The 115,807-nt window shown below is 57.8% G+C and overlaps 4 protein-coding genes and 2 long non-coding RNA genes across 20 annotated transcripts; 3 read left to right on the plus strand and 3 right to left on the minus strand.

The window, feature by feature from the left end:
- The first annotated feature begins 27,892 nt into the window (after positions 1–27,892).
- On the plus strand, positions 27,893–47,048 carry ONECUT3 (one cut homeobox 3). The gene is made up of 2 exons (XM_024995158.2): positions 27,893–29,078; positions 46,673–47,048. The coding sequence occupies exons 1-2, from the start codon at positions 27,893–27,895 to the stop codon at positions 46,963–46,965; spliced, it is 1,479 nt and encodes a 492-aa protein (XP_024850926.1). The 3' UTR covers positions 46,966–47,048.
- A 4,647-nt stretch (positions 47,049–51,695) lies between these two features.
- On the minus strand, positions 51,696–72,548 carry ATP8B3 (ATPase phospholipid transporting 8B3). 13 transcript variants are annotated; one of them, XM_059888412.1, is made up of 29 exons: positions 71,705–71,991; positions 71,075–71,133; positions 70,511–70,602; positions 70,023–70,136; positions 68,883–68,981; positions 68,463–68,524; positions 68,013–68,085; positions 67,712–67,782; positions 67,237–67,319; positions 65,303–65,461; positions 64,663–64,751; positions 63,883–64,073; positions 63,555–63,766; positions 62,595–62,617; positions 62,352–62,508; positions 61,785–61,973; positions 61,590–61,702; positions 59,963–60,127; positions 59,753–59,864; positions 58,694–58,769; positions 58,392–58,500; positions 57,730–58,114; positions 57,411–57,634; positions 54,894–54,977; positions 54,530–54,769; positions 54,208–54,346; positions 53,788–53,915; positions 52,341–52,664; positions 51,711–52,259 (listed from the first exon to the last, which is right to left on the minus strand). In XM_059888412.1, the coding sequence occupies exons 1-29, from the start codon at positions 71,797–71,799 to the stop codon at positions 51,813–51,815; spliced, it is 4,314 nt and encodes a 1,437-aa protein (XP_059744395.1). In that variant the 5' UTR covers positions 71,800–71,991; the 3' UTR covers positions 51,711–51,812. The 13 variants fall into 13 exon arrangements, with proteins under 13 accessions (NP_001069959.2, XP_059744395.1, XP_059744397.1 ...); NM_001076491.3 differs by lacking the exon at positions 71,705–71,991 and adding an exon at positions 72,195–72,229 and having other exon boundaries at positions 51,696–52,664; XM_059888414.1 differs by lacking the exon at positions 71,705–71,991 and adding an exon at positions 72,441–72,536 and having other exon boundaries at positions 51,711–52,664.
- Positions 72,549–72,637: 89 nt separating this feature from the next.
- On the plus strand, positions 72,638–75,970 carry LOC132345744 (uncharacterized). Its single transcript, XR_009495253.1, has 3 exons — positions 72,638–74,974; positions 75,142–75,250; positions 75,453–75,970. It is a non-coding gene; the product is annotated as an uncharacterized lncRNA (long non-coding RNA).
- A 384-nt stretch (positions 75,971–76,354) lies between these two features.
- Positions 76,355–95,835, minus strand: REXO1 (RNA exonuclease 1 homolog). 2 transcript variants are annotated; one of them, NM_001192308.2, is made up of 16 exons: positions 95,339–95,561; positions 84,588–86,302; positions 83,718–83,822; positions 82,669–82,879; positions 80,888–81,051; positions 80,643–80,774; positions 80,442–80,565; positions 79,833–79,946; positions 79,586–79,723; positions 79,319–79,432; positions 78,682–78,755; positions 78,375–78,485; positions 77,851–77,966; positions 77,596–77,734; positions 77,333–77,453; positions 76,355–77,248 (listed from the first exon to the last, which is right to left on the minus strand). In NM_001192308.2, exons 1-16 carry the CDS (start codon positions 95,493–95,495, stop codon positions 77,160–77,162), a joined length of 3,624 nt encoding a protein of 1,207 aa, NP_001179237.2. In that variant the 5' UTR covers positions 95,496–95,561; the 3' UTR covers positions 76,355–77,159. The 2 variants fall into 2 exon arrangements, with proteins under 2 accessions (NP_001179237.2, XP_059744076.1); XM_059888093.1 differs by lacking the exons at positions 76,355–77,248; positions 77,333–77,453; positions 77,851–77,966 and having other exon boundaries at positions 77,619–77,734; positions 95,339–95,835.
- On the plus strand, positions 81,182–93,666 carry LOC112447414 (uncharacterized). Of its 2 annotated transcripts, XR_009495252.1 has the most exons (4): positions 81,182–82,556; positions 86,872–87,238; positions 87,318–87,504; positions 89,236–93,666. It is a non-coding gene; the product is annotated as an uncharacterized lncRNA (long non-coding RNA). The 2 variants fall into 2 exon arrangements; XR_003035605.2 differs by having other exon boundaries at positions 86,872–87,504.
- Positions 95,836–98,893: 3,058 nt separating the features above from the next.
- Positions 98,894–109,791, minus strand: KLF16 (KLF transcription factor 16). Its single transcript, XM_024995159.2, has 2 exons — positions 109,249–109,791; positions 98,894–101,175 (listed from the first exon to the last, which is right to left on the minus strand). Exons 1-2 carry the CDS (start codon positions 109,703–109,705, stop codon positions 100,874–100,876), a joined length of 759 nt encoding a protein of 252 aa, XP_024850927.1. The 5' UTR covers positions 109,706–109,791; the 3' UTR covers positions 98,894–100,873.
- Positions 109,792–115,807: the final 6,016 nt, after the last annotated feature.

Genomic DNA, 115,807 nt, shown 5'->3' on the forward strand with positions numbered 1-115,807 from the left:
CCTGGGGGTCTCTGGTCCCCTGACTGCATCCCCTAGTCCTGGGAAAAGAGGAGGAAGGCAAACACCTGACCCCACCTGCGGGTCCAGCCAGAAACCAAGTGCTTGAGAATTAGTCTTGCAGCAAATTATTCTATTCCTTGGCTTCTTTGCTGTTTGTTCTCCTTGTCTCCCCTACTAGAACGTAAGCTCGGTGAGGGACATCACCAGGTTTGCCCCTGCCCTGTTTCAATGGAGGTTTGCTCAGTGATAGTGCAGGTGGAGCCTGAAAAGAGAGGGCTGTTCGGATGAGGGCAGTAAGCATCAGTCCTTTGTCTGGGCTGAACCATTGTTACACCAGGGCAAGATATCCTGGGTCTGGGAACTCATGGGACAGAGGCCAGGTCAGGCTCACCTTTATTCCTGAGAGGCAGCATCAAGATAGCCCAGAAGTGACCACAGAAAATGCCCATGGTAGACGAACAGAGGGGTGAATTTATAAATAGAAGGGTGGGTGAGTGGATGGACAGGTGAGTGGAAGGGTGGATGAATCAATGGATAAATAGGAAGGAGTGGATGGGGGATGAGTAGGAGGGTTGAGGAATGAATGAGTGTAAATGGATGGTGGGTAGATGGATGTGTAAATTGGGTGGAAGTTGGATGGATGGGAGGAAGGATGAGTAGATAGCTCAAAGGATAGATAAATGGTGGCATGAATAGATGGATGAATAGATAAATGCATGGGTAGGCAGGTGAATGGTTTGGTGGATGAATGGATGGATGGATGGTTGGCTAGGTGGGTGAGTGGATGGGCAGATGAATAAATATGCATGTAATGTGTGGGAGAATGGACAGAGAAATGGGTGGATGGACAGAAAGATAGGTAAGTGGTTGGATGAATGGAGAGAATACATGGGTGAATTGCTAGGTGGGTGGGTGGAGGGATTGATGGATCAGTGGATGGATGAATGGGTAGGTGAATGGATGGGTAGATGAATGGGTGGGATAGATGGGTGAATCAATAGTAGATAGTTGGATAGATGGATGAATGGATGGGTGGATGGATGGGACATTGGGTATATTGGTGAATGTATGGATTATCGACTATATGGGTGGATGGATAAAGAGACAAATAAATGGATGCATTTACGGTTGGATGAGTTAGTGAATGCATGCAAGATGAGTGAAAAGTTTGGTCAATGTGTGGATGGATGAATGGATAGGTGGGTGAATGGATGGGTAGAAGAGCAAATGGGGTGTAATGTGTGGGAGAATGGATAGACAAATAGGTGGATGGATGGATGGATGGATGGCTAGAAAATAGATAAATGGAGGGATGGATGGGTACAAGGATGGGCGGGTGAATCAACGACCATGTGGGTGGACGGACTGATGGATGGATAGAAAGATGGAAGAGTCACTGGATGAATGGATATGTTGGTGAACATATGGCTTTTTGACTGTCTGAGTGGATGGATGTTGGATGACTGTCTTGGTAAAAAAGATGGATGGGTGGGTGATTTGAGTAAATCGATGGGCAGGTGGATGGATGAACACACGGGTGGGCACATGGGTGGATGAACCCACATGCTTAGGTGGGATTATTCTGCACAGGTTACTTCCTTTCTGAGTATTTCTTGTACCTGCACAGGTGCTGTGGGAGGAAACTCCTTGAGGGCTCAGGAGAAACCAGCGGTTCTCAGCAGAGGATGGCACAGGGGTTGCGGGGCTGGGGAGACCTACAGGGAAGAGTAACAAGCAGCAGAAGTAGCCACTGCACTTGGAGCTGGCGGCAGGCCAGGCCTGGGAGGGGAAGTGCAGGCAGGACTCCAGACAAGGAGGGATGCTCAGAGGGGTGGGGAGCCTGAGACCCAGCCTCTGCTCTTCCAGCCCGGTCAGCCTAGTCCTCCTACCCGAGGGACCCCCTGACAACCAGCTGGCAGTCCCCGCCCCCCACCTTCCGGGGTCCTCCTCGACTCTGCACAGGGCACTTTCCCTTGCCCTGTTTGTGCCCCTCCAGCCCTCATCTTCTCCAGGCGGATGGCGGCAAGAAAGGGGGCGGTCCTGCGCGGGGTGTTGGGGTGCACAGCTGTGGCAGCGGGAGCTAACTGTGGGCACCGGATCGTGGGGAGGGGCGCGTCTGCCCGAGGTCGATGGGAGTGGGGGGCCCGGGCTACGGTTTACACTGAATCCACGAAAATCACCGAAGCTTGAAAAGTGCTCAATACGCCATCGATCTCTCTCGGCTGATCGGCGCGGCCGCCGCAGTGGGCTGGGAACAGGGGCAAGGCGCGCACCGCCTCCCAGCTCAGAGCCCCGCACACCGCCCCCACTTGCCCCCAGCCTGGGGAGAACAGCCCCCCAGAGCACATGCACACCGCCAAGTCTTTCCCCGGCTGTTGTGGGTGACACGGAATTAAGACAGAAAACCTGGCTGGTCCACTGCCGGGCTGTGGGACCCTCCTGCCTTTCTGACCAGCCTCCCTGGGCCTCAGTTATACAGTCTCCGTAAAGTGGGTTTCGCCACACTTACTCCGACGGGAATTCCTGGCTTCCTCGCGTCTATCTATGGGTTCTGCATCTCTTCCCATCTTTGTAGTGCGTCTCCATTCCTTCTGAGCTCAGGGGAGAGGAAACAGTGAGTGCAAAGGCTTGGAGGCCGGAGGCCATGTGGGGCATTCAGAGAACGCAAGGACAGGCGACTGGGACCTGTCTCTGGAAGAACGATGGGTGACGGGTGTTTGTGGAAGCTTTGGTCTTTAATCCTGGAGGATGTGGTGTAGCCTGAATGGTTCAGCATCTTCCCCCTCAAAGCTATGCCTCGGTTCTGACATGGCCTCCCCTGCCCCGCCCCCAGGGCCCATTGGTCACCACTGCCTCTCTTGACCCCCCCACTGGTTCCCTGGGGACCTTTCAAGCTCAGTTCCGAACCCCCCCCTCCCCATCAGCACTCACATAATCCCAAAGGGCAGTCTGTGACCTGTCCCACTCCTCGTCTAGCCCCATGCCAGCCAGCCTGCATTGCTAGGGTCACTTATGCCCTCTCATCCCTCCTGGACTTTGTCCTCCTGCCTGGAGGTGTGTCCCCACCCAGTGCACCGGCTAAACCTTTCCTTACCCTCCAAGACCTCACCCCAGCTCTCCCAGGCAGATCCCCCCTGCCAACCCTGGGGCCTCCTTTGGACTGTCTGGTTCTGTGTCCCATGGCCATGATTGTGGGGGGTTGCTGGGGACATTTGTAGCAGAGACTGGGTTGGGGACTTTGGGGACATGAAGCCAGAATCTTCCTCCAACAGCCAAGGAAACTGAGTCCCACCTAGGCGTCCTGCCCATTCAGCTTCCTCTTGCCTTTGAACCTAGTCCCCAGCCCACCCACAGGGTGAGCACATGCCACTGGTTCCCAAGAAGGAGAGAGAAAAGAGAAAAAAAAAAAAATAGAGGAGAGAAAAGTGAAGTGGCTCCCTTCCCTCACTCCTTCACCATATGCCCCCCTGTTTTCTGGTCTCTTCCATGAGGTCCCCCCTCATCTACCCCAAGTCTCAGCACCCCCAGGACCCCCATATGACCTCTCCCCACCCCTGCATCCTTCTCCCCAAAGGTCCGGCAGCTAATTTCATTCCTGTGTATCTCTCACACCTCGATGATTAATAATTGAAGAAAATGTATTTCTTCAGGGGCCCAGAATAAATCAGAAATAAGCCCAGCATTCACATTCTACTGGAGGGCTGGGGACACCCTGGGGTGGAAGAGGTGGGGAGGAAAAGCTGAGAGATGGGATGTGGACTTCTGAGGATCTAGTAGCCCTGAGAATACTCAACAGTCATCTCAAAACCATCATAACAGCATCAACAAGAACCATTCATGGAAAACTAACTCTGCATCCAGAGGCAGTGTGCTTGTGAAGGAAAGAAGCTCCTTGACCCCATTTTACAGACAAGGAAATGGAGACCCAAACAGGGGTGTATCTTTCAAAAGATCTTTTTGGGGGGTGTGGACTATTTTAAAGTCTTTATTGAATTTGTTACAGTATTGTCTCTGTGGTTTATGTTCTGGTTTTTAGGTTATGAGGCATGTGGATCTTAGCCCCCCAACCAGGGCTCAAACCCACACACCCTGCTTTGGAAGGGGAAGTCTTAAAACCACTGGACCGCCAGGGAAGTCCCAGGGATGTGTCTTGCCCAGAGTCACACTGCTTGGGATTCAGACTCAGGTGGGTCCTATGCCACACCTGGTGCTCTGTCCAAGACAGGATATCTTCCCTTCAACTGGAGTCTGAGGCTCAGGCCCATGTGGGGTTGGCCTGACTCCATATGGGGTCTGTTCACTGTCCCAGGACCTGCCGTGTGGGGACTGATGAGGTCAAAGTCACCAAGGCGCACCCATGTTCACAGCACCATGATTCACAGCAGCCAAAAAGTGGAAACATCCCAAGTGTCCATCAACGGATGATGGATAAACCAAGCGTGGCCCATCCATCCAGCAGAATTACTGTGTATTAATGCTACTCAGCCATAATAGAAATGAAGCACTGATACGCACTACAACATGGATGAACCTTGCGGACGTGATGCTCGGTGAGAGAAGCAGACACAGAAGACAACTACTGTCTGATTCCACTCACAGGAGGTCCCTAGAGGAGTCAGATCCACAGAGACAGGAAGTAGATGGTGGGGCCAGGGGCTGGGGGAGGAGATGGGGAGTCAGTGTTTCATGTGGGCAGAGCTTCAGTTTTACAAGATGAAAAGATTTCTGGAGCTGGATGGTGGGGATGGTTGAACACCAGTGTGAATGTACTTAATGCCACTGAACTGTGTACTTAAATTGGTCAATTTTGTTATGTATATTTTACCCGCAATTAAAAATTTTTCTTAGAAGAAGGAACCAAGCGCTGACACACACTCCAACATGGATGAACCTTGAAACTGTGATGCTCAGAGAAAGAAGCCAGACACAAAGGGCCGCGTAGTGTGTGATTCCATTTCTATGGAACATCTACAGTAGGCAAGTTCACAGACACAGAAAGTAAATGAGTGGTGATCAGGGGCTGTGGAGGGGTGGAGGGCTAGCGGGAGAGGGAGGGGTGGCGGCTAATGGGGATGGGGTTTTAGTTAGGGGTGATGAAAATGTTTTGGAGCAACAAAATTGTAATGACTATACAACAGTATGTACAAATTAAATACCACTGAGTTAGACACTTCAATATGGTTAATTTCAGGTTATAAGAATTTCACCTCAACGGAAAAGAAAAATATATGGTGAGGGCTGCCCACGCCCACCTCTGAGCATCTGTCTCTTTTAATGACATTGACTCCCTCCCATGAGGTGGAGTAACAAACTTTAAATGTTTTTTATTCAGTTTTAGACATGTGGCAGTGTGTGTCTGTGTGGGGTCCCTATTGTCCTTTTTGAAAAATATTTGTTTATTTGGCTGTGCAGGGTCTCAAGTAATATCTTCCATCTTTGTTGTGGCATGCAGGATCTTTAGTTGTGGCATGTGAACTCTTGGTTGCAGCATGTGGGATCTAGTTCCCCACCAGGGATCGAACCTGGGCCCCCTGCATTGAGAGCACAGAGTCTCACCCACTGGCGCGCCTGGGAAATCTCTATTAGCCATGTTCTGATCCCAGACTCATTTCAACCTGTTCCACTTGCCCTGTGCTATGTTGCCAGAAGAACACATGCTGGGACTAGACTTGCTGCCCAAGGAAAGGGTATTGATAAAGAGATGCCACCTCCTTGGGTGGAATGCTGGGTGGATACTAAAGGTGATGGAGAAGGAGGAATTTTTTTCAAACTTTTTATTTTGTATTGGGGTATAGCTGATTAATAATGTTGTGGTGGCTTCGTGCCAACAGCAAAGGGACTCAGCCGTTCATATAAATGTATTCATTCACCCCCTAACCCCCATCCCATTCGGGCTGGCACATAACATTGAGTAGAGTTTCATGTGCTACACAACAGGTCTTGTTGGTTATCCATATTGAATATAGCAGTCTGTACATGACTTTCGTAAACTCCCTAACTATCCCATTCCCCTAGCAACCATAAGTTTGTTCTCTAAGTCTGTGAGTCTCTGTTTTGTAAGTAAGTTTACTTTTATCATTTCTTTTTAGATTCTACATAAAAGAGATGTCATATGATATTTCTCCTTCTTTGTCTGACTTATTTCACCCAATATGACACTCTCTAGGTCCATCCATGTTGCTGCAAATGGCATTATTTCATGCTTTTTAATGGCTGAGTAATATTCCACTGTATATATGTACCACATTTTCTTTACCCAGTCCTCTGTTGCTTCCATGTCTTTGCTATTTTAAACAGTGCTGCAATGAACATTGGGGTGCATGTATCCTTTCAGATCATGTTTTTCTATGAGGAGAAATTTTAATGACATGGGAAGATGGCCAAGTGATGAAATGAAAGACACTGACCATGTGACAGCTGGAGGTCACATGAGCCCATTTTGGTAAAACCCTGGGCCTCTGTCAGCATTTCCCTGGGTTCAAGTCCAGAGCCAGTTGCATGGAGCAAAGTCTTGAGACCATGGAGAAGGTCACCGCCTCATATCCACTTGCCTCTATGCCCATCTAGTGAATCAAATAAGGTCCATCCATAGTCATGTCCACCCGGAACCTTAGAGTGTGGACTTATTTGGAAATACAATATTCGCAGATGTAATTAGTTAAGATGAGGTTATCTGAATTAGGGTGGCCCTTAAATCCACTGGGGTCCTTATGAAAAAAAGGAGAGACACACAGAGACACAGAGAGAAGACAGCCTTGTGAAGACAGAGGCAGAGCCTGGCCAGGGTGTGTGGGGTGACTACAAGCCAAAGGATGCCAAGATTGCCAACAACAGAGTCCCTTGGACTGCAAGGAGATCAAATTAGTCAATCCTAAAAGAAACCAACCCTGAATATTCATTGAAAGGACTAATGCTGAGGCTGAAACTCCAATAGTTTGGTCACCTAATGCGAAGAGCAGACTCATTGGAAAAGACCCTGATGCTGGGAAAGATTGAAGGCAAAAAGAGAAGGTGGCAGCAGACGATGAGATGGTTAGATAGCATCGCCAACTCAATGGACATAAATTTGAGCAAACTCTGGGAGATAATGAAGGACAGGGAAGCCTGGTGTGGTGCAGTTCATGGGGTCGCAAAGAGTTGGACACAACTGAGCCACTAAACAACAACCAGCAGCTGGAATGGCCTGTAAGGACCCTCCTAAAAGAGTGAGCACGGCTCTGTGACACCTTGATCTCAAAAGGGGAGAAGGGCCTTTCTCCTCCAGACATGCTGGCCTATTTCCTGCTTCCTCATCTGTAAAACGGGGATGTGTTACACAACGCACAGGATTTTGAAGAACCAATGTGCTTATACGTACAGAGCACTTAGCACAGCCTAGCTGGCTGTCAATACTCAATAAATACTGTGAAAAAGATGACTGAGGCAGGGACAAGCAAGGAGGAGGAATGGGACAGCCGTGATTCTATAGCAGCTACCAATGACCTTCCCTTTCTGGGCCTTGGGGTCCCCATCTGAGAACAAAACACAGCTGATATCAGCTGCGAAACAAAGAGCTTTGTGGGACACCTCACAGAGCCAGACCAGGCAGGTTCTACTTCACCCCTTGGTACAGGTGGGGACCCTGAGGCTGTGGCCCATCTGCCCCCGGGCCACTCAGGGTAGTGGAGACACGATGCTATGGGTAGTGGGGACACGATGTTACCTCGGAGAATCTGGCCCTTGAGTGCACCTCCGGGGTGAAGCTGGGCACCAACTGGCTCCCTTAAGCCAGGATGTTGGGAGATTTTAAGTGGAGGGTCAAGCAAGCAGAAAGCACTAGATGAACATGAGTTGCTATCGCTGCTATTGTTGTTATTATTATTGAAAGCAGCAGGAGGGGAGGAGGTGGCGGATGGCGGGGTGCCCCTCCCCTTAAACCCTCTTCGAGCTTATTAAGCGCCTCGGGCCGCGGCGATCGATGGCCACTGGGCGCCGGCTGCAGTATCCCTCCCGGCAGCGGGCCGCGCATGCGCGCGGGTGCTGGATTGATCGCGACAGCCTCGGATCCATCGCTCTCCGGCCCCGCCCCTCCTCCCGGCCCCCGTTGCCAGGCAACCGTGGCTCGGCGCGCTCTCATTGGCCGGTGGCGCGCGGGGGTCCCGGGCGGCGCGTGGTCAGTTGGTCAGCGTGGCCGGGGGCCTGGCTCCGGGCGCGGGTCGATGCCACCTACCATCTGACCTTTCCCGGCTTGGGGAGGGGGATGCAGGCGGGAAGGGGGCCAAGGGAGGATGGAGCAACCGGCCCGTCTTGGAAAAAAGTTTATTGACCCGTGTGTTATCTCGGGGACGCACGTCTTCCTGAGGTGGGGGCGACTGAACAGCCAGGGTAGGGGGTGAGGCGGCGGTAGGAACCCTCCACAGCGCTCCCTTGGCCCCAGGATGCTCCGGACTGCATCGGTGAGCTCTACCCTCCCTGGCTTGGCTGGGCCCATTCCCTAACTGGGGAAACTAAGACTGGTAAGAGCTCAATACTTGCCTGAGTCACAGGTGATAGGATGAAGATGGGCCTGTTACCCAGAAAGTGTGGCTCTGGGGCGTCGGATTCTCTCTGCCACATCAGTCTGACCACTAGACACCCACCCCTAAAGGAGACAGAAACATTTATCCAGTGCTCATTGGGTCCTACGTGATCACTCCCCCTGTAAGGAAAAACGATGACTTAAACGAAAATGTAATGTTAAAATTAAGGACTTGGGGATGCTGTGGGTCCTTCCTGTTTAAAGGACACCCCACTTTCGCAGAAGTCTAAGGAGGCCCAGACTGAAGAGTATGGACTTCAGAGAAGACACTGTTTATTTTGAAGGGGTTGGGAGAGTGTGAGGTGTCCTAAACCTCCCAGTTTAAAAAAAACTCCCCAAACACCCAACAGTCAATTTGGTTTGTTAAAATGCACAACTGGATTTTGTCAAAGGAAGGTTTACTATAAAAATAAAGATGTTGTTTATAATAAAATGGTAGGGTTCTTGACATGGGGCAAAAAATATTTCTTCAAGGGTGAAAAACAGGATTGAATTATTTGCTGCAAATGTGGACTGTTAAAGAATTTAAATATACACAATAGTTTTAATATGCATCCTGGACCAAGCCCAGTGCTGAGAGGTTTATTTAAATGATCTCAACTAATTCCCCACGCAACACACACAGCTGCAAATCAGTGTGGTTTTGTGGGAGGGAGGGTACTCTAAATTCAGTTCTATAACCAGTTTAAAGGGAACAAAAAAGGGCAAAATTACTGGCTGCAGGCTCTCCCACCTAAAATCAGCTGTGGTCTTTCTGCTCAGGCCTCCCCAGCCTCTCTGCCGCACATAGACACACTTTACAAGGCCGTCAGCCTCCCCTGGCTTTGCATTTATTTTATTTTATTTTTCGCATCATACTTCACCCAGTCTCCTTCCCTGGCCTTTGCGTTTCTAACTCTTAGCAACTGAGGAAGGTTGCATTGACCGGTGGAGTGTGTGGGGGTTATTTTTGAAAGCAGATGCTGGAATTCAATTTTTATTTTAACCTGGTTATTGAGTGGAGTGGGGGAGGGAAGTGGAGGTTGGCCAATTCATGTGCAAGATGAAAAAGCTGGATTTTATCAAAGGCTGGGCTGTTTTGACAATGGCTGATTGGGCTTGTAATATGTGAGTGGTTCCTTGGCAGTCCAGAACATGTGTGTGTATGTGTGTGTGCAAATCTGGGTGCACTTGAGTATGTAAATCTGCATGCATTTGAGTAGCTGTGTGCACACATGAATAGGTATGAGTGTGTGTGTGTGCACTGTATGAGGAGGTGAGGAGAGGGAGGAGGCAGAGGCTGTTCTGTGCGTGTGACTGTATATTCTTTGTGTGTGTCTGTGGGTGTCAGTGGGTATGTGTGTGTGATATGGATGTACGCATGCATGTATTTGTGTGTGTGTTTGTGAGCATGTGTATCATGTGTAAGAGTGTGTGCAGGTGTATTTATGCAGGTGTGAGAAGATATGTGTGCAAGTGCATGCCTTGTGCATGTGTGAGTGGTTACAGGTTACACAGGTGTGTGTGCTTGCAACCATAAACCTTGCACCTTCGCCCCTCTAGCTTTCCTTGCTCGCCCGAGCTCAGCTCCCAACTTTCTGAGGCTGGTCTGTCTCTGCCTGGCCTCCCTGCCTTCCTTTCTGAGGTTCCTGCTGCAGGGACATGGGTCCATCCCTCTACACAGCTGACCCTTATCGGGAGCCCTAGGATTCACCACTCAGGACAACACACAGAGAGGCACTCATTCCATAAAGGTTCACCTCCCCTGGGAGCTCTCTGAGGGCAAGGGCCTGCATCCGAAAGCATGGCTTGGCCCTCGGTCCCCAGAGCCCAGGACAAGACGACCGGACACAAGAACATGACCTGGAAGATGTGACTGGAGACTAGTCTGGAGTGCTGGTGCCAGCACCCTGTGCTGTGGGCATCGTGGATGCCTCCTTGGTGGATGGGAAACTGAAGCCCAGACAACAGGCCCCACCCTGGGATGTGCCTCCCGCCTCACCAAGTCCCAACACCACTGGGTGTCAGCAGTCCTAGAACACTGTCCCTGCTGGACGCAGCCGGGCGCATGGATTTCCGAAACCATCTCTCTATTTGGCAGCTTTATGAACCCAGTTCGAAGGATTGAGTGAGTGACGTGTTTGCTTATTGGCTACTCCTGTCCTCTTGGGACCTCAAGCAGGTGCACCCACCTCCATCTCTATCAGCCCAGGAGGACAGGGGACACCAGGACTCCCTTGCAGGCCCATCACACACACACACAATTGCTCACAGTTACATACTTTTGGCCACTGCGTCCATTTGAGTGGATCTTTCCAGAAGGCAATGTGCCAACATCCAACAAAAAATTTAAAAGCCAAATTGAAAATGACAGTTTGGTGAAGACAAGGACTTTTATCTGTCCCCTTCCTCCCTGTCCCAGGTCCTGAACACCTTAAAACCATGCCCAGAACATGATAGGTGCTCAGTAAATAGTAAACAAATTCCCCTGGCCTGTGTTCTCACTGCTAGAAGTGTATACCACAGGGGCACACACAGTGTGGCCATATTCAAGAGCCTGTTCTCAGCGCTGCGCATTGTTCCAGAAACAACCTGGAACTAGCCTGAACAGCCAGGGATAAAGTGAAAGTCGTTCATTCATGTCTGACTCTTGGTGACCTCATGGACTGTAGCCTGCCAGACTCTTCTGTCCATGGAATTCTCCAGGCAGGAATACTGGACTGGGTTGCCATTCCCTCTACAGGGGAATCTTCCCAACCCAGGGATTGAACCCAGGTCTCCTGCATTATGGGCAGATTCTTTACTATCTGAGCCATCAGGGAATACAGCCAGGGATAAGATGCTGCTGAAATCACCTACAGAGTACCTGCAGCTCTGAGCATGACACGGCTGTTCCAAAGGTGAGTGTCGCCCAGGCAGCAGCATTGAGTGCTCCTAAGATGTATTTGGTGCAAAGGCTGGCTGCCCCCAAAGAAGCTAGCAACTTATGTCCACGCAAAAACCTGCATGAGGTTGTTGAAGGTAGCATTATTCTCAATTGCCCAAACCCGTAACAAATGATGCTCTCCAGCAGGTGGACAGATCAACCAGATGATGTGGACTCAGCACTAAGGAGAAAGGCGCCATCAAACCCCAGAAAGACAGGGAGGAATCTTAAACACACATGATTAAGTGGAAGGAGCCGTCTGAAAATGTTCCACACTGTGGTTCCAGCTCTGGGACATTCTGGAAGAGGCGGGGCTCTGCAGACCGTAGAAGGATCAGTGGCTGTGGGGAAGGGGCATGGATGGGTGGGGCCAGAAGTGTTTTAGAGCAGTGAAACCATTCTTTTCTGTATGATGCTATAATGGTGGGTGAACAGTATTGTGCAGTGAAAGCCCACAGGACTTAACGACACAAAGAGTGAGCCTTCATGTAAGTTGTTGCTATTCAGTCATTCAGTAGTGTCCAACTCTTTGCAACCCCGTGGACTGCAGCATGCCAGGCTTCCCTGTGCTTCACCATCTCCTGGAGCTTACTCAAATTCATGTCCATTGAATTGGTGATGCCATCCAACCATCTCATCTTCTGTTGTCCCCTTCTCATCTTGCCTTCAACCTTTCCCAGCATCAGGGTCTTTCCCAATGAGTCGGTTCTTCGCATCAGGTGGCCAAAGTATTGGAGCTTCAGTTCAGCATCAGTCCTTCCAGTGAGTATTCAGGGTTAATTGCCTTTCAGATTGACTGGTTTGATCTCCTTGTAGAGACTATCTCAAGAGTCTTCTCCAGCACCACAATTTGAAAGTATCAATTCTTCGGTGCTCAGCGTTCTTAATGGTCCAAGTCTCACATCTGTACATGACTACTGGAAACGCCATAGCTTTGACTACATGGACATTTGTCAGCAAAGTGATGTCTTTGCTGTTTAATACACTGTCTAGTTTTGTCATGTAAGTTACAGACTTTAATGTGCCTTAACAAAGGACCTCAAACCAAGTGGCTTAAACAACAGAAACGATGATTGCCTCACAGCTCTGGAGGCTGGAAGTCCACGATCAGGGTGTGGGTGGGGCTGGTTCCTTCTGAGGCCATGGAGTCGTGTCTGATTCAGGCCCCTCTTCAGCTTCTGTGGGTTGCTGGCAATGCTTGGTGACCTTAGCTTCTGGAAGCATCCCTCCCTTGATCTCAGCCTTCAGCTTCACGTGGCCTTTTCCCTGTGTGTGTGTTTCTATGTCCAAATGTCCTCTTCTTAAAAGGACATTTTAAATACCTATTTAAATAGATTTTTAAATACCTATTTGAAATACCTTGAAATACCTATCTCAACTCGATCATCTGCAAAGACCCTGTTACCTAACAAGGTCACATTCAAAGGTACTGAGGGTTAGAACTTCCCTCTTTCTCACAAGGGACACAATTCAATTGATAACAATTACTTATAATGTATTAATGTTGGTTCATTAATTGCAGCAAGTGTACCACACCACTGTTAATAGCAAAGGATGCTCAGTGTGAGTATGAGCATGTGTGGTGGGGGTGTGTATAGGAATTTCCTACACACTGTTCATTTTTCCTATGAATCTGAGACTATTCTAAAAAAGCAGAGACTGGGGCTTCCCTGGTGGCTCAGTATTGAGAATCTAGCTTGCAAGGCAGGGGACACCAGTTCAATCCCTGGTCCAGGAAGATTCCACATGCCATGGAGCAACCAAGCCCACATGATGCAAATACTGAAGCTTGCATGCCCTAGAGCCCGTGCTCCACAACAAGAGATGGCACCGCACTGAGAAGCCCATGCAACACAGCTAGAGAGTAGCCCCTGCTCTCCGCATCTAGAGAAAGCCCACAGACAGTAGCAAAGACCCAGTGCACCCATAAATAAATAAATATTTTTAAAAAGCAGAGTCTATCATTAAAAAGAAGAAGCTAGGTGCCAAACAGTGAGTAGAGATGCTCACAATTGAGTACAGAAACCGGGTTATGTCTATGGAGGGTGGGCTCCCACTCATCCTAATGGAAGGACCTCTGAACAGGGGCTGCCACGCCACCAGGATGGGGCCAGGCCCTGCCTGACCCAGCCCCTCATAAGCCCACCCTCCTCTTACCACCAAGCCTTTGAATATGCTGTTCCCACTACCTGGAATGCTGTTTCCACTTTACTTAATTAACTCCTGCTCTACCTAGAGCTCTCAGGGCAAATATCCCCTTCTCAAGGAGGCCCCAGGCAGCCTGTCCAACATCCTGCCCCCTCCCATTCAGCCTCCCTGAGTCTGGGTCATGCTTTAAGGTCTGCCAGCCCCAGAATGGGGTGCCCTGACCGCTGTCTCCCGTCCAGTGCTGGTGCACAGTGGGTACAGTAAAGAACCTCTGAGTGATTAAAAGATTAAAATAAATGGAGACTCCACAGCCTCCTGCAGCAGGAACTCAGCAAACAGGATCACTGTTTCAAGGGTTATTAGCAGCCGTCTGGAGTCCCTCCTCCCTGAGCCCCCCAAGCCTGAGGGGGGGACAGAGGCCCCTTTAAGGGTCCACCATCACCCGGCACCCACCCACCTGCTCAAGCAGGCCATTAAGCGATTTTTTTCCTCCACTTACAGCTAGCGGCATCGACAGCGATGCTCAATATCTGAGGGGCCGCTGGCCTTGGAAGAGAGATTGCAGCCGCCTCGATAAAATATTCCCTCTTGTCAGCGCCTCCCCCACCCCACCAAAGCCGTGTGTCTGATCCCCTCCCTTAATGACTTCGTTCTCTCCCCTCCAGGAGGATGAGAAGCTGTCCCCCAGCATCCCTGGCCTCAGGCTTTCAAGGATGAGATGACCCCCCCCTCAGGCTTTCAAGCTCAGCTAAAGAGTTGGGGGAAGTGGTGGAAGAAGACCCGTTCTCATCTCCCTTCTCTGTCCAGATTCTGGTGGGGTCACCTCCCCCAAGAAGCCCTCCCAGACCATGTGAGCCCAGGCTCCAGATTCTTGCAACCCTGTTGAGCTCATGCTTTGAGACGCGGGAGGGTAGGGTACACAGAGGGACTGGGGCTTGAGTGGGGTCACCCAACAGTGTCTGCACGCCACCATTCTCAACTGTCCCTCTGCTCAGCAGAGAGGGAGGCAGAGCCTGGTACTCCCAGCCCTGTGGGGACAGCATGAGGGGCCGGGCAAAGTGGGGTGGGGGCACCAGAGCTACAGAGCAGGGTGGGGCCTAAAGAGTGCAGGGCTGGAGGAAGCCCCCTCTGGATGCGACAGCAGCAAACTGGAGGGCAGACAACCCAATATGACTGGTCTCGTCCAGTCTGCCCGGGAAGCGGGGATGTGGGTCTGAACCCCCATGGCAGGGGAGGGAACTCAGATGGCTAGGTTGTGGGGGACAGCCCCTCTTCACACGGAAGACCTCTAGTTCTAGCTTCAGCACCAAGAACAGCTCCTTCCTCCTCTCCAGATGGGAGGGTCTTCATTGATCAAGGCATTCAGAGCCCAGGACCCCCAGAGTCATGCCTCACAGGACCCCCTTGGGCCTCCCTGTCTTCAGTAAAATGAGAACAGTGCCTCGCCCTCAAGGGGTGGGAGAGTGGGGGGCAGCAGATGGCAATGCTGGAGTGAATGAGTAAATAAATGATTCCAAAATTTCCAATCTGATTCAACCTCTTGTTCAAGAAAAGGGAAAATGAGACCCGACGAGGGTGTGGTTCTTCCCCTCCTCCCTAACCAGATTCCAGAATCTTCTTTCCAGGCCTAAGGGCCGGCAAATGGGCAGAAAGAGGTGGGGAGGGAAAAGGGTCTCTGGGGTGGGGGTGGGGCTGCTGCACACAGAAACAAGTGCTTTTCATTGTCCAAATACTGATCCACTAATCTGGGCAGTGCCGAAGTCCCCAAGGGCCAGCTCTGGTCTGGATCTCAGGAAGCTTCCCCCCAGCTGGTGGGGAGGGAGGTGAAGAGGTGGCTGAGTGAGCCTCAGTGAGAACCCCAGGGGTTGGGAGTCCTGAGGGAAAGTGAGGATGCTGGGGTCAGGAGGCCGGGGAAGGGCACTGAGGGTTCTACCTGGGAGGGGAGGGCAAGTTGTATAGAGTAGGGGGCATTGGGACTGGGTTCTGCAGATAGAGTAGGAGTTTCCTAGGGTGAGCAGAGGGACAAACTGAAGTTCAGGCAGGGAGGCGAGTGAATGTGAATCATTTGGGGAGGATCGGGGAACTGAGCTGGGGAGGATGCCCCCCCAGAGGGGAGGATGGGGGTGGCCAGGGAACCCACGGGTGCCTCGGCCAGGACTAGAAGTAGGTGGGGGCTGAGGGGGGCCACTGGAGGTGGGGGGATCAAAGTTGCACCTTCTCCCCACTAGCCAGACATCAAACCCAGCCTCCCTGTCTTCCAGGTTATTAATTTTTCAGAGAAGAAAATGCTTTTTGTATTTTTTTTCAGGCTAAATATTGATAATGGGCTTAATGTGCCTTTCTTGCTTTTGTGTGTTGAGAGGGCTTTTCCATGGGCTGCTGCAGAGGCTGCAACGGACCCTACACACACACACACACACGCACGCACCCGCCACAGCCCCCCATCAACAGACACGCTCAGCTGCGGAGGCCCGGGTGTCAGCAGAGACTGCTAGGAATGGGGCGGGGGTGTTTTGATTGCTGCAAGGGGGGTTGGCGCAGCCCCCTACCCGCCTGGAGCTCCCCACCTCTGCCTGCACAAAGCCAGACGCCTGCCCGCCCCACGGTGGGTCGATGCGCCCTGCCAGGGGAGCTGGTGTTTCCAGCGGCTCCAGGCTGAGAGACATCTTCGGGTTGTTTGAAATTTGCCTGCCTTTCTCTCATGATGATCAGGAAGCAGGAAGGTAGGGAGGCCCATTCATTTGTCCATCCATCCTTCCTTTCATCCGTCCGTTCACTCACTCACTCACGCTAATGTCACCTGGTCAATGGTACCTACTACATGTCAGGCTGGGTGCTGGGGCAACAGCCACCCACAGGCAGCCTTTTACCCCTGCCCTTTTGGAATTCAGTCTGGTGGAAGAGAAGGGTACTAACTCAAAAATTCCAGGAAAAAAGATATCACTACAAACTGTGACAAGACCATTGTGACAGACACAGGAGTATGAGCCTGTAAAGAAGGGAGGGGGCTTCCTTAGCACCGTGACACCAGCTGAGTCCTGATGGACTAGGAAGGTCGACCTCTGGGAAGAGGGGCAACGGGGTGCTAAGCCCTCCTCAGAGCCTGTGCAGGGCCCTGAGGAAGCAGAACCTGCTCTCAGTGGTTCTGAAACACAAGCATGTATCATGGTCCCATGGAAGGCTCAGTGATGCCAACCCAGGCTACCCCCGCCTCCAGAGCACTGCAAGCCACTGCACCAGGGGAGGAGCCAGTGACTGGTGAGATCCAGACAAGGGCCGAACCTATTGTGACAGGCTAATGGGGGGCCCTGGGGCTAGACATCATCAAGGCCCGGCTTATTCTCTATGTGCTCTGGGGTGGGGGTGAGTTCACTTCAGCCTCCAGGCCTCAGTTTCGAACATGGTGAGCATCTCTGTTTCTTACAACTAGAGAGGGGACAAACCTACGTGACCTGGATTAAACGCTTAGTGCAGAGCCTGGCACACAGAAGGTACGCAATAAATGTGAGCACCAGTGATAATTGTATGTGTGATCAATGAAGGAGCAGGAGACCTTCCCTCAGCTGGTGCCCAGTCAAAATGCAGAAAGCAAGAGCAGGTCACACCATGTATCAGTTAGCTATTGCTGTATAACAAATCTTCACAAACTTACCAGCTTCAGACAGCATACACCTGTGATCTCAAGGTCTGCAGATCAGGAGTCTGGGCACAGCTTCACTGGGTCATCTGCTCTGGTCCTACAGGCCACAGTCAAGGTGTTGGCCAGGCTAAGTTCCTTTTCCAAGATCACATGAGTGTTGGCAGAATTCAGTCCTTATGGTTGTAGGACTGAAATCTGGGTTGTTCCCCCCCGCCAACTCCAGCTTTCAGTAATGAGTATGCTAACTGTTTCCCAATACCTGCTGCCCTCCAGTGACCCCTCACAACCTGGCAGCTCAGGTGGTCCCTGGTGGTCCAGTGGTTAAGACTTTGCACTTCCACTGCAGGGGGCAGGGGCACAAGTTCAAACCCTGGTTGGGGAACTAAGATCCCACATGGTATGCAGTGTGGCCAAAATTTAAAAAGTCAAAAAACAAAGAAACCCCAACACACCACTGAAGCTCACTCCTTCAAGGCCAACAGGAGAATCTGCTGGGACAGGGGCTTACATAATCACAGGCAGACGTTCATCACATTTGTATTCTATGTCAGCCATACTCAAGGGAAGAGATTATATGGGACTTAACACCTGTGGGTGGAGACCCTCAGGCCATTAGATCTCTGCTAAGCACGTATTCACATGCACACAGGCCCAGGTCCAGGCTTTGCAATGGCCACAAAAGTGGCTGTGGCCATAGATAATGTTCATACCAGTAACTGTTTATTTTTTTGCATTGTCTGCTGGGGAGCTCAGCTCCAGTACTACGGCCCACCAGTGCCAAGGGTTTAGAGCCACCTGCTGTGGGTTTTGTGGACTAACTTCTCTTCCAGCCATTGCTTCTCTTGAGCTCATTTCTAACTTATTTTCTCCAGCTGCCTTGCCTCTCTGAAACCCCCTCCAACTCAACTTTCTGGACCCTAAACAGGCTGAGAAGTACCACAGTTCTGCTCAGCTCAGCATCAGAGCACCCTTCTAAGGACTGTACATGAATTCTCTCCTTCTATCATCCCTAAAACTCCCTCTTGCAGATGAGGGGATGATTTCACAGAGAGGGTGTGAGAGCCAGCCCAAGGACACCAGTTAAGAAAAGGAATAGAGAATCCGGATTAGAAGCCAGGCTCAATTCTAGGGGGCTTACTGGGTTTGAGATCTTCGGCTGTACGCAGGAACCAGGCACCTTTGATGAAGACACCCACAGAGACTGATCTGTGAAGCAACCTTGGAGTAGGGTAAACCAGAAGCAAGGCTGACCTCAGTCACCCTCTCCCTGATTCTGAACCCAGAGCTGGACTGTGGGGTTGCCCCAGCATAAATAACCTTCCACAAACGTACCTCCACCCACACATCGATCTGCGGGTGGGACAGAAATGCTGCTTCAGGGAAACAGTCGCTCAGGGCACCAGCCTGCTGGGGACCATCCTCCAGCCTCTGGACAAGGGCCAGAAACCATGTCCCTCTCAGAGCCCCCCAAAGGGAAGATGAAGGTCCTGGAGCCAAGGCAGGCCTCTTGCTCACACTACATTCTCCTGAACTGCCTAGGTCCCGGCTGCCACTGAAGTGGCATTAAGCAGACCTCCCGGGCAAGTGTTCCTCCCTCCTGTGTGCCCCTGGCCTGAACAGAGCGATGGGGACACCAGGGCTCTCCAAACCTTCTGTTTGTGATTTCCGGAGATGCCCAGGCTGGGGAGAGAGACAGTAGACAAAAGAGAGGGCAGCACATGTGTTAGGCAGAAAGGAGATGAGGCAGAACAAGACGGATTCAAGGGGGACCTCTTGGGGTGCAGTCCTCAGACACCCTGGCCCCTTTTCCAGACCTGCTTCTCTGCAGGTTTGTGCAGCCCCGGGTTCCAAACTCAGACCTGAATATGCCTCCAGCCACCCTCATTAGAACAAAGGCCCTTCACTTCTCTTGCATTAATTCACAGAAATTCCCCATCAGATGGGGAAACTGAGGCATAGTGAAATGGGTGTGTTTCCTAGAGTCCATCAGCAGGGGTTGAAGCTCACATCCCCAGTAGTTGTCAAGGTAGCTGGGGTGCTGCTCACCTGTCAAAGGGGAGAGGTCACCCCGGCTTTGTCCCCCAGCCAGGACTGGGGCAACAGTGAGCTGAGGCCCACACTCTGATGATGTCCAGTGATGCTGGATCCTGGCCCTGACCCCTGCCCCTCCCTGCTGTCATTTCTGCCCCCATTGAAAGGAGCTGGAAAAAACACCTTTCCCTGGGAAGGTCCAAGGAACAGAAAATCAAGGGCTTGGGACACAGAACCCACACAGAAAACCAGGGCTGGCTAACTGGAGGCACCTAAATCCACCATGTGGGCTGGGCGCTGCCTCCCAGAGCCTCCTGTGAAGTGGGGCTGGGGTCTGGCCAGGCCTGTGGGGGTTGGGGGTGGGGAGGAGGAGCCTCGCTGGCCTCTGCCAGCCCTCACCCTTCTTTCCTGCCTCTTCCCAGGACCAATGTGGGGTCAATGCCTGGCTTGGTCCTCCTGGCCCTGCTTCAGGGCTCTCTGCCCCCAACACCCAGTTTGCCGTCATTCAGATGCCTCTGAGTGGCCGCACCAGCCACAGGCACCTCCTGGATGAGCCCAAGCTCATACTGTGTATGCTTTGTGTCCATTCCACAGACAAGCAAACTGAGGCTCTGACAGGGTCCATGATGTGGGGAAGAGGACCCTGGGGTTCAAATCCAGAACTTACCCTTGACCTTGTGGGGTTGACCCCTGATACCAGGGACCCTGAGCAATGAGCACTCACAGGGGGTTGGTGAGGGCTGGGGTCAGTGGCCTCAGTGAACAGTCAGTGTGAGGCTCAGCCTTCCTACCTGTGAAATGGCCAGTCCTCGGCAGGGCCGAATCAGCCACGGAGGGCCTTAGCTGGCTTGATGCACATGGTCCACCTGCTGCCTGTCTCCCATGCTGCTTCTGGGACTTCCAGAGGGCTTTTCCCAGGCAGCTGAGAGGCTGGGTTCCACCTCAGACTCCTCACCTGGAACACAAGTAAGGGGTCGACCAGATGACCCTCATCCCTCCCCAACCCTTCCTCCTCCTATTACTGCTGTGGTTCCTGGGGAGCTCTTGCCTGGGATGCTCCTGACAGGAGCATCTCCCCCTCCCCTCTAGGTGGAGGGTGAGCAGGTGAGGAGGGGGCTAGAGGGGAGTTCCCCCCCAAATTTCCCAGGAAGACATGCCACTGGGGGCCTGGCTTCCTACCTCCCTGATACACAGGGAGTTCAATAATAATGGAAATGTTGTGTTGCGTGTGTGTGTGTGTGTGTGTGTGTGTGTGTGTTAGGTAAGGAGGAGTTAGCCATGGGTTCCTACAAAGTCAGGGATTTATTATGGAGACAATTACATGGGAGCCAGTGGGGACTGCTGAGGGCCAGGGTGCTTGTTAGGGAGGTGGGTTAACCAGCAGTTACAGCTGTTAGCGCCAGAGGGGAGAAGAGGGGGGGAAGGATGGGGAAGCGGGGAGGGAGGTGGAGGAGGGAAGAATGGGGAAGGCAGGAGGGAGGTGAAGAAGGAAAGGATGGGGAGGAATAGGAGGAAGCTGGAAAGGAGGAGAAGGTGGGGAAGGGGAGGGGAGGGGCATCAAGACCCCCTCTTTCCTTCCTGGCAGAAGAAACTGAGCCCCTTCATGTAGGGTGTCTGGGTCAGGCTCTGCTCTCCCCATCGTACCCCTGGGCTCCCCAAAAGTCAAGTTGGAGAGAGTTTGGAGGAGGAACAGCAGTGGTCTTTGCTGGAAGAGCCCAGTTGACTCCTCCTTTCTTGGTTCCTTGACCAACTGATCAGATGTGGGGCCACCAAGAAGGATGCAGAAGCCCTACAAACTTGAGTACCAGAGGCCAGGCTGCCTGTTTGCGGGCAGAATAGGGGATCCCCCAGAATAGGGGATGCCCCCAAAGTACAGACTGGACTATCCCTCCCAATCTCCTCGCCATCGCCCCCCAAGTGCCAGGGTTTGAGGGGGTCCTGGATTCCCTGGGATTGTCCGAAGGACTGGGATTGTCTGATGGATTCCCCACACCCCACAAATTCCACCAGGACTTCAGCACCGCAGCCAAGACCCACTCTATCCCCAGTTGGACACACTGATGTGTCCACAACAGAGCACACTGGGCGCACACTAGGACTCCGGCCCGGGGTTGGCTCATGGGCTGGGGGCCTTGGGCAAGCCCCAGACCAGCCTTCTGCCTCAGTTTCCTCATCTGAAAAATGGGGATGTTAGCCTTGCTCCCTCAGAGTCTCACCTCCCCAGTGGGCAGCTGGCATTGTGGAGGATGGTCAGGCAGGTAGAACCAGGTTCTGCTGGGCACATGACTCCCCCAGAGTTGGGGCCCCCACCCCCACATCTGGGGAGGGAGGAAGGAGGCAGCAGATGACTGAAGGGAGGAGAAAACAGTTTCCTTCCAGCCCGGTGGCCCCATGTGACTCACCTGCTGGGCTCAGGAGCAAACAGCTCTTGTCCCCACCTGGCTGCCCTGGGGGGAGGGGAGCCATTCAACCCCCCAATACATCCAGGAGGATGTGTCTTTTTGTAGACTGGGGCTGGAGGGATTGTTCTAAAGGCCACAGGGACCCCTGCCTGCTGGGTTTCCAAGCCAGAACAGAAAGCCCAACCCCACTTAGCCTGGCCTTCAAGGCCCGGTTTTGACATCCACCCTCTCCTGTCAGATCCCAGCTTATCTCCTCGACTTACATAACAAATATTTCCTTGATGAAGGCCTGTGAGCTAATGCCAGCCTCCAGCCACTGCTCCATCCCCTTCTGCCCCAAATTATTATAAGGGGTCTTTTCATCCCTAGACTAACCTTACCTGACTCAAACTCCTGCACATCCTACTAAACCCAGCCTCGAGGTCCTCTCCTCCAGGAAGTCTGCTCCCTCCCCCCAGTCCTGACCTCAGGCGCCTGAGTGACTGTGTTGTCTTTGTCTCCCCTTCCCAAGTACAGAAGGTAACCTGGAGGGTGGGGCTGCCCAGAGGGATTTGTTAAACCAGGTGAAGGTCAGTTCCCTTCCTCCATCCCTGACTTGTAGATTCTGCTCCATGGGGCGTGCACCCGTCTCAGCATCACAGTGTCCCTCTGAAGTCTCCCGAGTTCCCTCAGCCCAAAGGGGTGCAGGCAAAGGACACAGACCTGGAAGGCAGAAAGGAGGAAGCGGGTGGACAGCCGTGGGGAATGGGGAGGAGCCCCCCTGCCTCCCTTCTCCCTTCCTGGCAGGGCGGAAAGGGCACGGGTGTGTTCAGATAAATGGCACATTAATGGGGCGCCAGGCCAGGGCGAGGCTCCCTTGCCGGATGCCGAGGGTTACCCACGGGGTGGGGACTCGCACCCTCCCAGAGTGGGAGGGCCAGAGTCCTCCCTACCGGCTGGGGCCTCCTCCTCTGCGTCTGGAAAGTGGGCGCTCTCCCAGGCGAGTGCTCCCCACCCCCGCATCTGTTGTCCTGTCCTGGGCTCTGGGGACCCAGGGCAGGACCCTCCCGGGGGTCGAAGCTGGCATGCTGGGGCTCAGCAGAGCCAGGGCCATGACTGGACTCCGGCCGAGGTGGCTCCCGAAGATCCCCCGCCAGGAGCAACCCTGCTGCAGCCCGGTCCGGATACGCGAGCCTGGGGCTTCCCGGAACCCACCCACTGCGCCCCGCGCCACCCGCCGCCCCAAGATCCACCGGCCGGCTTTCTGCAAGGAAGAAAGCGTTGTGGGTTAAATAGATACACATTTACATCTTTAGTCGTCAAAGGAGAGACCCTTCCGGGAAGGGCCAGAGGGTGCCCAGGGCCGCCCAGGGACATGGGGGCGGGGGGACCACTCTCTCCCCTGTCAGGACCGGAGCTTGGCCGCGGGGGTGGCCCGGACCCTCCGGAGCAGGCGCCGAATGCGGGTTTCGTTGCTGCGGGGAAATCCGCGGCCTGAGGTGCCCGGGAACACGCGGTCAGCGGAGGCGGGTAGCGGGGCGCCCCCTCCACCATCCTCTGGAGGCAGCCACCCGCGCCCTGCCTGGTTTGGCCTCAGTTTCCCCGACTGCAAACCGCAGAACAGGCTCCAAGTTTCCTCACTACCAGGGTTTCGGGGGGATGTGATCGCGATGGAGAGGAGTGACCGGGGGTTCGGGCCTGACGAGCGTATTCCTGCGCTCAGTCCCTCCTGGCTGCGTCTCCAACTGGGTCTTTCCGTGTTTACGAGACGGGCGTCCGAAGCTCCGGCCAGCAGCCCAGCTCCCGGACCTGCACACGATCCCCGGCTCGCAGAGGGAGCGAAGGCAGGTGGAGGAAGCGGCAAGAACGCGGGCCGACCTCGGGCGCCCTGGGAATCCCGAGCCCCCGAGGATCACTTTCCAGACCGGGCAGGCTGAGCGTCCCCAAGCTACACAACCCGGGCGCCCGCGCGCCAATCGGGGCCTGGCTGCGACCACCCGCCCAGGGTCGTAGAGGCGGGGGTGGAACACTCTCCGTTCTCTGCGCCTGGAACTCCTGGGCCCGCGGAGGCCGAGCTGCTGGGGCAGGTGGAGGAGGACGCGGGGACCCAGGGAAGACCCCGCCGGGCGCGACTCCCAGCCCCGGTGCCCTAGTGCCCGGGTGCAAATAAGCGCGGTGTTTGCAGAGAGCGCGGCGGGCGGCGTGGCCCGAGAGCGATGAGGATTCGATGGAGCCGCGCGGCGCGGCGGGGGCAACCGAGCCGGGTCGGGCTCGGGGATCGATCGGGCGCAGCTGTCGCCGACACGCCCGCGGGAGCATCCACTCGGCGGGCCAGCGCGACCGGGCGTCCCGGGACCGTGGGCAGGAACCTTGGACCTTCTGTCCGTCAGCGGCGAAACCCCAACGTCGTGGCGCCCCAGATTCGGCACTGAGAAGTCCCCACACCCAACCTCGGTTCGAGACTGGGATCTTCGGGGCGCCGTGAGCCAAGCGTGGCCGGGATCCCCGGCCGGAGGGGAACAGTCTTGCACCCTTCCCGCACCCCCCAATCTAAATAAAATCCTCCGACCCGGCCCGAACGAAGACGCAGAGTCGGGAGGAGCACGCGGGCCCAGTCAGGTGTGCACAGCCAGAATTTGGGGGGCGTCTGCGGGTTTGGGGGTCCGTACCGGGGGCTGACAAGGGTCTCAGGCTTAGGAGGGACTGGAGAGAGATGTGGATCGCCACTATTTATTTAAACCTCGCTCTAATAAAATGGAAGAATGCACAGCGGTTGGTGAGTTTCATTTCCATGGGGGACAAATCCAATCACAGAATCAGCCACCAACAGTGGAGGGGCCTAGGGGAAGCTCAGAAAGGGAAAACTTTTGCGTATAATACCCACCCACCCACCCACATATTTTTAGCTGCCATCAGGAGCTAAATCGACAAGGAATTCAGCCTGTGCAAGAAGACAGGAGATGGACGGTTCTGATTCCAGCTGTGGTAGAGATGGGCAGGAACCCTGGCGTTGGAACCCCGGAAGAAGGCTGGGTTCCCCCGGAGTGGGGAGGAGATCTGAGCCTCAGCTAACCCTCCCAGCCACTGGATGGACCCCACAAGCCCTCAGGTCAGCCAGATGTGAGGTTTGCTTCTCAGCTTCTCCCGGGCTGTGAACAGAGAAGGTGGACATTGATCAAGGCAGCCCAGCATGGGTTGGGACACCTCCAGGTGCAGACCTGGGTTCCAGGGGTCAAACTCCAATTTTCTTGGAGGGGATACTGAGGCCAGAGAACCCTCTGCCACTTGGCCAAGGTCTGGGCAGGGTCTAGGATCAGGGGTCGCCCTGCCCCCATCTGGCCCACCCTCCCCCAACCCGCAATTTGCCTAATGACTGAAGATCGATCAGGGCCCCAGCCACCGGCCGGTCTGCGGCCAGTTCAATTCTATTTTACTAATTACTAAAAGGCTGCTGGTGGGGGAAGCCCATTCTGGGGTTCCAGGGGGCTCCCCACTCTCTCTCTCTGGAGGGTGGCAAATTTTTGCTCAGTCTCCCAGGGGGAACATAGTCTCTGCAGGTGCGGAATCCCCACCTCTGGGGGTGTCTGAGTGTCCAGGCTGACTGGGGGGCTCCATGTACCTGGGGGACGAGGCTGGTCCCCCCATCAGGAAGCCCCGGCCCAGAGGAGACATTTAGGGTGTCTGGAGGCAGTGGAGGGGAGGGGGTCCCTTCATCTTAAAGCAGCTGGTCTACCTCTTTCAAAATGGATACTTTCCCTGTTAGAACAGCCACACAAGCTTGTTATGAAATTGAAAATGATAATCAAGCTGGAGGAAATATACGAAGATGGAGGTAAAAGGCTGCATGCTCCCGATCCCCACGGAGCACCCCTTAGTTGACTTTGGGGGTAATTCCTCCATCTCTGCTTTCCCACCCATAAAGACCCCACCCCCACAGTGGGTCCCCCCACCCCGGCCTGATTTGAGCTTGCTGGGCCCGGGATGCAATCATTTTATGAAGGCTGATTGATTTTTAGATCCTACGATTATTTTTAATTATCTGTGATTGTTGGCAAGTGAGACAGTGGGGGTGGGGTGGCTGGAGCAGGGCAGAGCCAGAACCCACCTCCCAGACTTGGAATCTGCGTGGGGAGGGGTTAGTCAGTTGCTCAGACCTGTCCCTCTCTGCCGCCTCTGTTTTCCTACCTGGAAGATGGGTGTCCCTGAAATTTTATGTAAATCCTGAATTGAAAATTCAGTGGACCAGGACCTGGGGGCAGTGTTGGCACTTGGACAAAACCCCGAACAGCCACAGCCACCACTCTCTACCTTGGACCTGCTGTGGATGCTGAACAGAGGCACAACTTCCCCTCGGGGCTCTCGATGAAGCAAGAGTATGTGCCTGGTAAACAGTAAGTGGCTACTAAATGCTAAGTCCTAAGCACAAGGCACTGGGAGGCAGTGTTTTTTTTAGTGCCCTGTTCCACCCCAGGACATAGCTCAGGCCATTCTACTGTCTGATCCCCACACCCCGCTGTGCAAGCTGGGGGTCAGATCATCTTGGTCCTTCAACCTCCTTGCACTGCTGCACTGGGAGACAGCCTACCCCCTCCCCACTATGGTGGACAGCAAAGATGTGCCCAGGCTCTCAGTGGGGGCAGGTAGGAAGGCACCCTCCCCTCCCCTCCCCCCACCCCAGTCAGGGAAAGGGAAACTGAGACACAGGAGCCACCGCACAGACACCAAGTCCAGTGGCAGTTCCCAGAATCAAACCTCCAATCCTGCTGAAGGTGGTGAGACAGCGACATGCCCAATGGTTTGCATGGAGGGGGAGCTCCCTGACAGGGCCTTCGCAGCCCTCCACCCATGGTTTAGAGCCCTGACCCTCCCTGCTGAGGTGGGGGGTCCTGGGGGACTCCATCACAGACCTTACTAGCCCTACCCTCCTCCTCCGGCTTTGGGAAAAGGCAATGGTTATCCTCTGGGCAGGAATAAGGGGTAGGGCTGGTTTTGGGAATCCCTCCTCACCCCACACCCTGCTCTTCAGTTGGGGGCACATTTTGGGGTCTGACTTGGCCACTCTGGACTCCCCTTCCTGACTTGTATCTCATTCCCACAAAGGGATCACAGTGGGGGAGGGGGTCTCTGAGTGTGGAAGGCTCCCTCATTTATCCCAGTTCCAGGGGTCCCTGGGCCTCACCCGTCTCCAGGTGGGGAGGAAAAGGAGCACCTTCCCTCCTCTCACCGCAAAGAGAAACCCCAGGGAGAGGGTGGAGTCTGACCAGGGGCTTCCTGGGAAGCAAAGAGGATGTGTATCAGGCCTGCCTGATCTGGAGGGGGACAGAGGTTCTTTCAGAGTCACCCCCAAGCTGCTCTCACGCTGGAGATGGAGGCAATTAGAAGGACTTGGAAATAGGAGGAGCTTTTAGCATCCCTGAGGCCGGGTGCTCCATTGTACAGCTGGGGAAACTGAGGGCCCAGTGCCTACACATGGGAGCAGATCCAGACACTTGGAGACACAGGCTGGGAATCAGCCTGAGGACCTTCCGTTCAGCACCCTCCTCCCAGAGAGAACTTTGGGGGCACGATGTGACTCCCGACCTATGCTAGGAGAGAGGGAGGTTTGGGAGCAGAGAGCCCACCTCCTAGGGATCTGCGTGAGAAGGGGGCAACACCTGGATCACAGGCCCCCACTGAGTCACACTCCGGTGCACTCCCTAAAGATGGACTCACAGGTGCCAGGGAGGAAAGTAACCTTCACGACCCTTGGAAGAGACAGAGAATCTGAGCCCCAGAGACTAAGTCACCAGCCCCGCCTCGGTGAAGTCTGTCCTCGACCTCCGTCCATTGTCCCCGAGTACCACTGATCCCCAGGGGACATGGTGGAGGCAGTGGCAGGGTGTCTGGCAGAAGCCCGGAGTCTAGCCCACTCCGGCCAGCGTGGCGCTCCAGGGGGCCAGGGCGGGCGGAGAGCTAGTCGGCGGGAGGCGGCGGCTAGGGGAGCCGGTGGGCGGGGGCGCTGACGTCAGACCCGGGCCCGGGCGCCGGCGGCCGCTCCCCCGCCACATCCTGGTGGCCGCGCTCGCAGCCGGGCCGGGCCGTACGCCGCGCAGCCGGGCAGCCTCGCGCGCAGCCACCGGGGAGCGGGCGGGGGCCATGCGGCGGCCTTGAGCGCGCCGGGCCGGCGCCGAAGAGCGCGCGCGGCGGGCGGGCGGCCGAGCCGGCGAGGAGTCCGCGCGCGGCGGCCGAGAATGGAGCTGAGCCTGGAGAGCCTGGGGGGCCTGCACGGCGTGGCCCACGCGCAGGCGGGCGAGCTGCTAAGCCCGAGCCACGCGCGCTCGGCAGCGGCGCAGCACCGCGGCCTGGTGGCGCCCGGGCGCCCCGGCCTAGTGGCCGGCATGGCGAGCCTGCTGGACGGCGGCGGCGGCGGCGGCGGCGGGGGCGCCGGGGGCGCGAGCGGCTCGAGCGGCGCGGGTGGCGGCGCTGACTTCCGCGGGGAGCTGGCCGGCCCCCTGCACCCGGCCATGGGCATGGCCTGCGAGGCGCCGGGCCTGGGCGGCACCTACACGACGCTCACGCCGCTGCAGCACCTGCCCCCGCTCGCAGCCGTGGCGGACAAGTTCCACCAGCATGCGGCGGCCGCGGCCGTAGCCGGGGCACACGGCGGCCACCCTCATTCGCACCCGCACCCGGCCGCCGCGCCGCCCCCGCCGCCCCCGCCGCAGCGCCTGGCGGCCAGCGTGAGCGGCAGCTTCACCCTCATGCGCGACGAGCGCGCGGCGCTCGCCTCCGTGGGCCACCTCTACGGGCCCTACGGCAAGGAGCTGCCCGCCATGGGGTCGCCGCTGTCGCCGCTGCCCAATGCGCTGCCGCCCGCGCTGCACGGCGCCCCGCAGCCCCCGCCGCCGCCGCCACCCCCGCCGCTGGCCGCCTACGGCGCACCGGGCCACCTGGCCGGGGACAAGCTGCTGCCGCCCGCCGCCTTCGAGCCGCACGCCGCGCTGCTGGGTCGCGCGGAGGACGCGCTGGCCCGCGGGCTGTCCGGAGGCGGCGGCAGCGGCGGCGGCGCGGGTGGCGGGAGCACCGCGGGGCTGCTGGCGCCGCTGGGCGGGCTGGCGGCGGCTGGAGCGCACGGGTCTCACGCGGGCGGCGGCGGCCCGGCCGCGGGCGGCGGTGGCCCCGGGGCGGGCGCGGCGGCGGAGGAGATCAACACCAAGGAGGTGGCGCAGCGCATCACGGCGGAGCTGAAGCGCTACAGCATCCCGCAGGCCATCTTCGCGCAGCGCATCCTGTGCCGCTCGCAGGGCACGCTCTCCGACCTGCTGCGCAACCCCAAGCCCTGGAGCAAGCTCAAATCGGGCCGTGAGACCTTCCGCAGGATGTGGAAGTGGCTGCAGGAGCCCGAGTTCCAGCGCATGTCGGCGCTGCGCCTGGCAGGTAGGAGCTCAGCGCGCACCGCCCGACCCTAGGGGTCCTGCTCCGGGGGGCTCCCTAGCACCAGGCAGTGCGTCGGCGGAGAGTCCCGGCCCCCTCCCCATTTGGCCTGGCACTCCGCCGCCCGCTAGGGACCCCCTTGCAGGAGGTGAGAGCGCGATCTTCGCCCCTGCCCGTCTGTACCGTCACCAAAAGGAGGGAAAGGACTGTGCCGCCTTCCCTCCCCTACGGGAGTCTACACTCGCGCTCAGTCCCTCCAGGAACTGGGAGTAGGATCCCTGGGTCCCTTCAGACTGCTGGAGGATCCGCAAGTTGCCAGCAGGGTCGCTCATTGTGTGTGATGTGTGTGTGTGTGTGTGTGTGTGTGGCGGGGTTGGGGGGTGTGATCCAGACGTGCCGCCGCTCTCAGCTCGGAGTGCCACCCCCCTCCCCCCGAACGGCCCCTCACTGCTCCTCCCGCTCCGGGGGCAGAGTGTAGGAACCGTGCACCGAACACCGGCGCCTCCGCAGCCAGAGCCGGGCCCGCGCTCAGCCCCCGGCCCCAGCGCGCGCTTCTTTGTAGCTGGGCCTCCGCGATCGATAGCCCCCTCCCCCCTCCGGCCGCTGGCAAAGGTCACTCGAGAACGGGCGGGGGAGGGGCGGCCCGGGGGACCCGCGGCCCGGAGGCCTTCACACCCCAGCCGGCCGGCCGCCCTCCCCGCGCGGTTGCTCCTGGCTCGAGTGCGCGCACCGAACCCGCCTCTCTTTTCCATTTTGTGTTTCTCTCATTTCTACTCTCTCTGTCGGGGCAAACTGGTATCTATTTCTTTGCTTGATCCACATTTTCCTCCCTGTCTTATTCTTCCTCGTCCTCTCTGTCCTGCTCCCTCTCTACCTCTCTCTGCTTCCTCATCTTACTCCCACTGATGCTCATTGACCCTCTTCTCCCTCCCAGCTGACAACAGCAGGGTCCACACCTGCCCCCAGCCAGCCGCCGCCCAGGACCCCTTCTGCTGAGTAGGGGGAGTGCAGGAGAGCCCCCATTCTCGCAGTGGTGGCCTGGCTTGGGTGGGGAGGGTCTTTTCCTGGCCATTCTGGGGAGGGGCTGCAGCCACCCCAGCCATGGGGACAATAGCAGCCCCAGGCACCTGATCGATCGCTTCTGTGCACAGGGGCGAGAGGGGCTGGATGGAGCGGGCTAGGGCTCAACCAGCCGCCCCTGGAGCGGGGAGGATGGGAGGGATTTGGCTGTGTCTGCAGCCTTCTGCTGTGAAGACTGGGTTGCCAGTGGGGGATGGAGAGGGGTCTGTGTTATTTGCTCCCCTCCCCCAGGCCACCTGGACAACCTGGGGCCCCTGCACCTACACGTGTGCCTCAGTTTCCCCTCTGCAGAACAAGGTGATTGAGCCTCCGATAGGCTTCCTTCATCCTCCACATTGGGGAATAAATCCTCCTTTCATGTGGCAGGTGACCAAGTGCGTGGGAAGGTTGCCATGAAATGTTAGAAATGGCATCAGGAACCTGGATGGTCTTGTTTGAGGACAGGATCCACTCTGTCCTGCCCCACCCCCCTCGTGACACATGCAGTGGCACAGGTGTGTTCACAGGAGACACTCAAGCACACCAATGCACAGTCATGGCCTGCTGTGTGTGCGTGATGCAGGTGACATTAGGGAGCAGGCCAAAGGCAGAGTTCTGACACCACAGATACTAAGAGGCCCTTGTCGAATGGGGTCACTGGTGAGGTCTGACTTACCGTCATTCTGGCCACCTTTGGCCTCCTCCCCAGGGCATGTATTTCGGGGACATTGTGTCTGACACATGTGTACCCAAAGGACACACACCAGTTTCCTTTTTTTTTTTAATTCCACTGTCACATCATGTAAGAAACAGAACCCATTTGTGGCATTCGAATGGCACATTTCGGGGCCATCCAAGAGGTTGATGAGGGCGTCTTAGAATAGCAGACTTCAGGGGAGAAATCCCCGTGGGGGTGCTGCTGTGGGAGAGCAGCGCCAACCGGCAGGGGAGGGCGGGCGGCCCGCGCTTGCATCCCGGCCGGGCCTCCCTGACTTCTGTGGCGGTAAAGAGCCTCCTCGCCTCTTTGAGCCTCGGTTTCCCCATTTGGACTGGGACTCAGAATAGCGACCGTCTGGGGGCCCCTAGGGGAAATGCAGGGCCTGAGGGCAGGGCCTGGCATATGCTCAGGTCCAGGGGACACTAAACCGCGACACCTGGCCTGTTTCCGTTGCTTCCCCAGGCCCCTGCCCACTCTGTGATCTTGCCGCCCGCCTGGTCCGCGCACCGGGCCCTGGGCACCTGCTGCACCTTGGGCGCGCTCAGGACCGCGTCCAGAGAGCGGGGCTGGGCTTAGAATGTTAGAGGTGGCTGGGCCGTGGGGTAATTAGGAGCCGACCGGCTGAGAGGCCTTTAGTTCCGGTCGCTGCGCAAATGAAAAGCGGTTAAGTGGCGGCAAATCGCAGCGGTTAGGGGGAGGTGGCCTGGCTCATCTCTCCCCCACGCGCCGCCCCGCACGCGCAGCCTGAGGCGCCTCCAGGCCGCCGACCCGCACAGTCCGACCCCGGCAGGCCGCACTCACCGCCCTTCCTCCTCCCCAGTCCCCATCCTGAGCCCAGCGAAAGCCGCCCGCCATCCCCGGACCGGCCGGCAGCTCCGCGCCCCGGTCCCGCCTCCGCGCGCTTGCGGGCCTCTGTCTCCGGCCTCGCTTCTTGGCCCAGCTGCTGTGGGCGTCCCGTTGGGGTGGCCTCCCCACCGCCCTGGACCAGGAGGCGGTAAGGACGAAGAAAGACACACGCAGAGACAGGCAGAAAGACACAGAGATAGGTAGGGAGAGACAGTGGCAAAAACAAAGTGAGAAAGACAAAAAGAGACAAAGAGGCAGAAAAGGAGACTGGAAACGGGAGGTGACGGCTCCCAACGGCAGCTCCTCAGCTGGGGTCACTCGTCTGGAACCTGACGGCTCCCAGCTCCTCCACCTCTCTCCTTCCTCAGGAATGAGGGACTGTTTAAGCCAGTTCAGATAATGAACCCACTTTACAGACCACCGAGCCAGGGCTGAAAGGGACGCACTTGCGGAAGCTGCACAAGCAGGGGGACATGGAGCCGGCAGTCCTCTGGGGTTGAGGACTTAAGGGGGATTTCTTTCTTTTGAAGCACCCAAGAAATCTGGCCAGGTAGACCTCAGGGTTCCCCACTCCGTTGCTCCCAGACCTGTCTGTTCTTTGCGACTCAGTTTATCCATCTGTAAAATGTGTGCACTGGGGTAGACAGGCTCTGGGTCTGAATTCTGAGATTCTGGGGACGGCCCATCCTGCAAGGCCCCAACCCCACTGTCCTGGTGGGGTCTCACCCTGCTCCACCCTCAGGGTCCTTAGAGCCCCGCAGCTTCCCAGCCGCCACCTCTTCGAAGCCCTCCCTTGGAAGACCCCGTCTCAAACGGTAATTACGGAAGAGGGGCTGGGGGAGGGGCTGATGGACTTCTCTGCGGGGGCGGGGTGGTCGATGAATTCGAATTACCGGCTCTAATTCATCACCGCCGCCTGGTCGATAACTTCGCCCGTCTTCAAATATTGTTTAAATTGCAACTCCGGAGGAAAAGTATTTTTTGTAACTGATCAGAGAATATATATAAAATATCAGATGGTGGCGATTGAAGGAAGGGTCCTCTCCTCCTGGCTCACTAGTGAGCCCTGAACCTAGAATCCCTGAAGGATGAGGGAGACCGCTGGTGGGGGAAACTGAGGCAGGGAGGGAGCCATTTCTGGAGCTGAAGCTGGTGGGCACAGTGAGGGCAGTGACCAGCGGCTGGGAGTCCGGGGGGGGGGACGGTGGTGGAAGGGGAAAAGACACATCAACTGCCCCTCCCCCCAGACTAGGACAGGCCTGTCCCCCACCCATTCTGTATCCAACATCAGGTGTTGAAAAGCTGGCGGGCAGGTGGGGTGGGGGCTTTCCTAGGCTGAAGAGACTCAACTGAGAGGTCTACTCTGGTAGGACTACTACCCAAACCCCATAAATGATCTGCCCACCCCACCCCCCAAAGGCCAATGTACCTTCTGTAAAACTTAACCTTGAACCAACCACAAGGGCCCATACCTCTTACAGATCCTTTAGGAAAGACATCCTAGCTGAGAACTTGGATAACTGGCCTCACCTGGGTTCTATCACTAACTCATCCTGGGCAAGGGTCTGAGTCTCAGTTTCTTCATCAGAGAAATGGACAGAATCAAGTGCCACCTCCGAGGTGCTTGTTGAGGTTTTTCTTATCAACTCATTCCCCACCAGAACCCCTAAGGACACATTCACAGAACCTGCACCCTGAGGCCACATTGCTTACTCACTCTCACCTGCTCACACCACACCTCCTAGTCTGTAGGGAAGACCCGGGTCACCACCGGCAGTCTGTGCTTCGTGGAACCCACAGAGAGTGGGCAGGGGAGCTGGAAGGGGGTCTGGGACCCAGAGGGGACACTGCAGACCCCGCCCCGAGAAACAGGGAGTAGGGGGAGACTGTCTGGGGCTGTGGGTACCAGAGCCTTGTGGGTCTGGGTACAATGCCAGGGGCCCCCACACCAGCCCCCCTTATAGAACACAAGCCCCAAGTGGGGTGGTGCCAGCTCCCTGCCCAGGTTCCGTGATTCTGGCTGTCAGATGTGGAGGGGGCTGTCTGGGGTGCTCAGAGCCCTCCCCCTCCCCTAGGAATGAGGGACTGTTAAGCCAGTTCAGATAATGAGCCCACTTTACAGACCACCAAGCCAGGGCTGAAAGGGACGCTCTTGCCGAAGCTGCACAAGCGGGGAGATGTGGAGCTGGCAGTAAGTGGGGCTTGAGTGGCTCAGGCTCCTATCCCACTCAGGGCCCAGCAGAGACAAAGGCTGGGAGGAGAGCTCAGTGGACTGAGGCCAGGACTAAGAGGAAGCCTCTCCAGGTTACATCCAGGTCCAGCTTACAAACACTTGGGTGACGCTTGGGCCAGGAGGGAAGGCCTGCACTTTCCTCCTGACACAGAGTTGGACAGACTCCTGTGCCCATGGAAGCCCCGCCAGGGACCACCAGAGACCCTCGAGGGGGTGGGGGGGGGTAGAGGGGGAGTGGAGGTCGAGTCCCAGTGTCCTCCTGCTGAACACAGAGCCACCTGCTTCTGCTTCTCCTGGCTGCCAGCCCTCAGGGGGAATTTGGGTCACTGAATGTCCAGCCTCCCTGGACCCCAGGTCGGAGAACTTCCTGCCTGAGAGACTGGATGGTCACCCCCACGTCACAGAGAAGCACACAGAGGTCCTGGAGCTGGGCTTTGGCTTCTTTATTCCGAGTCTCCTTAGCTGAAAATCCTATGCTATGCTATGCTAAGTTGCTTCAGTCGTGCCCGACTCTGTGCGACCCCATAGAAGGCAGCCCACCAGGCTCCGCCGTCGCTGGGATTCTCCAGGCAAGAATACTGGAGTGGGCCGCCATTTCCCTTTCCAATGTATGAAAGAGAAAAGTGAAAGTGAAGTCGTTCAGTCGTGTCCGACTCTTAGCGACCCCATGGACTGCAGCCTACCAGGCTCCTCCGTCCATGGGATTTTCCAGGCAAGAGTACTGGAGTGGGGTGCCATTGCCTTCGGGCTCACCAAGACAGGGCCATTTTCCCTAGCCTCCTCCCACACCCCGACGCCCCCTATCAATCATCACCACTCTAGTCGGAGCAACCCACCTCTGGCCGCCTCCTTCTCCACGCTGGTCTCCAGGCTCCACCCCCTTCCCTGGAGTCCTCTCCGCAGCTGGAGGGGGCTCACCATTCCTCTTCTTAATACCATGCCTGGTCGCTCTCCAGATCCCAGAAGTGGAGGCAACTTTCTATTCTGCCTCAGGACAAAAGGCTGGGAGGCGGGAAACCAAAACTGCTGTAAGGATGGAGGCCGGCCCCTATGGCTGGAGTCTTTGTGTGTAGCAGCGAGCTCGGCTTAACCAGGGCAGCTTAGGCTGGTTTGAATCAAGTTTTTAATTAAATATGGCCCTTGATCAATAAGGAAGGCTGTGCTCCTAGGGGAGGAGAAAAGCTGGTCTGGAGCCAAGACCAGCCTGGGAGACCCATCTGACCTTGGGGTGTCCTGGGGTACCTGCGGCCTCAGTTTCCCCTCGGCCAAATAGGTGTAGATATGAGTGGGGCCGGTATGCGGATGGGGCCAGGATGTGGGTGGGGTCAAGATGAGGTTGGGGCAGGGTCCCTCCTGCCTCCTGTCTTGCTTTATGGACTGATGTGGGAGTGGGCGAGGGGCTTAGACCTAAAGAGTCACACGCACCAAGCCACAGATTGGCAGAAGGAAACGGACCAGTAGGGCGTCCATGACTGGCGTGGGCCGCAGGAGAGAAAGGACGCAAGTGTAGACGTGCCCGGGACGCAGTGTAGAGGCGCATGGGGAACTTAAGCAGAGATGCAAAGGAACGGGGATGTGAGGGTAGGTCCTCACCGGACACAAGTAGGCGCCCACACTAGGACAAGAGAGCGCAGTCTCCGGCTCAAGTCGGGTCTGGCGATCGGAGGCAGCACCGGGCGCTGGGGGTGTGGGGAAGAACCCCCTTCTCTCTCCCGAAACCGCTGCGAGCGGCCAGGAATTATTCATGGCACCCAGCTGGGCCGCTTGACCACTTCTGCACACCCGCTTCCAGGCAGTTGCTGTCCGACCCTACTCCCTAGTGCTGGGGGGTTGGGAGAAGGTCGCGCCGGCGAGCGGTGGCGGGGTGGGCAATTGGGGGCCTGGTACGGATACAGCAGGGTTCATGCTTCTCTACGAAACCGAGCGTGCCCTGGGGAGGAAGTCAGTGCCTTGGTTCCCACTGCCCCAGGCCGCCGCCGCCCCGCAGTGCCGGCCAAGCCGCCGCGGGCAAAACCCCGGCCTCCGCGTTCCGCCGTTCTGTCCGCGGCGGACGTGGGATCTCCCAAACCTGAAAGGATCTAGCGTGCACCTGCCTTCCACAGCTCGGCGGGAGGTGGACGCGCGCGGCCCAGTGTAAGGAGACTGGAACACTGGCACTTCACACCCGCGGCGTCCCAGCAGGGTCACCGGCGGCGCTCGCATCCCACCACTCGGGGGGAAATCACATCTCACCCAGGGGTAGCCGTGTCTGGGTTCGCCTCCCTCCCGGCCCCAGAGCGGCGTCGGACTTGGCGCGCTCGGCTGTGCGCTCGCTCGGAACGTCGGGTCGCTGCGCCTGGAATGCAAACGGTTCAGCGCCGGGGGACACGGGGCGCTCCCAGAGAGGGAGCACGGGCCGGCGGCAGCTCGGGTCCGTGACCGTGGACAAGGCGTGTCCCCTGAGCACTTCCGTTTCCCCAAATGGAGACTAGAATCCGCAGCCGGCTGGAGCACAAAGCGGATAAAGAAAAAAGCTCCAGTGCGTTGGGGAACCTCGACAAAGACCCTGCTCGCTCCCTCTGCCTGCCTTCTGCTTCCCCAGCCTGTTCTTTTAAAAAACATTGTGTTTTTTTTTTTTTTTCAAACAGCGGACACATTCGCCAAGTCCTCCTTTCTATAAATCCCAGTTTCTATTTCTCCTTCTAAAGAGAGGTGACACTTAATCCAGCACCCCTAATGCACGTTCTTTTCTTTTCCTCTTTTAAAAAAATGCCACCAAAAGACCACCCACCCCCACGCCCCCCGCAGTTCTCCTGTGCTTTTGCTTCCTGACACGGAACATCCACATCAGGAAAGACAGCGCCTCGGAGGCCCTTTTGCCAGCTGCGTAATATTCTCTTTGGCCGTTCCCTCCTTTCTTCAACCACCTCCCCGCCCGGTGGACACCTGGGCGGTTTCAGATGGTTTGCGGTCAGCCCCAGGCAGCAGCGCGCACGTGCACCGCCACCATTTCGCTTGTGACTTTACTTGTGGCTGAGTTTGCCAATCACTGAGATGCTGGCTTCCCCTACCCCTCCCTTTTCTGCGCTTCGCCCCACCCCTCCCTTTTGTGCGCTGGCCTCTCTACGCTTTTTCTTATCACCGGTTCCTTTCCTGTCATCTTTTTCAAATCCATTTCCAACTGCTGGCCGCTGTGACTGTTAACAGTTTTTTTTTTTTTTTTTTAAATAAAAGCTCTGTGTGCGCACTGATGCGGTTTGCCGCCCACCCCCCCCACCCCCCCCCCCGCCAACCCCTCCCCTCCACAGTGCCTGAATGGGGAGGGGGTTCGAGGCATGAGAGTTGCCCCTGGACACCCCCAGCGTCCCCCATCACAGACACTGCAACCACCAGATGGAGCCCCCCTCCCCCCCACACACCAGGGGTAGCCCAGAGTCCAGTGGAAATGCTCATTTCTCTGATAAGTCTTTGAAAGGCTCAGAACTAATTTGAAAATGCGGCCATTAAAATCCCATCAGGGGAAGGAGAAGGGGGAGGGATCGAGGGAGGGATGGAGGGAGGCTGGGCGACAGCCAAGGTGGTTCAGATGCTGGGAGATGGGAGGTGTAGACCTGGCAGGCAGGGGAGGAGAGGACGCAAGGAGCGGGTGTGGAGATCAGGGAGGCAGCAGAGGCAGAGGGGGCTCCTGAGGCTTCCAGAGGGTCCTCCGTTTCCCTGGAGATGACTCCGCCCCCCGCATCCATGAGAACCTCTTACTGGGGCCCGCAGGGATGCAGGGTATGGATAAAGAGGATGGAGGTATGAATGTGCTCAGCTCCCCTCCTAGTGGCTCACTGTGTGACCTTGGGCAAGTCACTCACTGTCTCTGGCCAGAGGAGGCCAGCGGGGAATGCTCAAGGCAGCCCAGTGGGGACAAGCCATCAGGTGGGTGTATCAATGTGCCCCACATCTGGGGCTGGGCAGCTGGTGGCCGGGGTGAGATGTGTCGCCAAGGAAACCAGTCATCATCCCAGCCGGGGACCTGGCTCCGTATTGAATTGTCTGCTCCAAGAAGCTGAGCTGAGCTCAGAAGGTGGCTGGAAGGAGGGGACAGCGAATCCAGCTTCTGCTCCCATACCCCAACCTGTACCCAGGTGGATGGACACTGTGGGGTACAGGCTTATGAGGTCAGGGGGGCAGGGGGCCGACAAGAGCAACTCTTTGGGGACCTTGAACACAGCACAGAGTGCCACACAGAAGGACTGAGACAACACTCCTAGGTCGCTGATTTTGGGGGCCACCGTCTGGCTGTTGTTGTCTCCTGTCAAACCCAGCCTTTCTTGGGGGGTGTCACCCTTCTAGTGCGACCCTGGCTCCTGCCTCATCTCCCTGGGCTTCACTATGCCTCTCCCCCGTTGTCCCCAGATGTCAAGCTCGGCCTCCTATTTTACCTTCCATGCCCAGATCTGTTCCGACCCAGGCAGCCTCAGGTCTTCCCCTACAAATAGCCCACCCACACCCGCCTTCACCCCCGCTGCACATCGGGGCAGCCATGGGTCTCCCTGTATCTCTGATTGTTTGGCTAGCGTGCCATCACATCAGATCGCGTCAGGCAGGGGCTGCATCCATCTTACTCACTGCTTTCCCCAGCAAAACTATCCAAACAGCACACACAGTAGGCGCTTGATAAGTGTGTGGAGAAAGAGCTAGTGAAGGGAGGAGTGATGGCTGCAGGCCCACCCTGGCCTGCATTTGGACTGCTGTACGGTGGGACCCCCACTTCCATGGACGGATGGGGACATCAGGACCAGGGTTGTAAACCACGGAGTGTATGCGAAGGGCCACTTGGCCCCTGGAGCCTGCTGACCAGGAAGGACAGGGTGGTGGTGGGGGGTGGGGGCAGCTAGCAGTCCCAGGACAAGAGCAGACAAGAACTGCCCTAGGTCTGGGTGGCCCATCCTGCATTCTGTACACTCAGACCCCATGGGCTCAGGGCCACCCATACTGGCTGTCACACCCAGAAGTCACATTATGCCCTTGACTCTTCACACAGCACCCTCCATCTGATGTCCATGCTGTGTCCACTACACCCTCCAGGCCAGCTGCAAGCCAAGGTCACGCTGAGGTCTGGCTGGGTGTTCCTGTACTGCCCACTGACCAGCCTCATCCTCTGAGCCTTCCCGCACTGTCCCTCCCATCCACCTGTCACACTCACGGCTCTGCCTACCATCATAGGTCACTTGCTGTCACTCACACTTGTGGTCTGCTCTGCATGGACACCCTCCCAGTGCAGCAAAGTGCACTGCACACACCACCTCCCTCTCACACCTCTGTCCACCTGGCCGGGCCCTGTGTGTCCTCACACAGGCACATCCAACAGACAGGGACAGACAGCCCATGTGGTCAGCTGGCTGGGCTAGGGATGGCCCTGGACAGGCATAGCGGGGCCACTCATTCTCCAGGTCACCCTGGTGGACCACAGCAGGCCTCAGGAGGAGGAAATAGAAGGAGGAGGGAGAGGATGAGGGATGAAGATGCTGAGGAACCTGAAGGGGAGGGGGAGACTGGCGGGAGAAGGGGAAGGAAGGGAGGAGAGAAGGAGAGGGGTTGTCTGGGGAGAAGGAGGGGGAAGGCAGCAGCGGTGGGTCAGACGGAAGCTAACAGGTGCAACCCCAGCTCCACCCAGTGGGGGCCTGGTTCTCCCCATCCACTGAGGGGGTGACTGAATCCAGGGCCCCAGCTTCTCCCTGGCAGACTGCAGACAGGGTGCTCCTGGGGTCCCACTGCCTTACCTGGCCCTCCAGGGCAGTGGCCACCAGGTCTCCCTGTGCAGGGTCTTCCAGTATGGGCTATTCCCCCACCACCCACAGTGGGGAGGGGCGTCAGTCAGTGGACAGACACAGTCGGCCCACAGCCTCCTGTGGATCCACTCTGTGCTGGACATCAGAGGGCTCCCAGGGGAGGGAAGTGGGGCTCTGCTGAGGGTAAGGAGAAGAGTTTCCTGGGGCAAGGGCCACTGAGTCTGGGCCTTGAGGGATGTGTAGGAGTTCTTCGGCTGAGGCCGCCCTGCTCCGAACCTTGGCCTCTCCATCCCTTCCCTCTCCAGGAAGATTCCTGGGAAGGTGCTGAGGCTTGAGGCATGTCCTGAGGCGGGGAGGCACTTCACAGCTGCACTGCAAGTGGGGGCTGGAACCTAGCCCCTGCCCCGCAGCCCCAGATGGGCGCTGAGAGCCTCAGCTCAGTGCCATCACCCTATTCAGGACTTTTCTGGCTAAACCCGTTCGCAGAGCCTGGCAAGGCAGGGCTCATGACTAAGACCATTTTCCATGTGAGGAAACAGGCTCAGAGGCAGGCACCGGGCAGTAACCCACGTGGTGGCCGGTCTGACTGCCCCCTTGGCTCCTGGAGGTGAGCAACTTCCTAGAACGGCAGGAGGCAGGAGGGACAGAGGTGCTGTGGGAGTAAGCCTCAGAGGGTCTGAAATGAAAGGGAACTTGAGGGTGACCCCCACTCACCTCCCTTTGCCATTGCCGCAGGGATGCAGCCCAGCCTGGCTGACCCTGCTTCCCGGAGCCCCGCCCTGTGCTGGGGCGGGAGACCACTGCCTCCTGCCGGTCACAACGGGAAACTCGGGCCGGACTGATAGAAAAGCCCACCCTTAGCCCTTGAGGGTTGGAGAAGGAAATGGCAACCCACTCCAGTGTTCTTGCCTGGAGAATCCCAGGGACGGGGGAGCCTCGTGGGCTGCCATCTATGGGGTCGCACAGAATCGGACACTACTGAAGTGACTTAGCAGCAGCAGCAGCAGCAGCCCTTGAGGGGTGCCCTCACATCAAATCAGATCAGTCGCTCAGTCGTGTCCGACTCTTTGCGACCCCATAGGAGCAGGCTAATTTGGAAAGGGGCCTCTTTTGTATCCCCTTGGATCTCCTCCGGGACTCCCAGGAGCCAGCCCCAGACCCTCCTCATCCCTGATTCCAAAATGACTGACAGCAATTAGATGGAGACCCTGGATGCTCTAAGATCATGGAATCTGGCTCCGAGTATCAGATTCTCCGTCCCTGAGGTCATGGAGGGCGGACAGGAGAGAAAGTTGGAGCCAGAACCTTCATTCCCTGAGAGAATGGTAAATACTGTCAGGGGAAAAGGAAGAAAAAAGCTGAGCAGGGAGAGAGTTTGAAGAATTAAATTGGAGAGGGGGTTCAGGATGGACCTCACAGATGAGATCAGAGCTTTGAGTGAAGACTAGAAGGAGACGAGGGAGCTATGAAGAAACGTGGGGAAGAGCGATGCAGGCAGAGGTGGCAGCTATTTGCAAAGGCCTGAGTTTGGTCTGTGCCCGGGGTGAAACCAGTGTGGCTGCGAAGCTGTGAGCTGAGTCGGGGCAGCAGGAGGACATAAGAACAGAGAGACAGTGGGGGTAAGGGGCTGAATGAGATGAGGAGGGGGTGGATAGCTGACGGCACACTGAAAAATGTTTGAAGGAGGCAGAGGGTCCCAGTTTTGCAGTTGAGACTGAAGCAGGCCTTGTAAAGGAACTGACTCCCAGGGTCCCTGAGAGACAACCCCCCCAAAATCCCACAAGCCAGCCCAGCTGGCTCCTCCTGTGCTGTCATGGCAACCATGGTTAGTGGTGTGGGCCTGAGTCTGGAGCCCCTCCCTGTCCCCCCACCACAAGCTGGGAAGCCCTGGTAAGGGGACTGGGCTATGTACTCCCTGTACTAGTCACATACAAGGTGAGCCCTATGATGGGGTTTGATGGTACAAGTGAGGGTATTGGAGGAGACAGTTTTGGAGGGGATAAAATGGATGGTGTTAAGAGTGCAGGTGGAGGAAATGATGAGAGCAGAGGTGGTGTTGATGGGGTGATGAGGTAGACTGTGGATGGAGGTGGTGCTGGCATAGGTGGTGGTGATGGTGGAGGAGGAGGTGATGCTGGTAGAGGTGGTGAAGGTGGAAGTAATGGAGGCGATGCTGGTAGGTGGACACCATGGTGGTGGAGAGGAGGGCAGAAGAGGCAGCGGAGGTGGAAGCGATGCAGGTGGAGGAGATGGTGATGGTGGAGGTGACAGAAGCAGAGGTGATGGAGGGCAGATAAGCGACCCTGATGGGGGAGGAAGAAATGGAGGTGGACAAGCCGCAGGGGGAGCAGGGGACGGTGGAGGGGATGCTGGAGGAGGCTTCCTAGGCACACCACAGTGGTGGTCCCCAGGGGAGATCATTGCGGGAGAGGTGGGCCTAGAACTGGCAGGGCAGTGTCTGGGGGCCGTGGGTGGGGAGACCCCAGGCTGCTCCCAGCGGCCCCTCTTCCCCAGGCTACTTCCTGGTCAGTCCTCTCACAGCCTCTGTTTTCACTTCTGTGAAAGGGGCCCATTCCCTGTCCTCTCCTCCTCCTGGGGCTGCCTCCAGGGACAGCAGCGATTTGGGGGCTGGACTAGGGTGATCCTGAGTGCTGGAAGGGATACTGGTGGGCGGAGGAAGCCGTTCTGGGCCGCCTCCCCTACCGCACTGACACCCCCGCGGGGCCAGGGGCCTCCAGGCCGGCGCCGCTGGGGGCTGTGGGGGATGAAGCGGTGACAAAAGCTGCTCGCGGTAAACAGCTCCGACTGGAGCCCAGATCGATCCGGGCTGTGAGGAGCTGTAATTAGATTGAACGCCCGGGAAGCGGGGGGAGAGCGGAGCCTCTTTTTGCTGTGATCGACAAAACGCGAAGTTTTTTCACGACTCTGCTGTGGCTGGCCCCTCCCCCAGCCTCCGCCTCTGAAGCCCCTACACGGCTCTGGATTGGACAAGAAGGAGGTGGGTGAGGAAGAGGCGACCCACATCTTACCTCCCTTCCATCTGCCAGTCAACCCTGGCTCCTGTCCTGTCCCTACCAGGACTTGCTGGGTGACTTTGGGCAAGTGGCCTACCTTCTCTGAGTAGGAAAGAATCTCCTTGCCTTATGGAATTATCTCAAGGATGAAAAAAAAACAGCACATGGAAGGCCCTGGACGTGTAAAGCTCTTGCAGGCTTTCTGAAATGTTTGTATCTCTGCCCTTCCTATAAATGCATGTTGAGTTTGTGAGAACAATTCTAAGTGAGTGAATGAAAGCATGAGTGAATGAATGAATTGGAGGTCACAACAGGTGGCAAGAATGTAAAGGCCTGGGCTGAGTTTTGACTCTTCCCTGATGTTGCTGCCCGAGATCCAGCTTTTCCTTAAAAGAATGGGGATGTGGCCTCCTCTTGTGAGCTTCACAAGCTGGCCAGTTCCAAGGAGATGAGAGGTCAAGGTGGTTCCTGGTGCTTCCTTTCCACGTTTCTTTCTTTTAAAATTAATACTTATTTTTAATTGCTTTACAATGTTGCATTGGTTTCTGCCATACAGCAACACGAATCAGCCATAGGTATGCATATGTCCCCTCCCTCCTGAACCTCTCTCTCCCATCAAAGTTTCTTTATGCAGATAAAACATGAATAAATGTTCCCTCTCCCCACTTTGTATACAAAATGCTGTCTGGTACATGGTTCATCTCCTAGGTTTTACCTCATACAGTACTAGGATTTCTGTCTCCTTTCTTGTACAGCTGTTTGTTCTTCCAGGAATTTATGGTTGCCTATCACAAACTCTCCCACATCCTCCAACAAAACGCAAAACTAACACCTGTTAGGACATCTCCCCTTTCTACTTCTGTTGGTGCACCGGCTCTGATCTTGGGCTGACCTCTTGTCCCTGGTGCCTTTGTCCTGCTGTCTTTCAGGGTCTCCCTTCTTCATATGGGATACCTCTTTTCTTCTAGATTGAATCACATTTCCTGAATCCCACATCTTCCTTTTTTGATTTACTTCCTCATGTTGATGAAACATGCCCTCTAATAGCTTTCTGAGAAAAGGGTGCACAAAAGTCAACTTTTGGAGACCTTGAATGTCTGGCTATATCTTTAGTCTGCCTTCATGCTTGAGTTTGGCTGGGCACACAATTCTAGCTGAATATAGATTTTGCTCAGAATTTTGAAGGCATTGTTCCACTGGCTCATAGCTTTTGAGAAGCCTAAAGCCACTCTGATTCTTGGTTCTCCAAATGGCATGTGGCTTTCCTCTCTGGGAGCATTTATCTTCCCTTCACCCTGGGTCCCTGACATTTCACAAGGGTGAGCCTCAGGGAGTCTTTTTTAATTTATTGAGCTGAGCATTTCATGAGCTGTTTTAAACTGAATTCTCATGTCCTCCAACTGCTTCTCAGGTGGTGCAGTGGTAAAGAATCTGCCTGCCAATGCAGGAGACACAAGAGATGTGGAGAATCCCATGGACAGAGGAGCCTGGTGGCCTACAGTCCATGGGGTCATAACGAGTTGGACATGACTGAGCACACACACACACACACACACACACACATATTATTCTAATCATATTGATATAATTTGTTTGGGCTTCCCTTCCTCTAGTTTTGGATGGCCTCTTGCTCAGATGACAAACCTGCACATTCATCCTCAAACTTTGTTATCATCTTTCCCTCATTTTTCATCTCTGCATCCACTTGTATTTCCAGGGATATTTGCTTTATGTTCCAATTCTTCTTCTTCTTTTTTTTTTTTTAACTTTTTGGCCATGCCACATGGCTTGTGGAATCTTAGTTCCCCAACCAGGGAATGAACCCCAGGCCCTTGGTGGTGAAAGCAGAGTCCTAACCACTGGACTGCCAGGAAAGTTCCTATGTCCCAATTCTTACATTGACTTTATTCCTGCTATAATATACTTAAATTCTAAGAGCATTGTCTGCCCCTTTCATGGTCCTTTCTATTGAACAGCATCCGGTTCTTGTTTCATGGATACAGTATTCTTCTCTTACCCCTCCCAGAATCTGACTTCTAATTGCACCTATCTTATCTGTTTCTTCTGAGAGCATCAGCCCCCAGTCCTCCTCCCATTTTTCTCACTTTCTCTCTCTCTCCTTCATTAGAGGCTTTTTTCTGAAAAGTCTAGTAACCTCTGCCTGCCAGTCTTATTTAATTATGAAACCTGAAACAGCCAATTAGAAGCACTGTGTGTTCCAGGTCAGAAGAAGCCAGAAAAGGAAGTGGTGCATCAGTTCAAATGGAGGGGGGGACTTGGGGGCGAGAGGGGGAGCTGTCATCACTGAGAAATGAGCCACAGCACAGGGGACATTCATTTATTTTTTACGGACGTGTGTGGACATTGATCTGGCATGTCATCTGGTTCAGACTGTTCCGGAACCAAAAAAAACCAGCTTGGTATGTGGTCCCAGCAGGCTACCAGGGCTGGCAGTGGAGATCTGCTAGTACAGCCTGTGCCACCAGCCACTCTGGGGGTGACAGAGTCGCTGGGGCAAGTGGTTTGTGGGAAGGCAGGATGGGGCGGGTGTCCACCACCCACTGTCCCTGACTGGTGTGTGGACAAGGAATTGAAACCCTGATGGAGTTTTCGCTGATGTCGCCAGTCCCCAGGTGGAGGTAGCCAGCTTTGGCTGGTGAAGATCATGTTGTCCATCCACTGGCCCCACAGCATTGAGGGGAGGGGCCCGCTTTGGAGCTGGTGCAGGGGGGAGCACGACCATAGGCTCCACCCTAGCTCCACCACTCTGAGATGCTGCCCCTTCTCCTTTGCAAGCTTCCACCCACCACAGGGGGCTTCCCAAGTGGCTCAGTGGTAAAGAATCTGCCTGCAATGCAGGAGATACAGGCAAACATGAGTTCGATCCCTGGGTTGGGAAGATTCCCCTGGAGAAGGAAATGGGAACCCACTCCAGTATTCTTGTCTGGAGAATCCCATGGACAGAGGAACCTGGAGGGCTACAGTCCATAGTGTTGAGAAGAGTTGGACATGACTGAAGTGACTTAGCACACAAGCACTGACCATAGGGCGGCCTCCTATGCCTTCCTCGTCATCTGGGCCAGGTGGTTCTGGCAGAGGGAGGGTTGGTCTTGCAATTCCCCACCTCCAGAAGTTCCCTGGGGGACCTGAGGGGTGCCAAGCCTTGGTCTCAGCCTGCTGGTGGAGGGAGGCCAGAGTAGGGGCTCAGAGATCAGAATCAGACCAAGTGGATGACCATGTTAGCTGGATTCTGGATCCCTAAGCTGATCAGGCCTCAGGTCAACAGGGAAGGAGACATGGATTGTCACCTGTCTTCCGAGAACCTAGTTGCCCCATCATTCCAGGGGGATGTTCCTGGGGTTTGTGACCCCACCCCCCCACAAAGAGGTATTAATTAACCAATTCTTTCACTCAGGTCTACACTGAGCCAAATAACTCACATGTAGGGTTTCCGGGTCATTTCCCCCAACATCCCCCAGGTGTGGGCTGCAGGAGGGAGGGCAGAAAGCCACCAACATTAGTTGTACTCTTGAGGTCAGGATTCTTGGGGGGTGAGGGGTAGTTTGGGGACATGAGGCTAGGAGGGGCTCAGAATGCAGAAAGGGTGTGGGAGGGCGTGACGACCCGTGCCTGTGGAAGTGTGCTCACACTATGTCCCCTTCTTTGTCTCCCCTACCCGCCCCCATCTGCCTCCTTTGTCTCTGTTCCCCGCCCACGACTGTCTGCCCCCCTCTCCTTCCATTACTGGTGGTCTCTATCGACCTACCGCCTTCTCGCTGCCTCCTGCTCTTTGTGTCTCCTTGTCTTTTTGGCCCTGTCCCCGTGTCGTCTCTCCATCTCTCGCGTTTCCCGCATTTCTGTTTCCTGATGTCTCGATGCTCCGGGACACGTGGCCTGTCTTCTCCCGTCCGGCCGCGCGGTGGCGCCGCGTCCCTCTCGCCCGCCGGCCCGCCCGCGCTCGCCCGCAGCCTGCAAGCGCAAGGAGCAGGAGCAGCAGAAAGAGCGCGCGCTGCAGCCCAAAAAGCAGCGCCTGGTGTTCACCGACCTGCAGCGGCGCACGCTCATCGCCATCTTCAAGGAGAACAAGCGGCCGTCTAAGGAGATGCAGGTCACCATCTCGCAGCAGCTCGGCCTGGAGCTCAACACTGTCAGCAATTTCTTCATGAACGCGCGGCGCCGCTGCATGAACCGCTGGGCCGAGGAGCCCGGAGCTGCCCCCGGGGGCCCCGCCGGCGCTGCCGCCACCTTCTCCAAGGCCTGAGGCGCCCCGACTGCGCGCCCTCCCAGCCTCCACGGCCGGGCGCTGCCCCCCGAACCCACATTCCGCCCCACCCCCGACTCCCACCCTGCCGGCCCGGAGACCTGCCCCAGGGCGCACCTGGAGGGGCTGCCGACCGGGCCCCCACACCCAGGGAAGGGACGCAGCACACCCCCAGCCCAAGTGCACAAAAAGGGTCCCCCCTCCCTCCGTCCCCATCCCCTTCAGGCCAAAGGAAGCCCTCCACCCCCCGAGAGGGAAAGGGGTGACAGAAAGGAGCGCCCCGGCTCCCTTTCAATTCAGGAAGCCCAGGGGGCCTCGAGGAAAACCAGGGCTCACGTGTCGTCCCGAAAGCGGGTCAAGAAGCACATACTAGAAACAGAAACCGGGTAATTTCAAAAAGGAATTTAAAGAATAGCCACTCCTTCGCCAGCTCCCGCCCGCAGGAGGGAGGCAGGAAGGCTTCGTCTCCAGCGGTGCCCCACGGACCCTCCCCCAGAACTCAGCTCTTCCGAAGTCGCCAAAGCCCACGTGGAGCTGGATGCTCACGCCGCCCCCTCCCCCCACCAAGACCACCCCCGATCCGCTGGCAGAACTGCCCCCACAGCCAAGAACCCAGCCGCCCCTCCCGACGGCCAGGGCTCCTTGTGCCAAGAATTGCCTGCCTTAACGTCTGGGGAGGGGCCTGCCTGCAGCGGCTACCGGTGAGCTCCCATCCCCACCCAGTCCCGGACCGGAAGGGACGGCAGCTCAAACAAGCGGGTAATTCCAGAGGCCTCTGTCCCAGCATCCCTCTGTCCGGGATGCACTTTACCGCTACGCACCTTGATGAATGATGCGGGGAGAGACAAACCCCAGACAGCGGAAGAAAACACCCAGATTCCACAGAGAAGCGGGCCCCGGGAAGGCAGGGGAGCACCTGAGCTCCTGAGCGCTGGGGTCGCGGCGCCACCCTCGGCTCGGAATCCTCTGGACTTGCCCCACCTGCCAGCGCTTCGGGCTGCGGCGCTGAGCCTGCATGGGCGCACCTGTGCTCCTGCCTTTTCTCCAAAGAGAGAAAGAAGAGGATGAACAAGGTGGAATCTGCTTGCTCTGATTTTTGCCAAAAGAAAAAAAAAAAAGACAAAGGGGAAGGAAGGGTCAGAAATGAAGATAAGCACGCCCCCTCCCCACTCCCCCCTCCTCCAGGTGACCTCCAGGATTGGCCGGCAGCTGGATCCCAAGAGCCTGCTCCCCGCCAGCCGGGGGTTCAAGAGCTGGAGGCTAGAAGGAGCCTCTTCCCGCACCCAAACCCGGCTGACCCCGCCGCCTCCCAGGGAGGTGGCCACCCCCTCCCACCTTTGAGAATGCAAGAGACACTTCTAGTGAAATGCCCCTCCCCCTCCCCAGGTAAATGCTACCTCACTCAAATGCTCATGTCTGTGATTGGAAAAATCACGCCTGATACCAAAGATTCCCCCCACCCCCCCACCCCCCGAGGACTTGTGCTGGATGCTAAGATTCCCTCACCCAGGTAGCAGGTGTGAGCGAGGGTCTGATTCGGGACCCCGCTCTCCAGGTGCGCCCCCCACACCCCCGTCCCCCACCAGAGAGAGCAGAGAGAGATAGAGAGACAAAGAGAGAGAGAGAAGAGAATGAGAGAGAGAGAGAGGGAGGGAGAGAGGGAGAGGGAGAGGGTGGCGAGGTCGATGAGTGCCTTTTTCTTGAACCAAAGACGTGTGTGATGTTCTCTCGTCCTTATCGACTCGCTGTTCTCCCCGCTTTTCAAGCAAGCAACCGGATCTGAGTGATGCTTCTAGAACCTTTGGGTGTTGGGGCAGAGTCCTGAGAGTCCCCGTTTCCCGCTCGGCAACTAACTCCTCCCTTCAGACACACACATACACACTCTTGTGCACACGCCACTCACTGAGCTGGGCGCTGGGGTCTGAGTGGGCTCGGCTCCTCCCTCCACCCACTAGGGGTACCTGGACCCCACTGGCCAGAGCAGCTGCTAGCAGGGTTCACCGCTTCTCTGCAGGTTAAGTCACTTGCTGGTCCTGCATTCAAGGCCCAAAGGTCAGAGAGGCCAGGGCCTGGGTCTGTCCCCTGCTGGACACTTAGGAATTGACCTGGGACCCTTCTGGGGATCAATCCCTTAAGCTTCACTGACGCTGGTCACAGATACGTCCCTCTCAAACACCTTATGACATGTGCACACTTGCGCTTTGGCACACACATCATTTCCCTCCTGAACCCCCGCCCCCCAACCTGGCCAGGCCCCCTCCCCCAGTCCCCCCTCCGCTCGACCCAATTACCCAGCCGGTTGTCACACACCAAAGACCATTCTCCACCCAGGGAATGACACTTCCAGCACAGCTCCTTCGAGCCTTTTGACAATTTTCTCTGAAATACCTCAAGATATTTAATGTATAGTTTATGTGATTAAAAAAAAAATCCTTAGCTAGTTTTTGGAATACGTGACTTGAAGCTTTATACCGTTAAATTATAATTTTGCAGACGATGGTATGTCGTTTCTTTGGTGAGTTCCGTGGGAGACGCGGTGAATGTCAGGGGCGGTCAGAGGCGAAGGGCCGAGGGAGCGTGAGCGAGAGAGTCCAGGAGAGCGCGAGGAAGGACCGGCGGCGTTTACAGATTTCTTATTTCAATGAGTCCTTTAGGAAAGAGAGAGAGAGAGAGCGGGGTACCTTTCTGTTCTCTGGCGTGTTCTGTTTCTTGTTTTTTGAGTCATGTCTTATTAGACTATTTATTATTCTATGTGTTCTGTGTTCAAATGTAATTTAAGGAAGAAAAGTGAAAAAAAGACGCAATGGAATTTGATTTGATGCATGACTAATGTACTTTTTCTTGAAGATGATGTACTGGGCGGAAGGGTGGGGGGGTGGGCGGGGCCACGCGGGGGCGGAGCCCCAGGATTCCGCGTCGCATCTTGTGTTTCATGCCCCAAGGGGCGCTCGCTGTTCGGTGCTCCATGGCGCTGCTCTATGTTACTTTCTCCCTTTCCAAGGATCTGTGTCCAGCCGGCGGCGCATGGACGTGCCTCAGGTGGAGAAGGCAGGCGACAGGCACTCAACCTGCACGCCCACGTCTCCACCTCCTGGCGCCGAGTCCCTCCGGATTCTGGTCCTGGGGCGCCAGTGGGCATCACTGCCACCTTGGGTCCCCCACTTCCCTGCCCCTGGGGCCGGTAAGGTTTCACATTAGCATGAATTCCCAAGTGTCTTGTTCAGAGGAGTCAGACAATCAGCCAATTTGAGTCATGTCGCCCAGGGTGGTTGGGGGGCGGTGGTGTGCCCCAACTTCCCCAGAGCCAAAGGACCCTCCTGAAGCAACCCCCACCCCCCAGGCAGGCACCTGCCCTGCACGGACTCCACCCAGACACCCCAGCCTCCTAGGGCCTGTCCGGGCATGACTTCACCTTTCTGTCTGGCATGGGAGGTGGGTGGTGCACTCCTGTGGAGCTCCCCTTCCAGCCCACAATAGGACCCTAGAAAACAGACGGTACCCCCAGAAATCACGGAAAGGGGCTCTGGGGCAGTCTCCTGGCCTGGGACTCCACTTCTGACTCCAGGCCCCATGCTCCCACCAGGGGAGAGCCTAGTTTCTAGGACAGGCCCCAGATAAGGTGGGTGGGGTAGCCAAAGGGGGTCCCTCACACCCTGAAAGTCAGAAGGTCTGAGTTTGGAGGGCTGGGCCTGAGGGTGCAGATTCAACCCACCTGAAATGAGGATGGGGGTGGGTGGAGTGTGTTCTAGGGCCCCTGCACAGGCTGGAATCGGGGCCACTCATGTTTTTTGCCCAAAGCAGTTACAGTCACACCAACCTATCAGTTCCTGGGCTCCTCCTGAGGCCCCAGCAGAACCCTCCCCCAAATGGCTGGTCTTTGGTGGGGGGATTCTCTCTGCCAAGGGTGAGGGAGGGTCAAGAGGCCACGTGGCCCTGAGTGTGTAATCACGACTGGACACTAGGGCAGCTTTCGGGGGACACACAATTTGGGTCATCCAAATAAAGACCCCTCCACCTCACCCTCAGGTGACAGACTTAAAAGTTAAAAAAAAGAAAAAAAATCCTCATCGTTGTGAACCATTGCTGTGCTGGATTTGTTGTTTTGTTTTTCTCCAATAAATTATTTTCTAGTCACTCACCTGGGCTTGTGCATTGGTTGAATGCGGGGGGTGGGGGGGGGGCTGGCGCAGGAAGGGGAGGCATGGGGCCCACCCTCTGTGAAGGGAGAAGGGGATGAGGGAGAGTAAGTGGGCCTCTCCACTCTGAACACAGCCCTCCCTGTCCCACCCCCACAGGGCTCCACCCTCCATGGAGCCTTTGGGCCACCCGAGTCTCAGGATCCTTGGGCTCTGCTTCTGAGGTGTCACTGTCCACTACCTTCTGAGCACCAAGTGTAAAGTGACTTAAGGAGAAGGCACCCTGGTGGAGGGAGAGGCTAGGTGGTGCCAGGACCTTATAAACTGTGCTGAGACAGGACAACAGGCAGCAGGCAGGAAGTCAGCGCTGGTAAGCAGTCTGCTCTGCACCTTCCTCCCTTCTGAGAGCAATAAAGCTTTTATCCACATAATCTGTCCCAGGGTGAAAAAAAAACAAAACCAAAGCCCAGCTTTCCCTGCAATTCCCCATTACACCAATAGAGGACAGTGTTTTGATTTTCTTTTTCTTTTTTTCCTTAAACCATAAAAGACTTCCATGGGGCATCACAAAAAGAAGTACAGGAAGAGGGAGCCTCAAGGAGTCCTAGGGTCAGACAGACTGTGATTTATTAGGGAAAGAAGAGCTGGTGGAGCCCTGTCTTCAAGGGATGGCCTCATGCTTGCTGGATGACACTTCCTATGCCTGAGCAGTCACTGATGCCCCAGGGGCCAGGGAAGCTGCTCTGTCAGATTAGGTGCAGCTAGGTCCCCACTGGGCTCTGGCAGCCACTCCATAGGAGACGGCTCCCTCTCCACAGGTGAGGGCTCCACCTCCATTGGCTGCTCGCTGATGGATGATCCTTTTGCACTTGGTGGTACAGTTTCCATCACAGCACTAAGGTTTGAGCTGGAAACTGGCAATATCCCCTCCCTGCGGGGCTCAGGCTCCTTTTGCCAGACGTATGGCCAGTTCTTCCAGGACAGTTTCCGGATATTCCAGAGGGATGTCTTCTCCTGTGGCAGGTATGCTGGCTGGCTCTGCAGGGACAGCTGGCTTGAAGGCAGCGTCTGGCTCTCAACAGAGGTCATTTGGCTCTCTAGAGCTGACAGTGGCATCTCGGTTGGCGGGAGACTCTCAGGAGAATATGTCAACTTCTCCTGTAAAGATCCAGATGGCCAGGTTTTGTTGAGAGGCTGGGGATGAGGAGCAGACCGCCTATCCATGGTCAAGGAGCTCACCTCAGAGGGAGGCTGCATGTCCTCAGAGGACACCTTCCCATGGTGTGAGTGCCTCTTCCTCCCCAGAAATGACATCTTCCTTGGGTACCACGAGGACTCCTTCATGCTCCCAGATGGTTCATCAGGTGGCATTGTGTGATCAACCAGCATGTCACTGTTGACCCCCGGTGACCTCCGAAGAATCGTGCCCTGCGTGATGAGGTCAGCATAGCCCTCCCGATGGGAGAAGGCATAGCTGGAGCGCCGGGCCGGTGACTCCCTACGGATACAGGGCACAGGCTCCACAGCGATGATCTCCTCACTTGTGACTTTCTCTACCTCTTCCTACAGAGCAAAAGAGAGAGTGGACGTCATCAGGCTCCCAAGCCATGTTGATGTTCAGATCACCTGCCCCTCCAGTGAGGGCCAGAGTCCTTGGCCACTATCAATTGTCCAGGCTCTTTCCTAGGCAAGTTGATCCAACTAGAGTCCTCCATGGGACCTGACTTTGGACCAGCCAATCAGAGTCCTTTGGCTGGGACTTAACTCTGGGCCAGCCATACTCGCCTTGCGTGCCCCTTGGTGGTAAAGTCAGAACTTACCCTGGGGCAGCCCCATGTCCAGCCTGTGTGGCTGAAGGTGGCAGTTTGTGGCCATGTCCTAGTCTACCATTCCAAGTCAACTCTGGGGCCCATCCCAGCTTCAACTCATCCGTCTAGATTCTGATACTATGGGCTAGTGAGTCCCAGCTCCCACCGTTTTTCATTGTGGTAAAATACATGTAACGTAAGACGTACCGTCTCATCCATTTTTAGGTGCACAGCTCAGTGGCACATTCAGTCGTGCAGCCATCCCCATCACCCATCTCTACAACTTTCTCAACTTCCCAAATGGAAACTCTCTCCCCATGAAATACTGACACTCCCTTCCCTCCCCAGCCCCTGGCCCAACCATCTGCTTCCTGTCTCTATGGATCTGACTCCTCTAGGGACCTCCTGGGAGTGGGATCAGACAGTATTTGTCCTTCTGTGTCTGGTTTCCATCCCTGAGCATCACGTCCTCATGATTCATCCATGTTGTAGCAGGTGTCTGACTCGCCTTAGTTTTAAAGGCTAATATTCCACTGTACGTATATATCACATTTTTTTTATCCATCATCCAATGAACACTGGGTTACCCCGAGTCCCTCTTCTGCCTATCCCATCTCCAAATCACTTCTGTCACCTCGGCCCCCAAGCCCCAGTCACTTCCAGGTGGAAGTCTGGCTATGCTCCCACTGCATCCACCCCAGGAACCACAGCATCCACTTTGGGGCCCTTCTGCCCGTCATTTCGTCCCTCGTGGGGACACTGGGTATGTGTCTAGCTCTGCTTCTGCCTCATCTCTGCCTCTCCTTCAAGTCCCAGTTCCCAGCACAGGCTCTGGCTGTTGGGGTCCTCCATGTGTGGTGTAGACCCCTACCCCTCACCTTGCGCTGTGGCTTCTTGAGGGCTTGGTAAATGACACGGAAGGCCAGCATAGGCAGGGTGTTCAGTGACACATTCAGCAGGATCACCAGCATGATGGGGGGCTGGGTCAGCACGTTGAGGTCAGCGTCTGGCAACAGGGCGGGATCACAGCAGGCCGTGGCTATGGCCTCACCAGCACCTGCTTGGTGCCTCTCCCCTCCAACACCCTATCTCTTTCTCTTCCCTTCACCCCAGGGAAAGGAGGTGAAAATTCTAAGGAGACACTGACACTTCCTGCACACACACACACACACACACACACACACACACACACCCCTACCTCACCTGCATGGCCAAGGAGCCTGAGGTTCAGAGGGGCAGAGAGGGTTCTCCGACGGGCACCCCCCCCCACCACTGCCCCATCCCTGCTGAGGGCTCACATAGAAATGGGAAGTTCTTGGGGGAGTGTTTGAAAAGCCACATGCTCTGGGTGAGGCTGGTCATGACCACGTAGAAGCAGAGGCTGAGGAAAATGGCCAGCACAGACAGGACGGTCCAGTACCTGGTGATTAGGATGACCTACACAGGGAAGGGGCGTTAAGGCAAGGGGGATGGGAAGGGAACCGTGGGGTGGGGCTCCACGGGGAGGATGGAGGCCCAGCTCCCGGGGTCTGTGAAGCAGCAGGTCACTGCCAGGAAAGACCTTAGCGCTTGCCGAGGCCCACCCCACCAGGGGAGGGGCAGGCAGATGGCCACCCCTACCTCCATAGTGATGGACAGCAGGCTGGACAGGGCCACGACCACTGCAAAGGACTGGTAGTCACTTAAGCTGACAGGCCCAGCTGAGTTCTGGCTGACCCAGAGCGTCATGAAGAAGTTAACCAGAGAGGTGGCTGTGCCGTGGGCTATGGCTTGCAGGATGACCCAGTAGTTGAAGAGCTCCTCCTTCTGGCCTGCGATGTACAGCTCCGGCAACTCAAGGCTCCGCTCTGCGCTCACATCCTGGTGAGTTCACGATGGGGAAGCTGGCTCTTGGGACCAGAAGGGGATGGCCCCTACCCCATCCCAGGCCCCAGGAGAAGAAATATGTACAGAGAAGGAAGAGGCAAGACCTGGAGCTGCTCACCTGCTCAAAGAGCCCGATATAGAGGACCGGGAGGGTGCTGTACAGCAGGTTGAAGAGCGCCAGGAACCAACCTTCGTACAGAGGCTGTGGTGGGAAGGTGGAGGGTGCAGAGAGGGGAGGGGAGGGAGAATGCACTGAGCCTTCAGAGCCAAATGGCTAGAGACAGAAATGAATCTCTACCTAAGGAGACCCATCCAAGCTTGTTTGTCACTTGGAGAGGATGCCAGGTGACTTGGAAAGTCAAGTGACAATCAAGGTTGGGGCTAAGATCAGGGCTGCACGAAGTGATAAAGACTGGAAGAGAAAAGGTATGGAGAAAGGAAAGGCTACCCACTCCAGTATCCATGGACTGTACAGTCTGTGGGGTGGCAAAGAGTCAGATGCAACGGAGTGACTTTCACTTTCACTTCAATGCTTTTAAAGTAGCACCTTGGAGTCTGTTTCAAGTGATGACTTTAATACAAAGTTTACAGGAGGAAAAATGGCTAGAGAGCATGTTTTAAATTTTTCTTTTTGCCATGCTGCACATCATACAGGATATTAGTTCAACCAGGGATAGAACCTGTGTCCCTTGCAATGGAAGTATGGAAACTTAGCCACTGCACTGCCAAAGAAGTCCCTAGATCATTTTTGACTTAGGAAGTCAGTGATGGGTAACAGAGCTGGAAGAGATCTCACAAAGAGACCAAGTCCCTTCCTGAATGCACAAATCCAGACTAGTGAAAAAACCATCAGTTTCGGTTCCCAGAACGGCTTTACGTGCATTCTGGGGTTGAGCAAATAAGTAACAACAAAAATTTTTTTTTACCAGAATCAAGTTTCTCACCATTGGAGATGAGTCACAAATGAGCATGTGGAAAAGGCTAAGCTGAGCCTTGTTCTGTGGGGTGACTGGAATCAGAAGTATCAGTGTGAACTCATATACACATAGATAGATCAATACAGTACAGGTGTAGATGTGTGCCTAAGCACAGGTTAGTATGTGTATCTCCTGCCTCTGTCTACAAAGAGGACACTGGCATCCCACGTGCGATGAGCACACCAAGGGCTTAGACCTTGGTGTCTAACTACCATTCTCTGGTGAAGACAACTGGCATTCCTTGAGGGAATGGTTCATTCCAGGCTTGGGACCAGGAAAGGACAAAACGAGCCAGGAAGCTCTTGAAGCACCAGAAAGTGAGGACATGCTCAGAGAAGAGCAGGCACAGGGCAAAGGGACAAATCGGAGACAAAATGAGCAACAGGCACAGAATAAAATGAACATATGTGAGTCCATACTGATAGGAGTAAATATTCAAATAAATATATGGGGGGAGAAGGAAGATTAATTCCAGTTAACAAACATAGAAAGACTAAATACCGTCCCCTCTGACATCAGGAACAAGACAAGGATGCCTGCTTTCACCATGGCTATTCAATACTGCACTGGAAAAGTCCTCACCAAAGCAATTAGGCAAGAAAAAGAAATAGAAAGCATCCAAATTGGAAAGCAAGTGGTAGAGCTGTCTCTCTTTGCAGAGGACGTGATCTACGTGCAGAAAATCCCAAAAGACTCACAGGAAAACTACTAGAGCCAATAAAACAAACTCAACAAAGTTTCAGGGCACAGATCCACACACACACAAAAATGTGTTTCTATACACCGGTGGTGGTGTTGCTGTTTAGTTGCTAAGTCTTGTCTGACTCTTTGCAACCCCACAGACTATAGCCCACTAGGCTCCTCAGTCCATGGGATGTTCCAGGTAAGAATACTGGAGTGGGCTGCCATTTTCTTCTCCAGAGCATCTTCCTGACCCAGGGATCAAACCCGTGTCTCCTGCATTAGCAGGCGGATTCTTTACCATCTGAACTACCGCATGGTACCACTTCCTATACAGCAGCAATAAGCAATATCAAAAGGGAATTAAGGAAACAATTCCATTTATAGTAGCATCTAAAATAATAAAATACCTAGCAATAAAAGGCAAAACAAAAAATATATTTATGAAGAATGCTCTTGTAAAGCTCTCTCTCGGCTGTCTGGGTATTGGTGACAGGGAGGCCATTCTGTCTCATGAAAGTCTATTTTCAGACCACAGGGGACATTACTGCCCTATGTATGACTCCTCTTACACTCTGGAGAGCACATCTAGTATTCACCACAATACTGTCAAGAATCTTGAAGTCAGGGACCCAGCCCTTACAATCTTACCTTCTCTGAAGTTCAGGTTCTTGTTTTTTCCCCTTGAAGAATGTACATTTGGAGCACCTGTCCTGCCCTTGCTTCAAAGCTCAAATTTGCCAAATATCCCTGAAAATGCTCAGCACAGAGCTGGGCACGGAACCATCCCCCACTTTATGTAGATTCTATACCTCTGTTAATGCAGCCAGATATTGATTGAAGGCTGTTTTGCTCTGTGGCTTCAGGCATGCTCTGCCCCCTGAGGACCTCCGAGTGGGAGCATGCCTGCTGCCTTCCTGGAGGCTGCGGGAAGGACACAGCATCCCTCAGAGGGGAGGGAGTTCCCTCTGGCGCACCTGGGCAGTGAAGCCGCTGTAGAAGGCGAACCAGATCTGGACCATCATGCCGGCCAGCGTCTTGTACAGGAAGTAGCGCAGGAACTTGCAGACGCGCATGTAGGACCAGCGTCCGTGCACCAGCAACAACCGCCGCAGGAAGCAGAACTGGGCCAGCACGTAGTCGCTGTTCTGCACCGCCTGCATGCCCTCCTGACCTGCCACCCCTACGCCGATGTCTGCAGCTGCAGAGGCACACGCAAGCCTGTCAGCCCAGGGACCCAAGCCTGCTGCTCCCACCTGCTGCCAGCCTCCCCTAGCCCCGCTGCCCACCACCCACTCTTGATCATGTTGACATCGTTGGCGCCATCCCCGATGGCCAGGGTCACCACATTCTGGTATTTCTTGACCAGCGCCACGATCAGGGCCTTCTGCTTGGGCGTCACGCGGCAGCAGATGACCGCCTGGCATCGGGAGGCCAGCTCCACGAAGGCCCGCTCCCGCCGCTCCTCAGCACTCCGGAGGGTCTTGGAGTCTTCGTGCTGGGGCGCCAGCCCCGAGCTCCGCAGCTGGATCCCCAGTGTCCGCCACATGAGGGACAGGCGCCTGGCCTGCAGGAAGTCCACCCTCTCCTCTCCCGGCTCCTGCCAGGACTCCAACGGGTCCACGTTCACGTTCTGGACAGGGGCTCGGGGTTCCTTGCGCAGGGACAGCAGTAGCTGGTCCTGGCTCACAGGTGACAGGGGTGGGTCACTCTGCTGCACCCCTCCCTCTCCCCGCCCCACCCCCCCACTGTGCCCTTCTCCCAGCCGGACCTGACTGCACCCTCCCTTGCTCCGGCCCAGCTGAGAACTGTCTCTCGGGGTGGCCGTCACCTTGGCTGGTCCAATGGTGCACCTGAGGGCCTTTCAGTGGAAGCAGCCCCAGCCTCAGCCTGCAGCTCCTCCCAGGCCCCTCCCCCGGGTACCAGGGCTCCACCGTCCACCCTGACCTAACACTGACCAGGAACTCCCCGTTAATGACCAAGGCCATCTTGAACTGCAGGGGAAGCTCTTTCTTTTCTCCACCTTGCAGGTTGTTGTTGTTCTCCCAGTAGACCTCGAGGATCCGCCTGCACGGGGGTGGGGGTGGGGGCCCAACCAGGCCTCAGCCACGTCAGCCACACAGGCTTCCTTGCATCTACACCCCAGCTACAAGAAGCCAGTCCAGGCAGACCCCAGGGCCACGGCTGTGTCCTCGGCGTCCCGTCCCCACCCTGACCCCCCTTCCCCTTCAGGATCATCCACCCCATCCCCACTTCTTACACGATCTCCTTCTCCTCCAGAATGATCATGTTCTCTGAGAGCAGCTCGCAGGCAAAACCAATGTTCACCGCTGTCTCTGCAAACCAGCCCAGTTCAGCCCTTGTGGAGAGGCCCCACTGCCTGGAGGCCAACCCCACCCATCTTGCCCATCACAGCAGCATGCCCCTCCCACTGGCCACAGCGATTGGTTCAGAGGAGGCCATGTGACCATGGCAGCCAATGAGAGTCAGCCCTGAGACTTCAGCTCTGAGCTTACAGAGGACTCCACTCCTGGCTGGGGCTGGGTGGCTGCAGGGAGGTGAGTCTGGGGCCAAGGTTAAAGCACCTGTAGACATTTCAGTGCCTAGGATCCCCACAAAATGATTTAATGTCTGGGGCGGGGAGGGGGGGGTGGAGAAAAACGTGACTTAACTTCTTAGGAAAAAAATGAATACAGAAATCCAACCTATGGGACTTCCCTGGCAGTCCAGTGGTTAAGACTCCATGTTGCCAATGCAGTGGGCCCAGGTTCCATCCTTGGTTGGGGAACTAAGATCCCACATGACCGGCAATGCGGCCAAAAAAAAAAAAATCCACCTTGGAGATTGGTCTTTATACCAGCAGAGCTGTTACATGTCATTCTAAATATTTGGAGTGTATGTGCCTCCTGCCCACACAAGTCCTAATGGAGCCCTGTAGGCACCAATGCCCAGTGGAGGCCCCCCCAGAAGCCTCAGGGGGTGGGAGAACCAGGGCTCCACAGCCACAGGACCAACTTGGCCCCTAGGTGGCTGGGCAGCCTTGGGCAGGTGGCCAGTGCTCTCTGAGCCCCAGGAGGTAACCAGGGCCCCACCAAACAGCGCTGCCAAGGGGGCCAAATCCCCAGGAGGCGCTCAGCATGGCATCAGCCCACCAGAGAGAGGCACCCAGGGTCTCGGTTCTCCCTTCCCAGGGACACACAGTGGTGGGCTACAGTGAGCTCAAGACAACAGGGAGGGCCTGACGGTGACTCTGGGATGAGGCGAGCCCTTCCCGTGCCTCCCTTCTCCCTGCGCTGGGGGTTGCCACCCTAGGACCCACCTTGCTTGTCCCCTGTGAGGACCCACACTTTGATGTTCCCCTGCTTGAGACACTTGATGGTTTCGAGGACACCGTCCTGGAGCCTGTCCTCGATGGCTGTGGCTCCCAGGAGCTGGGGTGGGGAGGAGGGAGTGGGCGAGGACAGACTGAGCAGGGACCCAGCTCCCTGGTGGGGCTGGGGTGTGGCGCCCTGCCCCTGGCTCCACCCACCTGAAGGCTCTGCTCCATCTCCTCGTACACCTGGTGCAGGGCCTGGGCACGGTTCTGCAGCAGGATGCTGGCCTCCTGGTGCCGCTGCCGCCACTCCTCATACACCTCCTCATCCACCTCTTTGCAGGCCAGGCACAATGTCCGAAGGGTCTCCTTGGCAAAGGACTGGGGCCGGCAGGCAGATGACGCTGGCACCCCTGCCACTCCGGGGAACCCCTGCAGCCCTTCTCCCTCTGCCTGGGCCCCCAACCTGCCCCTACCCACACAGTCTGTCCTCCGGTGGCGGGGGGAGGCTGGGACCACATGCCACCCTGCTCCACACCCGCTCTGTCTCAGCCCACCCCCCGCAGACACCCCACTCGCTCTGTTTAGCCTCCAGATCTCAGCCTGCCTATTTCCCTAGCCAGGAACATCCACCCTATGATTTGTGCTGCAAATTCTAACCCTTAGGCAAGACCCTCAGTGAAGCCCTGCTAGACCCCTTCCCAATCAGGACTCTGTCCTCCCGGGAGCCCTCTCTCTGCCTCAGTTCTCAAGGAACTGAGGTAGGGGGTGGGGCACGGGAAAGGATCCTGTGGGACTCTGTCTCCAGGCCCAGGGGAGGACCCAGCACTCTCTCACCCCATTGCAGCTCTTCCTTCATAAGCTCCAACCCTGCTCTGGGTCTTTTGCCCCAATAGGCAGCCCCTCGACTGGCTTCTGCTCCTGACTGACATGAGCTTGGATGGCTGCATGTGAACATGTCGAGTGCCCCAGACAGGCCTGTGCGCCTCCTCTCATGCCTCAGTTTCCCTATCCATACCGTGGGCAGTTGAGCCCAGTCATCCTGCCGAGCTCCTGGGCTCTGGGTCACTGCTGTGACTGTACTTCTTCGGTTTTGGGTCAGGACCCAGACATCTGCTCCCCACCACTCCCTCCTAGCAGAGTGGAGCACGCTGGGAGACCCCTGAGGGGAGGGACAGAGGACATTCTTTCCACAAACAGCCCTGCTGGGTCCTGTGCTGGGTGAGGCCGGGGACCCATGGGTTTAGGAATGGGCCCACATGGCAGGACAGCCCATGTCAGAGTCAGGGCAGGAAGAGCTCCCTGGAGGTGGGGACTGAGGGCTGAACCTCGAGGACAGAAGGATGCTGAGCGCCTGAGTGGAGGGAGAACAGGGAATAGCATGTGCAAGGGCCCTGGGGCAACACCGGAAATGGGTTCTGGGAAACCCCTCGAGAACAGGGAGACCAGGGCAGAGATGACAGACAGCAGAAAACAGAAGGATGAAGCTTGGCAAGGGGCCAAGGCTAATGGGCCCTCACCTGGAGATGAAAGGTTTGGGGCAGAGTGGGCTGAGTGTGTCCCAGAACCTAGGCCTGGCTGGAAGAGAGGGAGGAATCCAGGGCAAAACCCACCCACAGGATGTCCTTGCCTGACTCAAAAGAAGATGTCCCCTCTGGGCAGTGCAGCTTGGAGCTGGGCTTCATCTTCAGCCCTTGAGTGTGTGTTTGTGTGTTGGGCAGAACAGTGTGCAACCTGACCAACTGTCCATGGCTTCCCTGAGGCCATTTCTCTGCACATTCTTTTCCCCTGCCCCTGTGTCTTCGACTCTGCCCCTCCACCCTCCCTTCCCACAGGGACTCACGGCCAAGGCCTCCTCTGTGGCCCATTCTGTCTCGCCTTTCTTTTGCAGGCGCTCATAGATGACTGTGTCAGCCCCTTTGGTGTAGAGGTAGATGGAGCCCTCGGGCTTGCGGACTGTGGAGGAAGAGGCCTGGCTGCCCACATACACTCCCCTCCTCACCTCCCCCCAACCCCACCCAGGACTGCGGGCCCTCACCCAGCACTGACATCCGCTTGCGGATGCTGTTGAAGTCCATCATGGCCAGGACCTGGTACACACACTCCTCCCCCAGCTCCATCAGGGTGATGCTGTCCTGCGTGCGTGCCAGGAACACGTAGCCAAAATTTCGGGCCGCTGTGACTAGTGCCTCCTCGTCCGGGGAAGCTGCCTGGTACACTAGCTGGTCTGGCCAGGGCGGGGCAGGGCGGGGAGGGGTCTGAGAGCTTGACCTTGTTGGAGACCCACCACCCACCTGTCTCCACCTGCTTAGCACAGGGAGGAAACAGATACAGGAAGTGCCCAATATGTATTTGCGGGACGACAGTTTCTTGGGCCGGCATAACCTCTAAGTACAATAAAAGAAAGGAGCGATTGCATCCCAGTCCATAAGTCCTCCTCCTTCCTGTACGATGACAGGCCAGGACACCCTCAGTGGCAGAGGCTAGGTGGGGTTCGGGCCGGGGGCCTGGGAGCTCTCTAATTGGGATGAGAGGGCCCTGGGAGCTGGCGGGAGAGCATCTGGGGAGCCCAGGCCCAGCCATGCCCAGGGTTGGGGGCACTCACTGTTCTTCTCCTGCACCATCACCGTGTGGCAAACGGCCAGCACGCGCCAGAACTCGCGCACCCGCCAGTCCTGGTTGGCCCGCACAGCCTGCAGGAGTTGCGCGTTGCAGAATAGCAGCTTCCCATCAGCAAATTCGTTCCAGAGGAAGGGGTTCTCCTGCAGGGGGTGGGGCACAGGCCAGCCCTGGGTGGGTCACTGCCCTTCCCCCCACCACCCAGGGCTCCGGGGCGGCCAGGGCTCACCTTGCCTGGGGTCTCCTCTGGGCCTGGGGAAAGACTCAGCTTTAGGCCTCAGCTCCCAGTCCCCGCATGGGGTCCCACAGCACCCCCTCCCTGGGCCAGGCTTCCTGGGGCTGCCGGCTGCAGCTAGACCAGCCAGGCCTGCACCCTGGACCCAGCGCCTCAAGCCACCAAAGACCCCAGCCTCAGCTTCTGCCTGGAGAATAGGATGCAGCCATGTGTCCCAGGGACCCCCTCCAGGGCGGTGGGCTGGAGGGCGTATGGGAATGGGGTTCAGCCCTGTAGAATATGTTTGGTTTGACCTCCTCCTGGTGTCCTTTTAAAATTTGGACTTGGCCACCTACTTTGAAAAATAGGGTGATTTCACAAAAACCTGGGTCCGTAGCACTTCTAGAAACATCAGAGACCGGCTGGGATTGGTGCCACTCAGCATGGGCCTGGTGCCCTACCTGACGGTCAGGTGGCATCAACCCAAGGGCAGGGGCCCAGGTCTGTCATGCGACTGCGCATGAGGCCCAATATCGCCCAGTGGGGCCCTCTGTCGGCTCCTGGTCTAAACTGTGGCCGCTGCTTATCAACTAGACCAGAGACTGGTGAACCATGCCTCCACCTCAGGACTAGTTTCTGTGTGACCTGCAAGGCTATAAATGTTTTTCACATTTCTAGAGAGTTGGGAGAAACCTGAAAAGAATATTATCTTGTGTGACACGTGGAAATGCTATGAAATTAAAAATTCGGAGTCCGGGTGAGAGCAGCAGCTGCTTTCTGGGGCCAGAGACCCAGCGGCCTTAGTGGCCAAACATATTGACCCGTGCGTCCTTTATAGGAATAGCTAACCAACCCCCAAGTGAGAGGAAGCCCCTTGGCACTAGTGGTAGGGCACCAATCGGTGTGGGATGCTGGATGCCGGGCCACTGCTGTGAGACCCTGGACACGGGGAGCGGGGCGCGGGCGGGGTCCCACCGTAGACAACTCCGTTGATGCAGCACTTCTTGAAGGTCATGATGTTCTGGGTGAGCGTGCCCGTCTTGTCGGAGAAGATGTACTCCACCTGGCCCAGCAGGTCATTGAGGCTGGTGCTTCGCGCTTTGGCGGGCAGGTCCTGGGGCTCATAGTACATGTGCTCATCCCAGTTGATGAAGACGCTGTTCCCCAGGTAGATGAATTCGGCCCTGCTGATGCACGCATGCGCACTCGCACGTTGGGTCACCCAGCCCTTGGGCCTGCTGTCCCTCCCCCACCTTCCCTTCCGGCTCAGCATGGGGCGGGGCCCGGAGGCCCCGGGGCTCACATAATGAACATGGCCATGGGCACCAGGACGCTGAGCAGGATGAGAAAGCCCCAGAAGATGAAGAAGGCCTCCATAGCCACACTGCGCATGTGCACGGCAGACACGTAGTGGTGATTGGCCTTGAACTCCTTCACCTTGTGCCAGAAGCCAAAGGTCAGGACTGCGGAAACCACCACCATGGACACAAAGATCTGCGCTCGGAGGGGAGGAGGGGCGCAGCGTGAGGGGGCCCGGGCGGCAGCGAGGCACCTCGGGGACGCGCGCACCCTTAGTGTGAACGGACAAGCACGGGGCGGGGAGCGGGTGTCCCCCAGCATTGCTTCAGGATGGGACGGCGGTCAGGGTGGGGAGGGGCTGGCAGTCCAGGGGGAGGGCAATGTGCAGGTTTTCTGCCGAGCTTCGCGGCTGCGAAATTATTATTTCGATAATTTTTAAAAAGGTAAAAGTTGATTTAGGCAAAAAATTAAGGATTTTTAAAGATCGGTGGAGGATAGGTGGGCATCTTATTATCTCCTGCGGGTTTTGGAGACGTTGCAATCAAATATTGTTTTATAAAACCTTCCTCCACCGTCCCCCCCTCCCCCCCCCCCCGCCCCCCGCCCCAAATCGCCATTTGAAGAAAAAATTCTCTGGCCTGACCAGGCGATCAAGCTGCATATTCTTCAGAGGAGGGAAACTGAAGCCTGGAAGATGACAGCCATGGGGCTTCTGTGCGGTGGGGCCCTTTCGCTCCCCTCCTCCATGGCCCCCCACCCAGGGCAGGGGGTCTAAGAAGCTCACCAGGACCACCAGTCTGTTCATCAGATGGTCTATCTTGGTTCTCTTCAGATGGATCTTGCCACAGTTCTTCATGATTTTTGTGTCAAAACCTGCAAGATTTCCATCCACTCATCCATCTGTCTATCTACCACCCATTCATCATCCATCCATTCATCTATCTATTCATCTATCCACCATTCATTCATCCATCCACCCATCCCTTCATTCATCCATCCACTAATCCATCCACTGTCCACCAACCATTCATTCATCCATCCATCCATTTACCATCTGTCCAACCATCCATCCATCCATTTATCCATCCACTCTCCCATCTACTCATCCATCCACCCACCCTCCATCTCTCTGTCACCCCCTACCCATCTATCCACCTACTCCACCACCCATCATTCCATCTATTATAAATACCCCCATTTCTCCAGTCAAAACAAAGGTGCTGGCTCAACATGTCCATTCCTGCAGTTTCAGAAATGAGAGTCCAGAGAAATCACACCAGGAGCCCTTCATCCCATAGCAGCAGACATGCGGCGGCCAGGCCTGGCCTTGTGACTTCCTGCCAGTGACGTCAGGGTTCTCCGCCACCCAGCCCTACCCCTGACCTGGGCAGGATGGGCCCCGGGGCCCCGGAGAGCAGCTGTACCGGCATAGACGACCAGTCCATAGCAGGTGTCTGTGTTCCGGACCTTGCAGCCTCGCAAGAGGATGTTGCCACTATCCAGGGGGTATTTCTTGCCCTTCCACTCCAGGCACCCAACGAAGTGGTGCATTCGGCTGTTGGGTTCCTCACACACCACCTTCCCTGTGGGCAACCCAGTGTTCAGGGAGCTACAAGCATGGTGCAACTCAGCCACCCCTCTTCAATACTGGTTGGGGGTGGGGGACTCAGGGAATGTTCCTATCACTCTCCAGCCAGGGGCACCTGCATGGGCCCCACACTACCCCAAACCAGCCCCAATGGCACCTCCACCCCCACTATACAACACAGCCTCCTCCTGGATGCTCCAAGCTGGGCGTTCCTGGCCTCAGGGCCTTTGCGTGTGCTGTCTCCTGTGGTGATACACACACCTCCTCAGGGAAGCCCCCCTTGATCCTCCAGCCAGATATGGCCCTCCCCGCATTGAGCCCCTTCCTCCCTGCCAGTGTCTGATGTCACCAGACGTTTATTCCTGCAGCCATATCAGTAATGTCTGTGAGGGACTTCCTTGGTGGTCCAGTGGCTAAGACTCCCTGCTCCCAATGCAGAGGGCCTAGGTTCCATCCCTGGTCAGACAACTAGATCCTGCACACCACAACTAAGAGTTTCCATGCCACAACTAAAAAGGTCCCACATACCAGCACAGCCAAATAAATCAATAAATATTTTTAAATGTTTGTAAGGTCCACCAGTGCAGGCACCGGCCTTATCTCAGTTGAGCTGGGGACACCAGGGCCCAGTCCAGCACCTGACACACAGTAAGTGCTGAACACATATGAGGAGGGAGGGAAGGAAGTGGTGCCCCCATCCAGCACCCTAAACTACAGGGACCAAACACAGGGCACAGAGTTCCCCAGCAGGCAGTAGGGGAGGGCCTGTCCACCATCACCCTGAGAGAGTACAGCCACTGGTCTCACTTCTGTTTGACAAAACCCACCCAGCATGCAAAGGCTGGCCCAAGGCAGCATCTGGCAGGGAGTGGGCTGGGGGGCCACGGGGCTCTTAAGTGACCCTCACCCTTCCTTCTCAGGGGCCGGACCCTGTGTTTCCTGAAAGTAGACATGAGAGCTGTCTAGGGAGGGGCGGGAGAAGGACGGAGGAGCCATGGGGCAAGCCCACACCTCTCACTACCCCTCTGAACCGCAGTCTCCCCCTCTGCAAAATGGGCAAGGATTCTGGGCCATTTGGGGTGGGTCAGGACCCAGAGAGAGCTGTCAGGGTGGCAGGGCCTTTCTCCAGATCCATGAGCAGACACAAAACCAGTGTCTGGATGTCGGGAGCAGAGGGGCTGTGCTTGGAGAGAAAGCTTCTGGCATGCTCCAGAGCCAATTAGAGTAACTTGCCTTTGCAATTTGACAGGAAAATAATGATAGCAAATAGTAACAATTAAAAAAAATTATCCCATTGCTGGGGCTCAGCAAACAGTAACTGAACCAATAGGTATGAAATGTCATACTTATCTGGCAGAAAATAATAAACCTGGAGATGTCCCTGTGGGCCTCTCCCAAACATGTAGGTGAATTGCTAGCCAGTGTACATGGGCTGCCTTGGTTTCTTTGTTTTGTTTTGTTTCTTCTTTCTGGTTGCGCCACTTGGCTTGTGGGATCTTAGTTCCCTGACCAGGGATTGAACTCAGGCCCTGGCAGTGAAAGTGCTGAGTCCTAACCAATGGACCTCCAAGGAATTCCCATAGGCTGCCTTTTTGAATAAACAAACAAATGGTCTGGGAATAAATAAGACAGGACAACAGAGGGTAATGTGCCCATCTGGATGTCAGAAGCTGCACAACACCCTCCACCCAGCAGGTGGGGAACCTGTGCTCCCACTGCAGTGGGGGGAGACAGGGCCCAGAGAGGCTGGATGGATTTGCCAGCTCCCACCTTGGAAGGAGGCTATCTTCCTTATACTGGTCAGCTCGTGGTGCGTGATCATTGGGGCCTGCCTGAACTTCAAGTTGGTCTCCCTGGTGACAAGAAGGGGAGCAAGACAAAAAAGGTGGGACAGACAGTGCCTGGTCAGGGCATGCCCAGCAGAGCCACTCTGGCATTTTCCCTAAGCACCTACTGTGCACCAGCTGCCAAGCAGGAGGCTGAGGCCCAGAGAGGGAGAGGGCCTTGCCCAAGGTCACACAGTGTGTTTGCCAAAGGGCTGAGGCCAGACCCTGGGCCTTCTTGCTTTGGCACCTGGCTCATGGTGGGTGGGGGAGATGGGCTTCCAGAAATGGTGGTGCATTTTTATTGCCCCAGCTGACATTCAAGTGTCTGCATGCTCCCAGGGCAAAGGACCACAACATCCAAGTGGGCCGGGTGTGCAGCTCTCAAGTCCCCAAAAGCCCTAGTGATGACCTGGTCTCACCCGTCGATGTCAGCCGTCTCCACATAGCACAAGCTGCTGGGCTCTGTGCTGGCCAGCAAAACCAAGTCAGCCTGGGGTGAGGAGCAGGGTGGGAGATGACAGCCTTGCATGGGGGCAGAGAAGGGGGAGACCAGTGGTGGGGGGAGGGGGACAGCCCTGCCTCCAAACCACCCCCCCAACCCAGCTCAATGAGGAGGAGATGATGGCCTTGCATAGGGGCAGAGTGTGGGAGACCAGCAGGGTGAGGGACGGGGAGGAGGGGGGGAAATACCCTGTCTCCGGAGCACCCCCTGCAGCTCACCGGGACAATGCTGTCTTTATGCAGACAGACCAGGTCTCCCACATGTAGATTCTTCCATTTTCTCCACAGAAAGCTGCGTGGGTAGGGGTGGCAGGGGTGGGGTGGGGTGGGGGGGGTCCTCCCACCCCTTATCCCTGTCCTGATTGCCCCCTCCTCCCAGATTCCAAGGCCCTTCAGACCTTCCTACCCTCCCCTTTGGCTGAACTCTGCTCCATGAGGGTGAACAATTGGATCTTCAGCCCCTGCCCCTGCACAGGCCCACCCCAAGCCTGGTAGACAGCAGGCATCTAATAAGTGCTGGTCTGGGTTTCCCCTGGCCCCACAGGATGTCCAAGAGCTCAGAAGATGCTGGATGATCTTCCAGGCACACCCCCCGTGAGTGTGCATCCCTCTTCCATGCTGGAGTTGCCTCCCTTGGACAGATCTCACACCCAGCCGCTGCGGCCTCACCTCTTCCCCATTAGGATCTGGCATGGCCGATTGTTGACGATCTTGTCACTCCTGTGTCTCCCCTGGGCCGATGGGGGGTAGGTCAGAGCAGCGACGATTCCCCTCATGCCGCTCAGGCAACAGGACAGACACAGGTGCCCGGCTAGAGAGCCCAAACCCTGCGGTGCCTGTCCAGTGACCCTGCCCTGGGGAGGGTGTTGGCAGCAGAAAGAGGGCGGTTTCCTGCAGGCTGCCCATGTGGACACTTGGATGACCTGCTGAAGGGACACTGGCACCTGCCCCAGTGGCCACAGGGCACAATGGACAACACAGCCCACCGGGGCTGCCTTCTGCCCACCAGTGTGGACTTTCCTCCCACCGCACCCAGGAGTCAGGAGGACCCACCTGCCTTCGCCCTGCCCTCACCCCGTCCCTCCTTACAATATCATCCACCAGGTCTCGGATGGCCCGGATGGTGAGGAGGCAGACGAGTGGGGCGAACAGTGTGAACCAGGGCAGCGTGGAGATCTCGGGGATGCCCTGACACAGAGGATGGGTCATGCCAGCCAACCGTCTTGGGCACCCTGACCGCCTCCCCTCCCTTCAATCCTGCCCCCTCCCACCCACACATCCAGCACCACAACCTCGAATCCTGCTGTTCCCACCTGCAGGCAACTCCCCTCTGGGCCCTCTCCCTGCCTGGACCTCCTGCCCAGCAATGCCTCCTCTTCCTTCCATGCACCGCCCCCCCAGGTCCTCTCCTCCAGGAAGCCCTCCTAACCCCATGCTTGATCCCTCCTCAAGGCCTTGGCTCTCATGAGATCCCCTCTGTGCAACCTCAGATCTGCCCTCAGCACAGTTTGGGTGGGGGGCCCACCCCATCACTTGTTCCTACCATGTGGTTTAATGACAGTCATTTCCCCCAGTCCTGAGCCACCTTAAGACAGGTGTCAGGGCCACTACTGGGTCCACAGTGCTCAGAACAGTACCTGCATACAGTAGGTGCTCAAGAAGTGTTTATTGGCTTGATGGATAAAAGCAGCGTCTCACTTTACTCAGATCAGAATGAGACACTGGGTACGAGTTGGAGTGTTTTGGAAACTTCCCTCACCACACGGGGCCCCATCTCTACCCACCACTGCTCATCCATCTCCACCCATGACCAGCCTGATGCCAGGAAGTAACCCAGCGAGTCCCTAGAATCTGATCCTTCCTCCTTGCCCTCTGGGACCTGCTGAGACCAAAGGGGTCAGGAGGCCTCCTCAAACCTGGAGGAGCCATCCATGCACTCACGTCCTTCAATATATATTGAGCACGTCCTGTGTTCCAGGCCCTGGACTGGGCAGTGAGGACCCAGCCATAACGGAACTCCCAGTCTGTGGGGAGTGGACACTGACCCACTAACCACACAAACACATGGGTCTACAGAGCCATGTGGGAACCACCCTGGGTCTACAGAGCCATGTGGGAAGGTGGGAAGTGCGGGGGTGGGGATGGGGGCTTCCTGGAGGAGACAGCTCAAGCAGGTAGAAGGAGTGGAGTGACCATGGGCACTGACTCCTGGGACTACCCTCACCTCACCTGGAGGAGGATGATGAGAAGGAAGTAGAGGTTGGAAAAGCGGTGGAACTGCTCATACAGGTTCAAGGGCAGGAAGGAGAAGACATTGTACTTGGCCGTGTGGATGATGTTCTTCTGGAAGGAGAGCTGGTGTGGGGGTCTGCCTGCCCAGCCCCACCTGGCCTCCACCCACCTGCCCTCCAGCCACGAAGAGCATGAACAGAGCCCCTACTGGGTGCAGGCTTGGTGAGCTAGGTCAGTGACCCCAGGATTCCCTGCAGGAAGGTAGAGCCTGACAGACATACTGTACTGCGAAAGCTGCCTAGGAACATATTTAGGGCAGAGGAGCCACGTGGGGCATCCGTGCCGGACCAGTGACTCTGTGAGGCCAGCACTACAGTCCTCAGGACCAAGTGGGAGAACCCAGCAGGCAGAGCCCCGGTGACCACTCTCCCTCACTGGCAGGTCCCCAAAGCCTGTGGGAGCGGGGATGGGGGAGGCCTGCCCACCTTATACTTCCTTCTCTGCCAACACAGAAAGACCTTCTCCTTGAACTGGCTGTTGTAGGCCCGGTTGTTGGCCTGCACCTCCCAGGTGAACTCTGGAGGATAAACACAGGCTAATGACACCATGGAGGAGGGCTAATGGGCCCCTGGGGGATCCAGCTGGTAAACAGACAGGAGGGCCCTCGGCCTCTGTACAAGGTAGGCACTTGCTCGGGGAGCCCAGGTAGATCTGAGGATCCAGCCACCCCGAGACAACCCCTAGGCCATGGGAGACCTATTCACACCCACTCCTTCTACAGAGGGGTAAACTACAAGGCCCCGGGGATGAGCTCCAAGGTGTCGGAGGCTCCATGCCCAGCCCAGGTGCTCTGGGTCCCAGGTTTCCAAGTCCTGAGTGCACCCTTCAGTCCCAGGATTTTGAACTACCTGTAACCCCATGAGAACCCTGCACTGGGCCTCCTGTCTCCCCACTTCAGCCACTGTGCTTTCTAATGCCCCTTGGTGGAGCCCACCTTGTGCCCACACCTTTCCCCCCACCCTATGCCCACGCTTCGCCCAGACATGCACCTGAGTTCTTCTCCTCGTCAAGGTCTTCTCGGTACGCGAGACTGCCCATGCTGGTGGGGCTGTCGGGCAGAGTGGCCTGAGGTCACACTGGCGGCTGTATAGTGCCCACCACTCCAACCTTCTTGGAAAAGTCATTTCCTATGCCCACCTGATAAAGTCTCCTCCCCAGAATCTGAAGGTCCAGTCACCAGCTGTGAGTCCTTGCTCACTGCTGTGGTCACCTGGCCACTGTTCCCCACCCCACAGCCCCGCACGGCCCTCTGTAGTCCAAGCCCCGCATTGCCGCTCCTGGAAAGGCTGCACACATGTCCTTCCACACAGCACAGGACATCCAGCCTGGTCAGGTGTTCGATCGATTTCTTTGTTGACAGACTAAATGGGCCCCCAGGGTTCTCTGTCATATCTCGAAAGGGAGTGTATGTGGCCAAGGGGCTGAGAGGTCTGAGTGTGGCCCTGGGGTAGCAACCACCAGATTTCCATAGAGCCAGAAGCCTGGTCCCTCCTAGTCCTTCAGTGCCCCTGGCAGCTCCCCAAATGACCCCCAGCCCCAGCACTCCACACCCCTGGTCCCACTGTTCCCTCTGCCAGCAGGACCGTTCCCTTTTGACAGGCTGGCCGGAGGCTCCTCACCCATCTGCTCTCAGCTCATATTTCTCCGATGGCCCAGGCTTGTTCTTGTTCTGGCGCCTCCTCTGGGCCTCCCTTCTGCCTGCAGGGTCCCCCATTCCAGCTCTGATCACCCTTTCTCTGCGTCTTCCCCCATCTGGGTTGCCTGCTGAAACTGGAACCTCCCAGAGCAGGGACTGCTGGCGTCTGAGTCATTGGTGTCCCCAGGGCCCCGGGGTGGGATGGCCTGGCTCGGGGCCGGCGCTGATGCTCCCGGGAGCCTGATGAAGGCCAGTGCCCATTCGCCAGAAGAGAAAAAACGAGGCTCGGGGTGAGTGAGGCTCAGCCTGTGGGACCAGAGCCACTAGGAATCCCGGCCCGGGCCAGATGGGGTTAGAGGGCTGCTGCTGGTCAGAATTCACGCAGAGTGTTTTTGGGGACGGCAACACGCCTCCCCCGACAAGGGCTTGCTTCTTCCTCACCCCACTCTCGGCTCACCAGAACGTCCACTAACCCTGGGGAAATCCCGAGCATTCCCACAGCGAAGCGACGCAGGATTCGATGCCCAGCCCCGGAAAATGCACCGGGAGATCTCGGTCCACTACACACCGTGAGCTCCAGCGCCCGTCCGGACCCTGGCCCGCGCGGACCTCTAGGGGGCGCCTCCTCCGCCACGGACTCCCGCCTTCAGGCCCGGCGGAGTTCAGAGAGGGTGCGCGGGCCCACAGAGACACACAGCTGTGGAAGCGCCGCCGCTCACCTGCGCGGGCCGGGGCGGGCGGGGCCGGGCTGCCTGGGGCAGTCCGCTGGAGTTCAAAGCGACGGACGTGGTGGAAGCTGTTAGCCGGGTGCCAACGGGCCTGAAACGGGCGGCGCGGGGGCGGGGCGGAGCGGAGCTGGGCGGGAGGGCGGGGTCTAGAGCCGGAGGCGGGGCCAATACCAAAGTAGGGGCGGGGCCGAAGGCGGGGTCGAGCGAGGCCAAACTGAACAGAGTCAAAAGAGGCGGAGCCGAAGGCAGGGCCCAGTGACCTCGAGGAACGGGGAAAGAGCGGGCGGGGCTAAGGACGGTGCGGGCGTCGAGGGCGTGGTCTGAGCGGAAGATGAGAACCAAGGAAGAAGGGCGTTACCCAGAGGCAGGGCCAATACCGAAGGCGAGGCGGGGGGGAAGGCGGGGCCGAGAGTCATCCACGCCGAACACGGCTCCAGGCGGAGGAGCCTAGTGTGACTTCGCGCAACAGAGCTAGAGGAGGCGGGACCAAGGGGGAGGGGCCGAAGGCGGGGCCGAGTGAGGCCTTGCCAGTGGGGCTTGATGGAAGAGTCTTAATCTGGGCTTTTGTATTAAGGGGCTATGACAAACCTGTTAGTTCATTTCAGTCGCTCAGTCGTGTCCGACTCTTTGCAACCCCATGGACTGCAGTATGCCACGCTTCCCTGTCCATCACCAACTGCCAGAGCTTACTCAAACTCATGTCCTTTGAGTCGGTGATACCATCCAACCATCTCATCCTCTGTCGTCCCCTTCTCCTCCAGCCTTTAATCTTTCCCAGCATCAGGGTCTTTTCAAATGAGTCAGTTTTTTGCATCAGGTGGCCAAAGTATTGGAGTTTCAGCTTCAGCATCAGTCCTTCCAATGAATATTCAGAACTGATTTCCTTTAGGATGGACTGGTTGGATCTCCTTGCAGTCCAAGGACTCTCAAGAGTCTTCTCCAACACCACAGTTCAAAAGCATCAATTACTTGGTGCTCAGCCTTTATTGTCCAACTCTCACATCCATACATGATTACTGGAAAAACCAAAGCTTTGACTAGATGGACCTTTGTTGGCAAAGTAATGTCTCTGCTTTTGAATATGCTGTCTAGGTTGGTCATAACTTTTCTTTTAAGGAGTAAGCATCTTTTAATTTCATGGCTGCACTCACCATCTGCAGTGATTTTGGAGCCCCCCAAAATAAATTCTGTCACTGTTTCCATTGTTCCCCATCTATTTGCCATGAAGTGATGGGACCAGATGCCATGATTTCAGTTTTCTGAATGTTGAGTTTTAAGCCAACTTTTTCACTCTCCTCTTTCACTTTCATCAAGAGGCTCTTTAGTTTTTCTTCGCTTTCTGCTATAAGGGTGGTGTCATCTGCATATCTGAGGTTATTGATATTTCTCCTGGCTATTTTGATTCCAGCTTGTGCTTCATCCAGTCCAGCATTTCTCATGATGTACTCTGCATATAAGTTAAATAACCAGGATGACAATATGCAGACTTGAGGTACTCCTTTCCCAATTTGGAACCAGTCTGTTGTTCTAAGTCCAGTTCTGACTGTTGTTTCTAGACCTGCATACAGATTTCTCAAGAGGCAGGTCAGGTGGTCTGGTATTCCCATCTCTTTAAGAATTTTCCAGTCTGTTGTGAATGACAAACCTAGACAGAATGTAAAAAACAAAACAAAACAGAAACATCACTTTGCCTACAGAGGTCCGTATAGTCAAAGCTATGGTTTTTCCAGTAATCATGTATGGATGTGAGAGCCGAACCATAAAGGCTAAGCCCTGAAGAATTGATGAATTTGAAAAGTGGTGATGGAGAAGACTTTTGAGAATCCCTTGGACTGCAAGGAGATCAAACCAGTCAATCCTAAGGGAAGTCAACTCTGAATATTCATTGGAAGGACTTAGGCTGAAGCTGGGAGAAGGAAATGGCAACCCACACCAGTGTTCTTGCCTGGAGAATCCCAGGGATGGCGGAGCCTGGTGGGCTGCTGTCTATGAGGTCGCACAGAGTTGGACACGACTGAAGCGACTTAGCAGCATGATGGAGCTGAAGTTCCAATACTTTGGCCACTTGATGTGAAAAACTGACTCATTGGAAAAGACCCTGATGCTAGGAAATACTGGAGGCAGGAGGAGAAGGGGATGATAGAGGATGAGATGGTTGGATGGCATCACTGACTTAATGGATATGAGTTTGAGCAAGCTCCAAGAGATGGTAAAGGACAGGGAAGCTTGGTGTGCTGCAGTCCACGTGGTCACAAAGAGTCAGATGGGTCAGAAGTCAAAGTCTTCTCCAGTACCGCTTTTCAAATGCATCAATTCTTCAGGACTTAGCCTTTATGGTTGAACTCTCACATCCATGCATGACTACTGGAAAAACCATAGCTTTGACTATATGGACCTCTGTCAGCAAAGTGATGTTTCTGTTTTACATTCTGTCTAGGTTTGTCATTTACAACAAACTGTGGTCGCAAAGGACACGGGGGCAAGTCCTTTAGTGGTGGAATCTTGTAAAGCTTGCACTCGGTGAGGTGGGTTGGACCTGGTTGAAGCTGGGTGGGCCCACAGGGTTGGGGAGAGGCTAGAGGTAGAGGAAGGATGCTGGGGTGTTAGATAATCAGGAATTGAGTCTGAGCCATGGGCCTGGGTTCTCTTTCATTCATCCCATTTCAATTCAATGAGCATCTCCTATGCATAGGTAGAGTGTTGGGCGTCTGGCTGGGGAAGGCTGTTAGAACCACTGAGACCATCCTACCAGGAAGCAGCACGGAGGGTTGCAGCCTGGAGTTTGCCTACCCAGCACTCAGGTAGGGCTCCGGGGGCCTTCCTGGAGGGGGCAGGGGTGTGAGGCAGCGATGAGGTTTGGGCAGCATTCAGGCCAGAGGTGGGGTACTTGGATCAGGGTGGGGCAGTGTGTGCGGGGCACTACTAAAGGTAGGGTCCTCTTAGGAGGGGCAAGTTTGAGGGTTCAGGGGAGGTGATTAAGCTGTTTTTCATATTCTTTTAAAGAACCTTCTGAAGAACAGAAATTAGGAAGGTACTTCCCAGCTTTGGAGTCAGTCGCTCCCTCTGGCCAGCTGTGACTGAACAGGCCAAATGTACCTGCCTGTCCTGCCTTCCAAACTGATGTTGGGTGAATGAATGATGGAGTGGAGACAGAACCCAGAAGCTGACCGCCCCATCAGAGCAGCAGCCTCCACCCCCATTTCTTGGGAAGCCCTGCACATTGAGCAGCATCCTGCTCTTCCAGCCCCATCCAGGGCTTACTGAGAAACACCCTGGGGAGGGGCTTGGACAAATTGCTCCAACAGCCTCCGAGACACCACCACCAGGCGTGCACCTATGCAGAGGGCATTTGGTATTCAGCACCCCCCTTCCCACATGGTGACAAAAGGGAGTTTCCCAAGCAGGCAGATCTGGTTTGCAAAAGCTCTTCTGCCTCTGTGAACCAGCAGTTTTGGCAAGCTGAAAGCTTTCGTCCCACCCCCAACTTGACCCCCTCCCCTGCATCCGAAAGCCCCTCCCCCAGCTGCCCAAGGCTTCCCTGGGGTACTCGTGCTCTGGGGAGGGGGAGAGAGGGATGGAACCCACACAGCAATGTCCTTCGGAGACATGCTTGCATCCTGTATTTAGAAAACCACTCCTTGTTCAAAAAAAGGGGGGGAAAGTCAATAGGTCACTAGAACATGGGTCATAATGGGTCCCAGAGGGTCAGGATGGCCAGTGGCTGGTGGCAGGGGCCTGACTCTTGGCTGCTGGCTGTAATCACCAGCACTGGGAAGGGTCTGGAAACATGGGGCCCTGGGTCCACGAGGGAGAGCAAGGTCCTGACACCCGCCCCCAACTAGGGGTGAGTGACCTCCACTGTGCATGGAGAGCCACACCTGGCACCAAGAACACAACATGTCACAAGCTCTAAAATCCATACAAACATTTATTCTGCCCCTGCCTGGGGGTGGGGAGGGGATCTTGGAAGGGGGTGCTGTGGGGCTTTACAGAGAGCCCCCAGGGGAGGGCGGCGCTCTGGCGGGAGGACAGTGTCCAGAGGCCAGTAGGCCCTAGGGTTTCCAGAAGGCGAGGTCTGGGGGGCTGATGGAGGCGCTGGATTGGTTACCAGAAGCCCCAGGGTCCAGGTAGGTTGGGGAGGCCAGATCCCACTGTCCAGGCCCAGGCTAGGTGGAACTCCCAGGTCCTGGTGGCCTTTGGGGCGCCAGCTGCACTCCCAGCTCCACCCCCACCCCCCAGGAGGGAAGGCAGCACCGGGGTCTTGCACCTCCGGGTGGGGAAGACAACTGTCAAGTCATCAGGTTTAAATTCAAAATAATAAAAATAACAATACAAAATAAAAAGACAAACCCCTGTCACAAACAAACCCTTGACAAGCCTGCCACCCCCGCACCCTCCACCCACAAGAAGGGGCACCAGCAGGGCCTGTGGGGGTGGCAGGCCAGCCCCGCCCGTTGAGTCAGCAGCAGTCTGAGGACAGAGGTCAGGGGCAGAGGCGGGGACGGGCAGGGGCGCGGAGGGGCTCAGGGCTCCAGGGTCGGTCTCGGCGCTGGGCTCTCTGCCGCCAGCTCATCTGGTTCTCTCGGTTTTCTGTGTCTCGGCGACGTGGACAGGGTTAGCTCTCGAGATTTATTGCACTGTTTTGGAAGAGGCCTGGGGTAGAGGACGGGCCGGGGCTGTGGGAGAGGCGAGCGGGCAGGCAGGCGGCGGTCACCGCTTGGTCTTGGCGTCTTCTCGGATCTTCCAGATCACCAGGTGCATGCAGGCACTGGCATCCTCGCTGGAGCTGTGCCCGTCCACTGCAGGCAAATGGGTGTCAGAGCCGGGAACCTGCAGCCCCCATATCCCCCAAGGCTCCCACGTGCCTGTGCCCCAGCACTCACCATTGTCCTGGATGATCTGTCTGAGGTAGTCGGCCATGAGATTCCGCAGGGAGCGCTTGTAGGGGAGGCCCAGGCGATGTGGGAATAACACAGACGTGTCCACCACGGTGCTGTGGATGACCTGCAGGCAGGTGGGCGGGCGGTCAGGGAGGGTCCCAGAGGGCACGCCGGGGCCTGGCCTCAGATTCCACAGCTCCCTCCCTAGATTGAGAACAATGGGCCCCAGCCGCCTTCTGGGAACCAGGATGGAGGGGACAGGGTACCTTCAAGGCCAGCAGGTCGCTCTCCAGACTGTGACCGATGAGGACGGTGTCTGAGCTGAACATGCTAAGCAACACGGCCTGGACATCCCGGAGCGAGATGCTCGTGTCTGCAAGGTCAGCCTCAGTCACTCCTGAAAACCTGGGTGGGAGGAAGGAGGCATTATGGAGCTGGGAGGCCCCAACCTGGGGCCGGGCGGGGACTCAGCTGCAGGCAGGGGGTTGGGCCGTGGTGGGGAATGGGCAGAGGACGCGCACCTAGTGTTATAGTCGACAATCTCGTTGTCTGGCCTGACAAAGGTGTCATACACAACCTGGAGGTCCGTGTCCACCACTGTGACGCGCGTCAGCTCCAGGCCATACGTGGTGTAGGACTGTGGGGCCAAGGGACACGCCTCAGACGGAGGGTCCCGACAGCCCTTCCCGCTCCACAGCCCAGGGTCCCTGAGCCCCATACGTGGCAACTCAGGCCCTACTTTTAGATACAGAACCCATGCCAGAGGCCTTCCAGGGGCTTCTCTGGGGGGTCAGAGGAAGATAAGAACATGGGTGCCCTCCCCGCGCCAAAGCTGAGCCAGGGGCTGTGTTGTGCACCAGGCCCTCAGGCTCAGGTGCTGGCCAGGCTGTGACATGAGCTCGGGGGAGAGGTGGACTCACTGCCAGACACCCTCTTCTTCTGACGCCAGCACAGCCTGAGGTTCTGCAAGAGGGACTGGGAAGCCCCTCCCAGGCAGCAAGCTCCCTGACGGCTGAGGAAGTTCAGGGTAGCCGGGCCCACTCACCATCTCACAGTCGAGGGCGTAGACTCCTGGATGCGCATCTCCTGAAAGCTCTTTCTCAAAAGTCTTCACAAACCCTTCCAAGTTTTCCTTCCGGCCATCCTGCACATGTTGCTTGGGGTGGAAGGAAGGGAAGATCAGGTTGTGGACTCGGAAGGGCAAGGCTGGGCTCAGGGGCTGGGCTGTGCTGGCAGCAGTCACGGACTGTCCTTTACCCAAGGTCCCCACACCAGGCGGGAAAATCAAGGACAGGAAAAGGGAGGCTTGGGGCCAGTGCTCCCCAGGACAAGGAATGACCCAGGACACTTACCTTGGCGACCTGACAGCCGGTAGAGCCTATGGCAGCTGAGCAGCATGTATACTGAGTCTCCCAGCCACCGGCCACTATAAACAGATGCGGTCAAGCAGGTCCACCCAATGCTCCGGCCCAGTCTAGAACACTCGGTCTGCCTGGTGGGCAGGGGCTTCCCAGGCCCCTTCCCTAGGGGAGCGCCAGGCCCAACCAGGGCGTGAGGGGCAGAGACACCTGGCAGACCCCATCCCACCCTCACCCAGCACTAGTTCTCCTCACTAGGCAGTGAGGACGAGCTTGGTGTGGCCCCAGGGAGCCTTGCCCACCCAGAGAGGGTCTTGGGCAGCCAGCGGGCAGAACTTAAGGAGCCCTGTATGTGCCCGTGAGTGGGAAATGGCCACACTGACGACAAAAGGAAGCAAGCAGCCACAAGACAGGATGAAGCCTTGGTTCCCTTGGGCTAAACTGCCCCTGTTCTTCAAAGGCAACAGGGGTGGAAAGGGCACCCGGTGGGTGGGGCCGGAAACCTTCCTTTTATGAATGCTGTCACGGGAAGCCCTTTGTATTATTTTTTCCATAAAAACCCACAGTGGAAAAAAAGTTATAAACAATCAGAGCAGGTGGCCAGCCCAGCCCAGCCCGGCAGGGGTCTCACCTCGGTTCCGGCGGAGCCGCCCCCAGTGGTAGTAACACTCCTCCTCACGCACGCAGCGGCCAGAGGAGGACACGAGGTACTCAGCGCCGCAGCGGCAGCAGATCCTGCAGGAGGCTACCGGGTGGGGGGGTGGGGGTGGGGTGCATCAGGCCAGCCTGCCTGGCCCTAAACTCTGTGTCCATACCCATTGGCTGGAACACTCCCTGTCCCCAGACGGCCCCCTCCCCAGCCCCCCGACCCCAGGGCGATGGTGCAAGAAGTACTCACAGTCCTTGGGTTTCTTCTCCTCGGCTGTGAAGATGACGGCGCCACCAGGCTTCTCGGGGTGCGGGAAGGGGTAGCCATTCTCCTTGAGCTGGCCCTCCGTGAGCAGGTACTCCTTGAGGCGGCTGTACAGGGCGGCCCCTGGGGACACGAGAAAGGTGGTCAGCCCACGGCCACACTGGGGCCACACTAGGGCCCTGGGAAAGAGGGCTGAGAGCTGCCGGGGAAGCCCTGCAGGAGTCAGGCTCACCTTTCAGATCCTCCACACGGGGGCTGCTAGGGCGGCTGAGCGAAAAGCTGGTCCTGGCAGCCAACTTGCCCCCCAGCACCACTTCATGGGACACCACCCTCCGGCCGCTGGTTTCTGGAAGAGGGTAGTGAACACAGTTCAGCCTGAGTCCTTCCAAGTGCTCCGCTCCCCAAAGAAGGGAACAGCCTGACCTCCTGTGACCTTAACTCTTTGGGGACCAGTAGGCTGCCTGGAAGCCTCTTCCCCTCCCCGGGGTCTTCCCTGCTCAGAAGGGAAGGGCAAGACCTCTACATGGGAGGAGGAGGGGGCTGGCCTGCGGCAGACAAAGTGCAGAAGGCGCTAATGCATCCCTTAAGAAGCTTAGAAGTACCCTCCTGCCTCAAGCTTTTGAAGAGCCCCCCACCCCCCGCCCACCGCCATTAGCAGCGGCCCCACAGCTCACTGAGAAGGACAGTTAACAGTGAGAGGAGGCTCTTTTGAGGGCGCAGGGCCAACGTTATCCTCCACAGGGGCCAGACAACCGGGCACGGCAGAGCCTCTGTCTGACAGCCTCCTGACGGGAGGGGGGCTGCTAAAGGCCGAGGCCTGGGTCTTTTGGACATGACTTACTGTTGAGACCAGCTCCGGCACCCGGTCCCAGGCCGCGCAGCTTCTTGAGGGTGTTCACAGCCACGTTCAGGTAGATGTTCTTGCTGGGGCTGCGGTCGTAGGCTACCTTCTCCTCGTTGAGCGCCTGTGGGAGGACATGGACTCAGCCCCACTCGGCCCCGCCTCCCATCATCCCCCAACTCTCCCACCCTCACCACGCACCTTCTCTATGGCTTCCTGGTTAGAAGAGCAAAACTTGAGGCACTCTTCAATAAACAGGTTGAGATACCGCTGGCGGATGACAGTAGGGACTTTGCCCCCGAACTCTTTTGGGATAATGGGCTTCTTTAAACTCTAGAGAAAGAGACCAGCAGAGGGTGGCAGGCTTGCTCCCACCTGGCCCTGGCCTGGCCCAGCTCAGGGTCGACTCAGTTAAAGGGAGACAGCAGGCAGTACTGAGTGCTCACCTGTAAGGACGGGCTGTGTGCCACACGCTTCGGGGCCATGGTGGTGGTGGTCTTGGACGCCATGCCCGACAATGTGCGCGTCTTCAAGGGCTGGCTGCCTGGCTCGGGGCCGCTGGGGGGCTGGCTGCTGCTGGCCGAGAGGGTCCTCTTGGCGCCTGTGGGGGCTGTGGGGGGACAGGGGCCATGAGAGCAGGAGGAGAGCACGCCCATCACCGAGCTGCAAAGCACCAGGCGGCCGCGGCCGTGGAGCGCCAGCAGGACATGCATCTGGGAGCACAGAGGGAGGGTCCGGGGTCGGGCCCGAGGGCTGTGAAATGACATCAGGCTCTATTGGCTTTCAGGTAAGTCCATCGAGGGGGTGGGGGCGAAAATGGGGCTTCAGAGGCCAGCTCAGGCAAGGTCACCGCCAGGGTGGTGCGGCGAGTGGTGGGGGGTGCAGGGAGCCTCTGCCACATGTTCCGGCCCCCGACTCCAAGGCATGGAAGTGTGAGGGACGAAAGGCCCTGGCTCCCGGGTTGAGCACCAGAGCATGCGGGTTGCCCCCGGCCCGCTCATTGTGACCAGCCGGCTGTCTGCAGCCACCCCAGTGTTCTGCCGCTCCCCTTGATGAGGTCACAAACCAGACAGAGGAGGGGGCCACCAGCAGGGCTGTCTCCAAGGGCCCCAGGCGGAGCAGCAGCTGGCAGTGAGGCTGGGGAAGGGGCATGGGGACAGAGTGAGATCACCAAGGAGTGGACAGAGCGGTGACCCAAGCCTGCCCACAACAGGCTCAGCCATGAGGGAGGTGAGCTGGCCACCAGCCTCGTTTCTAAGGATGCACACTTCTCAGTGACAGGAGCGCTTTCAGGGTTATGTAGAGTAAGAGGCATCGGCAGGAAAGTACTCCTGAGGCTTGGGGAAACCGCCCTGCCGCCACAGTGCAGGCAGTGACACCACCACAGAACTGTCCTAAGTCAATGGAGATGACCAGACAGCCAAGAGTAAGGTTAGGCTTCTGAATGTGCGCCTCAGGGCCATGGTTCAATGCTCTCTCCCTTCCTGTCCCCTCATGGCCTGCTGGAGATGGACTGCATGGTCGCTGGGAGCTGCACCTCAGGCACCCTGAGGGGAGGGCCAGGAACGCCGAGGGCTTCTCCTATGGGAGGCTCTAGCACCAGGAAACCTAAAGAGCCTTCAGAAACCTGGAGCTGTCTCCTCGAGGGGTTTGGAAGCAGCAGCAAGGACACCCAGGGAGTTAGTCAGACAGCAGGGTCTCCCACCCAGGGAAGCCCAGTTCTCTGCATCTGGATGAGCCTTCAGGGGCTGCACAGCCCTGCTCCCTTTGTACGCCTAAGCCCCATGCTTATAGCACCATTGAGGTGTAACAACTTTAAGACAAGCCCAAGTTAGAGGACAGTGGCCTCAGGGTAGGAGGGGAGGAAACTCAGGCCCAACCCCTACCCCAGATCCACTGGTTTGACTGGAGGGTTGAGGGCCTCCAGAGCCACCCCCTCATTAACACCTTGTAAGGTACCACACCTGGGTGGGAGCCTCCTAGACCCAGCCGGCAGGGGAGGCATGGAGAGTCACTCTCAGTCTGGGGACAGACAGGGAAGAGAGGAAGCCACCCTCGGACTCCCCAGGATAGCCCCGCCAGGCACCTCCCACTAGCATCGGGGCTGCTTCACAGGTAAGCATAGACATCCAGCCAGCACCGCTCAAGGCCACAGCCCCCGGCAGAGCAGGAGCCAGGCCGGGGCTCTCCCTGCTGGTGGCAGCATTCCCCAGCCTCTGGGACCCACCTGCAGCCAGGAGGGGGTTGGGGACATGGGCGATCCTCCGCTTCTCTCCTGGGGCCGAGATGTGGACAGAGCTTGGCTTCTCACCCAGCTGCTGGGCGGCCTGGAGCCAGCCGGCTGACTCCCTCTGTGCCTGCTGAGCCCGTCGGTAGCACACCTCCTGGGCGGTCGGGGGCCGGGCAGGGGGTGCAGGGCCTCTCCTAGTGGGCTCCACCTAGGTGAAGAATTCCAAGTCCAGGACGCTCTGGATCAGAGGCCAGAACAGGCCTTCCAGGGCATCAGGACAGAGGTAGCACTGCAGGATGGGGCAGGCCAGCCCAGGGACCTTCTCCTGGGCGGGCAGGTGCCCTGGAGGGAAGCAGCTGGCCTTCATCTGAGTCTGCTGACCGCCTGGACAGAACCAGCTGGGTTTCCTCCCAAGTGTGCTCATACCCAGGCAGGAACCAGCTGGGCACTTCAGCACTCAAATTCACCATGACGCTCCACTCTCCCCAGCCCCATCCGGCCCTGCCCTGCTGGCTTCTGTGTGCCCAGTCCCCTCAGCCCTTCTGTAGGCACAGGCTGTGTGTTCCCACCCACCCGTTAGATTATATCCTGCTCGATCCAATCTTCTCTGAACGGTACTTTCAAAATGCCCAGCAGGGTGCAGAGGGACTGATGAGTGGATCACCTCCATTTTTCTCTTCTGCCCCAGCCTTCCGAGTGCTGGCTCACTGACTAGCCCCACGGTGACTGACAACTGATCCTGTCTGTACACTACAAGGGAAGAACCCTAGGCTCAGAGATGTGGCAGCACTTGCCCAGGATCACAGACCACCTCCGAACTGGGGCTGGGCAGTGTGACCCTGCTGGAGGGCTGCCCTCACCTGGCTCACCATGCTCGGGGCTTTGCCCCCCAGCACTAAGCACACCTTGATGACCGGATATGGATCCTAAGAACTGCTCTGCAGGACACGAGCAGAGCCAGAGGCCCCAGCAGCAAGGGAGCGTGAGGAGGCCCTGCCTCTGTAGATGGGTGCCCATTCCTTCAGGACCCAGAGGCAGACACTTACCTCCTTGCCTTGCTTGGAGAGGTGAGAAATCCTCCTCTTCTGCCCAGGAAACAGTGTGGTCAGGCCTGAATGCCCCTTGTCCTCAGTCTTCTCCTCCTTAGAGGGCTGAGACACAGATCTGTCCCTCAGCGAGCCCACCCCACATCAGCCACAGCTCTTCCACTCGTCCTGGCCTGGGGTACACCCAGGCCTGAGACAGGAGCAGATGGGAAGACACTAACTGGCTGCCCGGCTGGAGAAGGGGTTTCAGGGTTCTCACCTCCCCCCAGAACGTGCACAGGCCCTGCCTCCAGGTGAGGACACAGACTTGGCACCTTGGGCCCACCTCTCAAGGTCCCCAGAGGGTGAGTTCTGCAGACCACCCAGCCCACACTTCCGCCCACCCAGCACAGGGACCGGTGCAGGTTCACAATTGTGGGAATGAAGAAAGAAATGAGAAAAGCAGAGGGCCAGGAACAGGGATGGGCACTAAGGAAGGGGGAGCAGGGGGTGGGGCAAGGGTCCCACTAGGGATCCCCCTGCAGCTGCAGGTTGCCTGTGGGACTGGCTGTGCCAGCTTTGTTCAGAGCAAAGGTCCCTCTGGTGGTGAGGTGGGGACACTGCAGCAGGAAACCAGAAAGGTGGAGGCTGGCTGAGTTTGGGGGTCTGACAGGGAGGAGAGGGGAAAGGAGGGGAATGGGGGCTGCAAGGAATAGGGAAGCGGTGAGAGAGGTAGGGAATAAGCAGGATCAGGAGCGGGCAAGTGGTAGCCATCCAGGGGTCTGAATTATGAATGAGTTGCGAGGCTGGTGCTGAGAAAGCCATCTCCACTGGGTGCCGGGACTCTGGTCACAGGGGAGTCAGGGAGGTGCCTGGCTTGCCTGCCCTCACCTGCCGGGCCAGGCGGCCCTTGTCCTCAGTCTTGACAGCCGTTGACTCGTTGAAGATGCGCAGGCACTCCTCCATGGGGTCAGAGTCAAAGTCAACCTCCTTCTCCAGGGCTGAGTAGTCCACGTCAGAGCCCGCCCCCGAAGAGGACGAGGAGGAGGGGGGCGGGGAGGCCTTGAGGCGCTTGGGCGGCCCCCGCGCAGCCGACAGGCCCAGGCTGGAGTCCGAGTCTGAGTCCAAGTCCGAGCTGGAGCTGAGGCTGGGGGGAGCGAGAGGCCGGGTGGCCGGCGTCTGGGGCCGCGGGTCCTCGTCCTCACTCTCATCCCCGAAGAGCTCAGCATGGCTCAGGGTCCGCCTGGGCAGCTTGGGGGCGTCCCGGGGGGCGCCCTCGTCCAGCGAGAGGGCCTTCCTCTCTGCCAGCTTCCCTGACAGGGTCTTCCCAGCTATCCTATCTGATGGTTGGCGGGCTGCCCCCTGTGCGGGGCTCAGCAGCGGTCCTGGCCATTCTGGTCGGCCTTTCCCTGAGCTGGCCACCGGAGTGGCTGAAGATGGCTTTTTCTTGGTCCCTTGGGGCCGCTCTGCTTTGTGCCTGGGGCTGCCGGCCTGCGGGCCCCTCCTGTCTGCAGCGGGCTTCTCAGCCGGCCTCCCTCGTGCACCATCCTTACCCTTATCTGTCTTCCGGACACTGTCCTTGTGGCTGGCGGTGGGTGACACCCCACTTTTCTTCTTAGGCCTCCCCTCCTTGGGGCTGCTGCGCTCTGGCGCAGCCCTGGCTGGTGAGCTGGGCTTAGCCAGGGGTGGCCTGCCCGGGCTCCGAGGGGGTGGCCCAAGATCCTCTACGTCACACTGCACCGCCATCTCCTTGGTCTCCCGAAGGCTGCCCTCCTCCAGTTCAGGGCCCTCCCTGGAGCCCGGCTTCCCCGGGGCCTTGCTCTCAGCACCCCCTTGAGCTCTTGGGGGGCTGGTGGTGACAGATTTGTCACCTGGAGTGACAACAGCGTCATCGTCCGAGTCCGAGAACCTGGCGTCGCAGCTGCCAAAGGGGTCACAGGGCTTCTTGGGTGCAGGTGTGTAGGGCTCGCTGCCACGGGAGCTCCGGGGCCGCTTGGGGGCCCTTTCGTCCTTGGTGCTGGCCCTGCTGAGCAGGCGGGCAGAGAAGTTGGACAGGGGGTCATACTCCAGGTCTGTAGACGGCTTAGAGTTGTCCACCACGTACTTGCTGCTGGAGACAGGGCGGCTGTACCGCCGGGGCTGGCCCACGGCCTTGGGGACATACTCCAGGGCGCCGCCACCCCCTCCACCATGGCCCTGAGCCCGGTCTGGCGAGGCCAGTGAATACTTGCAGCCAGGCTCAGCGGTGGCAGCCAGTGGGGTGGGCTGATAGCTGGCATCAGGGCTCAAAAGGCCATGGCCGCTGGGGTTGTAATCGAAGGACAGTGGGAAGGCGTCCCCATCCAGGCTGGTGGCAGGGCAGGCAGCAGGGCCATGAGGTGCCAGGACGGGGGCCTCGGCTGAACCGCACTCCCGGGCCGTCTCCAGGAGCTCCTGGTAGCGCCTCTGCTCCAGCTCCACCTCAGAGCGCACGGCCTCGATGGCCTGGTTGACCAGCTCCAGCTCCAGGATGTCTGAGCGGGAATCAATGCCTCTGCCCAGGGCGCCATTCTCCCTCTGTGCAGGGGGTTTGGGCAGCTCAGGGTTGTACGGGTCATAACCAAGCCCTGAAACAGAGAGGAGAAACAGCCATGAGCAGGCTGGTGCAGCAGCGGCCACCTGAGCCGGTGACCAGCCACTGCCTAATCCCAGGCCTTGACCCTTGGGGCCAGCAGGGAAGAGCAGAGAACCAGCCTTTCAGAACCTGCCAGGGCCAGGTCTACAGCTGACTGCACAGAAGCTCTGGAAGCAAATCAAGGGTCCTGGAGGGTTCCTCTGTGCAGGTCCTGCCACCAAGTGGGGTGTGGGGCACAGAGCCTGGGGTCTTCCTGACCTGGAACATGGATGGTGAAGTCTGGGGAACTGGGCAAGGGTGGGCTTTCCACATGGCTCAGCCCACACTTAAGCCATACCACACAGCTCCCTGAAGCCAGGGGGGCAGGAGGACACTGGCAGAAGGCCGGATAGCCAGCCAGCCAGGGCCAAAAGCACAGGGCACAGAGCCGTCTGACTTGGGGGCAGGGAGCAGAAGGTGGGCCCGACACAACCCACCCAGAGCAGCGGGCAGACATGCACAGCCCTGCCTGGTGACTGTGTCTTTAAGGCTCTGTCCTCCCACAAGCTTTCTCGCCCACAGAAAAATCCACCGGTGGCGCATATACCAGTGAGGACATGGAAAGTCCTGAAGTGTCGACTGTGAGGAGGTGGCAGCTGGGTGTACGCAGAACATGGCAAACTTCACAGGGGAAGCAAGGCATACTGTCCCCAGAACGATGCCCAAGTTTAAGATGTTCAGACAACGCGTGACATTGGGGAAGCACAGTGGGGTGGACGACAGGGCGGGCATGGGACACACTCATGTCTGCATCGGAACAGGGGTGGCGGGGCAGCTGGCGGGCAAGTGGCTGCTGTTACTGACCCGCCTCCAGGGTACATTACACAGGAACAGCCGAGCACCACACAAGCTGGCAGGGACCTCACAGAAGACTCCCTTATGGACAAAGGTGCAAAGCTTCTCCGTAAGGTGTGAGCAGGTAAAGCCCAATGCTCCCAGAAGTGAGTAACTAGATTCAATTGTTTCAGAATTTAAAATGGTTTCTGGTTAGAACGTCTCCCGGACACGAGTCTGTGAAACTCTGAAGAAAAAGTGACTTGTTCTGATGCCCTGTGCTTGGCCATGCTCCAGGAGCCTCAGGATGGAACCAACTGTGCCCCCACTCGGGGCCTCTGACCTCCAGAACCGCCAGAGGAAACCCTGTGCTCTTCTAAGGTACCTGGTGAGGAGGGCTCTTACTGTAGAAACCCCAGGAAGCGCAAACACCCTTGAGAGGGGACGCATAGGAGAACTGGCGCTGCTGCAGGACAAGGGTGGGTAGCTGGGCTGCTAGACGACCAGGGGACCAGGGGTGCAGGTTCCATCACAGACCTACTGTCCAGCTTTTACCCTGGAACCTATTTCTCAAGTGACACTTGAGAGGACGTGTGTGTCTGTGCTTCAGACCACCCCAGACACACCCAGCCTGCAGGTTATAGACAGGGTGGCAAAACCAAGTCGCACAGGCCACAGCGGGACTGGGTGCTGGTGACTGGTCAGAACACACAGGCACTTGCCCCTCTGCCCCAGAAGAGGTTCAGGAGGAAGCGACCATCCAGAGGTCCAGAAACCCCCAAGGGCAGGATCCAGGACCCTCCCCACAGCTGACCCTAACCCACAGCGGGCCCACAGGCACTACCACAGACCCACCCCAGCCACTTGCGGCCCATGCGAACAGAAAAGCCAGTGCGCTCTCCTCTCCTCGAAGTCTTGGTTGCCCAGCAGAGTGGAGGGCCTAGAACACAACCTGGGGGGCACTGACAGGGCATGTCAGCAAGTGGTGGACTGGGTCCTGCAAGTCTTGGGGGACCTCCAGCCCCAACCCCCCTCACTCCCTGACCTCCCTCCTCCTGAGGCTGAGATGGCTCCCAGTAGCAGGGCTCATCTGGGGGAAATGCCCCTCACCCCGGAGGGAGTGGGGTTCTAATGGATGGAGGTCCTCCCCACTCTGACCAGCTCTGGAACATGCGGCAATGTGCCCCAGCAACACAGAAACCCCCCGGAGTGCCTCATGCCCTTCTCATGCCAGAGTTCAGACCTCTGCACTTCACGGTGTGACAGGAATCCCATCACAAGCAGGCCTGCACTTGGGAAGCAAGGAGAGGAAGGAGGTGCCCAAAGGGCCAGGCCACAAGTAAGGAAGAGGGTGGCAGGCTGCCAAGGCCCCAGGGGGCCCGCTGGGCACCCTGATGGGGAGAGGAGCTCCTGCTCTCTGATGAAGGCCTGCTCTAGCGTCAGGGGGCTTTCTGAGGGCAGTACTCCCTCCACTTCCTGCAGCCTCCACGGCCCAACACTCAGACTCTGAAGAGAGTAAACCCCTGGCCAGGCCCAGCCCCCGAGATCTGGGCATCCCAGAGCCCTGCCGAGGTGGGATGTTTCAGTACCAGGGAGGCTCCCTCTCCACACCCCACCATGCTAAATTGAAAAAAAGAAAAGAAACATCCCCAGAAGAAAGCAGAGGGTCTAGGTCAAGACCCTCCCCTCTAAGCCTCAGCGTCCCTGAGGTGACACAAGGCTGCAGGTCTAGGCACATCAACCACACAGCTGCTGGGGCTCGGCCGCAGCCCCTGCAGCTCAGAAGTGTGTGGGGCCCAGAGTTTGACCCCCATGCTCCTGCTGAAGCTTCTGGAGGCCTCTAGGGGGAGGCAGGTAGATGGAGAAGGCATTTGTGATGCTACCTAGCCCCCACCCCACCCTGCCTCAAGGGACCAGCCCTCAGGGGACCAGGAGGAACTGGAGAAACCAAGCGACAGGTGACCCTCAAGAGGTGGAGAGGGGCCGCGGCGCCGCAGAAGCACCTTCCCGTTAACAGGGAGTTAATCTGGCTGGAAGCCAACGGGTGCTCCTTCGGGGTTTGTACCAGGGAAGAATGCCTTTGGTAAACAAGACTAATTGGCTGTTTTTCAGCAAGGGGTCGACTCTCAAGCTGACTGGGAAACCTCCTGGAAGGCCTGGCTGCCGGGGTTACACTCTCAGGAGAAGTTCCTGCCCCAGACCCAGGGCAAGAAATGGGCTGGCAAGCAGGGCCACCACGGAAGAGACACCCTAGGGAGGCCCCTGGCAGCTCCTGGGCTGTCCCCGTGCCCGGTCTTTGTGTGCCAGCCCCCTCCTGGTCTGGCACCCGAGGCCGCTCTCCCCGTGACCTGGTCCCAACATGCCCTGGTCACCAGCTCCAGGTGGCCAGGCATCCAGCATGGCAAAGCCCAGGCCAGCTGTCCCATCTCCAGCCAGGAACACACACGGCCACAGTGCTCAGGAAACAGATCACCCAGAGCTCACTTTGGGTGGAAGGACAGTGTGGGGTGGCAGCTGCCCCAATACCTCTGAGCCCTGTCCTCTGCTCCCCCCTACCACCCTCAATTGAGCAAACACTCTGAAGACAACTGGCCCGCAGCTCCAGCTGCAAGTGCAGTTAATGAGCAGACAAGTGGGCAGGAAGGCCTCACTGGGAGGCACGGGCCCCAACCCAATCGACTCTAACTCTGAGGCCTTCCCCTTTAATCCTCACGCCCATCCTGCCTGCTTTGGCCTCCCTCACAGAGGAGGCTGGGACTGGGGCAGTGCCATACCCCAAAACCCTGGCTTCCCTCCCCAGACCAGAAGACCCAGTGCCACCTGATTCTCTACGGTCCAAAGGACTCTCCACCACCCCACCTTCCCCTTACGCCTCTGCCCCCCATCAACAGACGATATGCACATGGCAGTGCCACCCCCTACTTTGTGCCCTGGTTAGACAACAGTGGGGACTCTTTCGCCTCAGGGGATGGTCACAACCCAAGGGGGCAGGCCAGGGGGTCAGGAAGGGACAGGCACCATCCCTGCTACATGAGAGATGAGTAGGACAAAAGAACCAGTCAAAGGAGAGCAATGAGGCCCACTCCTTCGGCAGGAAGCTGCCCAGGCGGCAGAAGCCTCGAAGGCAGAGAGAGGACTATCAGCTTCCAGACACCAGGCAAACTCCTATTCATCCCTCAAAAGCCAGCTCAGCAACCACTTGGCTGCGGATACTTGCCCGACATGTTGCAACCACAGGTGCCAATGGCTCGCTCTCCTGGATTCTGGCCCAGATATGTCCTGCTGGACACTCCTTCCCTCCCAGAGGATCTACAGATGAGTACTGAATTCAGACAGACCCGAAGAGCCCTAGAGGATGCCAGAGCCAGCTCCAGATTTCACAGCTGACTCAGAGGCTGGGTGGACCATGCCTGTGTATCTGTGCCGAGCTCACAGCTAAGATGGCCAAGCCGCCCTCCCCGCCACCCCCCCCACCCCCCCCACCCCCCTCCACGAGTGATCAGGTCCGTCAGCCACCCGTCCTGCTCCCTACACTTTTCTGTGCTTCCAACCCTGCCTGCCACCTGTGCAGATCGCTTGGGGCAGGGTCAGCCTTCACAGAAAGCCTCAGCCATGGACCCATCACCCTAAAACGACTGGCACAGTTTTTGCTGTGAGTTAGATCACACTGACAGAAGTCAACCTTCCACACGGGCACGGCTTCGACACCAACAAACCAAGTTCCTGCACAACCACTGTTCAAGTCCAGTGTTCTGGTCATGGGGATTCTGAGGGAGGAGCCGGGGCAGAGGAGGATGGCAAGGCAAGGATACTGCGCAGGACAGCTGGGTGAGACAGGAGAGGCGCACTGCTTATTGAGAGGCCTACCTCAAGACCCCACCTGGCAGAAGGGGTGGCCAAGGCTGAGGCGGTGACACTGAGCAGTGGGAGGCTAGGCTCCTCGCACCATGGAGGACACTGCCCCAACGCCTTCACCTGAGGCTCCACTCCGCCTGCAGGGCTGCAAGCCTGCCATGGGGCTTGTGCCTCCCCTCTGCCGTACACTCTGGGGATGGGGTGCACTCAAGCATCTTGCATAGCCCCTGAGCTCGCCGGGCTGCTGTGCTGTCCTCACTGATCCAACCCTGGCGCTTGGGCTGCTCTGCCTCTCACCTTGGGTCCCGGAGGAGCTGGGGCGGGAGGGGTGGGGGGGGGTTGGTGTGGCAATTCTCGGGGTGGTGCTCTCTCAGCAGGCCAAAGCCGGCTCTCTCAGCCCATCCTCAGATACAGAAACAGGCCAGGGCTGGGACACTGTTCAGGCTCCTCCATCTCGTTTGGCAGCACTGACACTTGGAGCTGGACAAGGCCACATGTGTGCAGGGAAAGGGAACTGCCCCGGGCACTGTGAAGTGCTGAGCGGCATCCCTGGACACCCCTTTGCCAGGAGCCCCCTCCATCCTGACAACCACAGATGTGTCCCCAGGAAGGTCAGTGTGAACCCCAGGCAAGACACTGCTTTGCTGACACTAAGCAGAGAACCCTAAAAATGCCAAAAAAAACCCCAGCTCTGGGGGCAGCTGTATCCTTATTCAAATGGCCCAAGCCTGGATCTGGGCAAGAAGGCCAGTCTAGAAAGCTCCCCAGGTGCTTCAAGAGGGGCCACCAGGTGTGGGAACCAGAGGCACAGGGCAGGCCTCACACCTCGCTGGGGTTTCTGCAACCTTGACAGAAGGACCCAGCTCCCCAAAAGGGCAGGGTTACAAGTACAGGAAGGACAGACCATGTCCCAGGCTGGGAGGAGGCACAGAAAGCCCGCTGATGCGGGAGTGGGGACATCACCATTTACAAGACGCATCTCCTTTGACTTTCCAGTGTTCTCCTGTATGTTTAAAATGAACATTACTCCGAGACCAAAAAGAGGCACTCTAAACAGAGATGACTTAGCTGGGATGGGACACTGCCTCTGAAGACAGGGGCTGCACCACCCACTGAACTTAGACTGCCCTCATCCTGTAGTAAGAAAGGGATTCGTGCTGCTCTGAAAAGCCACAGTACCTCTCCTCCACTCCCTCTTCACAGAGAAGTCAAGAACAATGGAACAATGGAACCACCCACCGGATGGCAGTGCAGGCTCCTCCCCTGGGAGGTGGCAAGCCTGGGTCCCGAGCCTGGTGGCCCAGCTCCCTTGGCTGAGCTGCACCTGTGCACACAGCTCCCCAGGATGGGTGGGAAGGTGAGACTGATGACCCGGGTCTTCTCCAGGGTGCTCCTGCCCCCAGGGAACACTGGGTGAAGTCTGGGGACACCTGTGCTTATTAAGACTGGGGGACTCCTGGCATCAAAGAGGTAGGGCCAAGGAGGCTGCTCCATCCTGCACAGAGCCCAGGATATCCCCCCCTACAGCCCCCCATCAGTTTCTGGCATTATTCATGGCTCCACCGTCTCCCGACAAAGTCAGAGGTCCTTGACAGGCCTGACCCAAGACCACACCTGGCGGTAAGCTAGGGAAGCCCTGGAGGTAGTCAAGTACCCGGCCAGACCTTCAGATACACAGGTGACACTGCTCTTTGCTGGGCTTTTTCTCCCAGGAAGGGTAGGAAAGGGTGTGTATGGCTCATTCAGGAAGAGAAAGCACCAAACAGAAGAACACTTCCCTTCTGTCTCTGAGCATGGCCATCAGGGCAGTGGGGAGTCATGCCCTCGTGAATCCCGCTGGCCCCCAGCCCATGGGGAAGGCAGTGAAGGGCTACTGCCCCTTCGGAAGCACACACTTCTCTGGCTACACTCTCCCTTCCCACCTGACTCCTGGCCCTTAGCATCCCTTAAGAAGCAAGGCTTGCTCTCAGGACACCAGACCACAAGGGTCCCCCAGGGGCCCAATGTGAGACCCAGGCGAGCTGGGGCCACCCTGCCTTCCAGCACAAGTCAGGGCTTCCTTCGGCCGGTCTTTGGGAGATTTCAGTGCTCAGGCCCTGCAGAATGGGTGAGGCCCTTCCCCAGGTCTCACTGCTGCCTCTAAGCCTTGGGACACAGCACTGAGCCCACACGTGATGGGCACCCAGGTGCCCAGCAACAGGAAGTGAGGGGGCAAGGGCCTGACCGCCCTGATCCGACCCCAAGAGGCACACTTACCAACCATGCGTACACAGGTGCGTAGCTTCCCCTCTCTGGACCCATCTCCTTGTCTGTAAAATTGGGACAATTGTCCCTCCCACCAGTTAAGAGTTATGAATAAAGAGCATGCCTGAGGGTGCACGGGAGTAACTGGGCAACCCCAGCAGAGCATGGGGGTGGGGACCCTGGAGCACAGGAGGGCGGATCTAAGGGCCAGAAAGAATGGGATGGGCCCTACATGGGCCTCAGGGGGCCGGCAGACCAAGGCCGGAGGTGCTGGAACCCCTACATCCTGCCTGTAGGCAGTCAGTACCATCTGCATCCCTGCCCAGCCCACCCTGGCCAAGCATCTGCTCTTGGGCCATGTCAGTCTGCTCACAGGGGGACCCAGACAAAATCTGGCCTGTGGCTGCAGCCTCTCCAAGCCCCACAGGAAGTGTGCCTGTCAAAGTCCAGAGCAAGGGGGAGCTGAAAGGTGCGGGGGGGGGGGGGGGAGTCACACCTGAACCCGTCAAAGAGGAGGAAACAGCATCAAAGAGGTCCCACAGCAAGACGGAGGCTGAGCTGCAGGAAGAGCCCCACCCGCCCCACGAGAGGAGAGGAGAAGAGGACTGCTTGTTCTCACCTGCAAAAGGAAAATGTAGACACACTGGGGTCAGGGGTAGGCAGCTGCACTTTTTCCTGCGGGAAAGCGAAGCAGACAGGACCACATCACCAACGGTTCTCAAAAATGACACTTTGGGAAACTGGCCATTTGTGATGCAGGAAGACATCAAGAGACCAATGAACTTGGAAGAACACACAAGAGATAAATCAGCGCTCTCAGACGGCTGGAAGTCAACCTGTGGGCCTGCAGACGAGTCACTGCCCAGGGTCTGAGGGAGCCGGCCTGCCCCTAGACATCAGGGGCTCTTTACAGAACATCATGCAGACCGCACCAGCACGTCAAAAGATGGAGCGAGAAAGTGCACCGGGGCAGGGTGGCCCCCAAGGAGCGTCCCACACTCAGGCCTAAAGCTCAGGCACCTGTGGGCACAGCTATCTTCCTTCCTTGAGGGAAAGTTTCCAAGAGCCAGGCCGGTGTCCCACCCAGGTGTGCAGCCTGACCTTGAACGATGGCATGTGGGCGGCTGATGCAAGGCCAATGGACCAAGAAAAATTTAGGGTGGAAATTTGAGACAATTCTTTTCTTCTCCTTTTAGGGGGTGGGGGAAACAGGCCTTCATACTAGCAAGGGTGCTTCTCAAGTAAAAAAGCTCTGAGATGAAGATCTGTGTCTTAAGCAGAGAGAATAACTGAACAAGGCAATCTGGGTCTGATGGAAAGAGGGAGCCAGTCCCCGAGAACAGGGGCTACAACCGGAGCCTGAATTCCCCTGAAAGGAACGACACACATCCTCCCTGTGGACCTTTCCTTGTGATGCCCCTCTTTTTACCCCCGTTCTTCATGTCTCTGCTCAAAGCCTACAGCTCCTAAGAGAAACAGTGCCTGCCTCCTGGCAGCTCTCACCTGAACTCTGTGACATTGACAATCACCACGCAGAGAGACGCGCAGCCTCTGAACGTCCTCTCGGAAGTCTGCCCCCATCCCAACACACACACACACGCAATCAATCAGGTTTGACTCCCTCCCTGACCCTAGTATGACACACAGGGCTCGACACCCAGTCGGTGAGCTCCTAAACAAGACCCTCTCGACTCCGCTGTTGTCAACAGGGGCGGCCACGAGCAGAGGTGCGGCGGAGGAACGAGCGCGGAAGTAAACAATGGCTGCAACCAACACCCCGGGCCGGGGAGGGGGCGGGAACGGTTCCCCCAGCAGGAGTCCCGAGCCTGTTGACCAGTGCTGGCCGCGCTCTTTTCCCGACCCCCACTCGCTTCACGCTCGCGACACCACTAGGAGGGCAGGTCCTCTCGTTTAAGTTTTACAGTCGCGAAAACGCGGGCATAGAGGACCCGAGACCGGCACTGGGCTCTGGGGTGGGTGACCCCGGCTTGGAGGGACGTCGCTCGCGAGTGTATAGGGAGAGAGCTGAGCGGGGAACGGGAAACCGAGGAAGCCTGGGCGTTGGGGTCCAACCCTCGACGGGGAACCGAACTCGGAGCGGGCAGGCAGACATTACCTGCTGCGGGGGACACCGCTCCACCTTCGCCGGGCGCGCCCGGGCCCCGGGCCCCGCGGTGCCGGAAGTGGCAGTAGGGCCGCCGGCAGGGTCCCCCGGGCGCCCCAGCCCAATAGGGGCAGTCGATGGCCCGGAAGAAGCCGGTGGAGCGTAGCATGGTCCGTCCCGCGGCGGCGCCCCGGCCCGGAGCCGCCGGGCCCCCGGGCCCCCTCACTGACGCCGCGGTCGCCGCCGCCCGCGCCTCACGGACCCCGCCGCCGCCGCCATCTTGCTCCGAGGTCCCCGGAGGCCCCCGGGATGCTGCCGCAAGGGACCCCGGGAGCGGCTGCCCGAAGTGCGCCTGATCAGAAATGCCTGCTCCCGCGGGACCGAGACGGAGCGCAGGCCCCTGGTCTGAGACAGATGGCCCCCAAGGGAGGGATAGAGGACACAGGCTGCCCTGTCTGAGGCCTCAGAGCGCCTCGCTGGCGCCTCCGCCGGGTCCTCTACCAGCAGCAGCGCCATCTTGAGCCCCAGGCCCCTGCGGCGCCAGGGCTGTCCAAGGCGCGCCTGATCCAAAAAAAAAAAAAAGCTCCTCACTGCCCCTCTACGGCTTATTTGCATTCAATTTGCGTTTTTTTAGCTTGTCTTCCTAAGGCGCCCTCTGGTGGTCTATTGGAGTTCTGCATATGCATCTCAACGGCACCTGAGTTACCCACCCAGTTCAGGCTGTGAAACTCAACTCCGCCCGGGTTGACTCGCGGTAAGTGCTTCATTTCTCCCACCTGAACACTTGCGGCAGTTAAATATCCAGGTACACCAGAGGAGACCTGTTCCGATTCATTCATCGGTCTACCTAATATTTGAGCACCTACTGTATACCAAGGCCATGCCCCAAAGTATTTTATCCAGTTACCAGATGATGGAAATTTCAGTGGTTTCTGGTTTTTGCCTTTGGTGAATTGTGCTACTGTGAACATGCATATATAGGTATGTGAGCACCAGTTTTGTTTCAGTACTAGTTTTTCAAATGGTGTAAATGTGTTTGTTGCCCGTTTAAAAAGTTGTGAGAGGACTTCGCTGGCGGTCTAGTGGTTAAGACTGCGCTCTCAATGCAGAGGCATGAGTTTGATCCCTGGTCAGGGAACTAAGATCCCAAATGGCTGCACGGTGCAGCCAGGAAAAAAAAAATTGGGGGAAATGTTGCAAGAAAAACTACAATTTCCAGGCTGTCCACCATCTGGCAATTACCAAGGATCCCCCTGAGCAGGGGATAGTCTTTTTAGGTCACCTCCCACTTATAGCCCACTTTTGTCCCTACCTCAGCACCTGGCCCTGCAGACACAGAGGCTTGAGACCCCCTCACCCCCCGGGATCTCTCGTTGTCTCTCCTCCACTGCCAACAGTGGGGTGGGCTCCTGAACAAAGCAAATATCCTCACCCTGGTGGAGGTAGTGTCTACATGTGGACAGACAACAGGAAATCAGTAAGTGAGATATCACAAGTACAAGGTGAAAAGTGCTATGGGGTGGGGGGAGTAGAACGGAGTAGGAAGTTCAGTCTCTCAGTTGTGTTCGGCTCTTTGTGACCCCATGGACTGCAGCACGCCAGGCTTCCCTGTCCATCACCAACTCTCGAAGCTTGCTCAAACTCATTTCCGTCTGGTTGATGATGCCATTCAACCATCTCATCCTCTGTCGTCCCCTTCTCCTCCTGCCTTCAATCTTTCCCAGCATCAGGGTCTTTTCCAATGAGTCAGTTCTTCGAATCAGGTGGCCAAAGTATTGGAGTTTCAGCTTCAGCATCAGTCCTTCCAGTGAATATTCAGGACTGATTTCCTTTACAGTAGGGGGGTGGGAAAAGGGAGTGGTCCATGTGGTCCTATGGGAAAGGTGGGCTTTGAGCAGTTCTGAAGAAGGAAATGGGGTCACTGAGCAGACATCTGGTGGAAAGGCATTCCAGGCAGAGGGCATTGTATGGGCAAAGGCCCAGGGGGACTGCATCAAGCTTATCAGAGCGACCGTGGTGAGGAGGCCGGTGTTGGAGCAGAAAGAGTGAGGGAGGAGGGGAGAGCAGGGAGGGGAACCAGGCAGGTCATACAGGGCCTTGAGAGCCTAGGGGAAGACTTGGACTTTTACCCAAGGGAGGTGGGAGCCCTGGGGGCTGTGCGCAGAGAAAGGAAACCTGACTCAGGTGCTCACGGGCGCTCCCCTGGTGGCTATTGTGGGCGGCTGTGGGTGCACCAAGCAGGGGGAGGCTGGACTGGTTCAGGTGAGCCATTGATGTGGGAAGGTGGAGGCAAAAGAGAGGGGAGAAATGGGGGGACTCTGGATATGTTTGAAGGTAGAGCTCCAGGGAGATTTCTGGAGGTACTAGATGTGGATGGTCAGCCAAAGCTGGGAGTCAAGGACGACCCCAAAGATTTTGCATGCTTGGAAAGATGAATATGCAGTGGGGGAGGGGTAAGAACATACTGGGCCCGAAGTTGAGGGTGAGGCTGGCATGAACCAGGGGTTGTCTTTGCACAGGGGGACCTGAACCTGGGGAGGGGGGCTAAGGGTCCCCGAGATCACCTGCCAATGGAGCGTCTAGGAGGCAGAAATCCTCCTGGTGATTCCGGGACACGGAGAGTGCATGCAAGAGAGATTTAAGGGGGCTCTGAGCTTGCGGACCTAGCATTCCAGGAACCCTGCCGCAAAGGAGCAGAGAAGTCTGCCAGAGCTGGAGTGGGACAGGGGTCCGGGGAGGGACATCTGCGAGCTTTCGGGCCATATTCCATTAAGAAAGAGAGCAAGGAGGGAGGGGGTTCCAGAGGGTAAGACGAGGGCCACGTGTCTAGATTGGAGCGACCTTGGCGGCCCCAAGGGCAGGACCCTGCGGAGGGGAATTAACGGTGTCGGTATTGCAATGCCGTGGGCGACCACCAGATGGCGGGGCTGCCACCTTCTCGAGGGCGGGAAGTAGCAAAACCCTTGGGAAGTGTCTGCGCTGCGTGTCACCACAGCCCCACTGTCCTTCCGGGCTCTAGAGATGGCTGTAATCTGGGGTGCACTTTTCCTAAGAAGGGGATCAGAACTCTCACCAATTTCCCAACGCTCCTTCCTCTCCCTTCCATTTGGGAGCCGGCATACAGCAGGCATACAATACAGGAGCGGCCAGACGACTGGACACAGGAGTGCTGCGGGGTACACTCGGGAGGAACCCTGTAGAGCAGTGTAGAGAAGTGCGGGATCCCCGCGCCCGCGGCGCCGGAGAGGGGCGGGCAGCAGACGCCCCCGGACGCCATGTCACCGTGCCTCAGTTGCCGGGTAACGAAGCTGGAAGGCGGGCCGGGGGCTCAGATGCCCGAGGTGTGGGTGCCTCTGGTCTGCAGCGCAAGCTGAAGAGGGCAGCCCCCTCCTCCGGCTTTAGGGCTAAGGGGCGTTGCCAAGACCGCCTGCAGGTCCGCGGATTCACCAGCCCACTGGCTCAGTTCCCGCAAGAGGAGGCTGAGGACCCACATTGGCAAGCGGGACAGAGTCCCAGGAGGCCCACCACCTTGAACCGGCGAAGAGAAAAACCACACAGTCTCCGGAATCGGGTTTAAAAAAGACTTGTTTAATTAAATACCAGGATGAGGCCAGGCAGGACAGGGGGGAGGGAGTCACCCGAAAGCAAAGTCCCTTGGGGCCCTCCCCGTCCACCCACCTCTAGAGGCCACAGTTAAATGGCTGGAACCAGGTCCAGGTGAACACCGGTCCCTTCAGGCCCCCGGACACTGGGGAGGGGCGGAGGGGCAAGTTCTCAGCTCCCTGGGTCCTCAGACCACAGTCCACCTCCTGTGGACAAGCACCGGCCAGCGCTGGGACAATATGGGGAGGGGCATCCAGATGGACACAAAGGGAAACAAGGTTAGGCCCGCCCCACCCCTCCCCACTTCCCTCCCCACCCCGGGCTAGGGCTAAGGCATCTCACCATGGCGCAGCCCCCTCCCCGGGACCCTAGGCGCTGCCCCTGGATCCTGCCAGGGCCGGTTTGGGTCCACACTAGTGCCGTCCAAACGCCCCAGCCCCCTACTGGGAGACAGGAAGTTTCTGGAACAGGTTGGGAGGGTGCCACAGATCTGCAGCCAAAGGCTATGCAATAGGCCTTTTCACGGTAAGGGACAGGGAGCCTGGGTCCCTTCCCATTCCAAGGCCGGGGTCTTCAGTCTCTCTCCAAAATGAAATCCAACCTCAGCCACAGTGGGAGAACCCCAGGAGGGGATGTGGCATTTATCCCTCCCCTACCCTAAATTCAGACCACGAAGATCCTCCCCCCACACCCACAACCCCTGAGGACAACAGACCACCCACAGGGGCCCAGATCAAGGAAGGGATTGGAGCCTGAAAAAATATTCTACCCGGTCCAAAAAAAATCGAGCTATACTTCCCGCCCCCGTGGGTGGGGCCTCAACCGCGGGTCCAGGGGCCACCCTGCTGCCACCACCAGGAGGGCAGGATGGAGCCAGGGCCCAGGGCCTCTTCGCCCCCATCCGCAGTGCTGGGAAGGGGTCCATTTGGCCCAAAGGCTGTTCTGGTCCAAATAGGAGGGACTGATTGTCACATGATACTGCTCAAGGCCAGTGTCGGGGACTCTTCCCCTGCAGGAGGGAGGCCGGCGATGGCACCAGCTTCTCCCAGTCTCTCACTCACACAATCGCACACCCACCCAGCGAGGGGCAGTGCAGCCCCAACTCCAGCAGACAGAGAACAATAAATAAGCCTGCATTTACTCATATCCCGTGATATCCACCCCCCAAGTGAGTCTAATTGCTCTTTGGAAGAACCCCTATTTCTCTCCCTCCCTATCCCAAGTCTCAGAAGCAAATCAGGACCCCTTGTAGAGACCCTACCACTTCCCCCACCCCCACCCCGCCCCGGCGGCTGGGGAGCTGAGGGGCCCCTCCCTCGGCAGTGGGCCAGTGTGGACACCTGAGATTGAGTACCCGAATGGGGCGGCCAGGCCGCACCCTGTTTCCCTGAACATCTCCAATGGCTTTCGATGGGGTGAAGGGCTCCCGGGGCGGGGTATGGGGGGACAAGAGGCAGCCCACGCGGTAACCCCTAGTTCACCTATGGCTCTGCACACTTCATCCCAACCTGGAGAGAGGGGCCTGGGGGCCAGGTCTGAACGCTGGTTAGGGGGTGCCTTTCCTGGGGGCACCTCCCCCCAAGGCCCACATGCCACCCAAAGCAGGGAGGTGGTGAGGGAGAAGGGATGCCTTCTGGCCCCCCACCTAGGGTCCCTGTTCAACAGCTGGGAAGAGAGTTAACATCATGGCTATGTACAGACACGGGGCCATGCTCCTCCCGGAGAGCAACCTCCAAGGCCCAGATGACCCCGGTCCAGTCTCAGGCCCCCTCCTGGTTTTCTCGAGGGGGCAGGGGCAACTCGGGGGGGCCCTCAGGGGGACACTGGAAGGGGCTGGTCTGGCAGTCAATCCGAGCCCCACCAGGGCCCGGGACAGCAGGCGGGTTGCTGGTGCTCCATGCCCAGGCCCAGCGGGGGTGCACTCAGGGCGGCTGGAACAGGGCTCTACAGGCCGACTGGGGCCGGGCTGGGCACTGGGCTGGGCGCAGGGCTGCCCGCCAGGCTGCAGGGCAGCGAGTCGCTGGGCGAGGTGCTGCGGGTGCCCTGGCGCCGGAGAAGTTCCGGGCGGAAGCCGGGGTGGCGACGCGCGTGCTTGGTCAGGTGGTCGCTGCGGGTGAAGCGCTTGGAGCAGAGCGGGCAGGGGAAGCGCTTCTCGCCGGTGTGCGTCCGGTGGTGGCGGGCCAGCTCGTCAGAGCGTGCGAACTTCTTGTCGCATCCCGGCCAGTCGCAAGCGAAGGGGCGCTCACCTGCGTGGAAAACAGACAGTGGTCAGTGTGTGGGGAGAGAGAAGGCCGTTCCATCAGATCTCAAAGGGTGCTGGTCATTTGTCTCATCCCCACTTCCCCCGCAAAACTCGTTCGAGAGGCTGAATTCTGGGTGTGAATTTAAAACGTGTAAATGTATGAAGAAAATGACCCCAACTCATTTCCCGAACACTGTGAATATCCCCTAGTCTATTTCTTACGACTAATGGTAATTACTAGCTTTTCCAGGTGGCGCCAGTGAAAGAATCTGCCTGCCAATGCAGAAGACAGTTCGATCCCTGGGTCAGGAAGATTCCCCTTGGAGGACACGGCAACCCACTCCAGTATTCCTGCCTGAAGAATCCCATAGACAGAGGAGCCTGGTGGGCTACAGTCCATGGGTTCGCAAAGAGTCTGAGCACAATGGTAATTACAGACTGGGAGCAGCTGCCACGAGTTGAAAGGAAAACCTACAGAGAAATGGTAATTACAGACTGGGAGCAGCTGCCACGAGTTGAAAGGAAAACCTACAGAGACCTGGTTCTCCCAGGCCTGTCCGCCTACCCCTACCCCTAAGACGGCGTCACCTCGGTGACATGTGTCTCCCAATGTACTTGCCACACACGTGACCGCTCCGATCTTAAGGCAACAGTTCCTGCTGTCCCCGCCCCCGCGAAACTCCCTTCTACCTTTCCTGTGGGGCATTCCGAGGGCTCCCAGGTGCTGGCGATCCCAGCTAAGCCCCTTCCTCTGGGAAATGACCACCAGGGGCGCAGGTGCCGGGCATCATCTGGGCGGTTTCCCGTGCCTGACGCCACCACTGACCCTTGTGGCCCTCTACGAGCAGAGGAACATGTGAAGGGACACCCCCAACCCCCCGCCGCGCTAGCAGGGTGGAAAGGGTCAGAAGGCGCGGCGGGGATTGCCCCTGGGTTCGGGCGCGGGAAGGGGCGGAGCCCGAGGCAGCCCAGGACTTGTCCCGCCCCCGCAGAGCAGAAGGCTAGGGGAGGGGCGGGCCGCCACCGGCAACTTCCTTCGCAGACCCCTCCCACCGCCAGGCCGGCCTCGCCCATCCTGCCCCGGCGGCCGCCGCCATCCCCGCCCGCCTGTCCCCACCCGCCCATCCCATGGGGGTCTCCGCCCTACGACAGTGCCGCCCGATCCCCTCTCAACCGCGTATCGTCAGCATGTCCCCAGCCGACTCGGGGGGACCCCCGCCACGCCCGTCCTAGGGGCGGTGAGCTTCCCAGAGTTTGCACGCTCCGGGACCCAGCGCGGGGTACCTGGGACCCTGGAACCCCCCAGACGTTGTGTGCCCAATGCGGTGGGGTTTTGCGGGGTATGTTGGGGAGAACAGATGCGGATATGTGGGCAGGGTCTCCCCTCGCGGCATAGAATGGAACCCAGAAGAGGAAGGGGGGACGCCAGCTGGGGGACAAAAGAGGGGAAGCCACAGTGGGGTTAGGGTAGGTTACACACTGGGAGGCCCACACCAGGCCCTGGGGACTTTGGTGACCCAGGCTGACCCTGCACACGCCCACTGGGAGGAGGTGGCGAGGGAGACAGACTTGAAGGGTGTCCTCTGCCAGGGATCAGAGAAGAGACCTGAAGGGGCTCTTCTCTGATCCCTGGCAGAGATGACCAGGAACCAGCGGCAGGGGCCATGGGACAGAGCCGCAGCCGTGAGGGAGTGGGGGAGGGCTGGAATCTCAGGGTGACCCAGTGACATCTCCGCTCTGGAAGCAAGGCCTGCCTAGGGAGAAAGGCTAGGAGGGAGGAACCGCAGAGGGGCACCAGTAGACTTCAGAGAGGCTCCTACTATCACCCGCGGCCCTGGAGGCCCAGTAAAACCTCCCCTCCCACATCGTTCCTCCTGGCCAGACTCGGGACACCCCCAGCACGGCACGAAAGGGTCCTAGTAGAAACTCCCCCCAGAAGATTTCTTGTGGGATACCTGTCGGTTATGCTTGCAGCTGGGGGAGGGCAGGCCCCAGGAGGCTGCGAACCCAGAAGTGCTGGTGCCACCTCCCTGGGGGAGGAGAGTTACACGGGCCACAACCGTGCTGCTGGAGGGAGAGCAACTGTCCCCAAGACCACAGGTGGCCCCAAATCCCCGAGGCTGTCCCTCACCACCATTCGCCTCCCCTGGAACAATCCAGAAGGCAAAGTCCACAGCAGCTGGGGAAGGGGTCCGGGCGGGGACCTCCTCAACGGAATCACGGGGCTCAAAACAGCGCGGGAAAGGACCCCCCACCCTACTTGGAACCGACAGGTTCCGAGCGCCGAAGTCTGGGGGAGGGGGCGATAGGGGCGGGGCTGCTGGCTTCCAGGCAGACAGTGGCGGGGGCGGAGGCGGGACGCCCCTCCGTGGGGCATGCGGCCCTGTCGCCATCTTGCAAGGCGCAGGCGGGGAGGAGCGGAGGGGCTGGAGGGGCAGGTGGTGCCGGTGGCGGGGGAAAGGGCCCTCCCGCTCGGGTTGGCTCACTTCCCCATTTAGGGCAACGGGGCTGGTCCCGCCTCCCACCCTTCTCTCCCTCCCTCCGCCCCGCAGCTCTCCTTCACCACCACCGGCAGGTTGCAAGAGCGGTGCCGGGGCCCGTAGGGGCTGAACGCACGCAGCCGCCGGGAACACAGCTGCCGCACGTATCTCGGCGGCCGCAAGGACAGCCGCAGGCCCAGCCGGCCCTGCTCACGTGGTGCCGCTCCAGCCGGGGCCTGGGGTCGCCCCGCCGGCTGGACGGCTGCCAGCCCCGCCCCACGCCGGGTGGCCCGGGAGTGCGGAGCACGTGCACACGTGGGTGGCCGTCCCGGAGCGCAGGCTTCCCGCCCCCACAACGTTAGGCGAATGCCTGCAGGATGCCATGTCCTGTCACCCTCTCAGTCCACTGGCGGGGGTGGAAAGGGAGGTGGGGGGTGGGCGTGTTGTAATATTCGGAGGCTCAGAGCCTGGCTGCACCTGGCCTGCCGCCTGTCTCCAGAGTCTACCTGGGCGCTGGAGAAGGATGCGGTGGGTGGGGCTGCGGTGGACTTGACCCTCTGACTTGGGCTGGGCTTTGGGGTGAACTCAGGACAGCCAGAAAATGAAGGCCAGGAGGTCCGGGCGACCGTGCGCCAGGCCTGGCTCAGCCTGCTCCGCCTTTGAAGAGGGCGTGGGGTGGGGCCGGGAAGCCAGTGCCCCACCTCCCCAGGCTGGAGGCCAAGGGTCCGACAGCTAGCCTTCTCCGTGACCTCCGGAGGTCATCTCTAATCTAAGGAGGGGAAGGTGCAGCCCACAGCCAACCCTTGCACAAATGCCCACCTGCCAGGTGGACTGCACCGGGGGCAGGGCTCAGGTAAGGCAGCATCCCAGGACAGCTGGAGAAAGCTGGGGCTGCAGCAGGTGGCAGGGTGGGGGGCCGGAAGCAGGGAAGCTTCCCGAAGGAGATGGGGCTGAACAGGCCACAAAGAACCCAAAGGGCAGTACAGAGATGCAGCCAAAAGAATGGAAAATTGATGGTGAAGTCTGGAGACCCGGGCCCAGGGCCCCTGTGTGCTGGCCATCCTGAAGGCTTTACAAGGACCAGCAGGCATGAGGATCCACTCTGTGATCTTAAATACCTGCCAGATGTTAGCCCCCTTCCCCCAACCCAAGACTGCCCACCTCCCTCCCTCCCAGTCCCCACTCCTCCTACAGGTTTTCCATTTCAATTGCTCTGCCTGTTGCACCAAAAGCTTATTAGGCAGAGATCTCCCAGGTTCTCACCTTCCCAGGTGGTACCTGGCAACAAATCCCATCAGAGCCCCCTTCAAACAAAATATCTCCAAACCTCCTTGTCTCCAGGCCCTAGCTGGCTTGGACTGGTGCGGCCCGTGTCGGAGCCGCCCACTCAGTGCTCTGCTCTTGGGCTCAGGGTCCAGGCTGAAGTCTTTACTGGAGCCTGGATGCTTCTCACACCCCTGATTCCTGCTGGAACCTCTGTCCCTTCCTCCATCGCATGTCTGCTCTACCCTTCAGAGCACACTCTCCTAGCGTATCCCCTCCACTGTCTCCGTTCTCAGCTTTCCTATGCTGGAGCTCAGTCTCTCCTGGATGTGATCTCTGCCCCCAGCCAACCCTAAAGCTGAGGGCGCAAGCCTGGCCCCCTGAGGGTGCATCATACACATGTGCAGAGTCTACAGGGCCTGAGTAGACAGAATGACGCTGGAGTGGCTGGCTCCAGCAGCAGCTAACCAGCTGCCAAGTGTGCTGGTGCATCATCTGGTTTACCCCCCAACCCCCAGGTAGGAGCCACTCCACCCCCCACCCCAGCCCTGTTTAGTTAAAAGGTGGACCCCCTGCTGCCTCACACCCTGCCTCCCTCCCTGGGAACCCAGGCAGCCCCGGCTTTACCACATCCCCCACCCAGACTGGGGTCTTCAGCGTGGGGGCTGGTGGCCCTCTCAGTGCCTAGGGCTGAGGGGTCATGGCCCTCTCAGGCCCCAGAGCATGTGTGTTCCGAAGCCCCGCTGTTCTGGAAATAGGACTGGGCGAGGGTGGCTCCCTCCCTCTCTGGGAGGCCGGCTCCTCAGGCTGGTATCATATGCCCACTCCCGGGCCATCTGGGCCACCTTTATCAGGGAGCCTGGGTGGGGGGTGGTTATCGCCTCCACAATGTTGGGGCACCCTCTCCACCCCCAAAAAATGTTGGGGCACCTTTCCCCAGCCCCCAGCTGCTCACTGCACTACTGCAAGAGAAGGGGGCTAGATGGGGAGGCAGTCCTGGGCACTCACACCCCCCACCCCACCTCGGCATTGCCACACTCTGGCCCCCCAGATAACCAGTAGTCTTCTGAGCCCCACCTGGCCCTAGGGGCACTCATGGCTCTGCAAGGAGTAGAGGTGGGATCTGCCTCCATACATAGCCCCCATGCCCGCTGCTGCCTCAGTTTCCCCATCTGCCTCCCCTCCTGGGGGCCTGTTCAGCAAAAAATACCCCCACGTGCACCCCCACCCCCGCCCCCGGGTCAGCACACAGGGGTTCCCCTAGCCACTTCTTGTCCCCAGTGTCACGGGGCTTCTCTTGGCCTCCCACACCACAGCCCCCCTCCTCAACCCCTCTCCTGGACCCTAATCCCGTCCTCATAAACGGATTTTCCTCTGCAAAGCCGGCCTGCTTCCCCACCCACCCCCACCCTGCCCTGGGGATTAACCAGACTGCTCACCTGCTCGGCCCCCTCCCCACCTTCCACCAGAGCCTAGCCTCCCAGCCCACCCCCCAGGGCCCCTGCCTCCACCCCCTGCAGCCACGGTGCTGCCCTTCTCCTGAGACACGCCTTTCCAGGCTGCAATCAACCCACAGCATCCGCCAGAGAAGCTGCTTCCTCCAGGAAGGCTTCTCCATCACCACTGCTGTCACCGCCCCCTACAACGTTCCAGGGGTCCCGGGGGACAGGGATCGGGTCATCCCCGCAGTGCCCCTCTCACACACAATCAACATTCAGCTACTCTTTCTCAGGCGTAACCAGACAGGGGTCTCTACAGGAGAGATCCCGCAAGCCCCAGGGGACAGTGTGTGCTGTCTGAGGACATCTGTTATTGTCACAACTGAAGGTGCCCCAGGTGGGGGCCAGGGAGGCTGCTCAACACCCTACAGTGGCCAGGATGCCGGACAGAGAATGACCCGGTCTAAGAGTGAGCAGTGCCAAAGACTAACAGTCTCCCCCACTCCAGATCTGAGCTCCTTGTGGGGAGGGGCCTGAGCCCCCCAGGAGGTGCTGGGCATTGGGGGCTCTGAGGCAGGAAAACAGTGGTAGATGAGGGAGGTGGGGAGAGCAAGGAGTAGACTGCCAGCTCGCCTCCGCCCCCGCCCCACCTCCCTCCCTCTCCATCTCGGTATCCATGGCAACCGCGTCAACATCTCCTGCAGCTTCCAAGTCTTTCCCTGCCCCACGCGGAAGCAGGGGAGCTCATTGTAGGCCAGTGACTGCAGGGCAGACCCAGGGGACTAGAGGCCAGCCATCCCCGCTCCCAGCTGCTCCCCTGCAGCTGTGTGGCCCCAAGGAAGACCCCATCACCCCTCCACATCTCCCCACCCCAACCCTCTGTGCCAAATGGAGCAGAGACGATGATGGCTCCTGCTGGGCCTGCTTGCTCATCTGTAAAATGGGGCCAGACCAGGAAGGGAGTTCTCTCTACAGAGAGAAGAGCTGCTGTCAGGCAGTGATGGGTGGGACAGGACCCCCTCCCAAAGACCCTTGGGGCACAATGGCTCCTGCAGCAGACAGCCAGCATCTAATTAAGTCTGTTCATCAGATCTGTCCCCAGGCTTGCCCCTGGCAGTGGGCAACACCACTCTATCATACAGACCTAAGACAGGTATGACTTCCCCACCCCTGGGGGCTGGAAAAGCCAAAAGGCCTTGATACAGAGGGTTTTGGTAAGGTAGAGTCTGGTGGTCCTGAGTGCCAGAAAGATGCTGCATTAGCCATCATTAAGCACGAAGGTACCCCAAAGCATCCAAAGCTGGAACCAAGGGAGCCTGGGTGCAGGACTTTGACTCTCAGTACCCAGGTGCCCCCCAGTGCCCAGCACAGTTATTATCAAGGGAGCAAGGAATGGAGGAATGGCTCCCTGCCCTCCCCCACCCATCACTGGAACACCCCGACTCGGTCTCCTGGGTCTCAGTTTCTCTTTAAAGCCAGGAATGGCAACACTGACATACACACAGGCACTGGACAATGAGTCCTTTCTCCTCCACGGGCGTAGGGGGCAGTCAACACTGCCTAGGGACTCACGGAGGTCCTTAAAACCCCAGCAAACCCTGGGGAAGTGTCCCTGGGGAGCCACAATGGGAGGTGGCCTGCCCCCCCCACCCTTCACCAGACCTAGAGAGCAGGACAGAGTGCGGGAAAAAAACCAAGGCACCGGGGGTCTGAGCCGCTTTCAGGGGTCACACCATCCCTGTCTCTGCCACAATTCCAGGGCCAGCCCCACCTCGGCCCTCCACGTGTCCCTACAAGGGGAGCATGTCCACTGAACCATGTCCATGTGCCCTGACGTGACCCACGTAAGGACCCTCAGGAGAAGGCGTCAGAGAGCCCTTTATACAGACAAAAAACCCACCCAGAAGAGGAGGTCTTGTGCTAGAAAGTGGCAGAACCACCGAGTCCAAGCCCACGCCCACCCAGCTTCCCTGCCCTTCCCAACCGAAGGATCACCTCCAATGGTCAAACTCAGGCTGGTGACCACCATCCCCTGGCCCCCAGCTCAAGAAAAAATTCTCAGGGTTGAAGGTGGGACTTCATAGGGAGAACTGGAAGGAACCGCAAGAGGAAAAAGAGGGGGTGCCCGAGTGAAAGGGTGGCCAGAGCCCCCTGCCGCCGGGCTGGGCTGTGAGACGTGACAGTATCGCGGAGCCCTCCCCCGCCACCAAGCCTTCTCGGATCCCGGAGCAGGTGGGAGGAATCCAGTACGCTGGGAAACAGGGGGATAACATGACGCCCTCAGGGATCCCCCTCCTCCCGAGGCTCAAACCCTAACCCGCACTACCAGCCCCGCCTTCCGCCTTACTAAAACACAGCAAAGGACAGAAAAAACGTGCCGGGCATCCCCCAACCTCGCCGAGCACCAGGCGCTCGGCCGCTCTCCGGGGTGAATCCTCGCGACCACCTCGGAGACAGCGCCACGGTGCCTGCTGCCTTTCTACAGATAAGGAAACCAAGGCAGGGGAGGAGACGAGAACCTCAGAACTGAGCGCTTCGACCACGTTGCCCACCGCCCCGATCCGAAACCAACGGAAAACAAAAGAGAAACCAGGCCGAAGGCGAAGGGGACTACCCAGGAGCCCCGATCCCGCCCGCGGATCCCGCAGCAACCGGCACGCGGCGAGCTCCTGCGGCGGCCTCCGCGCCCGCCATCCGCTCGCCACCCGACCGCGTGGCCGCCACGCCCCCCGCGCGCGCCCCACCCACCGAGGCCCCGCCCTCCCGGCCGGCGCGGCGGCTGCCCGGGCGCGCCCCCCTCCCCGCCCCCGACGCGCCACGCAGTTTCGGGGTCCCGGCGGGGGAGGGGGCGCGGGAGACCGCCCCCGCGCGGGTCCGGCTCGCGATCGGGCTCACCTGTGTGCGTCCGCAGGTGCGACTTGAGGTGGGAGGACTTGTAGTACGCCTTAGCGCAGCCCGGGAAGGGGCAGCGGTGGCTCTTGGCGGCGGCGGGCGCGGCGCCGGGGGCGCGGCCAGAGGACGGGGACGAGGCGGCCGAAGAAGAGGAGGCGGGCGAGGCGCCCCCCGGAGCGGCGCTGGGCCCACCGCGCAGGTCGGCCAGGATGCTGGCGGCCAGCAGGTGGGGTGCGGCGGCGGCGGCGCCGGGGCCTGGGCCTAGGACAGCGGGGGCCGGCGGCGGCGGCCCAGGGGGTCCAGGCGGGGCGGCCTCGCGGCGCGGCGCGCGCACATCCAGGCCGGTGGCTGGGCCCGCGCCCTCGGGGCCCGGCCGCCCGCGGTGCACCACGGCACCCGAGGAGATGGCCATGAGCACGTCGGCGGCGAAGTAATCCACGCACGCCACGGCTGCCGACATGCCAAGCAGGGGCGAGCGGCGCGGCCGAGCGGGCGGAGCGGAGGCAGGAGCGGCGCCCGTCCGGCCGGTGGCGGCTGCTCGAGTGCGGGAGGAGGAGGAGGAGGCCGGCGCGCGCCGCCGCCGCCGCCGCCCGCGCTCTGCCCGCCCCGCCCCGCCTGACGCGCCCTGACGCACCGGAGCCCGCGGGGGCGGCCGCGGCCCGCCCCGCCTGGAGGACGCCCCCTCGGGGCGCGCTGCCACGCCCCCCGCCCGGCGCGCCCTCTACCACCCTGCCCTCCGCGCGAGGCCTCCGGGGGCGGAGCCCGGGCCGAAGGAACCGCCCCCTGTCGCGCCCACTCTGGCCCCGCAGTACGCCCTCCTCCCTCCCCGAGCGCGCCTTCCCCACGCCGGGCAGCAGGCTGAGGAGCCAGCTCCCTCTGGCGCGCCTTTCCCTCAGTAGCTCCCTCCGGTCCGCCCCCAGAGAACCCCCTCCTCACGCCAGGAAACTCCGCCCGTCCCTGGTAGGGTCCCGCCTCCGGAGCGAGTCCCGCCCCATCCCGGCACGCCCCTCCTTCCTTGGGTGGGCCCGCCCCCTAGGGCGAGTCCTTCCCTGCTCGGCGCGCGCCCCGCCTCCTCGCGGGCTCGCCCACCGCGCGCTAAGGCGCGCGGCCGGCGGGGGCCCGCCCCTTCCCCGGACGCTTCCACCCGGTCCAGGGCGCGCCCCAGGTCGGGATGGGGGAGGGGTCCGCTCCCCACGTGGCCCGGTGGGGGTGCGGAAGCGGCCAGCCCCGCCCCCCGGCCACGTGCGCGACCCTTCCCCCTCTCCTCTTCCCCAACTTGTGGCCCTGCTGGACCGCGCGCCCTTGCGTTTCCTCGCCCTTTCTTATGGGGGACCCTATCGCCTTTCTCGTAGACCCGCAGCTAGACTGGGAAGGGAGGAACTCCTCTCCTGGCTGTGTCGAGCGAGCTTGCGCTCGTTTCTCTTTTTGCGCCCCATTTGGGAGTTAGGACGACCAGGGTCACAAAGGGCGGGCAGGGTTCGGGGTGCTTTGGGGAGAAAGAGTGCCCAGCCTTGTCAGAATACGGGGGTCGGGAACTTCGCTCCCTGGCGCTGGCTTTCGGGCGCGAACAGGGAAAGTGGGGCCTCGCCCCCGAGAACGTCCAGGCCAAATTGTTTAACTTCGTCGGTAACGCGGGAAAGCAGACGCCCGGGGTCCGCCTAACCCGCAGGTCTAAAGCAGCGGGCGGCGGAAGTGGGGCGATGGGGTGGTCCCCTCCATTGCAGCCACGCCCCGGCCCCTTCCTAGGCTGGCCACGGGACGATGCAGTGCCCGAAGCGACCTCCAGGGGGCCTTCCGTCACGGGTTCCAGTCTTCTCAGTGACCCACCCAGGTCTGGGTTTGGACAGCAGCCCGGGACTCGGGCCCGACCCCCATCCCAGGGCAGTATTCTCACCCCCTCCCCCTCGCACCGTGGCTTATATAGCCTGGCTCAGACCCTTGTCCCCAGGCCTGTCGCTGTCCCTCGGGTCCATCTGGTTTAAGCCTGACCATCCTTGGTGGCACCTCCCTCTCTGGCAGGGAGAGGCCTGCTGGAGCTTTGACTAAAGGCTGCAGAGACACTCAGCCCCTTCCTCTAGCAGAGAAGCCCACTCAGGACAACCACTGTCCAGGTAAGCACCCGCTGGGCACTGGCGGTCAGCATTCCTGCTGGCCTGCGCCTCCCATGCCTTTGAAATTCAAACAGGTGGACCACCCGGGCAGGCATTCACCCTCCCCTATCTCCACAGCCCTCCAGGGCCTCAGCACCCCAGCCCACAGGTGGTCCCCAGGCCCTGAGCCCAGCCTCTCCCAGGTCCAGGTAAGGCAGGAAGTGCTCTGCAGGCTGCCCCATGGGCCCCGGGTCACTCCAGCACGCGGGGAAGAAGCAGGGCAAGAAGGAGGCAGGGACCCTTTGTCAGTTCCTTCCAGTGATGTTTACCAGGCCCAGAGCAACATCACCCGCTGTGGCCTTGCCCTCCAGGGGCCCAGAGTCTAGGGCAAGGCAACTGGGACTCAAACCTGATGCGTGGAGGGGCTGGGGGAGTATCCCAGAGCTGGCTCCACTGGAGCCTGCTGTTCAAGGGGGCACCCAGAGGAAAGTGGGGCAGTAACGGAGGGGGGCCTTCTCCCCATGGGCAATGCGGGAGGTGGACCATGTCAGAGCAGTGGTCAGCACTGGACAAGCCTCAAATGTGCATCCACTCCCAGGGAGAATCAGGGTCTTGGAGCTGTGGTTTTCATCTACCAGCCACTCTGCGGGCAGGAAGCCCCAGCGGGGCCCACTCTCAACCCGCAGTGTTTGTATTCACACCCTGGGCCCAGGGGAATGTGAGAATGTGAGTGACCCGTGGAGCCTGATGACCGTGTGCTCACTTGCACCTTAAGTTCTGTCACTCCGTCCTCACTACTACCCTTCAAGAGTTGTCAGCCCCATTTCATAGATGAAGAAGTCAAGGCTGGGAGAGGATCCAGAAGTGGCCTGGAGCGGCTGCCCACACGCAGAGCTAAGAGGCAGCGGAGCGTCTGTCCTGTCTGGGCAGACACAGAGTGCTCAGTCCTCTCTTTCTCCAGACCTCAGTTTACTGATCTATAAACGGGGGTCCATCTCCAGGCTTCCCTTCTGGGACCAAGGGGTTCACAGGGGTCTCTCACCAGACCGCGGGCCCCACAGAACCATGCTGCACAGGTGGCAGACACAGGAAGTTACAGAAGCGGAGGAGAAGGCAACATACAGGGGCTCCCTGACAGGTCCAGGTCAGAATCAAGGCTGCGGTACAGATGTGTATCTGTGTGTATCTGTATGACATGCTGGAAGGGCCACAGTTGTTTTTTTTTAAACAGTGAAGTCTTTACTATTTTTTAAATTAGGGTACAGTTGCTTTACAATGTGTTAGTTTCTGCTGTACAAGGAAGTGAATCAGCCATATGTATACACATATCCCCTCCCTCTTGGGTCTGTCTCCCACCCTGGCCTTTACTTTTTAATAGTACTTTCTCTATAGTTCAACTTTTTTATAATCCACGTGTATCACTTCCATTTTGTTTTTGTTTTGATTTTTGGCTGTACCCCACAGCATGTGGGATCTTAGTTCATCAACCAGGTATCAAACCCATGCCTAATCACTGGACCAGCAGGAAAGTCCCCCCAGAAATATTCTTAAGGAAACAAGTATATCTGTGTATGGCTGCACTGTTGTAATGGGAGAAAAGGAAAATGGACAGATGAACTTGAGTGTCTGTCACTGCATCAGGGAGCACGTGGCCATGGGGGCCCAGGATACGGACAGGGTCAGCCACGAGCTCCAGCTCACTGGAAGTCACGTGCCCCCTCACGCTGTGAACTCTTCGTGTTTCCACCTGTCTTGGCAGCCTGTTGGTGCACAGTGGCCTCTGCCAGCATGTCCACAGTGGTCACCTCTGCAGGGGCCAGGAGACACAAGAAACACAAGGGGACATGGCGGGGAGTAGGGGTGGGGTCCATCTTCTCAGAGCGGCACACTGGACAGGCAGATGCACCCATTTCTGCCACCTGCCTGGCACCAGGTGTATGTGGGTGTGACCTTCAGCCTCTCCGTGTGGGTCCTTCTTGTGGCTCTCAAAGGACCAAAGCTCCCATCCCTCCTGAAGATGAGGTTGCTGTACTTTGATGAGTGTTTTTAAGATTCACGCCCGTTTTGCCTTGTCTGTAATCCATCCGTGTTTATTTCTAACGTGTCAGATTATTCACTGCAGTCCAAGGGGTCGTCACACAAAAGAGGAGGTGCAGTGGGCCCCTGGCCAGGCCTAGGCAGGCAGTGGGCATGTGGCTGTCTTCCCCCACGGAAGGCGCCAGGCCCCTTTCCCAGCTGCAGGGAGAGACCCAGGGCCCTCATATCCCTTCTCTAGGAGGCGGGAGGGAATAGGATCTGGCCTGCAGGATCAGGGCTCCTTATCCCCTACTCCTCGATGGCCCAGGACCCTCCCTGAAAAGCATCTACTCCCAGAGTACCTTTCAGATGTGCAGTTGTAATGGGGGTCACCCGTGGGTCTGGCCTCCCCTTGACCTTCTGATGGAGGTGACAAGCCCTCTTCTGTAACACAGCAGGTCGAGTGGCACTCTGCTAGGCTTTGGAGAGCACCCAGCCCAGCTTCTCCCAGCTGTGACCATGACCGAAGCCAGGCCCGTTCACCTCGCCAGCAAGTGCTGTGGACACAGACGTAGCTCTGACCTGTGTCCCCGGCCCTGGTGTCTGGCAGCGGGGCATGCCTGTGTCCCGAGACCGTCAGAGCAGCAGAGAGTCTAGGTCTGAGCCCTGGGGCTGCTTCTCTGGGCAGCTTGGCCTGAGCCATCTCCCCCAAAGTGGGGACAGCAACCCCAGCACCCCAGGGTTGTTGACGTGAAGATCCCCAGCAGGAGCTTCAAAAATTAAGAAAGGGGGAACCCGACGTTAGGCTGGCACCCCCACCTCATGGAATTCCATGGTTAACAGACTGGCCCTGCACCCTGACCATGAACCAAACAGACAAGTGCCTGCCTTGGGGAACACCCAGGCCTGAGATGGGGGTGCAGGGGGCCTTGAGAGGTGGCACCCTCCCCGAGGCCCCTGCTTGTCAACCACAGCCACCAGGGGCCGAGGACACTTAACTCCCTGCCACTCTTCTGGAACCTCTGAGGCCCTCAGTTCACATGGAGAGCCAGAGGGGTGGGTCCCACCAGCTCAGTCTGATGGGTGGTCAGTGAAGCAGGGTTGCCAGAGGAAGGGAGGGGAAGATGGATGGTTGGCCCTCGGGGGCTGGGACTCCAGGGCCCACAGGAAGTCCAGTAGGGACTCCTCAGGGAGAGGGGCCTGTGCACAACCCAGATCCCACCCTCGAGAACCTCACAGCCCCTGGGCAGGCTGTATCCCCTGGGGTCTCTGGGTGTCAGGGCGTACCCAGGAGCTAACAGAGAGCCAGAAATCTGCTTCTGGGACTCAGGAGCCAGGTGTCAGGTGAAGTGTGGCAGGCCAGGTGTCGAGGGGAGGACCTGAGGTTCTGGGGAGCCATGGCGCCTGCTGACCAGGGGGAGAACGCTGCCACTTGTGAACACATGTGTCCTGGGAAATCCACAAAATGGAGAACCGAAAGTTGGCCCCTGTCCCAGGCGGCCTGGCCCATGGGCTGTACCAACTGAAAGGAAGAGGGGAGCATCCCGGAAGGTACCACTGGCATCCCTCCCATTGAGGCCCCTTTATGGTTCCCCAGAGGCCACAAACTGAGCCCCTCAGAGGCACCCACTGCAGAAGGGCAGAGCCCACAAGCCAGGCCAGCCTGAGGAGCCCCTGGCCTTAGCTTATCCTTTCTGCTCACTGGGCAGGCATGTAGGGGAGGGGGGGGGTGGTAAAAGCAGGGGTGTGGGGCTCCTGACAAAAGCTGCTGCCTCAAGCAAAGTCAGCACTGGGGTGCAGAGGAGTCCCTAAAGCCTTAAGTTTTCAGAACCCTTTCTAACAGAACTAGCATTACACAAAAGGCGTGCAAGCCATCAACTACTTCTTAGACAGTTTTCTCTTGACTTTCCTGAGGGGAGACGGGGCCTCTGGACACCCAGTAGAGAAGTCAGCAGGGTTCAGGCTAGCTGGGATGACAGGGTCTAGAAACCGACCCCCTCCTGTGGTCAAGGCTAAAAGGTGGGCTTTAGTTGGCAAAGAATGGCTTTCTGGGGAAATAGAATTGGGGACAAACGATTTGGGGAAAAGCAGTTTGGATTTCTATCTCACTCCTTCCCAGGAGTCGGTTCCAGAATTAGATACAAAATTTAAACATATACTTTAAAAAACAAATTATTTACAGAAGAAAAGGTCAAAATGTTTTATAATCTTGGAGTAGGGAAGATATCTCAGCATGATTTGAAATGCAGAAGCCATAATTGATAAATTAATGACTGATAATGATTTTAAATGCCTGGCAAAAATAAAATTAATAAACACAAAAAAATCCACATACAATCCAAGTCAAACCCAATGACAAGTTGGAAAAAATACTTTTTCTTCACAGTGGGATAATTTTCTTAAATCTATTCCTAGAAAACAGTAATGCCAAGAACCCAATAGAAAAATGGACAAAG

Source organism: Bos taurus, chromosome 7, assembly GCF_002263795.3.
Source record: "Bos taurus isolate L1 Dominette 01449 registration number 42190680 breed Hereford chromosome 7, ARS-UCD2.0, whole genome shotgun sequence".
NCBI classification, from domain to species: Eukaryota; Metazoa; Chordata; class Mammalia; order Artiodactyla; family Bovidae; genus Bos; species Bos taurus.

What these genes read in the sequence shown, in the direction of transcription:
- ONECUT3 (XM_024995158.2), top strand. Translation starts at nt 27,893, where the DNA reads ATGGAGCTGAGCCTGGAGAGCCTGGGGGGCCTGCACGGCGTGGCCCAC. An exon ending in GTCGGCGCTGCGCCTGGCAG is followed by an intron (nt 29,079 to 46,672) that starts GTAGGAGCTCAG and finishes GCTCGCCCGCAG; the next exon opens with CCTGCAAGCGCAAGGAGCAG.
- ATP8B3 (XM_059888408.1), bottom strand. Translation starts at nt 71,799, where the DNA reads ATGGGGGACCCTGCAGGCAGAAGGGAGGCCCAGAGGAGGCGCCAGAAC. An exon ending in AGATGGAGCAGAGCCTTCAG is followed by an intron (nt 59,865 to 59,962) that starts GTGGGTGGAGCC and finishes TCCCCACCCCAG; the next exon opens with CTCCTGGGAGCCACAGCCAT. An exon ending in TGCTGTCCATCACTATGGAG is followed by an intron (nt 54,347 to 54,529) that starts GTAGGGGTGGCC and finishes TTCCCTGTGTAG; the next exon opens with GTCATCCTAATCACCAGGTA.
- REXO1 (NM_001192308.2), bottom strand. Translation starts at nt 95,495, where the DNA reads ATGCTACGCTCCACCGGCTTCTTCCGGGCCATCGACTGCCCCTATTGG. An exon ending in TCTCCAAGCAAGGCAAGGAG is followed by an intron (nt 82,880 to 83,717) that starts GTAAGTGTCTGC and finishes TTCTTCACCTAG; the next exon opens with GTGGAGCCCACTAGGAGAGG. An exon ending in ACGCCCTCGACTGTGAGATG is followed by an intron (nt 77,967 to 78,374) that starts GTGAGTGGGCCC and finishes TTGGCCCCACAG; the next exon opens with TCCTACACCACGTATGGCCT.
- KLF16 (XM_024995159.2), bottom strand. Translation starts at nt 109,705, where the DNA reads ATGTCGGCAGCCGTGGCGTGCGTGGATTACTTCGCCGCCGACGTGCTC. An exon ending in GCACCTGCGGACGCACACAG is followed by an intron (nt 101,176 to 109,248) that starts GTGAGCCCGATC and finishes TTTTCCACGCAG; the next exon opens with GTGAGCGCCCCTTCGCTTGC.